The sequence below is a fragment of the Solea solea genome, chromosome 10 (genome assembly GCF_958295425.1).
Source record: "Solea solea chromosome 10, fSolSol10.1, whole genome shotgun sequence".
NCBI classification, from domain to species: domain Eukaryota; kingdom Metazoa; phylum Chordata; class Actinopteri; order Pleuronectiformes; family Soleidae; genus Solea; species Solea solea.
The window spans coordinates 10,309,669-10,435,431 of record NC_081143.1 but is presented as its reverse complement, the minus strand read 5'-3'; the positions used below and the strand labels follow the sequence as shown (position 1 = coordinate 10,435,431).

At 39.1% G+C, this 125,763-nt stretch overlaps 7 protein-coding genes and 1 long non-coding RNA gene across 14 annotated transcripts; 5 read left to right on the top strand and 3 right to left on the bottom strand.

The window, feature by feature from the left end:
• Nucleotides 1-4,696: 4,696 nt before the first annotated feature.
• LOC131467412 (uncharacterized) lies at nt 4,697-7,557 on the top strand. Of its 2 annotated transcripts, XR_009241496.1 has the most exons (5): nt 4,697-4,883; nt 5,753-5,826; nt 6,078-6,206; nt 6,445-6,534; nt 7,467-7,557. It is a non-coding gene; the product is annotated as an uncharacterized LOC131467412 (long non-coding RNA). The 2 variants fall into 2 exon arrangements; XR_009241497.1 differs by lacking the exon at nt 5,753-5,826.
• A 422-nt stretch (nt 7,558-7,979) lies between these two features.
• On the bottom strand, nt 7,980-34,787 carry cabp2a (calcium binding protein 2a). 3 transcript variants are annotated; one of them, XM_058641066.1, is made up of 7 exons: nt 23,347-23,749; nt 22,876-23,097; nt 20,120-20,150; nt 18,894-19,028; nt 17,983-18,092; nt 17,741-17,888; nt 11,062-17,168 (listed from the first exon to the last, which is right to left on the bottom strand). In XM_058641066.1, exons 1-7 carry the CDS (start codon nt 23,392-23,394, stop codon nt 17,143-17,145), a joined length of 720 nt encoding a protein of 239 aa, XP_058497049.1. In that variant the 5' UTR covers nt 23,395-23,749; the 3' UTR covers nt 11,062-17,142. The 3 variants fall into 3 exon arrangements, with proteins under 3 accessions (XP_058497047.1, XP_058497049.1, XP_058497048.1); XM_058641064.1 differs by lacking the exons at nt 11,062-17,168; nt 22,876-23,097; nt 23,347-23,749 and adding exons at nt 7,980-8,269; nt 34,427-34,787 and having other exon boundaries at nt 20,120-20,145; XM_058641065.1 differs by lacking the exons at nt 22,876-23,097; nt 23,347-23,749 and adding an exon at nt 34,427-34,787 and having other exon boundaries at nt 20,120-20,145.
• On the top strand, nt 9,163-15,989 carry LOC131467259 (up-regulator of cell proliferation-like). The gene is made up of 7 exons (XM_058641063.1): nt 9,163-9,305; nt 9,941-10,015; nt 10,718-11,015; nt 11,102-11,147; nt 12,069-12,338; nt 12,438-12,704; nt 13,528-15,989. Exons 1-7 carry the CDS (start codon nt 9,178-9,180, stop codon nt 15,987-15,989), a joined length of 3,546 nt encoding a protein of 1,181 aa, XP_058497046.1. The 5' UTR covers nt 9,163-9,177.
• A 6,064-nt stretch (nt 34,788-40,851) lies between the features above and the next one.
• Nucleotides 40,852-65,988, top strand: vwa11 (von Willebrand factor A domain containing 11). Of its 2 annotated transcripts, none has more exons than XM_058641653.1 (18): nt 40,852-41,097; nt 55,852-56,044; nt 56,519-56,655; nt 56,955-57,099; nt 57,332-57,425; nt 57,800-57,928; nt 58,988-59,174; nt 59,252-59,421; nt 59,882-59,994; nt 60,107-60,223; nt 60,331-60,504; nt 61,260-61,389; nt 61,481-61,633; nt 61,772-61,864; nt 62,271-62,542; nt 62,984-63,117; nt 63,201-63,360; nt 65,087-65,988. In XM_058641653.1, the coding sequence occupies exons 2-18, from the start codon at nt 55,859-55,861 to the stop codon at nt 65,465-65,467; spliced, it is 2,775 nt and encodes a 924-aa protein (XP_058497636.1). In that variant the 5' UTR covers nt 40,852-41,097; nt 55,852-55,858; the 3' UTR covers nt 65,468-65,988. The 2 variants fall into 2 exon arrangements, with proteins under 2 accessions (XP_058497636.1, XP_058497637.1); XM_058641654.1 differs by lacking the exon at nt 40,852-41,097 and adding an exon at nt 53,127-53,229.
• LOC131467635 (prostaglandin D2 receptor 2) lies at nt 45,056-49,045 on the bottom strand. Its single transcript, XM_058641655.1, has one exon. The coding sequence runs from the start codon at nt 47,454-47,456 to the stop codon at nt 46,101-46,103; it is 1,356 nt and encodes a 451-aa protein (XP_058497638.1). The 5' UTR covers nt 47,457-49,045; the 3' UTR covers nt 45,056-46,100.
• Nucleotides 65,989-67,339: 1,351 nt separating the features above from the next.
• LOC131467632 (mucin-2) lies at nt 67,340-77,717 on the bottom strand. Of its 2 annotated transcripts, XM_058641652.1 has the most exons (6): nt 77,082-77,219; nt 74,818-74,918; nt 74,309-74,487; nt 74,007-74,073; nt 70,525-73,880; nt 67,340-69,735 (listed from the first exon to the last, which is right to left on the bottom strand). In XM_058641652.1, exons 3-6 carry the CDS (start codon nt 74,393-74,395, stop codon nt 68,032-68,034), a joined length of 5,214 nt encoding a protein of 1,737 aa, XP_058497635.1. In that variant the 5' UTR covers nt 74,396-74,487; nt 74,818-74,918; nt 77,082-77,219; the 3' UTR covers nt 67,340-68,031. The 2 variants fall into 2 exon arrangements, with proteins under 2 accessions (XP_058497635.1, XP_058497634.1); XM_058641651.1 differs by lacking the exon at nt 74,818-74,918 and having other exon boundaries at nt 77,082-77,717.
• A 1,243-nt stretch (nt 77,718-78,960) lies between these two features.
• si:ch73-109d9.2 (uncharacterized protein LOC565042 homolog) lies at nt 78,961-83,245 on the top strand. Of its 2 annotated transcripts, none has more exons than XM_058641338.1 (4): nt 78,961-79,628; nt 80,569-80,660; nt 80,809-80,917; nt 81,594-83,245. In XM_058641338.1, exons 1-4 carry the CDS (start codon nt 79,358-79,360, stop codon nt 82,733-82,735), a joined length of 1,614 nt encoding a protein of 537 aa, XP_058497321.1. In that variant the 5' UTR covers nt 78,961-79,357; the 3' UTR covers nt 82,736-83,245. The 2 variants fall into 2 exon arrangements, with proteins under 2 accessions (XP_058497321.1, XP_058497320.1); XM_058641337.1 differs by having other exon boundaries at nt 80,569-80,699.
• Nucleotides 83,246-84,555: 1,310 nt separating this feature from the next.
• Nucleotides 84,556-89,544, top strand: si:ch73-109d9.3 (zinc finger protein with KRAB and SCAN domains 8). The gene is made up of 4 exons (XM_058641336.1): nt 84,556-85,388; nt 85,474-85,616; nt 86,391-86,517; nt 88,058-89,544. The coding sequence occupies exons 1-4, from the start codon at nt 85,088-85,090 to the stop codon at nt 89,227-89,229; spliced, it is 1,743 nt and encodes a 580-aa protein (XP_058497319.1). The 5' UTR covers nt 84,556-85,087; the 3' UTR covers nt 89,230-89,544.
• The last annotated feature ends 36,219 nt before the right edge of the window (nt 89,545-125,763 follow it).

Below are 125,763 nucleotides of genomic sequence, written 5' to 3'. Positions count from 1 at the left end.
TGTAATAAAATACTTATTTTTTGTCAAATTGTGAAAGTATAGTTACACAGTTATTTTGTATTTCATTTTTAAAACTATTTTATTTTTGCATTTTACATTAATAGTTACAATTAACAACAATTCCCTTCATCAGATCCACATTACCTGTACGAAGGTGTTGATATAAGGCTTAAATATGAAGGGGGAAGACAACGTAACACATAAGAGACAAATTACCCAAAAACGTTTTGTATATTGCTAATAAGTTTGCCTCATATACTATTAAATGTCAATGGTTGTCCTCTAACACTCTACAATATATTTTCTGGTGTACAATATGTCCATAATTCCCTACACCAATGGTGCTGTTTTATTCAATTATTCACTTCGCTGTCACCATCGCCTCTAGCATGACAAACCCCTTTATGATTGGTTCCCTTTTTTTTTTGGAGATTTTGTAAATGTCCAAAACGGCATCTTTGCCAGGGCAAAATCAAATTGTGTGAATGGGTGAATGGCAAAACTGTAGTATAAAGCAGCTTTGAGTATTCATCAAGACTAGAAAAGTGCTGTATAAATACATAATGTAAATACATACATTTACCATTAATTAGGTAAGAAATAGAAGCTCATTTTCCAATAGATTCATATGGAGTTATTTTCGTAACCAGTGGAGTCTCCCCCTGGCGGCTATTCAGTGTATTATTACTTTACAGGTAGCTTCTCAGGAAAGTAGAATATCAATTATATATACTGTATATGAAAACTGATCAAAATTGGCATGCAAATCAGAATTGACCAAATGTCACAGACCAAATGAACAAATGTCTGAGCACAATAACTGTACCAACATAACGTGTCAATTTGTACCATTCGCCACAAAACAGGAACATTGACCGATCTGCTCAAACATTTATACGTGCGACACGAGACCCGTGTTTATCATCACCAGTTAATGGTACATGTTGGGATGAGTCACACCCGGTGCAACAGATTTTTCACCTCATTCCTGCTCATGATTATCATCTCCGTTCACGTAGACTGAGCCAGAATGACTTCCACGCCATGATACTAAGAAAGCTGCTCCGACCTATAGCCTTATATCCATGGTGCCACAGCATTAAAACTCAACCCACACTATGGTTGAGAGGATAACCATCTATAGACTTACCAACAAAAGAGTAGTGTTAAATGAAGAGGAGTTGGATCATGTTGCCTGAATCGCCTCCAACTCTGTTTTCAAATAAACAGCGATCCACACCATCTCCTTATTGGCAAAGTTCCTTCATTGATATTCCTTGTTAGATATTGTAACTATGAGGTGTTAGAATTTTATTATAAGTAGCACTCTGCACGTTTTTGTGGTAAAACAGAGCAAAGAAGGGAACTGTCCATACAGACTGACGTTTACAGTATGGAAAGCCACATGGATAGTACTGCATTTCCTACTGTAATAGAGGATTTCTCACCACCATCTTCACTAGCAATCGTGAAATGGAAGATAAGGCTGAGGATCATGACGCAAGGGCCGTAATATTTGAACTGTTTCAGGTCGAACTATTGATCCCTGTCCTTTTATATATCAGAACATCTCCCACTACAAAAGCCACCATTAAATAGCACTACCTATTACTCCCTTTTAGCACAGTGACTCATTATTTTAAATTGGAAGAAGACAAACCCCCTTCCTTTAGCAGATGATATGTGATGGCATGTTTTTCCTTAACATTGAAAATAATAGATACATACTGAATGGATCCATAGGGGATGTTAGATGTGATATGGCATTTAGTTCAGCTGACAATGCACCTTGACTCTGGATAATGTATAGAGTTTTTTTGTGGCGTCTTATACCTTTGTTCTATGTCTCAGGGTTTGTCTTCAACTGTTACAAAGATTGGACAGGGAATAAAAAATCAAACCATTATATGCCATGAATTTATGTGTCTCAACCAACACACAAACATGTCAGGTCTTTGTCACATTTTTGTACACCAGCCCACTAATGTGCTGGCTAATGTCGTCCTATTCCTGCAGCTGCACTTTTTTTAGTGATAATGTGTGTGTGTGTCTGTATTGGTATAACACTAATCTCCATTACCACGCCTACTCAAAAGGGAGCAGCTGCATGTAGTGTACATTTACTCTTCAGAAAGTTTAGCACGCCATGTTTTATTCATGAAATGTGTCACACATAAAGCTGTGCTCATTTTATCTCTACATTACCAGTTATACATTGGTAAATTGCTGATATTGAGGGCTTGGGCAAAAGGCAATTTTCTTTGTAGAAAAAAACGTCAAGATTGTTTTGCTCAAATTTAGCAAAAATAATGGCAATAAAAGGATAAAGACTTTCCTTTAACCCCTTTAACCTTTTTCTGACTCCATCATGGTCTCTTCCATTTCCTGTGGTCAGTCATTTTAAGGGCATCTCTTCCAGGCCCCAGGTCTTTTGTCAATTCAGTAAACAAAGAGAGAAAAATTGGAGAGTAATTTCAACAAAAAAAGTTAATTTAAGTTAATTAAATTATAATAACACACTCACATTAGTAAAAATTAAAAGTAAAAACATTGTGTATAATAAAATTTAACTGAGCTGTGTTGCATTATGAAAATATGCAAAATGTGAGCGAAAGATGTACTTACACTAGAGGGAAATTTAGCATTAATTGTAATAGCAGCATCCACAAAATGTGTGCTCATGTGACACTGGCTCTGCAATGGACTGGCGAACTGTCCAGGATGTACCCCACCTATCGCCCTATGTCAGCTGAGATTGGCACAGCAACCCCCGCAACCCTCTGGTGGAGGACAAAGTGGTAGGATGGATGTTGTGACACTCCACATTTACTTATTACTTAAGTATTGTTTTTGGTGGCTCTGTCTGTGTGTACTTCTGCACTTGCTTGCAATAATGAGCACCAGAGGCCGACAGAGGCTTGTTAGAATAAGTGATAGACACATACGTTGCCCAAGAATTTTGACCCGGACGTGGATTCGAACACACAACCTGGATTCAGACGCTCTACCGTTGCGCGACAGAGTCTGTTACACATATAGGCCGACAGAGGCTTGTTGCATGTATGGGGTGAAGTCTGCCATCGCTGATTGCCTTGTTTAATGAGGTTTCCTGGAGAGGCCTGTATAGTAAGTACAAATATAATTAAGAATGTTGCGATGAACTCACGCACCTCAATTTCAATCCAATTACCAACCTTGATTATAATTCAGGTTTTTGACCCCACAGTCTGCATTCTTTTTTTATTTTGACACTCACTTGCATCTGCATCCTGAAATAAACATTTTACTGCAGAGCATTTGTCCCAATTGTTTGCTTACATGTATTTATAGTCAATTATTTTTTACACATTCACTGATTTGATTACCGCATTTTGTTCTCTGTACATAATTATTTTCAGAATGACAATTAAGCTTCATTGAATCCTCAAACAGCTTTGATTGAGTCTAAATAATGACACATCAAAATCATTATAAATAAAAATATGTGGGAGCTCAACATCAAATACATACAAATGGGGTTGCAGTTGTACCAAACAAACACATGGTGCTTTTTTTTGAGAGTTTAAAATTATTTAACGGAAACAAAATAAAAAGTTAAAATCTTTTCTTGAGTTGTACACTGGCAGGGTGTGAATCTAGTAAACCAGATAGAGGTGCACAGCAGAGAAAGAGATGTAGGACCAGCTGGACATGGTGCAGCAGGGCAGGTGAGACAGGAATCCTGAAAAATCCCCCCCAAATATTTAAGATTTTCTGTAAGATTTAAATCTTACAGAGGTTTACCCAAGTCATTACCACAGGAACATGCACTGCAATGTGATAACAACTGGTGAGGAAAAACATGGCTGTAATGGCAGGTGGTCGATGTGTGGCAGGTTAATGAGCACCTGGTGTGTGGAAAGGTTAACAGAAACAGGAAAATGGGTCATGTAAAAAAAAAAAAAAAACATAATAAGAAGAAAGAAACTGGGATATGATCTAACAAAGAGGAAAATCACAGGAAGTGCAGCCTCTAATACAGGCTGGTTTGCCTTAAAACATGAAATATATTTTCTTTTGTATTGCACATGATAGCTCGCTCTCTTTCAAGAGAATTCCCACAATCTGTACACCTACACTACTGATTACTAATGGTGAGAATAACTGCCTGGTCCTTAACACAATCAAAATCAAGGAGCTGATTCTAGATTTTAGGAATCGTAACCTCTATGGATCGAGGTCCTGGTTCTGCACATCTTCAGTAAACTGAGCTGGTCAGCAAACACGACGTGTGAGGTGCAGCACTGATTCTACTTCAGCAGATCACTCAACAGACACAGAGACCTACTTCAATCTGGATACCTAGGACATATTTTTTCTTTATCTTTGGTATTTTGTTGAGAATCTGCATAGAAGCCATTAGCATGTAGATGTTTTTTTTTGTTTTATCTGCAACAGACAACCATGTGAAATGATTCAGGCCTGCAACACGATTTCACAACTCTTCATTAATCATACAACTTTATATGGTTCCCAAACCTGTGTGACATTTTATCATCTGTGGAACTTGCACTTTAACACACATGCACACGCACACACACAGTGCACTCTTTAACTCCCCAGTGTGCTCAGATTGTGTCACCACTTACTGTGATCTACAGTGCGCGCACACACACACACACACACACAATTTCAAACAGAAAACCAACATAGCACATTATTATCATTACACATTTCTAGGTTATTTTCTCACAGATCTTTGGTTCAGATGAGTCTCAGCCTGCAAGTGTCTAAGAATTAGTTACATATTATAAAGAGTAGGGCGAGGCCAGTAACGTTGCCTCTGTCATATCATGCAATCTAAACAATAAACATGGACTGGATTCTCCCGGTGATTCTTTCAGGTAGGTGATTTCTTTTTTTGTGGAATCATTTCTTACAATTCTTTCTTAGCCTTGAATAATTTTGAAACATTAGAGGTTGTCTTCATGACCGTAATTTCACGTAAAAGCTCATTTTAGAAAAACGTAATGATGCTACAACATACAAAATGCTACACCAACTATGGCTATGGAAAAGAGTTTATTGATTCTTTATTTTTCATAAATGCACTTTATTTATTCACTAAATTAGCATAACAGATAGAAGATGTCTGCATTGTCTTTAAGCTTCTGATTCTGAACACAGATTCTGACTGGTTTGTCAGTTCGGGCTGCTGTTAAGATTTAATGCTATTTTACACTTGGGTGGTTTATTCAAATTCTGCTCATATGCTCCTAAAGGTTACGCTCTGGACCTTTAAATCATAGCACCTGTAGCTTTACATTGCTTAAAAATTGCAATGCATATTGCATTGGTGCCCAAGAATCTTGATACATACAAAGTGGTTTAAATAAGATCCTCCTTTATACAAAATCTCCCTCTCTAGGGGTCACCATAGCAGATGATCCATTTTGATTTGGCAGATATTTTTGTGCATGATTTCCTTCCAAACACAATCCTCAAATTGATCTGGGGTAAATTTAGGATGAGCAATAAGGATTGGGTACCTTGCTCAGGGTTATACCTCTTGATCAGTTGTTCCATTCACTAATTTACATAATGTATCCTAAAATTAACCTATTTTCTAATTTTGTTGGTAACTTGGTATCTTGGTAACACAGTCAGGTTTTCAGACTTATTTGTGATTCAATCACCTAATGATTAATAATTAACTGACTATTTCACTTACTGTAAATGGGTCAGCAGATCAGTATTAACACAAATCTTATAGTTCCATGGTCCAAAGGTACAGGGAAGTGGAAAATAAAACGAATGAATGGATTCTTTGAAGGAAGACAAGGGAAAGTAAGAACCTCAAATTTTCTTTCTGATCTTTAAATGATTTCTAAATCTATAAATGTGTAAAAAAATTGATCTCAATTTGAGGAATCTCAAATGTATACTTTTATACGACTATGACTACTCAAAATTGAAATGATTCTGAAAATCATTCTACCTGGTTTTCCATACCTTATTTAAATCATCATGATATTCTTGTGGTCTTCTTTTTGGTATTGACACTTCATCTCTATACTTGTTGCATTATCATGTAACAGGAAAACTGATGGTTCAGCAGAGTAATTCTACTCTTTAAACATGTCGGGGAATGAGAAGAGTGTTCTGTCCAAATTCCATGACAATGACTTGTCAGAAATGTCTGCTGGCCAAAAGGACAAGGGCAAAAGGTACAAGCAATTTTGCTTGATTTACTTGGTTGTAATATTCACAACTATAGTAAACACATGCTGTTAAGAAAGTTGTATTTGTAAAAAAAAACTATTAGTGTGAATTGTGTGTAAATGCTAAAACAAAGATTTGAAAGGTGACATTATGTGACTAAATGTTTATATTATATTAGAAAAACAGAGGAAAAGGTGCTGTCGTTAAAACATCTTCTGAAATGCATAATGAATATAATTCCAGATTGAAGACACCCTGGTCCACGTCCAGTGGGTGTTCAAACGTGATGTCTGATCAGTCCATGGAAAACCCTCTTGGTTTCCAAAGCCAACAGTAAGATATGATGATTTAAAAAATTGAAGGAAAATCATTTGCTCATGTGCTGAAAATCATTTGTATCAAGATCGTGTCCATTAACCCCTTATTTACTCATTCCCCTTCCTTTCAGTGAGTGCCTGTACGTTTTTAGGATAGATTTTATTATTTGTTTTTAAAAATTCTAGTACAATATTCCTGACCTAGTTAAAACCAAATTTCCCCTTAGGGCTGCTGATGTTGGGTTGGTGTAGTGGTTAGCACTCATGCCTTTACAGTTTGCATGTTCTCCTCGTGTGCGTGGATTTTCTCTGGGTTCTCCGGTTTCCCCCCACAGTACAAAGACATGCAGATTTGGGGATTAGGCAAATTGCACACTTTAAATTGACTGTGAAAGTGAATGGTGAATTGTTTGTCTCTGTAAGTGGGCCTCCAATGGACTGGCGATTTGTCCAGGGTGTACACTGCCTATCATGTGGAGTATAAAGCAGTAGAAGATGAATGGATGGATGCGTGCTAAGGTTAAAGCATCAGCTGCTCTTAGTTGCACCCAGTACATGTCTGAAAACAAGGGGTGAATGAGCTTTTTCAGCTGTCACTCCCAAATTGTGGAATAAGCTCCTTCCTATGTTAGGACAGCTCCCACTATCATTTTAAAACCCATTTTGGCTTTTAATTCACAATGAGGGTTCACTGTGTCTCTGTTGTTTTATTAATTTATATATATATATATATATATATATATATATATATGTGTGTACAAAGAAATAAATAATAATAATATATATACATACATATATATATATATATATATATATATATACACATTTATATATATAATTATTATTTATTTCTTTGTACCATTTTCTATTATGTCACATTGCCCAGAAAATAAAAAAAACCTTTTACAGCTTTTACAAAATATATTTATTTTAACTTTTTTTTTTCAGTGTGAAGAAATCAGGGTCAACGTCCTCTGTCTGTGAGACAGAGATGTCATCAGTGGACGTCCTTAACCTCAGAAAACAGTGAGAGACGTTTTTTTCCCATTCTGATCTTAACTGTTCTACAGGGCTATTAAAATTGTTACATAATTGTAACACCCTACCCATGTGACTGTTCTAATTCATCACTCTATGTGGGTTCTGGGTTCCTTAAGTTTTTTTTTGTGGTGCCAAATCAACTTAAAATAACTGCAGCAAAGAAACTTATTTTAAAACCAATCAATATGTATAATAAATTGCAATTATCACTCACACAAAGTACTAAAAAAAACTCAACTGTATTACACACAACCCAAGCTGAGCATAATTTCACAGATCTTTCAGAAACATTCACATATTCTTGAAATAAAAAAAATTAAAAAAAAGTTCAACGCCCAAACCAATGACTATATTCACACCATTCTTAAAGTCTAAGAAGTCTTTGAAATAAAAAGATGCGGGCCTGACTCGATGCTCGGGTTCGGTGAGGTCAAAACTCAGTGACCGCTTCACTCAGACAAGTAAAATAAAAAGAAATAACTGCACGTGCAATTGGGTTACTCACGCTGTCCGTCCTCAGTTAGCGTGTGGTGTGTGCGCAGATGATGGAAGGGCAGTAGGGAGGTGATGGATGGATGGATGACGATGAGGGAAACAGAAAACCCGTGACCGCGGCCTTGACCCACGTAGCTTCTCACTCACATCCAATGCCTGCCGCTCACCGCTTCAAAGGCAAACAAGGTCCAAGAAGTTTATTCTGGTCCTGTACTCTGGCGAACACACATACATGTCCCTTAACCAGTCATATCGACAGTCTATGCGCTCCCATGAGCTCATTCCGAGGTCACATAGCAAACTAACAGTAGCACGCGATTAGCAAAACAAGTAACGTGAGGCTACATAGCTTAACATGTGTAAAACAACCGTTAGCATGCTAGCGCGAGCTAATCGCTAATTACGTTTAGCATTCACATTGCAACATTACTAGCAGTAACATAGTCCGTGATTACCACATTATAAACATTTACCTTCTGTATGCTTTTGTATGTCCATGTACAATTGAATTGACAAATTCTGCATCTATCCTAGCAAGAGAACAATACTCCGGCATTACAGCCAATCACCCATGCCGTCTTTCTGACGTTCTCTCAGTCTCTCTAACCTGCCTTACTGTATGTCCCACCCCGGTATCTCACGATTGTTATGACAGATGCTCCAGCCGAGCGACAAGCTTTACAGAAATGAATGACACAATGAAAAGAAATAGTTACAAATAAGATTACAAACATAATCACAGTCAAATGGACCTTTTTAATGAAAATAACTTATTTATTATTTATTTATTGAACAGATGTTGTGTATCACTGTGCACTATGTGGTTAATCTCTGGCCATTTGAAATTGCGTCTATTGCGCCGCTGCTACCGTGTCTTCTCTGTTTGTCAGTAGATTCACTCGCATAACTCACCTTTGTTGACAAATCTATACTTTGTCTGATTCCTACGTATCTGTTTACATACATGTCTGGGCTCAAGTAATGCCTTTCAAATATTGGTTCCCAGAATCTAAACTAAACACGAAAAGAAAGTTTGCTGGGGTGTAATGCTGCATAGGTATTATGTTTTATTTCTTTGACTACTGTCATGTGTTTCCCTTCTTTCTTGGCCAGATATTAAGATATGTTAATCATAATGAGACTTGACCTGTGTGAATACAATTTCAGAAGAACGCCACCCCTGTCCAGTGGATGTTTGAGTGTGAGGTCTGGTCAGTCCATGGAAAACCCTCTCGGTTTCAAAAGCCAACAGTAAGATAATGGCATTAATATGGGAGTTACTGTAGATATAGCAATTGAATGTCTGTAGAGGTTTTTCCATTTATCCTTTATCCCTTTTATCATGTGAACCAAATAAGCAATCATACGTTTTTTTATTGTATGAATTAGCAAAAAAAAATAGCAGTATGTTGTCACTTGAGATGTATATATTTAAATCCAGTGTGGATTTAATTTGGTTAAAACAATATGTAGACACAATCTGAATTCTCTGGGATTAAATGTTTACGACACAGGTTTTTAACACCTTTACCAATGTAATGCACTTATTTTCATAGTCATCACATTATTGTGCCATATTTAGGTCTAGCCCCACAAATATACCATTATAAGCTAAACATTATTCTGCCTGTGAGACAGCCAAGGCATCAACAGACATCCCTATTCATTTCAGACAACAGTAAGGAGTGACACATACTTCATTAATAATGTGAACTTGATGATATGGAAAAAGAATTTGGCATTTGTTTGTTGTTGTTTTGTCCAGTGAAAAGACACAAGGGTCGTCATATTCTGTATGTGCATATAGAAATGTCCAAAGACATCGCTCTCTGTTTTAGAGAAAAAAATTCAGCATGATCATCTTCTAATTTACATCATTCTTTCAGAGGGAAGAGACCCGATTCTGACTATTTTGCCTATGAGACAGATTTGTCTTCAATGGGCAGTTGTGGTGATAAAACGTGAGTCGGACTTGTGACTAATTTAACTCCTCTTTTCTCATCTATTCACTCTTCTGAGTTTAATGTGTATTACCTGGATATTTGCAAATTCACATCTCGACTGGTATAAACCAAAACTACTGAAAAAAAAGTCTTTCAGTTACAAAACAAACTCCTGCTTTGAAGTCTCGAGATTTGTGATTTGATTGCCACAATGTCAGTTTTGGAAATGCTTTAACATAATTTACAAAATGTAAATGATTTTCTCGATCCCACGGTGGTACAGTGCTACCCATTGTAGCCTCACAGCAAGATGAGCACCAGTTTGGATCACTGAGGGCCTTTCTGTGTGGTTTGCATGTTCTCCTCCTGTGTGTGGGTTCTCTCAGGGTTCTATGGCTTCCTCCCACAGCCCAAAAACATGCAGATTAGGTGAATTGGACACTTTAAAGTGACCATAGATGTGATAATGAATGGTTGTTAGTCTCTGTCGGCCCTGTGATGGACTGGTGATCCATCCAGATTGTACCCCCCTTTTCACCCTATGTCACCTGGGATTAGCTCCAGCTCCTTCCATGCCCTTCATGTGGATGCTCTTCATATTCTATTGAAGAAGACTTTAGCCTCATTTGTTTTAAACCAGGTCATTTCACTACTTCCCTTTCAAAGAAAACATATTCATAACATACAATCCTAAAAGCTTTTTATTTCTGTTGGAAACAGAGAAGAGGAGGTAGTCTGTGATATTTGTGGCACGGCTGCCGCTGTGAAAATCTGCCTGACCTGCAACATTTCCTACTGTGAATACGATGTCCGCCAGCACTACACCGTGGAAGCCCTGCAGAGGCACATACTGAAAGACGTGTGTTGCGAAGCTGAAGAGAAACGTTGTCTACACTTCCAAAGGTCTCTAGATTTCTTCTGTAGAACTGATCAGATTCCGGTGTGCTGCATTTGTGTCCGAAGAAATCACAGAGGACATGACGTTGTTTTGCAGAGGGCGGAGCCAGCAGCCAGTCAGGTTAGAATCTAAAAATGTGTAAAATTAAAAGAAAAATACCCACAAATACTTTTTGTTGTATAATGTTTATTAACATTCTACTTTAGACATCTTGGAGTAAAGAATACCAACACATCAGTCAACCTGCAACAGGTGAGTATAATAAACTGCATGTGGCAAAACGGGGCCATAGAAAGAGACTAAAACCATACTGTCATGTTTTCATTTGAAAAATAACATTTTTGTTTTCCACAATAGGGGTGGGAATCATAGGGTACCTCATGATATATGTGACACATGGTTCACAATACTAATAACCTCATGATACGATTCTGTGATAATCAGTGTAGTGCAAGCCAATCATAAAGCGATACATCACGATATATTTTCAGTGTTTTACTGCAGTATCAGAAGAAAAATGGTGTGCATACAAACACACTTTTGGAAATATGCTATTGTATCAACTGACTGATGACTCAAATACAGGACACCACACTAAATTGGGACAAAGCAGCAAAATCATTTTAAAAAGACAAAAAAAATCCAGAAGACAGGCGGCCAAATATTGGCAAACGTATCAAAATTGCAAAATTGTTAATTCTATGAAAACAAAACAAAGAAGAAATATCTGTATAATTATTTTATACTGCCTTTCTATTATATCTCATACTGCATCCTGCAAGCCTAAGGACAACAACATCTGTCTTGTACATAACGTTTTATTGTAAATTGACTTTTCCAATCAACCATCCAACCAAATCACACAAAATAAATAAGTGTTGAAATGAAATGGAATGGGCCTTTTGCGCAGGAGCCATTTTGGCATGTTTCAGCAGGAAAGGCAGAGGTTTTACTGATCCCATTAATGGTGGCTCTGTCCCTAAAAATTGAGCAAAGTAAAGGAAACCTTTTTGAAACCTTTGATTCTTCAAACCTGTTTTCTTTCTCCAATGTTACCTGTCTAAATGGAGCGTGCAGATCCCAATCAAGTGTGTGTTCACGTCATGTCTTTTTGGCCTAAACTGACTGTGCAAATGACAAAAATATTTATGTGTACTGTCTTATATTTGTCAGTGGTGCCCCCTCCTGGGAAGATTGAGTTCCTGTTAGTGGAGTCAAACTCTGTGGTCCTGAGCTGGGGCCTCCCAAAAGGACTGGAGAGGCGTCGGAGCTTCCAACTGCAGTGGAGCTCGTTAAAGAGGGAGGAAGGAAGCTTGGTCATCAAGGATTTCAATAAAATTGAAATAAACAACCTTCAACTCGGACAAAAGTATTTCTTCAGTGTGGCCACAGAGGATGAGGACGGCAATTTGAGTGAGTGGATCACAGCATCTGTTTTCACAGGTAATATTAGACACGCCAGGATCTTCTTTTATCTGCAGTGTGTTCCCATTTTTGATGAAGTGAAAAACTATTTTCTCACAAATGACTGCTGTCTTACAGCGGTGCCACATCCTCGACACCTAACAAAAGGACATGCAGAGGCCACGGCTTTTTCCTTGAAATGGTCTAAAGCAGACGGCATGGAGGGAAATCCACATCAGTTCCTTATAACTGTCACAAGTCCTGGGAAAATGCCGTTAGCAATACACACGAAGGATTGCTACAAAATGTTCTCAGATCTGGAACCAGAAACAGAGTACACTATATCTGTGTCAACAGTGTTGAACAATCAGTGCAGTAAACCGGTCTCTATCACTATACATACAGGTGAGAAAATACTGTAGATTACCTTCCTGCTTACTCATAGTTGCAGAACAGTTCATTGTAATTCTAATTAAGCAATTAATAAATTTTTTTTTTGCATAAGAGGATAAAGCGGTAGAAGATGGATGGATGCAGTATACCTTTTTTGTAGGAATTAATTAGTATTCCGTATTAGTATTCAAATACATTTTTTTCCCCATGTCATGTCTGGGGCTCTGTATTTTTCATCTTTGTGAACAGAAATTACAGTACGTAACATTACTTGTAGGCTGCATCCTTCATCTAAGAACAGGCTCTGTCAAGCAAAACTATCAGACCTACAGCAGAAACATAGGGGCACTATTAAAAGTAAAGTAGAGAGGCACTGACGTCAGGAGATCATTTATTGTCCACACTAGTTTCGGAAGTGTAAACAACAATGAGCCATTAAATATCCATCACCTCAGAATAAAAGTGCAAAAGGAAGGGGACTCCACACACTCTTTTATTGAGGATACAACATCTTGATCTGGTATGGATCTTCTTCAGGTTAAAGTAATTTCACTGAAGTGGAAAATCAATGATTTTAAACCATTATGTCCTAAAGAAGATCCACACTGGAGTGAAATATTGTGTCGTCATTGAAGGTTTTAGGGAATGGGGTAAGTGAATGTAGTGTACAAACAAAGAGACACAGAGACATGGGCCACAAAATGGCAAAAACCTAAGATTTAACAAAGCCTCTTGAAACCACCGAAAACTCCATATTGAACATTATACATCTTGTAGAGCTGCATATAAATAATATAGCATTCTCTCCATTAATTGTTGCCTTATTAATTCACAGAGCCCAGTCTCAGGGAGGTGCTATCAAAGATTGGACTTGAAGAGCAGTATGACAACAAGCTCACACTCAGTACCATCCTGGAGATAAATAAAGACGATACTTCAGAGAATAAACTTCAAAGTGCAAAGTCACTTCCTGGGGCCTTTGTGAAGAAACTTAAGGTGTTGAATGCTAATGCTAGAAGTGTCAAATGTGTGTTGTACGATGCAGACGCAGACAAGAACAATGCCATCAACCCCCTGGATCTGATTACTGCACTGTTGCTCTGTTCAGATGCTTTTCTTCAGCAGAGCATAGTTCTGAAAATGGCACTCTGCCAGTTCGCCATCCCTCTACTGCTGCCCAACAGTGAAACGAGAGAAATGACACTGATGTTGTGGGCCATGCGTGAAATAGTCCAAACCTTCCGACCTTCACAGCAGACACTCCAAAAGTTAAACTGTGAGGAAAGAATTGTGTATACCGACATTCCTTTGGTGTCATTCGTCCGGCTCGGAAGGACAGCCCTATCCAAGTCTTTGATCTTGAACAAACTGCTCAGTAACACCCAGCAGTACCATGACAGATTTTATCATCGTAACATGGTGTGTGGTGATGTTCCCAGGAGGATTTCAGACGGGCTAGTCGAAATCAGCTGGTATCTCCCATGTGGAAACAGGACCATTGACAAATTCATGGAGCCACTGGCTGTTGCAAACCTCAGAGGAGACATCAGGGCTTTTGACAAACAATTCTCATTCCTCTGTCAAACCTCGGCCATTGTTTACATCTTCTGTATTGAATCAGAAATTGATTACTTAAAGTGTCTGGAAGGGAAGGAAATGAAAGCAAATGTCATCCTGATTAGTAGCACAGTGGGGAAAACGTTTACGCTGCAAATGATGACGAAATTTAAAGATTTAAAGATGATAAATGTTAGCCAGAAGAAAAAGACTGATATAGAGTTGACAAAAGCTCTCCAGGAATCAATCTCTAAGACACTAGAAAAGTGCCAAAACATAGTGTCTGTTGAACATCAGGCTGAAAGAGCTCGCTGGTGTGAAATCCTGGTGGACGAGGACAGCGACGAATGCAAGAGTGCCCGGAACAATGTGGAACAAATAACCAAACATGTAACCAACATCTCTGATTTCAAGGACACACAACTGCCATTTCAAGGAAACATTTGGAAAGCGATCTCATGGACTGAAACAGAGTGCTGGAGAATGAGGAAAGCTGGCACCCAGAACCCTGAAGTCTACAAGAGGTCTTTGAAAACAAAACAAAAAGAGCTTAAAAGGAAGCAGCAAAGATTTGAGATGACAGCTGCAGGGTTGAGCTTCCTTCATGGGGTGGTCACCTCAGAGGTTCAGCGCTGCTATTTCATGAAATGGCTGGAAATAGAATTGGACAATCTGTCCCGGCACCATCTGTCATCTCTGCAGGATCAATACAAAATGCAGCTCCAGGAGTCTCCAATAAAAACTGAAACGATTGACAAAATTGACAAGCAAATATCTGTTCGTTCTTTGCACCTTGAGCACTTTTTTCGAGAGTGTGGGCAGCTGTATGAGTGTGTGAGCTACCTGCCAGAATACAGCCGTCAGAGAAAAACCATTGAACAGCTCCCTGGACTGTACGCTCAGATGCTGCTGGATGGTTTCCCTCTTGAACTTGTTGATGGAGATGCAGCAAATATCCCCACGAGATGGATCCATGACGTACTTACTGAGCTGCATGACTTAATGCATTCCGACAGTAAGCTCAAAGTCATTACAGTGATCGGAGCTGAGAATGTAGGGAAATCAACTCTGCTCAACACCATATTTGGAGTCAGGTTTGCTGTTGGTAAAGCAACGTGCACCAAAGGGGCATTTATCCAGCTGCTAAATGTCAACAAAGACGTGAGGGATGAAGTTGGCTGTGACTGCATCATGCTCATCGACACCGAGGGACTTAAACCACAACAGATGGTTCAGGAGGATCACAGCCATGAACGTGACAAGGAGGTAGCGAGCCTCGGTGTGGCACTCAGTGACGTCACAATCGTCTGTGTTCCCGGGGACGACTCCAGCAAGAAGGATGTCTTAAAGATGGTGCTGCAGGCTTTCACGAGGTTGAAGGGCGTGGGCAACCGGCCATTTTGTCATTTTGTACATGCTAACATGTCTGTGGTTGAGAGGAAGAAGAAAGATAAAGAGCTGGTAGAGCAACTTGATGAAATAATCCGAGAGGATGCAGCAATGAAAAAGGCCAACGTCATGAAGATCTCAGATGTGATGGAGTTTGACGCAGACAATTGCAGCTGGTACATTTCTCCACTTTGGCGTTGGTCTCCACCCATGGCTCCTGTCAGTGTTGACTACAGTGAGACTGTTTTTTCTTTGAAAAAACGACTGATAGAGGACCTCACTAATTGCAAACAAAGAGGGGACTTGACACATTTTATCAGCAGGATAGAAATCTATTGGAAGTCTGTGTGAGAAACAAAATGCAACAATCCCTTGTAAATAATTTAAGTTTCACTAACAAAGTGGAATCAAGAAAAGAAAAAGTATCTGGTCATTAAAAACTAGTGTATTGTCACTGATATATATATTTTTTTTTAATTTACAATACATCTTAATTGTATGACCCGTAGAGCATTATACAAATAAAACATTAAATGTCTGCATAACATAAACATGTACTCTCATTATCTACCTGATCAAACAGGGACAAGAACATAAACAGGAAAAAGGGCCTGAACCTGTAGTTGAAATTTCATGGATTCATGTTTGTAAAATAAAGATACATATATAATCACTCACTGTTGCTTTGCATACTATGATAATATTACACAGTTAAATTGAATGAAAGGTTTTCGACAATAAATCCACATAGTAACATCTTTGTTTAGATTCAAGTCAAGTACAGTGTTGTGAATTGCATATTTAACAGGTTAGTTCACCCAAATGACCAAAAATAAACTAAAATAATTCAGCTTTTTTGACTGGGTTACACAAAAAATGTCGTACAATATCATGTCTGGTGGTACTTACTGTACATACTGTTCTACTGACTGGAGTGTGTAGAAAATGAAACAAATAACAACCAAAACAACAATAATAAATTAAACAATAACAATAATAATAATAATTAAAGTCACCTTATGTCTCGCTCCATCTTAATCTAATTTCACTACACCAGTGTCTACACCAGAAGTATATGTGAGGAAGAGGAGGATGATGAGAGAGTAAATTATGCTCAGTCTATTCACACCACTGTATTTTAACGTTGGTGATAATGGTGTTACTTGAGGAGCTCAATAGTTTCTCAGGTGGTACTTGGTAAAAGTAAAAGAGTTCCTTATCATTGGTGAAAAGGAAGTCTAACTTCACAAACTTTTTAAATACAAATAATGAACTAATAATGAGACTACAGCTTTGGTTAAACCATCGCATTGCTGAGTCATCACTCTATAATCTCTCATTACAAAAAATTACATAATACACTTAACACAAAGATGATGGTAGTAAGTGGGAAGAAAAGAGAGACACTAATACATTTGTACAACAAAGAAACATTTGCAGGACATTTACTGTGAAGTTTAGTCCTTGTTGAGGTTAGTGCAGCAGAGTGAGCTTTGGTGAAGAGTCAGCGAGACATCATTCGCACAAACTCTGTGGAAAGGAAAACATTTCTTTCTTTCTATCTTGATCAATTTGAGTAAAATACTGAATTGCAATTTTTCTGATATTTCAGATATTTCTACTGTGATTTGATTTGCAATATATTTTTCTTTAGCAAGGCTTCATTTAGAAGTTTTAAGCTTCTGTTCACCCTCGAATAATCAAAACTAGAAAGATTAAAGTGCAGTTTTGTTATTTGCTAATTGCATTGTTTCACATTGCTATTTCAATTTGAACATTATTTAATACTTAATTTAACTGAACAAATAGACATCAATACTTACATTATTTCTGCCACTTACAGATGTTGTTTTGTTTGTTTGTGTCTCCAAATAAATAATAATAATAATAATTTTTTCCCAATGTTTTAATTATGATTTGTTAAATAACACATGAACAAAATTAATTTTAGTTTTCTGATTTGAAGTTATTTCTAAATATATTTTTCCTTATTCAAAATACTCTATCTCTGTGCCAGTGTTTCCCACTTTTCTATCTAGATAGATAGATAGACAGATAGAAAAGTGGGAAACACTGGACCAAATATTTCGCAGTTAACTCACCTTCGAAGTCCACCTGTCCGTCCCCATTGAGGTCCACATCTCGCAGGATCTCGTCAATCTCTCTGTGGTTGAGCTGCTCCCCCATTAACTTCTTCATGGCTTCTCTCAGCTCCCCGAGGCTGATCTGTCCATCTCCATCAGAATCAAACTTAAAAAGAAGAAGTATAATAAAGTAAAATAAAGTAATAATGAAGTGAGTAAAGGGATTTAAAGAATCATTTGTTAATATTAATATTCCAAACCTCTTTGAAGGCATCTCTCAGCTCTTTGACTCCAATCATGTCAGCAGTTTCAGCAAGCATCTTTGGACCCATAAGCTCCACAAAGTCCTCAAAGTCCACTCTGCCGCCACCTAGTGGGGAATATTGACAAGTACACTTAACTCAGCATTTACTTATTTTTGTAAAATCTATCCAAAATCTTAAAGGCTATTTAATAAAAAAGTGTTGGGTCTCCCACTGCAGGGATTCCCCAATCCATATTTTTCAATTTTAAGACTTGTAGACATAAAAAAGGCCATTGAATCTTCATTTGAAACATGTGTAATTCATTGTATTGCTTCCAAAAACAAACAGCAATTACAACAGCTGTTTGGTGCAATGAACTGTTTAATCAACTGGTAGTGAACTTATACTCTTATAAATCATATTCCCAGGTACACTCTGTTGACTGTTATTATAAGGTGTTGAATATGTTTAACTGAAGAAACTGTAAATGACAAGCTGTCTTGGCCAGGTCTCTCTCATAAAAGAGATTTCTGTCTCAGGGGACGTTCTGGTTAAATAAAGATTAAAAATATCTAAATTAATTCTGAGTAAAATTAAACATGTTCAATATAATGATTATTGGTGTATATTTAAGGAAACATATGTGTTATTTTATGCCTATATTGTCAGTGTCATACAGACCAGATTCTAAGCAGCTTGTAGCTTTAATTGACTGCTCTGAGACTTATATCTTATTTTACTTACTGGCATTACTTTGCATTAAAACAATTACTACACCCTTGAAATCAAAAGGGCTTTAATAAGTTTGTTTTTGTCAAGATGCAGATTCATGTAAAAACCTGCAAGTGTCTTTAATATAAAAATAACATTGTATGTGTGAACAGCAGTCATTTTATAGGAATACAGCAGAACAACATGTCACTTACAGATCTGCTGGCTGAGCTCGATGAGCTCCATCTCTGTGGGCATGTATCCCATCGTCCTCATGCACTCGCCGAGGTCCTTACAGCTGATGAAGCCGTCCTTGTCTTTGTCAAACTCTTTGAAGGCCTCACGCAGCTCTGCAGGGTAAAAAAAAAAAAGTGCAACAACTTATTGCTGTTTAAGTATAAAAAGTGTTTTTTTTAAATGTGGGTATGAAACATATTCCAGTCTAAAGGTTTACTTTTTATTGTAATATGAATCTGTGATGATGGGTTTTCAATATGCTTAAATATAATTAAACTGCAATATGTTCAAAGATTGAAGGGTCACTGAAGGTCATTGAAGGGTCAGAGACAGAGTAAAAGAAGTAAATGTCTGCCACAGTGAGCATAAAGACTGCCCTTACAGTTTGATAATTCCCTGGACGTTTTACTTTGGTATTTCCATGTCATAATGCACAGAAGTGAGGAGAGCTCCTACTCTTTACTCTAAATTGATTTGATTGTGTTTTTTTTCATTTAAATCAGGTAGAGAAAACACTTAACAGAATTTCCAGAAATGCAAATGTTTAATTTAAATGTACGGTTTGTAAAATAGGGGTAAAGTTGTATCCCTCACCTCACCCTTCCTTAAAAATGTGTTGGATAATAAATGTAGTATTCAGTTAGCATCATAAGTCAAAGGATGTTGAGTTTTGTGAGCGTTTGTGAATACATGAAAACAAAATATTGAAATTATTATTGAAACTATCAAGTAAGGCCAAATGAAAATAATTTATGCAAAATTTTACATACTGGACCTTTAAGAATGTTAGACAGTTGGTTATACCGTTTGGATGATATGACAAAAGGTGACATGTTGTCTTTTATATTGTATTTTTGACATTTCAGCTTATACTTACAATATACATGGATAATTTATATAATTTAGCGATTACATTTTATATTAGTGATAATAAATTCATAAAAAGAATACAACCAATTATGGCCATATTAAGATTAAATTATATGCAATCTGTTTGACAGCTGTGACTGTACAGTTTAAAATGAACCATCATGTTTCTGCTTTAGTTTTCAAACCTTACCATACGCAGAAAATACAGTATTTATAGTCAAACAGATGGTTTTTAAGGAAAACAGCTCTCAGTGGAGCTGAGGAAGGAGGCGTGGGTGTGGGTGGGGTTGGAAATTAAATGAGGATTTGGATTAAGATTTTGATGTTTCTGTACCTTCCATTTCCTCTGGTCGCAGATCTCTGTCCTGCCGAGGTGCAGAGAAATAAAGAGAAAACAAGAAATTAACAACCAGTCAGACAAACAATAACTAAACTGAATGGATCCACTTTTACTTCACAAGTTTAGTTTGTGGTGGTTCTTTAACTCTTTTTCCCGTGAAGCGTCTTTTCTATTTTTTTCCATGTTCATCTGCCTGACTAGAGATTCTACTACAGGATTATTTGTGTTTTGGATCTGACTGACCCTAATGTCATTTTAGTTGATCTGCTTCACAGTCTCGTGTTTAGTCTAATTCCGCTGCTGCTGGTGGAAGAGCTGAGCAGTTCCTCCACGACAAGTGCAGTTGATATGTTACCAACTCTAATATACAGTGAATCATCAATACACACAAACACACACTGGAGCAAAAAAGCTGCTGAAACAATAAACATGTTGATAAATATGAGATTCTAACCAACCCAAACCTAAAGCTGGTGTGTGTGTAACTTTTGGTGTAATTCACCTCTGAAATTCTTTTAATCATACGCCAACCTGCTTGCAGTCGTCTCGCTTTACTAGCTCAACATTGCCGTTGCCTCCGTTTGCAGTAGTGTGGGTGACATGAGATCTAAACACTGCTATACTGCTGGTTCATTGTCACACTGTCCTGAACTGGACATGAACCGCTGTGAATGTGATCAGTAAACCTGTGCTTTTCCTGCTAAAACATGTCAAAATGGCTGCTGTGTGAAAAGTATAAAAGGTAACGCAAGGACAGGGATATTCTCAGCGTTCTCTATAAGGCTGCGACAGCAGCAGCAGGAATAACACAGACCTACAGAGAGAAAGAGTGAGAGGGAGAGAGAGAGAGGCAGGGAGATTACAGTAGTAAATTGTTTTAGAAATCACAGAGGCTCATCTGTCTGATTTTTTTTTTCTGCATCAACTGCATCTGGCACTTGCTTTACCTAACACAAGCACATCTGCAAGGGCTAAACACACACACGCACATACACACACACGCACACACACACAGTGCTGCAATGAGACTAACACATTAATAAACATTAAACAAGTCATTAAACACTATAGTATGGTAGTTTACAATTGAAGTATGGACACTGCAAGCAAAATTTGCAAAAAAGAAAGGTAAACATATTCTGGAGATAGTGTGGCTATTTCAATAATAGTACATGTAATACAATAAATAAGTACAACATTCATGTATTCATGTATACTTTACTTTATTTATATTTCTAATGACTTTTACTTTTACACCACTACCATTTCCTAAATAAATTGTCTTTGTTACTACCAAATAAAATCAGACGAGTTGATATTATTGTCTGTATTTATATAGAGCTTTTCTAGTCTTGATGAGCTGCTTTGCACTATAGTTCGACCAGTGTGTTATGGAGTGGGTGGGAGACATTGTCCATGGGCTTAAGTGTCTTGCTCAAAGAATTGAACCCACAACCTTCAAGTCAAAAGACAACTTGCCCTACCACTGAGCTACCATGGCTCTGTCTAAAAATATCTAGGTAGAAAGAGAAGTTCTCCTCGGGAAAAAGCCTTGATTCAGTGGTCAGAGGCAAATGACCGGACTGGTTTGAAATGATAGAGAGGCAACAGTAACTTACAACAGTACTCCAAATACAACCAAGGTATGAAGAAGCCCATCTCTGAACACAACAGATGGGCTTCATCAGCAGACCACACTGGGTGCCACTCTGTGGTGTATGTTCATGTTTTAATTAAATTATTATTATTTTTTTTTTTTAAATGTCTCTGTCTCTAAATGACATCATCAGCAGAGTAAGATGTTAACACCATCTCTATTTGCGGTCTCACTTTGGACAGTTTACCAGTCCATCGCAGGGCCACATATAGAGACAAAGAAATACTCACTCTTACATATGGTCAATTTAGAGTGACCATTTTACCTCATCCCCATTATTGAATGTTTTTGGACTGTGGGAGAAAGCCAGAGAACCCAGAGAAACCCCCCCCCCACACACACACACACACACACACACACACACACACACAGGGAGAACATGCAAACTCCATGCAGAAAGGCTCTTATTTAAACCAGGGATTGAACCAAGGTTTTCTTGCTGCAAAGGCAAGAGCGCTAACCACTACACCAACGGTGTGGCCTAAGTTAGAGCTTATATAAATGATAATTGTGTTATATTTAGCTCCATGTGGTCATTCCTCCTCTAGCCACAGCCCAAGGTCTTTTGATAACTTCACCAGCCTACACCTCAGCAGTCATAGCTCTCTAATGGCTCCCTTCAATTAGCGTCACTGGTTGCACACATTGCATTGACCTCTAAGACATTTCAACCTTCTATGCATAAGTAAGAGAACCATGATATCTCCAGTGCTGTTATATTATGATCCATATTACAGTCTGGAAAAATGGTGAAGCCAGTTCTTGTCATTATAGGGCCATGTGTCATGTGACTGCCGTAGGACATACAATATATGCAAGTGGTGTACAGATGATCGATAGAGGTCATTGGGTCTAAGTGAGAAATTTGCAGGAAATGGAAGGTGGAATCAAGAGTGGATGGACTGGGGAGGGATGATGTCATGCAATGTGAACTGAGGGTGACCTGAACTCCATCTCCCTTTGGACAGTCAGTGGACTATGAAAATAGATGGATGAGCAGAGCAGATTTATGGGAGATTTTGGATCTGATAATTCTGTGTGTGTGTGTGTGTGTGTGTGTGTGTGTGTGAGAGAGAGAGAGAGAGATACATACAAGCTGGCTTTGTGCGAAGCCCTGTCTAAGGAAGACACAAGCAGGCCCCACTAAGTTGTGCAGCATGTTGCAGTTCTTAACCAGAGCGACCAGTGGCTCATTGATTTCTCGCTCATTCCTGTCTTCATCGTCTTCCTCTGTGTCCACCTCACCACCATCGCCCAGGTCACCCAGCATCGTGCCAGCCAAATGGGCGTCGCTTCTCTCTATAGGTGAAACCCCCTTTAGAGTGGGGGAACCAGTTAATTTCACTGACTGCAATGAAACGGATAAATCACACCTTAATATCTAACAGTATTAATATTATTCCATTGGCCTTTCAGACAAATTCAAATAAAAATCTATAGGCTAAATCTTCAATTATATTTGTGTGACTCCAGATCCATTATAAGTTATCACTTTTAACCAGTTCAAACACTTTGTCCAAAGTATTTATCTCTGGAAAACAAAAACTGTTAAAGAATCTCTTACCGTCGTCCTCTTACTGTTCTTTTTAGAAGCCTTGTTGATGTTTCCCATCACCCGCTCTCCTTGTACTTGTACCCCCCTCCCTGGCCCCCCTTCTGTTTAAATCTCACACAAAAGTCCAAAATCTAAACTACATCCTGATGTGTCCCATCAGACCTTCACACCCAGTGAGACAGAGGCAAATGATTCCACTTTGGACCACTATGGGAAAAAAGCAGCTCCTCTGAGTGCACATACTACGACCCAAGCTCCTATTGGTCCAGTCAAGGAGAGAGAAGGTAACATGTGACGTTGCAGTCAATCCTAAACTCCCAGAGGGTTGTTTCTGCTGGAGGCTGTGATGATGAGATTTGAGACGTGTGGTGTGACATTAGGGAAAGAGTGGCAGGGTTCTGCAGATTGACAGGAAGGGATGGGAGAGTAGGTCAGCTCTGGACTGACACAACCTGCTGCTGCTGCCAGACTCTGATTACTGAGTCCCCCCCCCACACTCACACATACACATGCGTGCACATGCGCGCGCACACACACAAACGTTTGGTCAGCATTTGTAGTGAGGACACTCGTAGACATAATGCATTCCCTAGAGCCTCACATTATACCATCACAAATGCCTAACCCTAAAATCTAGTCTTAATCCTTAAAAAGCCTTTATAAGAGGTGAGGACCAGCCAAAATGTCCTCACTCCCCATGGTTTATAGGTAACACACACACACACACACACACTTATCATAAGCATGATGTTAGAGAGGCAGAGAGAGGGGAAGGTGGGTAGGATGGAATAGAGATTAAGTTGGTCCAAATTCAAGGGATCACTTGTGGCAAGAGGGTGATGATAAACAGAAAAACTATGTGTGTGTGTGTGTGTGTGTGTGTGTGTGTGTGTGTAAGGAAGAGAGCGCGATAGAGCAAGGGGAGTAGGGGATAGTAGAATTATGGCTGAAGAGTTGGCCACATGTTTAATCCCTGGAATTCCAGATTAGAGGAAAGGAGTAATGCCGATAGGCTGTGGCAGTGTGAGCTTAATAGAGGCAACATAGAGAAAAAATACTATATATTAATCAGCCCATATTCATCTACACAATAGCAGTTGTATATGCTGTCCATGAGTTGCAAAGAGAGATATTATATTGGAAAAAAACCAACAGGGAAACAGGTAACATCCTCCAAGCAGAAAACCAAACCATTTTAACAGATGTGAGCATCCCTAAAATACAACAGTAGGCCTATATTACATATTTATAATGTGTATGTCTTTACTATCTGACATCTTCATTTTTCTATTTCTCTTGTGGTCCTTTAGCAGGACTGAGCCATGTGCAGCATTATTTACTGTGATTACATCACCAGCAGTGGGCAGCAAAACCTAGATTGTTGTTAAATTGTGTTTAGCAGTAATACTTATCTCAAACCAGCAGGTGTCCCCCTAATGCTTAAGAAAACTATTAGTATCTACAGCATGCTGGAATAAAATAATCCCAATTCTCTCCTCATTTTGGCACTGCTTAATCTGTCAACTAAATAATACAGTAAATGGTGCTGTTCTGCTGCTGTCAAACCACACATGTTAGTAGTCATACATGTGGAGAAATAATTGTTCTTCTTCCTTTTATTTGTGTGTGTATTTAATCATTTGGAACTCCAGTTTGGCAATCAACGGAAACTGAAGAGAAAATGTGATAAAGTTGCACTGAGAATCTATCATGCAGAGAGGATGGAGTGCGGTGAAATGGCTTACAACAAAGAATTCAAAGCCACAGCGTCTCCTGCACTGTACTGTAATGGTACTGTATGTGCCTCAGCCCACTATTCCATCTGGACAGCTATCAGATTAGGAAATGACATGCACAGTCCTAACATGAGCTTCACAAAAGAGAGCAAAATTGACAAAACTAAAACTAAATAAAGGTGACCTGACACCCTGTCTGAATCCAGAGGTTACTTTATATTTGTTGTAATATAAGGTTAAGTGTTATTTAGAGGGCATTTGGGTGACAATTCATGCTTTGTCCCCAGATGACAACAAGCACATGATAGAAAAGAAGCCAACAGGAAACCCGCCCTTCTACACCTTTGGTCTGATTATGACACACATTCTGGCTGACACATAACTGCAAATGTAACCCAGAGACTGTAAATCACTTCATATAAGGTAAATAGGGTAACCTACAAATGAAATTATGCAGTTCCATCAAAATAAAATGAGAGCTGCATCGTACAGCAACATCAGTGTCATCTCACTGTTTAGGTCAGAACAATAATCCCCAGTGCATAAGAGTGGTATGTCATTTATGTACAACCTGTTCGACATCATACAGAAATACAACATGCACTTCTATTCACGCTGTCATATAGTGAACTATTCAAACACACTGAAGAAGAATTTATACAGTCAGCAGCCACTTTATTAGGTTCAAATAAGAGCTGGTAAAGTGACAGGAGTGGCACTCAGTGACATCTTACGCGCTTGTGGCCTTTTTTACTACAAGTCACAACATGTTGTCTTCTGCATACCTTGGATGTAATTAGGGGTTTCTATCCCTGTGAACCAATCGAGACATTCTCCTCTGACTTCTGGCATCAACAAGGCACTTTTTTGCCGGACTATTCTCTGTAAACAGTAGAGGTGCTTTTGTGTGAACATTCCAGTAGATCAGCGGTTTCCGAACTACTCAGACCTGCCCGTCTGGCACTAACAACCATGCAACATTTAAAGTCACTCAATAGTCCAATGTGTAAGAGTTAGTGACTTCAAACCTTAGTGATCTAATGGTGAGACTTCAGATTGCAATGACTCCTCAACTCACCACTTACTTTCCAAATTGTGCTAGCAAACAACAGTGGTCTGCCCATCCCAGACATGTTGATGAAATGATGTCCCCATATGACACCTTATGTAAAGCAAGTTCCTTAGTGTGGTGGTAGTGTTACGGACATTTAATCGTGCTCTTGCATGTTGATGCTGTGTTTGAACTTCAGCAGGTTATGTTGACCATGTCTACTTGCTTAAATGCATTAATGTGCTGCCATTTGACTGTCTGATTATATATTTATGTGAACAATTGTACCTAATAAAGTGGCTGGTAAATGTACAGTATATGCGAGCTGACTCATATGATAATTATCAGGGAGCTGGATCAAGTTGAGGTGAATCAAGCTGAACTCAGATGATTCATAGGTTAACGTGGGATTGAGTTTCGACACAAACATGGCCAGAGGCACACATGTATGAGAAATGCTCAAAACAGATCCCACAATTGTCTTTTGTTAACGTCAGTCCTTCTCACACTCTTCAAATTTAAAAAGACATCATGGGGACAAGGTGGCAAAATGATGTTAAATGCACGTTTTGATGAGGAATACACTAGTCACGGTTCTCAAACTGTGGTACGCTTCCTCTGGTGGAAAATCAGAAATACTGTTCAGTAGTACAGAGTGGAGCTGAAGAATTTTGATTGGCATGTATAGAAAATGAAACAAATAAAAAGATAAATAATAACAATTAGAGTCACCTTATCTCTCACTCCAGCGTCATATATTATCTCATCTTGGTATAAAAGGTTTGAGAATCACTGCTCTACAGTATATTAACATATAACTTTATGGCACATGTTAATGTGTTTGGTTGTTTGGCTCAAAATGTTTAAAGAGGAAAAGCACATTAGCAGTTTGCAACTAGCTAATGTTAGAGCTCCACATACACATAATCATTTGTGCATAAACAGCGGGTTATTACAGGTTATTACAGGTTATTACAGGTCTACTGCTCCAGAAAATCAACATTAAAAGTGACAACTTGAATCACAACTAAGCTGCGAACGTTACCTGTTTGCACTTTTCATTTCTATAAACCACCACTGCGTACTTGTGGTGCAGTTTGAGAAAATGAAGTAGATAAATAATAACGCTGGTTATCAATGTGGTTAGGTTTAGGCACAAACAAAAAGTAAGAATCCACATCAAGTCATAAACTGCTGTTTGCTGCATAGTCTTATTCCTTATTCCTGTACAGAATTCAGCCAACATATATTTTTAATATATATAAATATTTCCCAAAAACATAATTTTTTCCCCTGAACAAAACTCAATCTGCAGTTTCATGTCCTTGTTTAGCATCGATTCTCTGTAATTCACAATTATCAAGTGCAAAGCTTAGGATTCTTCAGATTCAAACATTTATTCGAGAGCAGTATGGAGGATTATAAATGACATTATACTACATAAAAGAGTGAATGAATGAATGAATAAATAAATGAAATGAATACATGAATAAATAAAGTACAGTATAAATAAATATATTAATGAATACATTAATACAGGAAAAATAAATGACTGAATAGGTAAAATAATGAATGAACAAATAAATAAATAAAAACATAAATACACTGAAGAGCTATATTTATCAATGTTTTAATTGCACTTTATTTATTCTTTTAATTATTTCTGCATTAATAAATTCATTATTTTATTTATTTATTAATTCATTCATTCATTTATTTCTGTATTTATTTATTTTTCTTTCATTTATTCATTGGTAACTACACCCTCAGCATTCATTCATTTATTCATTTTGTCTTTTATAGTCCTCCATAGAGCAGCACAAATCTCGACAAAAGCTGGTCTTGTTTTAAAATCAGGTCTCGTCAGTGAACAACAAAACAATGACCATATTTAGTATCACTCATGCTAACAGGTTTATATGAACAAGAAAAATAGTTCACACATTTTTCACACATATTTCAGATTAACGAGACACCATTTTACAACTGCAGTCACACGTCTGTCCTAAATTCCCTTGCTCTCATTCGCATCCGTGCCCATTAAAACAAAAGGATAATGCATTTTGTTTATGCATTTTCATGTGACCTAAACGTTACATTTGAGTTTCCTCTGAGGTCCTATGGATTAGAGATGTTCAGTGATAAGTAGGACCAAGGGATAGAAAGTCACAGAATGGGTGGAACTGCATGTTCTTTCCATCCATCCACGGGTATAGGACACAACTGTTCTGCGCTCCGACTGCTGCCCCAGTGGTAATGGTAATCAACTAACCCACTTTTTAATCTGTCAACTAAAGCTGCTCTTGTTTTTCTATTATTGCTTCATGTGCATTGTCAACAAATACAGCGGTTTAACAGTAATATTGATGTTTTCCGATACAGCTGCAAAAAAAAACACAGTAACTGCTGAACATTTTCAGTGGACGTTCATGATTTCAAAAATGTTATTCTTCTGTTTACTTAAAGATGAAAGGTGCAGGGTAGGGATGCACCGATATGACTATTTCCACCGATACCGATATCCGATATTAATATTGCTGCTATGGCCGATAACCGATATTTACCGATATCGATATATGTTTTTTAAAAAAAGTTTCTGAGATGATAAAAGTTTGTACAGAATGAAAATCATGCAAGCTGAATTTTTGAATGTCTTTCTTTATTTTCAAAACATGTTTTACCTCCAAATAACAAGGTCACATAAGACACAAGTAACCAACTACAAGTAAAGGTTTTTAGAAACCTTTACCACTTGTAGCAAGTGTGTAACTAAATTAAAGTACAGTTTAACTCCCTCAACTCACTAAACTCCTGTGAGAAAGTTTGGATCATAAATTACAAACATGAACATAAATAAAAATAATACCCTGCCAAAGTTACTGTAACCGAGATAAGGGCGTCTATACTGGGTACGTAAATAAAGTCAACAACCCTTCCTCCCGGCAACAACAACCGCGCCACTTCCCTTCACAATAAAACTACACAACAGATATGAGAAACAATACCTGACAAGCTCTACTAAGAGCTGCCATAATTAAAAAAAACATGTTAAAATACTTTATCAAACTTGCCAGTATTCATGGCAACCAGATATTTATTCAATTGCAAAACATCGGAAAAGTAGCGCCGACTTGGCAGGTTGTTGCGGGGTTCAATATGCGCTATCAACCGTCGGAACCCTCGGCTGGTCGTCAAGAGCAATCATTTCCATTACCTTGATCGTTATTGCCCTGGCCACTGTCTTCCTTTGGTCGAGTCCCAGCTGCGCTGCTTTCTTTTTGTCTGCTGCCTAATGTTACTAGCGTTAGCTTCCTGCCGTTGTTTGTGTACTTCTGGGTGGCGGTTTTTCAAATGACATGATCAAATTTGTGGTATTGAATGACTTGACGCGGAACCCTCCTCGCATTACCTCGACTTTGCAAGTGTTGCATAATGCTTTTCGCGTATCTTCTATTGACACCCTGAAAAATCGCCCACACCGCTGACATTCTCTCTCCTCCACACACACACACACACACACACACCTTGTGCTGCGCTTGCATCACTGACGCTGTCCCCTTCCCGACACACATACACAAACAGCAATTAGACGGGTATAAACATCGGTTGTTAAAATCGGCGCAGTTTTACTCATTGCACCGATGCCGATATGTTAAAAAATGACGAACATCGGCCGATACCAATATTAATGCCGATATATCGTGCATTCCTAGTGCAGGGCATGACATACGTCCATTTCTACATATTTAAAAATTTGGAACTGAAACAGTTTGGTGCGTATAATCCAATTCAATTTCAGTTTGTGCTGCAGATGAATGTCACGCACATTTTTACAATCAGCCCTATGCACAAACAGGAAATTGACACCGTTTGGCATTTTTGGTTTAGTAAAATACACAAATGATAAATGACAATTCAAATGAATGGACGTTTAAGAGTTGAATGATATTTTATAGTGATTTTTTTTTTTCCATCTGTAGGCTTTCTAAACATGTCTAGACGTCCCTGAACTTAATTGTGAAACACACTGAAAGAATATCATTGATATCTTCAGAAATCAGACAGACCGGATTCAGGTTGTTTTCTATATCAAATTATATAGTTGTCCTGTGTCATGGTATTAGCTGTGAGCTATGACACAAGTATGTACAAGTTTCCCCACAGCTTTTGATTTGCACATATTCCCCTCTGGGCAAGAGATTGCACAACATTATGTTGCAACTGCCATTTTATATTTAGAAAAACTCAAACAGCATAATATATAATTATTTAACTACTGCTAGTACGTTTTTTGGCGCCAAGATTTTTCTTCAATTTTTATTTTGACACAATTAAAAAAGGGTCACATTTCTCTCTTTTACTTTGATGGTTTCTTCACTGTCAACCTTTAATTAAACATAAATAGTGTAATAGTTATTGGCAATCTTAATTGACCAATAACATACACGAAAGCACAAATTACCCAACTTTACTTCTACTTAACTGATAACTGATTAACCATGGCAGTGTATGAGAGTGCTTTACAAGACCATCATGTATTTCTCATAACATACGAATCACTAAGGCTGAAACTAACGACAGTTTTTCATAGTTTTCTCACTTAATCAATTATTTGTTTGATCCCTAAAATATCAGAAAATGTTGAAAAGAAATGTCATGAACATGTTCTTGTATAAGAAGCTTAAAAATCAGGGAGCTTGTTTTAATTACTTAAAAAAATCACCTTGATAATTGATTATCAAAATAGTTACTAAATTCATTTAGTAACTGATTAATAATCAACTAATTGTTGAATCGTTTCAGCATACAAACGGGCAAAGACTATTCATTATCTATTATCCCACTTAAAATAGTAATATTAATTGCATCATGCATAAGGACAAAAAAGACATTAAAGAATATTTTAGATGGCAACTAAAGAAGACATTAAAACAGAGCATGGTAACATATTGTCAAATAAGTGCGTTACACAGCAGCTGATAACGTACAGCCCATTTAACAGCCTCTAACTGTCGCTGGGACTAAACAGATCACTCCTAAGCCACGTCTTGTACTTGATACTATGAAATAAAGCACAGTAATTCATCTGGTATTAAGTGTGGATTAGCGCGTTCTGCTCGTCGCTGCGAGTCTCTCATTGGCACTGACTGACTTGTTCATTCATAGTTTTAGGTTTTATTCATGTGAAAATTTAATAACGTTTGTCACTCATTTAAGCTTTAGTCTCCTTTTACATTGTAATCAATCTCTTCTCAATTTCTTGTTGGCATCCAGCCATCCGCTGCTCTACAGTCCTCATTCCACCCCTCCCTCACTCCCTTCATCCTCTCATCATTCACGCCATCTGTTGTTGAGTGTTCAGTGTTCAATGAGAACTGGAGAATGAAAAGACAACACAGCACATCTTCCCTTTCTTTTTAGTGGATCCTTGTTAAATGTATGGCAATTGTGGACAAAATGGCTGCTTGCTAAATAATACTCCCTCAGTTAAAGGTCCAGTGTGTAACATTTAGGATGGTATATTGGCAAATACATTTCTTGAGTACTTTCATCAATGTCACTTATGTGTTACTAACAGGGTCATTTAATTACTGTTTTAATCGTTACAACTCCGTTACCGGTTCTTACAATAAAATGTGACGCGATACTATAATTAAGTTCATTGAAGCTGTTTTCATTAAAAAACAATAGTTACTTTCCCTGGTAAGTAATTAGTTACTTTTACAATGCAGTAACTCAGTTACTAGTGCAAAACCCACCAATCTCGTTCCCTTTGACGATTCAGAATTAAAAGATGTTTTATGTTTCTCCATCACAATTGCAGCAGCCAGCGAACAGGGCGAAGCAGCGGCAGCAGTGGCTTGTCTGTGTGTAGCCAACACATGGAAGCTTTGTTTAGGTTTTTAGCCAATGACATATTTGCACCACATGCCAGAAGGGGTATTTAAAATCCGGACTGTCTGGCCTAAATCCGGATGTATGGCCACCCCAGTGTTAAACTACATTTATTTCACAGCTGTTGCTGTACTTTAAGTCCTACCTACCTACATCCCTTTAGCAGAAATGCCTGAAGCCACGGGTGGTGACACAACGTTTTTGGGATGCGTCAGGAATGCTTGGTTGCTGTTGATAGTCTCTGATCTATGATTTAAATCAAGAGTGATGGTAAAATGTGCCCTTATTTGCAGTTCAAATTAGCAAGAACCTTAAGTATTACATCACTTTTCCTCAGGCTGCTGCAGCTGCATGCCAACCTGTACCACAGATCAAGTTGTAACAGACCTTTACAAAACTATGCAAATACAATCTGTGTACCTGTACATGCGCAGCACGTAGCCACCAGGCAGACTAGAGAGCCAAATCCACTTTCAATACTGATTGTGCATCAAACTCAGAAATCAGCATCACCGATCCCTTCTGTTTCTCGCTCTCATTTCTATTTTGAGCTCACTCACTACAAAACAATCTTTTTGTTTGCCGTCTTCAAAAAAAGTTCCCCGTAAAGACGGCATCATTTTCAGATATAATAAACTGTTATTATATCTGAAATGACGCAATCTTTATGGGGAACTGAGACAGAATGAACTGAGCCAGGGGAAACAAGGGGAAATAATGTCTGTTTGTTTAAGTTTACGCCTCGTGTCGTTTCCGTGTGCATATTTAGCGATTTAGTATTGAAGTCACGTCAGACCCCTCAGTAAATTACATCTACATATCTTCTTCTGGCCTGGGATTTGTCCGATACTTGCCTATTTCAGAGGCTGAGATCTCTGCAGTTGGTGTGTTTTGCCAGTCTATGAGGAAACTAATTATGTGTTCGCCCGTATGCTTTTTCACATGATCTTGACTTGAAATGAAAAATTAATCTCTACCACTATATTATCTGCACATCTGCAAGCAGCAACACCAGCACACGTGTTTTCTTCCTTTTGCATTTGCAATGTCTTTGTGACCTTTAGGTCACAGAAAAACAAACAGTGATGGACGTGAGATGGATCAGACTGTGGTTTTGTATGTTCTGCTGTACATGTTAATCATGATACATGGCTCTTGTGGTTGCTGTGTTGTCTAAAGTAAGACGCCGCCGCAGTACTGCAGTTTATACATACCTGACTCCAGTCTAACAAAGTGCACACATGCAGGAGTAATCAGTCTATGAATCACATTGTCCAGGTATGTTAGTCCAACTAAGACTAGCTCGATTTCATTCTGACCAACGGGTTTACATTAAGAAAATCAAATATATATATATAATTATATTAGTCCAAAAAAACCCGGACGTTAAACAAGCATGTAAGTGCATTGAGTGTTTCTCAATGAAAACTATTCATCTTTAAATAAACAATCAACTTTAGTCTTATTATCTTTGACTGTTCCACCCGGAATGTTTACTGCCGGTTGGCTCATAGTACTGTATACTTCAAAGACAAAGGTCATATTCACACCTAATAATATGCCACACTCTGTACGGTCCAAGCTTGCTTTCACACTGCACACAAACCAAACCTTTTGAATAATGTATTCTCCTCCTCGCCTCATCAAGAATTACTGAAGGAGAAGACATGAACAAGAAAACTTGCTCGTCTGTTGGATGCAGGACAACTTCTGTTTCCTCCACATGAGAGTAAAACATGGAGCTGCATCAAATGCTATGATTTTATGTGACCATACGAACCGGACATACTGAGCTAACGAACTAGGATTAGAATTGGAAGAGCTGGTGTGAGTACGACAAAAGGTTTGGTATCACATTTTTCAGGCTCTCAGGTTTGTACATGATTTCCTGATTATATGTGTAGTATTCAAATACACACTGACTTCATGCCTGAGACAAAAAAAAGTTATGTGTTTAACAAGTCAATGATCAATGCTAAAATCAGGACAGAACTATGATGAGAGCACCAGCACAGGACATCACTCATGCATACTGTCCATATTTAAAGTGATGCAAACAGCTGAGCGCTGTGTCACTGATAAGCAGTGTTGTGCTAGTTACTGAAAAATTAAAAAAACTAGTTACAGTTACTAATTACTTTGGAAAAAAGTATCCCAGTTAGTAACTCAGTTACTTAAACCAAAGAGTAATGCGTTACTGAGAAAGTAACTTTTTAGTTACTGTAAAACGTTTTTCCAACGCTCCCATTTAATAGTTGATTGATTGAGTTCGCCTCTGTACTCCGTTTTCTACTACATATCTGAGGGGAAAAACACGTGCTTTTATCTGTACAATTTTAACATTGGACTCTTGGAATAATAGCCTGATATTGCTAAAAGAGAGACCCAAATAAACAGTTAAACATACCGTGCTATTGTTTTATCAAGTTGTGCCTGCCTATGGGTCCGTCTTTCGAACTCCAACCGCTGCTGCTTGGGTGGAGTGGGTGTGTGCTCGCTGCTGTGACTCTCGGTCTCGGATGCTGCGTTAGCAACCTTAGCTGCTAACTTTGTCGAAGCATGCCGCTCCTCCAGGTGCTTCAGTAGATTGCTGTAGCTGTTGTTCGCCGTAGAAAGTATTTTTAAACCGGGACACAGTCTACAAGTTACCGAAATGTTGTTTTTCCAGTTGCTCTCCAGTTGAAAATAATGTGAATGCCTCCACGAGAAGAAACTTATCCCCCCCTTCTCGCTCGCCATCATGCCGACCTGTCCAGTCCTCTTCATGTCGCGTGTTTGATTACGTGTGGGACGCTAGAGGGCGACAAGTGCTTTGTTTTTCAATTCAATTAAACTTTATTGATCGCTACAATGTTATGAGAACTGTGTGCTGTGTTGTAAAACCTCACCAAAAGGAACGGAGTAACGCAGCGTTTGGTTACGGAAACGGAGTAACTGAATTAAAAAACAACAACAACGCGTTACATTATTAGTTACTGAATAAAGTAACGGCGTTGCTAATAACGCCTTACTACCCAACGCTGCTGATAAGCATGTAAGGTTGTTTTCACACTGGCTGCGTGTGCAGTACGTGACGGAGTCTCACGCACGTCTGCCATGTACACCAGGTGTGGATCTCCTGCCCCTCAGCTACGGAGCTGCTGTGCTATGTTTCACATAGGGTTTGCCTTTGGAAAACTTAAAAAACTGAAAAACATGGTTCTCAAACAAATACTGTTCTACTGTAAATACCAGGTTATGTGATCAGTGGAGCTGAGGAATTTGGACCGGAGTGTCTATAATAAGAGTCACCTTATCTCTCGCTCCACCTTAATCTAATTTCACTACAAAATTGCATACATAAATCTGCCTCCTGTAAAAGTTTGCAAAAAGTTTGTAGCTGACTTTGTCTATTTACACCTCTGTATTTTAACATTAGTGATACTGGTATTCCTTTGGCAGCTCAATATTTTCTCTATATTTGGTATAAAAAGTTTGAGAACCACTGACTTAAAATATACTTTCAAATTTCACTCAAAATACTCCTCTGTACTCCAATCCAAGGACTCCTCAGTATGGAACTGCACTGAATGAATGGATGAATGGAAATAGAAATGCTTTTGGTTTGGAATCATGAACACGACAAGAAAAATCATTTTCACAGTTAATTTTTGCAGCTTGTGTGTACATTTGCCAGGAAGTCTTTTCCCAAAAAGTGAACAGAGAGACAAGCTGCACATACTGTACATACATACATACGTTGCAGTTGAATATCACTAATCTCAACCTATGTGGCATAAAAACTCAAAAGAGGGAGTAGTCAGTAGTTTTACCATTGTAAAAACATGGTGGTCCAAAATGGCGGCCTCTGTAGACCTGACCCGGCCCGTGCAATTTTAAGTATTTATCTTCAATATCTGCCAAATGGAAATAATTTCACCCACATTTGCAACACTGGACCTTTAAAGAAGAATACTTAAACACACCTGAGCTCTGATACCTAGTTCAGTATCCTACCTGGCCAAAGACAGAGTCAACGATGGGTCGCAGCTTCCTTCTGTCTCCCTCTTGGAGCCAATGGTCCTCAGGATTTTCCACAGGGGAGGACAGACTCAGGGTCTTGGTCTTTTGCTTTGGAGGCCTCTTTATACTGGCTGAACTCCATCTCCTGAACGATTCGATTTTCTTCTTGATGGATCCCTGGAGAACACAGGATCACAGAACGGCAAATATTCATCTTGCTCTTGTTAACAATGAAAGACATGTAAAAGGAAGTAAAAGAGAACCGCAGCATCAGCCCGTCACGTTTCCTTGACAGCAAGGAATTAGGAAATGTTTGCAGTCAAGAACCAAGCAGCAGGACACGCACACTCACACACAACTAGAATTTATCATTTAATTTTACAATTATAATGTGCCACTTCAGATTAGACCCTGACGAGAGAAACAGAAAACCTGACAGTTTCAGAAAAGTGATAAAAATGATAATGGAATGATTTGGGTCATCCTAAAGTTAGAATAAACAGGAAACCATGCCTTGGTTTAAAAGTTGGCCCATTGAGGACAAAACTTCACAATGATGTTGAGCTTGTGAGTGTGACCGTGGCAGAATGTTGCCCTGTGCATCCACTGACCTTCTTCACTAACTTCTCCTCTGGCACGTCCATGGACGACACATTTTTCACATCAGTCATCTCTGCAGCTCGGCTCACATGCACGACTTCTCTCCCTGTCTTTGGCTCTCTCTGTCTCCCTCCTGTCACACTCTTGTCCACTCCTCTTTATCGGTCTCTAGACCATCTGACACTGGTTGATAATCTGCGGCATATCTCCGACTGTTGACGCTCCTCCTTCTCATATCTGACTCCCACCATCTCTCTCTCTCTCTCTCTCTCCCATCCCTCCACTTGCATCTCTATCCATCATTCACTTTTTCATCCGTCGCCTTGTTGAAGCCCTCGTTAGCAGATGCCAATTCAGATGCTAATTCACGCACACGTTTACGTACGTTGATGTTCATCTTTTGTCATTTTAAACATCACGTGTGTGTGTGTGGTTTTTGTATAAATATCTGTTGTATGAATATCTTTTGAAAATTAAAAAAACAAAACAGAATAATATAATAGAAGAAAATATAATATAGTAATAACAGATTTGCTCTGGAACTCAGTCTTTTGGAGCATGCCAATATTTTCTGTCCATGTATTTGACATCTTCAGTAATCCCCCCCGCTCCGCACTTTCTCTGTGATCTCATCTGTTCTGATGCTGATGTAGGCGTGCCCTCAATCCTCTTCACTCTATAGTGTTTCCCATTGTTTAGTTCATTCACCACATGGCCTTGTGCAGCACAAATATACACACACACACACAACACACAGCACACTACCTGCACATACTGCATGTAATACTGCTTAGGGGGGTGGACGTCCTTGTGAGATGTAGGAAGGAGGAGGGGAGAGCTAGGAACTGTAAAAGTAAAATAAGAGCATATGAGGGTAAGGTGTCGTGGGTGCAGCCAAACAAGAGCCAACAAGTCGGATTGAAGAATGCAGATAGACGAGGAGGATGAGATGTATGGGATGGGGTTTGTGCATTAAAACAAATCTTCCCTACAGCAGTAACAGTGTTTTTTTAAGGACTCCATTATCCAAACTCTACATCTAATCATTTCTCTCTCTTCTAACTGTGTACACGTTTGTAACACTGCCTCCCGCAGCATTCCTCTCCCCAGTGAAGTATGAGACTTAATAACTTGGCCTGGTGCAGTCGTGGAAATGACAGTCCAAGAGTTGGTAGAGTCTAATGTTTCAAAAACAAGAAAATACTTTGCAGGTCTTTTTTTCAAGAATAGAAAGAGGATAGGATTCAAACACCAAACAAAACCTTTTGCCTTTATACTGTATACTCAAGAACATTTTTCTTTTTTTTGTCAACATCACAAATAAATGTGTCAGTGCAAGTAGTGTGGGATTCTATGTGTGCAGTTAGAATCTTTGATTCTCTTCCTCTTCGGTTAATGTTTGTGAAGTGAATGTTTACAACAGTAACAGAGGGGACCAGGAATTAAACCACCCCACAATTTCCAAAACAATAATAACATTACAATAACCACATTGACAAGACGGGTCAGAGAGGACTCAGACGCAGAGGCCTTTTAATTGTCTTTATTGGCACTCGTAAACAAAACACAAGGCAGATCCTCTTTACTGAGGGAAAAGAAAGCGTGGCTATGAAAAACTATAACCAATGGAGAGCGCAACGCTCTTCAAGAGAAACGTTGCGGAACTATAAACGCGGAACAAAAAATCACTCCGAAGAGGAAACAAACTCAGACTATGGTTATCATGTAAAACTCAAACAGAAAACTCTCCAAACGGAGGAAAACAAAGATCTAAACACTTCAAAACGAAAACTAACTCTAAAGCACAATCCTATTGATTGGCGATCTTCAACTAACAAAAGACGAGGTCAAAAACAAAGCGCAATCTAAATGATTGGATCTAATCAAATCTGACTAATAAAAGGTAAGTCACAATCCTAGTGATTGGAGTTCCTAAAAGGCTGTGAAAATGAACAAACAGAAATCTCTCCCAAGGAGGAAAACAAAAGGGGCTATAAATCTTAACTAAGGTATAAGCTAACAGGCTATGATAAGAAAACTTACAAAAAGAAAGCGTCGCTCACAAAGAGGATCAAAAACTGGCACAGAATCAGGGAAACAGAGAGTTTTTAAAGTCCACATGGCTTAATTGTCAGCAGGTGTGTGTAATCAGGACCGGCAGGCCGGCAGAGGAGGGGGCGGGGCAAACTGCCGGAGTGACACACATAAAGTAACGCAGTTACTTTCTGTGGTTGTTGTAATGTTATTATTGTATTATTTTTTGTCCTAGACAGGCTTTGACGTGTATGCATGGCAGGTTGTGGCAGGTCAGACTGGGTGGAATATGACAGTAAAAGTCAGAGGAGACTGATTTTTTCTTTGTGAGGCTCAGTGTACCATTTTATTACTGCAACGTAACGTTTCGGGTTACGTTGCAGTAATAAAATAATCTTTGCAAGTTTTGACAATGTGCCTCGATCCTTGCTAACCTGTTCACTTTTTGATAGTAATAGGTTTTCATTTCTAGGCTAATGTTCAATTCTAGATTTTAACAGTGTTTATTTATTCTTTTTTGCATTATTCTGTCTGTTATTTTCACACTCTGTGATATTCTCTTCCCTGTGGACCACAGTGGAAATAAGTATTCATATCCTTTATGTTACTGGGAATAATAATAATGCAATGTTGAACAGAGTAATGATGTCACCAAGTAATAGATTGATAACAATAATGACAACTAGATCGGCAATTCCGTGCCGAAATTTCGAACGTGCCTGCAGTTCTTGCGGCATGTGTCGTCGGTTGCAGGACTTTTGCTGGTAAAGGATTAAAGGATTGAACCTTTAAAAGTATTTAGACAGAGTGCTATTTTGGTGGAATCACCCTTTAAAATACCAAGTTTTAAAGGAGAGAGGGACATTCACAAGCCCCTCTGTTTCCCATTCATGTGTATGTGGAAATTCTTCACAGTTATTTGCGGGGTTTTCCCAAAACTGTGGGAGGCGTAGCGCGCCAAAGTTTTGGGTGGAAGAATAGCAATTCAATACAGAGAGACTGATCACAAGCCCCTCCCTAAGTCCCCTCTTCTCCTTACACACGCGCACGCACGCACGCACACACACGCACACACACACACACTCCTGTCCCTAACTCTCCAAAACCTCTGAAAACCGAGAAAACAGCATGTTTTAAAGTTGTCATATTTCAAGAACGGTTGATGATAGAGATACAATTTTTGGTTTGTGAGCGTCAGGAGGCTTTCAGCAGCTCCCACATTTAAATTTGTGACAAACGGGCATGAATTGACAGAGAAATCACAGTTTTAAAATCACCCTCGTCTTGATTTTTCCAAAACTCCAAAGTAGACATTTTAACATGGGAGTCTATTGGAGCTGTGACCAGAACTCTCTGCGCTTTGAGGTGATTTTAAGAAAAGTCATGTGAAAATGAAATCACACACAGGGTTAGACAACAACCATGGCAACGTTTTGATGTAAAAATTGTCAGTGTAGGTTGGAAATTTTGGGCAGGAGAAGAGTTTGTTTAGAAATGTTTCTGATTATTTTGCTAGATCTCGCTAGAGTGTGTCACTCTAGCTCCCGCCCACGGACCCCACACACACCCATTCTAAAATCTGAAAACGTCAAAAAAAAGTACAAAACGTAAACTGCGATTGTTTAAAAACAGTAACATGTATCAAAACTGTTAACATCAAAAATGTTTCTGCGTTAAAGTATGACGACACTGTGATGCTCCAAAGTGGGCTTGGTTTTTTGGCTGTTTTTTGCGATTTATGTCGCCATGGTTACTCGAAAGTCTTAGAAAAGTCATAGAACACCATTCAAGTAGCGCGCCGAAAAACGGGAGGATGAGAAATAATATCCAGAAGAATAAACGCGCAGAATATCAAGAGATGCTTGCAGCGCAATGCATTCTAGTGAGAACTCTAGGGAGTTCTGACTAGTATGCCTTGCGGCTGCATGCACTAAAACGTGTGTAGGACATAAGAGAGGCTGAATTTGAACATTTCTGTGTGGAAATAACCAGATTTGCAGTGGTGTTACCACATTGCTACTAAAATGTTAAGTGTAAGCAATAGTCTGGCTGATACCACAGAGGCACATACAGTGAATCTCGCAGTAACAGGCCCACCTAAAATCATTCTTCCGGGTACGCCCCCCCCCCCCCCCCCCCCCTCCACACACACACACACACACACACACTCCTTTAAAAAAGAAGCATTTCACAGAAAAGGAATTTCCCGCACAGCTGCATATGCTGTAACAAGACAGTCAAGCAATCCTGCCTGCACTGACAAATACACCCTGTGTTTTTTTTATTTATTATTATTTGAAGGGAAACAAATAATCATCTGAAGGACCGTCAGAAACAGTTTTATGCTTTTTACACTTTTCTTACTGCAAATGGCATCATTTTGATGAGAGTTTCTTCACAACCTTGAAGCAATAACAACTCACCTTACCTAAGAGCTCAGAGGTGAGTAGTATGACTGACACTGATTTTTATCACTTTCTCCGGCCTTGAGTGATTTCGTATGAGCGCATTTTATACTTTACAAACCAAACATTATGAATCTCATGATTCTGCTCTTGCTCTTGTCACGGTGTGGTTCTGATTTTCAGTTAAAAAAAAAGAAGAACAGATATATTTTTTAATAATAGCAAACAGAGATCCTAGAGAAACAATTTTATAAATACTGTGGAAAAACTAAACAACAAAGAAACACACAAAATTAATATATCTGTACATTTGCATGTAAATATCCTATTTCAAATTGTGTGTGCATGTGTGTTTGTACTTATATTTTCTGGCATAAACACTGATCTTGTCAGGACCAGTAGTCCTCATATAGACCAAAACCTGGTCTAATGAGGCAGAACCTCACTTCTGAGGAACTTGTTCAATTTAGAGCTAAGATTTGAATTGTGGTTATGGTTAATGTTTTGTTTAGGCTTTCCAAAATTAAGGGAGGTCAATGCAAAGTCCTTAAGAGGACAGCTGCATGAACCTGTGTGTGTGTGTGTGTGTGTGTGTGGTCCTACAGACCTCTTGTGCAGCAGGAACAACCAACGATGTAGTTGTTGAGACTCTGACAGGTGTTTATACGAATATTTGCTGACAGCTTTTGTCAGTACAAATAAACACTCAACATCTGAGATCAAAATCAGGCCGATATTTCTAAAGTATATGGGTGTGGCCCGAGCCATGACAACTCGCAACACATCCCCGTGCATCGCAGTGAGCGTGATGGACGTAAATGTTGATATGAATGCAGCAACAGTTAAAGAAGTACTCGAATAATATTTAATATTTACAAGTACTCCACTGAGTCACAGATTAGAGTTCTGCCTATTCAAATCTAAATCCTGCTTCATGCTCGAAAGGATGTTGTCGCAGCCTTAGTAAAGTAAAGCCCTTATCTAAAGTCGGTAATGGCAAAGCAGTGATGTAGTGGTGATACTGTCACTGCCACGGTGAGGAATGTTGCGTCAAGACCACTCATAGAAAAAACAATAACACTCAAAGTGCCAGACCAGCAGCCCAATACCATGATAGATTTTATTCTAATTTATTAGTGTTTTTTAATGAAAATTGTGCAGGTGAACTAGAGTTGCCACAACCACGCCCAACCAGAGAGAGTGAGAAAGACAAGGAGAAAAAACAACAACAATACCCAACACACACTCACAACGGTAACACTTTAGATTAGAGAACATATATTCACTATTAACTAGGCGCTCACTAACGTGCATAAATAGCACACTAGTCCTTAATAAGTAATTATTAAGCATGTATTAACACCTTATTCTACATAACCTTATTCTACCTCTATTACGACATGAATTAAGTTTTTTCCTGATTAAGGTGTTAATTACGTGTTTAATAATTACTAATAAAGGTCTGGTATGCTACTTATATGCATGTTAGTAAGCACCTAGTTAATGGTGAATATGTGTTCCCTAATAAAGTGTCACCGTCACAACAAATACAGTAATGTAACCTGCCATTCTTACTGTATACAGTTCAATACTGTAAATGTTGATGTAGTTGTGGAATAACATTTTAGTATTAAATATTATAATAATAAATATTATGGTATAATGCAGCATTTTTGAATGTGTTGGTTCAGTCTGTATAGGTCGGAGTCTGATATTGTCGACTGAGGTCTGTCCACTACTCATCTGAGTAAAATCCTGATCTATCAAGTCACATAACTGCATTTAGAAGTTAACAGATGAATGAATGAATCTACATAGAAAGAAAGAAGACGCCAGCACCAAAGTGCTTTGAGAATTGCCACCTGCTGCTTTTTTTCCTGCAGTGATTCATCTTGCACTTACTGAACAAGGTAATTTCAATAAAACTTACTCTGTTATGCAAGTTTGTATTGTAGCCTTTTTTTTTTCTTTTTTTTTTACCAAAATGACATAAGCCTGAAAGAGTACAAGTATTACTTAATGTTTCCTGTTGTAAGCCACATGTTTTCAGTTAACGTTTGCATAGTTCACTTTAGCTGCTAAAAGGACAACATTTTAGAGTCTGTTAAACCAGTGACAATTATTTTTGCTGTGAAGGCGTGGGAACCATATAAAGATGGTAACTTGCGACATAACTGCTAAGAATTTGAGCAAAACAGTTGCATAATTCAGGCACATGCAACTCATGCAGTGTGGTCAACTGTATTTAGAAATAATTCAGCACTCAGCTCACACATTTATCACCATAAATATTGAAAGATTTAGCATTTCATATTGATTTGATAATATTTAACTCTGTGTTATAACGTTTTTAGGCACTTTGTTGGTCTTAACAAAAGCCAGCCAGGGGATGGTGGTGTCCAAGAAGGAGTACATAGGACATCAACATATTTTGTGTTTTACCAAAATTTTATAAATTTGCATTTGTCAGTTGAAAAGTGCTGAAAGTGTAATTCATTTACTTTAATAAAAGCATTCTTATGTGAAGCAATCTTTTGTCCAAGCCTTTACAATGCTAGCAATTTTAATTTTGGAATATATATAGTTCTATACATCTTTTTTAATTATCTAAAACAACTACCATACTGAAGACCACGTTCTACAGAACTGTGATACCTTCTACAGCAATAAATTGTTAATGGAGATTACAGTTGGAACATTTAAATAAGAGTGTAATGGCAGCTAAATTGCTCACAGTAATTTTATTATTATTTGCAGTAATAAACTTTTGTTTGTGATTACACTAGTGCCACTGTAAAAAAACAGTAAAATGCTGACAACTGTAGCTACCAGCATTTTACTGTAATTTAAAGGGGACATTTTTTACGGTGTACGTGTGCATGAGAGTACAGTTTGCTTCATACATGATGCTCCAAAGAAATACAGTGACGTGTGACTTTAATTCTCCACCGAGCATCTGTCAGCTATAAGTACAGGAGCAGTGCATTAAACCCCTTCAAAGCAATATGCACCAGTCCTCCCTCTCTCCACCCACCTACTCTCTCTCTCTTTCATTCTTTCCTTATCTCTCATCTGTTCAAACTGTTTTTCACAGTGCTTTATATAATCTCTCCGCCACTATCGCTTTCAGCGGCTAATGTTGCCAGCTGATCTCCTGCTGTCTTCTTATGCGGCCCTTCTTTCTGTGGTGGGGCATCTATGACCTCTAACCTCTAACCATCTTTGGAGAGGTTTTCTCTGAATTATAGCGGGACATATTAAGACATTTTATTTTACTCACACAGGGATATTCAACACTCACACTCTCAGGTTCCACTAATTTCATCAATGGTTAGTTAAAGTGAGTGTAAAGCAATTAAAAAAAAATATTTTGAAAATTAGGTTTCAAATCATGTCAAATTCAGCTAAATGTTCTGCCCTGAAACAAGCTGAGGGTTTTTCTATATGGTTTGAGGAGGAGTTATGCTAACTATATTAACATTTACACACACTTTAAATTCGAGGAAGAACCAAGTCATAATAGAATAATTGTTTTCTTACAGGCAACTAATTGCAGACTAGACATTAGTTCTATCATGATTTATAGCAGAAAACAAACAAACAACCAACAACCAAACTGATGAACTTTATGTGAAGGCAGGGATTTTATACTTGTAAGTTGATTAAAATATCCTATACTACAAACTCTTATTCTGCAATCCATGTCCTTCAAACACTTCAGTGAAATGCTTCAGGTCAACCTCTGATGAAACATTATATTCTTCAATTTCTCCTTCTGCCCTGTAAGTGTCACCAAAGAGACAGCAGAGAGAAATGTGTAAATAGAAGAGGGGAGGAAGATAAGATGCTAAAAATTAATGGATTAGACGAAAGTTGTTGAATCACATGTCGTCTGTATCTTCAATCTCTGATATTCTCTCCCCAAAGTACAACTACCTTCATGCTAATCCTACATTGCTGTGGCCTACATTACATCCAGCTTGTGTGTGTGTGTGTGTGTGTGTGTCAGGAAAAGAGCTGGAACCAGACAGTTGTGGCAATCACAATGAGGCAGTCAATCAAAATGGGTATGAGATGTGATCAAATCCAATCACTCGGAAAGGTGGTCAGACACTCAGCTGTTCAGATTTAAAGAGCTCCTGGATTACAGGACCTGAAAAGCATAATCCTACCATACAATGTCATGTCTAATAATGATGCAGTTAGAGCCACACTGCTCTCTGGTGGCCGGGATTTGCATGGCATGAACACCAAATCTTCAGCATGTGCCCTGTGAACTTGTACTCCCCTGTCAAAATTGTTGCTATAGGATTTACATTAATTATGAATTCATTTAAAAACAGTTCAGGGACCTAAAATGTTAAAGGTCACTTCTTCCAAGCTTTAAGGAAACTATGGTGGCCTTCACATACCAGAAAGGATTTATACACTTTCTCACATATTGCTGTTTCCTTCTTTATAGGTTTATGCTTCAAGTTTATGTGGATGGAGCCATTATGTTGGTAGCCTCTGTAAAGCAGGAGCCTTGCCAACCAAAGAATAATAATTATTTTTTTACTTTAAAGCAATTATACATTCATATAAACATACTTAAGATATTCAGTCATATATTTATATTTACTCTCAAATTTTAACTTTACACCGTAATGATGTATGACCCTACAGTGACAATAACGGTATTCAAAACACTTCTACATGTTATGCACTCGCCCTTTAAACCTACACAGAATAAATGTATTATTATATAATAATCACTCACTATCAAGCATAATTTAGGGCAGCATCTGTAGCCATCTTGGAAGTAAATTTATTTAACCTCTTTTGTATAAAGGTTCCTCCAACTAGTGTCACCACAGTCTGTAGGATTCATCCTCTCAGCAACACAGATGCCGTTACACAACTTAATGTCAGTCTGTCCTGTAGTTATGTGGATATTTTTGTCTGGACCAGAGTGGCGGACCAACCCAATCGCCGTGATCCCTATAGAGCCACGCCATGACATGATATAAGATGCATTATGAACTCTACGTCTGCAGCGTCTCAGCTCTGCTCCACCTCAATTCTCGAGTCTTGTTCTGTATTCTGCATGCGACAGTCTTCAGTGCCTTCACTGTCCAAACGCAGGGGGAAGTGTTGTTGGATAACATGTGATTTACGGGGTGACTTTGTTGGGGAGTTCACATCTCGACTACTTTTCCATTGGATATGCGCTCTTAAACCTTTCCCTGGCGCCGTTAGGAACTCCACCTCTTCTTCTACCAGTCCATCAAACACTGCTCCCAGACTCTGTCGTATTCTCACACAGAAGTGTGGGCAGCTGAAGGCATACAGGACGGGGTTCAACACGGGATTCAGGAACGCAATGGTTGTAGCTAGGGGGAGCCCCACCTCCACTAACTCGAGCATGTTTAGCTGGTAATGAGCTGCCACTTCGATCGCGCAGAAGATGTGATAGGGAGCCCAGCATAATGCAAACGCTGTGATCACAAATGTCACCATTCTGATAAAGCTCTGGGAGAACATGCCTTGCCTGGTATGATTAGAGGTTGTTGCAAGTGACATGACAGTTGGTGTCATGGTTTGAGAAGGACTGGAGGACTTGAGGAAGATATTAGCAGGCGTTTTTGTAGTTCTTGCTGTTCTGTCTTTGTTTGGTGTGATCAGAGCATCACTCTGCTTCCTCCTCTGGCTTCTGTTCTTAAGGAAGAGACCTATTTGGATGTAACTCCCTGCAATCACTACCAAGGGAAAAAGGAATGCAAACAGCAACTTGGAGATGGCTGTTGCTGCTTGTCTGACCTCACAGTCTCGCTCCAGTGACGTCTGAGACGATAGAATTAGAGCAAAGTTGTGATAACACAAATTTCGCTCATCTTGTTTCTTCGTGACGGAGCGGAACACGGTGTAAGGTATCGTATTAATCGCAGCCCACAGCCAACCCAGAGCACACACCTTCCATGCTCCTGCCACTGACCGGTGATTCTGACTCCACACCGGCTTCACCACCAGAAGCAGGCGGTCGAGTGAAATGGCTGCGAGCAGGAAGGCCGACACAAACATGTTCATGAAGAAGATAGAAGCCTGGGTCTTGCAGAGGGGGTTGCCAAGCTCCCAGCTGTGGGAGTGGTAAAGGTAAGACGTGAAGAAGGGGAGTGTCAGCGTGGCTAAGAAGTCAGACATGGCCAGGTTGAGCACCCAAACAGAGGATACGGTGCGACGCTGTAGGCGGAAGCCAACCACCCAGAGGATAAGGGCATTTTCCAAAATCCCCAGGCAGGAAACCAGACCGTGGACGACAACCACAACCAAATTAGCCTGTTTGTTATTGTTGAGGCGGTGCCCTTGCATGTCCTGCAGTATGGGGCAGAGGAGCACTCCTTTGGTCGTGTTTGACATCAGGGCTCTAAAAGAAAAAAAAAAAGACAAAGTGTGATAACTCTTTATCAGAACTGATCTGAACTCCAGCGTTCGCAAGCCTCTTCACGCTGTGTTTTTTTTTTAACTTAGGAAGGCTGTGACCCTGCCAACACTATAAAGGGGAAATATGTAAAATATTGGCACTTTTCCATTATGCTTTTCTAGCACTTCTCGGCTCAAAGTGACTCTACTCGTTTTTCTTTTTTGCTTTTCCGTAAGTGATAGTACCTGGTACCTGGTGCTTTCTTTGGTACCTGCTCTGTCGAGTTTCAACAATTCAACAATTGTTAAATATCCACAAACAGCAGGGGGAGACAGAGAGCAATGGCTAACCTTGACTGAACTAAACTGTTTTGCTTCCATGAGCATGATCTACACGCATCTGTCTTCTTCTTCCTCTCTGCTTTCAAACATCTATATCTGAATGTATCTCCACTGCAGACCCTTGACTTTCTTTCTCTCTGGTCGAGTTGTAATGAGACTTTTACATTTGGTAACATTCAGTATTTATGACACATAGTCGCTGTGATTGAGTAACCCGGGTGTTGAAGTGCTGGCGGCACAACAAAGTAAAACTGGTTACACCATCAGTTTCTTAATCTCTGATGACTGATACACTATTTATTATACATTTTTAATGACCTCTTGAAGCCCAACTGCAATACCCTTGCTGCTGCTTAGAGTTTGGAAATCCATCCATCCATTTTCTACCACTTTATTCTCCACAGGAGGGGGACCCTCTCACTCGTACGGTCAATTTAGAGTGACCAATTTACCTAATCCCCATATTGCATGAGGAGAAAACCCACACACACACGAAAAAAAAACATGTAAACTTTATGAGCTCAAACCTGGGTCTTCTTGCTGCGAAGGCAAGAGCACTAACCACTACACTAACCGTGTGGCCAAGTTTGGAAATAATTCATCATAATTAGTGCTTAGTGACAGCTGATGCTTCATCACGACTTCCTCTCTTCAAAGCATGACTAAAAGGAATAAGCCCTGTGAGCACAGATTGACTTTGTTGCCAAGGAGACTGTAAACAAAACTTGAGTCGATCCCTTTTATCTGATAATCTTGTGAATGAGCACGTACTTGCTGACTGGATTATACATGATGAAAGCTATTTAATAGTTCTATTATTAGCAGTAGACATTTATTTTCTTCTGCTCATCTAGTCATATTCATCACAGTAATCACTTTTGTTTAAAAATTAGGATTTTCACCTCACAGGTGTGACCTACTTTCCTTCTTGCCAGGTGGTATAGTGTGACATCAACACGACTTTCACAATAAACTTAGGCACAGTGTCTGGCTTTCAGCATTAACTCAACTTTTATTTATTCTCTTTTCTTTATTTTGTTATTTTTTCAAAAAAAGTGTTAACATTTTAAACAAACACGTCAAAGCTTGCTGCTTTGGTCTAACCACATACCAGCACATTGAGCAATGACATATCCTTAGTGAAGCAATACAGTCTTGGAATGTAGGGCTTACAAACCAACAAGGCATTTCAGTTTTTATCTATGGTAAGTTTTTTTTTTTTTTTTTTTTTATCAATCCATCAATCTTTTTTTCACTGAAATAACATTCAGTGCAATTCACAGTTCACACCAGGATATTCTGTACTGTGACAACTGCCTTTTATAGTTTCTGTCATATGCAGTCAACTAAACTGTATGAATTATAATCTTAGTCTTTTCAACAATTATCTCGAAAATGATTCTTCCATACACTTACTTAGTCACATCGTATTACGCAGAGTGCGTAGGTGATGTAAACACAGCATCGTGTATGCACACGAATGCAGACATGAGTAAATATATCCACGATGACACAACATTGACACGTCTGCTTCCGTCTCATTGGACAGTTTTGATGAGGAAATCAAAGGTCTTGATGTGAAAGCTGCCTTTAAAATACTAAGAAATTGAATAATCATAATAGAGAAAGCAGTAATTCTCATTATTTTCCTCATTATTTTCTTTTTAGGATTCATTTGCGCTGACTTTATGTAGCCACATGTTCATGTTTACATCTGTTGCAGTGCGGACATTTTAATTAACTGCACTGCTTTAGACATTTAAAGCTGTAGTCCGTAACTTTTAGAAGTGCGAAGAGACATGCAGCTGAGAGATGCTCCTGTAGTATAAATAAATGCAATTCAACAGTATAAATTACAGCCTCCATACGGACCATAAAACCTCTGTGTAAAACACAAAAGTAAACAATATAACCATCACAAAGGCAGAATTTATGGCAGGACTGTTTTATTAAATTATATAATATTGATTTTGCCCAGGTGTTCTAAATTTACAACTGAGTTCAAACACAATACAAATATATGATGTTGTAAAAGCTGCTTTCTCATATAACCTTCTCCCCCCCAAACCCTTACGTTGAAAGCTAAAAAGAAAATAATATATGATATCATGGAAGCCAGTAACAGTAATCTTTGTCCATGTCATGTGTGTCTACATTAAACAAAAAATATAAAATGTAAGGTAAAATAAACCCTGGTACCTCCTTGAACATCATGTTTCAATGAGAAAGTAAAAAGGTTTTAATTTCAATAATGATAAAAAACATACCTGCGAGAGTGTTAGGGCAGCATGGGAAAATGGGTCTGAAACAAAAAACATAAAACATTACTGACTATATGAACTATGTAACAACCACAGAGCATCATCAGATACTGTTTAGGAGGGTAACAACTAAATAATTGAATACAAAGCAAGCAAAGTCAGTATAAATTTAGCATGAACTGTTAAGGTTGTTAGTGACGCATCATAAAAGAAATGTATATAATATTGAGAGTATGTAAAAAGAAATCATGTTTTCAAATAGATTTGTGAAAAATGAGACAAACACACTTACTGAATTGCAACAAGAAACCTTTGCGTTAATAACAATAAATATCCATGCTATTTATAACCTTTTTATAATCTGAAAGATGATGTGTTATATTATGAATATCATAAATTGTTAAAGTCTACAATCGTAACATACCTTTTTTCACATGATTATACATTTGTTTTTTCCAAATATCCAAATTCTATGGTGTAACACAATAACACTGTGATACTTAATATAGTATAAAGGTCAATAACTAGATTCTACTGAATTTGCTTTGGATAAAACTTAGATTAAATGAGATCCAGCTGTTATGATGATGTCACTTCGCCAGTTCACATCCTCAGTACCAACTAAAGGACACATTTATCTGAATAGAAATATATGAATAAGAAAATCCCTGAAAGTTTTGTGGCATGGCTGCAAAACAGTGCTACAGCGTGATCATAAGTTGTCAAAGCTGAGACGATCCTTCATTATGATCCTGTAAAAAGTGAAGTTTAGCTCAGACTCACCTCGATGTTAGTTCACAGTCACGGAGAAGAGAGAGAAACGTAAATCTTTGAAATGTTTGCGCCGCTGTTCTGTCTTATCGCTGCAGACACCCATCCCTTCTCTCTCTCTCTCCTCTTATGGAAACGCCCACCAAATAGTCCTGCCACACCCACATACAAAAATGCTCACATACAAACATACTGTACATGTATATGTATAAACATGTGTGTGTGTGTGTGTGAAGACATACGCACATTTCACTGAAAATTCAAATCACACATGTCGATTACAGAGGAAATATGTCCTGACAAAGAGAGCAGTCACAGTCACAGAGACTGATATGATCTGTTTAATGATCGGCCTACATCAACACGCCAGAGACTGGACTTGTGTGAACTAGTCGTTTGTCTCACACTTCACACTGTGCTGTAATTTCCGCGAAGACGCAGCTCATCCACAGAGTGGATACAGACATGTTAATATAACATTTTAATGTGACTTTCATGCTTATTTGCTGTAAAAAAACAAAAATAAAGCAAAAAAATGAAAAGAAAAGAAAATCGGGTAACAGTTAACATTAAAGCAGCGGTCTCAATCTCAAATGACCTGGGGGCCCCTGAGTGTATAGTTTGGTCAGCCTATTTATCATATGGAATGATAAATAGTTTACAATATACATTTATTTTTGTTGCAAAATGAAGAAATGAATTGGGGCCCGTGGGTCTCGAGTTTGAAACCTCTGCATTAAAGTATAGTCACATAGTAGAATATAATATAATATAATATAATATAATATAATAGAATAGAATAGAATAGAATAGAATAGAATAGAATAGAATAGAATAGAATAGAATAGAATAGAATAGAATAGAATATGTCTTTAGGCTGAACCATAGTTGTCACAAGTTCAACTCCACCCCTGGCAGGTTGTACTCAATTACCCTGTAAGCCACTTTGGATAAAAGCGTCTGCTAAATGACATGTAATATAATGACAAAACAACACTGATTACATCAAGAACAAAAACCTAAAAACACATTCAAATAAATTAATATTACAGTAAATTGAGAAAAAGTGAAAAGTATGGTAACAACTTTGTAACAGGGAGAAAATATTATGGAAATAACACCTTATTTCGAATGAAATTTCGAACTTGATAACAACAATGGCATTAGTGCGGTAATGAGATAATATTACATTATTACCATGTTATTGCCAAAGTAATATCCAAGTAATAGCTTAATAAGGACACCAATTTAAAAGTGAAATTCATTCTTTTTTTTCCATCATTATTACCAAGCTATAACCTGGTGATTACGATAGAAATAAGATATTGTTGTCATAATACTACTTCCACATCACAATTATTACCACTACCATATTGTTGCTATATGTAATTTAAGTGTTTCCATTGAAGTGTTTGGCTTCTTGGATAAAAATAACGGTCTCTGTCACCATCTGCTGGGGAACAATACGTAAGGCAGTTTAATATGACTGTAGGATGTGCTTATATATAAGGGGTCAGAGATGATTAAAGTAAAACTATATTAAGTCTCAAGTAAAACAAAAGTTATGGTGCAGAAAAGTGTCATGTATTTATCTTTGTAGCTATAGGAAGCTTTATTAGTGTAGTGCATTTAATACTCAATGTGATTAATCAATTAATTAAATTAAAATTAAAGTAAAACAATACACTAAACCATACAATTTGAACACATTTTAACAAAACACGATAATAAAAAATAAAACAAAATACAGAAAAATTGGTAGAAAATAAAGCATTAAATATGATATACTACAAACAATGTTGACAATTAAACAACTCAATTACACCCATTTTTAAGCAGAAAACATTTCACTTCTCTATCCATCATTTGATGATTTGATGTAAACAACTGCAGTGATTCCTAAAGTGTATACAGCTGAGAATAAGCAACTCAGATTCAGATACTGCAGCTGGACTGTGAACGCTCATATAATAGGGTTCCTGATTTATCTTTTTAATCTTCGAATAACCATGAAATATTAAAGATTCAATTATAATTTAAAATGTTTTATGGATGGATTTTGAAGGTCTGGATTAGAAAATTAAGTTGTATATTAAGCTGTCTACTGAGAAATGGTGTGAATGTAACAGAAATGAGTTATAGATCTGTTTAGATGTAAAGTTTTACTTGTTCCAGCTTTGTTTAAATATGTTTATGAAGCAAGGAAATACACTGCACCTTCAGACGTTAAACTGTACGGGTTTATGACTATGGTTTTATCAGGGTAACGCCTTGATATGATTAAACCTGCGACACGAGTGATAATGGCAGAATGAGTGTTTCCACCCTCACAGAGTAGGTGTTTTTTTTCAGCTGTAGAGGAATTGCGAGGCTCATCACAGCTGAGAAACATCAAGGTATGATTATCTTTCAATGTTTAGTGTATTTAACAACATTGTAATATTTTTTATCCAAAAGGGTTTCTCTCCAGACCAAATGTATATATATATATATATATATATATATACATAAGCAAAGAAAGAACAAAGTAAAGAAAGTGAAGTTGGGAGTGACGCATTCCACAGTTGTCCACAACTGGACGCAGTCCACAGTCCGCAACTTTCACAGTTGTGAAACTTGCACTAAGAATTACATGTAGTAATTCTTCGGGCTTTTGAATAATTAACTACTATTTTAATATAATTGGACTAAAAATGACATACAAAAAATGGCATATGATAAATAGGTGGAAGATCTGATACTATCAAAAGCTTTGATAGAAAACAAAGCTTAAAGATGTGATTTAAAACAATCTGGGGATCTGTTCTGTCTAAGAGTGTCGGTCAGACAAACACCAACCTAACAGTTCAAAAATAGGGATTAAACCATTTAAAATAGGGTAAATGATTCCAAAAAGGCTTTATTTATCGTGATTAATTATATTTCTGTACTTATTCAACTTTTTTTCTTGTTTTATAACTTGACACTTCATGTATGTATATATGTCTACCCTTAGTTTGTTTTAATTTCAACTGAATTCTATTTCTATTTACTAATATTTGATTATTGTTTAATCTATTTTCACATTCTACATTTCATTGTGTATCTGTTGTTAGATTTTAACTTATTTTACCTCACTGGTCTGTTCTCTTGTTGGCTTTATTTATTTATTTATTTATTTATTAACATACGGTTTTAATATGATAACGGAGGACAACAACAATAAAGGAAATGTGCAAAATGTCAAGTGAATAAACAGATCAAAATACTAGGAGCAAGTGAAGCAATGAATTTTAAAATCTGCTAAGGGAATCAAGCTGAACAGCTTGAGACCTGGAATAGGTTACTCCCCTAACCTATTCCAGGTTAGGGGAGTAAAAGTAGGAAAATGCCGATTTGCCAAGCTCTGTGCGGACAGAGGAGGGACAGTGAAAGTCCTGGGAATATAAGCTATGACTGACCTGAGTATGTAACATGTAGGTGGATAAATATGTGGGCAACAGGCCTAGGATAGATTTCTAAATGAAATTATACCAATGCAACGATGACCAGAGGATACATGGTGCAATGGTGCTGTGTGAGGGGCCTACAGCCTGTAAGAGACTGAGATTGCGAGAGATTGAGCAGAGGCATTCATCTCAATTGTATCTCCATAATCAAGAAGGTGGCAGCAACAGAACCGTTTCCCAGCATTAAAAGAGAAACAGGGTTTGTTTCTGAAGAAGAAACCCAATTTCAGTTTCTTTAAAAGATATTCTATGTGGGGTTTAAAAGAAAGTCAACTGTGATGCCAAGGTATTGATAAGAAGTCACAAGCTCAACGGGGGTATTCTGAGCACATATAAAGGAAGGAAGAATCACTGGCAGAAAACAACATCATCTACAACACCTAGTCTAAGGTGGCACAGGCTGAATGATGTCAAATGCTGACTGCAGATGTTCAAATACGAGGGCAATAGACGACAGTATCATCTGCATAAACACTATAGACATAGATTGTAAAAAGAGTGGGTCCTAAGACTGAACCCTGTGACACACCTTTAGCAAAGTTGGGAAGGCTGGAACAAAGACCACTAAGCTGCACACATCGCTTACGAATGGAATGTGAAAACCAACCAACAGCTCGGTCTGACAGGCCTATATCTGTCAGCTTCTGACATAGAGGCAGAGGGATGCACATAACAGCCTTTAAATAGGGTGAACTGAAACCGGCAAAGGAGCACCAATGGCGTTTTTCCACTATATAGTAATGCCTCGGCTCAATGCTACACGGTTTGGTTGGTTTTCCATTCCAATATAGTACCTGCTGAACATGGGCGGGGTCATCACAGCATGGCTGTGAAAGATTAGTTCAGTACTTCCTCCATGACAGGGGCACACTCACTAAAATGAAATTTTAGACATTTCCTTGCTAAATGTTGGAGATTAACGCATGTTTTCAGGATTGTTAAGTCTTTTTAACTGATCTACAGTTCGGCATTGTTCGCTTTTATTCTTGTGTCGGACGTCTTGCTCATACCCCTTCCTATGACGACACTCTGACGACGTCACGCGTAGTATCAGCTCAGCTGACTTGTATCCTCGCCAGGGCAAGTACTAAAAAAAAGTAGCAGGTACTATCACTAATGGAAAATTTAAATTGGCGAGGTGAGGTGAGGCGAGCTAATGGAAACACGCCATACGTATATACACAGGGAGGGATAATCAAACACAGGTGAAACCAATTACACACAGGTGAATCACATTAGGGCAGGGCAGACAATCAACAGGAAAGACAGGACAGGTAGTAAAACTTAAAAAGTTACACACAAGGATAAACTACAAAATAAAACAGGAAACAAGGAAAACAAGGAAAACCAGAAACAAATATCTAAAAAGTTAAAGAAAATAGAAAGGAACAACAAAATGTCCAAACAAAATAGATGTTCAAATAAAAGTGCCTGGAATAATCCAGGGGTCATGACATAAGAGAATCATAGCAGTAATAACATACTGTGTGTTTAACCAATATGATTCATTTGACTTTTTCTCCATTGTAGATTGATCATGACTTCAGTGCTGGGGTTTGCCCTGCTGGGTTTGGCTCTGATAGCAGGGCCTTGTGTGGCCTTTATCCCCATCGGCGGTGGATCGTCCACTCATGTCACTATCACAGGAACGGCCCTGCTGGGGAAAGTGAAGGAGGTGTGTCAGGCAGTGGCTGATGAAGGCGGTTATGAGTTCAAACCCACGGTAAGATGGAGGACAACAAATACCAAAGTTTAAAAAAAAATGTTTATTTCCCTGACAGTCTTCTTTTTTTAAAACAGATTTATTCATAAATACAGTGTTTCTCAATCCTGGTCCTGCAGACCCACTGCCCTGAATGGTCTAGATTATTATCTTGCAGCCCTTGTTTGGGAGTTCTTGCAGCTTGTTCTTGACACATCACCTGGGCAGAACTTTTTTCTTATTTGGTGTCTGACACCTATTGTGTGATTGGCCAGAAATTTTGAAGTGGGCGTTGTAAATGCAGAAATGTTGTAATTTCCTGTGAGGACTTCCCAGGAGTTCTGCACTTCAGTTTCTCATGAAGTATAAAATGTCCTGGATATAACTAACTCTGTTCTTGTTCTTGCCACCTCAAGAAAAAGAACACATTTCTCATTACAGGCCTTTAGTCTCCATGGTTACCTTCCTTAAGCAAACATTCATTTCTGTCTGCAGGGTTCTTCTCCCGAGGAACTGGTCCAGGGCTGCCTCGGACCCACAGCAACAGGAATCGTCTCAGGCGCCAAATTTCACACAGCTCTTCAAGAAATCTACACACAGAATGGACTGGTAGACCGAGACTTTTCCAACAGGTGGGAGAAAAGAAATACAGACTAACATATTAAATTTAACCAAAATGAAGAGAAAATCAAGCTCCAATGAGCTGAGACATTTGGACAAAAAATCCTTCAAGCGAGACTTAAATTTTGAAATAAATAAAAGTTTAAAGTTCTTTTTCCAACTGAGACAAATGATACTGAATGGAGTGCATCAATCACAATACAATTAGTTTAAAAGAAGAATAAAAAGTGAGACAAAAATACAATAAAATGGAGTCAGCTGAGCAAGAGGCTAGCATGTACATTTGCTTACATGTGAAGAATTTTTTCAGTGCTCCGCACCATTTCAACTCGGAGACGTTCAATGAGGGCCGTGGCCTAATCCTGGAGGGCATGGGAGCCATTAAGGCTAACATTCGCTCGGAGAGCTACAAGGCTGCCAGAGAAGCACTGGGCAGAGTCCTTCATACACTCCAGGTGAGGAAGCAACTCAAGGTTCATTTATGTGTACATTTACATTTTTTTTAATTGTATTGATGGTTTAAACCGGTTTCAGGACACAGCATAAGGGAACAAAGGGTAGGATAGAAGGAAGAAAGAAAACATTGGAATGTTTAATTCACTGTTGCATCAACACTGAAAATTAAAGTTGCCAGTGTGCTGTATATACTGTACAAGTGTTCTCATGAGTGTTTCTATGTATTTTCAGGACTTTTATAGCCACAGTAACTGGGTGGAGCTGCAAAACACAGAACCATATATCAACCTCCTACGCCCAGATCTGCCACTGGACAACCTGGCAGGTTTGTCAGAATCAAAATCTCACAACATCAATCATAAGAAGGAACATTCGTTAATCGGATTTTGAACATATTAGTACAAGTATAATGATAAGGTGGATACATAAAAAGCAAGGAAATCAATCAATGGTGACTTTCCTCACGCCAAATCATAACATACATTATCTCAAAGCGCTGTACATAGACAACATAATCATGCGCAGAGAAACCCAACAATTCACACAATGAGCAAACACTAGGCATCAGTGGAGAGAAAAAAAACGCCCTTTTAACAGAAGAAGAAATCTCTGACAGAACCAGACTCAAAGATGTGCAGCATCTGCCTCGACCGGTTGAGGTGTTTATTACAATATCTTGTTTGTGCTTTGCTTGTGTAGATGTGAACACTCCCACCTGCAGCGACTGTGAAAGTGGCTCTTGTCCCAATCCCATCCTTCCCAACATCCTGAGTGAAAAGAAGCTTACATCAGGCTACATGGGAGTCTACTTTTCCTCCAAACCTAAAGGTAACAGGAGTCTGGTTTTCATTAAAACTCTGCTGCACATTTTAACCATATTTTCAAAGATAATGCAAAAGAAATGAACTGCTGTAAAGTGAATATTAGGACAAACCTACCTTTATTAATATGCCAACTTTTCTACTCCCCTAAAGTGTAAAAAATGTAATGCTATATTAGACATACTAAAGACATTTAAATATTCCATATTATAATATTCATTTTATGCAAACCACATTGCAACTACAGCCTATGCACTCAGTGATTCAATGTTACAGTTTGTGCTTTCAATTTAATTTTAATCTTTGGATTGGATTTTAAAATGGGGGTTAGATTAAGACTCTATATGGATGGATGCATGCATGGATGGATGGGTTTTAAGCAGGTTTGTAATAAAAACATCAACAAAATTGGTCCAAATGTCTCAGCTCATTGGAGCTTGATTTTCTCTTCATTTTGGTTAAATTTAATATTTTAGTCTGTATTTCTTTTCATCTGTAAGGCACTTCAAGCTTAAATAAAGAAATCAAACAAATACACTTAACATGACAATAATACAAGCCATACTTTGCTTTTATTATAATTTTTTTCGCCCACCTGTTAGAAAAGTCTCGGTCTACGTTTCTCTTCTATTTTTTTCAATAGAAAAGAGAACATGTGCTTCCTCAAATGAGCTTAAAGCATCATGAGATTTCTTTCACTGAAACACCCATCCCTTATCTGTGCTGCTTATTAATACTTGGTATGAATACTATGAATGCATCTCTTTTTCATTCTAAAATTCTGAAATAATTATAGAATGGAAAAATAATAATTCTATAATTGAGAAATATTCCACCTACATGAATTTTATTACCTTCAAAAACAAGGCACATGTTTTTGTTTTATTGTATTTAGATATTTATTTTTACTGGGACACAGGTGCCAAATACAGGAATATAGTAAATTTCTTCTACCTTGAATAAAAGACGGTTAAGTTCTACCAAGCTCTTCAGTCTACCCATAAAAGCACACTTGAGTGTAGGACAGGCACAAGTCCACTGCTCTGACCTGTCCCTTCTGCACCAGGTAAATGTAGCCATGGAGGTAAAGGTGACCTGACAAGCACTATTGTTCCTCGTGGTGGCATCAGCAAAGACGAGCGTCGCTTTGACAACATAGCTGCCCACAATGCTGCTGTGAATTTAGCCACAAGTGCAAGTACCCAGCTCCTGGAGGACATCGTCTTGGCTGTCGGGAACAAGGAATTTCTGAAGTATGTTGGTCACATATGAAGGACATCTACTTTTGTATAATGGAAGATTTTACTGCATACTTTTCTTTCTCCCACAGAATGATGGGGATTGCCCGCTCATCTGTTGTGTGCTTTGTCATTGACACCACTGGCAGTATGTCTGATGACATCGCTGAAGCGAGGAAAGTTGTTTATGAAATCATTGACAGCAAAAAAGGAACACAGGACGAGCCCTCTGAGTACATCCTGGTGCCCTTCAATGACCCGGGTATGAACCCTGAATTTCTACTGGTCATGTTTAGTAAAACATAGGAAATATTTAGACTCCTGGCCAGTGTTGGGCAAGTTATTGTTACAAAAAAATGTAAATCAAAAAGTAATCATATTACCTTAGTGATATTACTCTTGTAAATATAATCATAAAGTGATAGGACAAAAGATAACAGAGTAGTAACACTTGCTCAGCATTACTTTGCCGAGTAATTGTAATATTATTGTTGTTTTGTAAATTGTAATTCTTTATACTTGTTTGTTACTTGGCAAAATAATAAATTACAGTTCTATATCACATATCATATATCAAGTAATGTGTTACTGCTAGTTGTGAAATCAGTGCATGATCTGTTTCAAAGCAGATAAATGAAATTGTGGTACACACTGTAAATTTGTATATAGTCATAGTGTTACTGTTTGATTCAAAGTTTGTTTTAAAATGTGTGTTTGTGTAGACTTTGGACCCGTGTTCAGAACAGAAGACCCTGATAAGATGAAGAAAGCCATCTCAGATCTCAAACCTAAAGGGGGAGGGGACATCCCTGAGATGTGTCTGTCAGCACTTCAGGTACTTAAGTGATGATACTGTCGTGAAGTAACTAAGATTGGCATCGAGATACAATTTACTGTCAGTGATGATACAGAATGCACTGAATAGGTTCATTACTTTGTTCCTCCAGTTGGCTCTCACTGGTGCCCCATCCTCTTCCCACATCTATGTTTTCACTGATGCTGCAGCAAAAGACGTTGAACTCAAGGACACCATTGCTGCTCTCATCAGAAGCAGCAAGTCTACGGTAGATACCAACTGAAGCCATTGGTGACCACTGGTCACTCTGTGTTTTTATGCTTTCTGAACGTGAACCACTGGGTGTGTGATGTCCTCTTGAACTTATCTACACAGGTGTCATTCTTCATGACTAGCAGAAGTAAGAAGCGCCGTCGCAGGGCCACAGGTGGCGCCTTTGACGCCTACAAGGAACTGGCTCTGGCCTCTGGAGGCCAGGCCATTGAGGTGTCCAAGAAACAGCTGCCTCAGGCCACAGATGTTATCCGTGATACCTCAACCTCAGCTCTGGTAGGACTCAGCTGTTCCACTGATTTATAAGATAACAGCTCACATATGTATAAAGTGATATCGCACAGGACACAGTTATTATGATGTCTTCTGGCTGTGCTTCAGTGTTCAATGTGCTGAAACAAAGCACATTAGCAGTCAAAATAATCCTATCTAAACTATAAAGTCATGATATGACACGAATGAAAATGAGCGAGTGGATGGCGTTTTGTATCTTTAGTGAACTGAGTGTTTTATTGTTTTAGAGTTTTAGAGTCAGTGAGTACTTGGTAGATTATATGGTAGCAAAGTGTGTTAAAGGTTCTGTGTGTGTGAATGAGCGACATCTAATGCTGAGACTCCAGGTTATATCACCCAGGGAACTCCTACGTTTACTGCTCCCTTACTCAAGTGTGTCAGGGTGTGACCGTGGTCTTCGGACATAATAAAATATACGTTGTATAGGACGTGAAATCCGTGTCTGTGAAGATTCTCAGACATCCATGTCAGAGGTCACTGTATCTTCAAGATTTAACTAAAGGCGTTGCTTTTATTAGGTTGGAATCTCATTAAAGCAAGTCCAGTTGCCTATAGCTAACCCCTGATGATATAAAAGTTATTACTGGCAACAACAGCCAAACTACTTCTTGTTTTAAGAGATTATACGCTTTCAAAACATACTTATAAGTGGTATTTTCAGTTGTAGCAATGTTTCAACCAGTTACTAGAATCAGAATTTCTGAATATCTCCACTTCTGCTCTCCTTCCTGTTGTAGGTAACAGTTCTTCAGCGATCAGTGAACCCCGGGAAGCAGGAGACCTTAACCTTCACGTTAGACGAATCTCTTCAAAACATCACGCTCTACATCACAGGACAAGTCACTTTCACAATGACAGACCCTGCAGGTAGCTTTCCGCTCAAAATGCAGTGTTTCGCCAGTTCAATTCACATGCTTGATAAGTACATTGTTGGGTAATTAATGGCAAACAAATCCAGGTGTGACCCAGAGCAACACTGAGACCACTGGTAAACTGGGGACTGTTCAGACGGTGGGGAACCTGGCCAGAATTCGACTGAATGATGACAAGAAGAAAGGAAAATGGAAGATCAACGTCAACTCCAAAGAGCCTTATACAGTAAAAGTAACAGGTCAGATACTTCATGTTTGTTGATTTCACATCATGTTTTGGACAAAAGCACAGATTGGACCATTTTGCAGAGTTTGAAGTCTGTTCCTGGTGCGTCTGTATTTTTTTTGATATTTACTGTGTATGCATGTTTTCCCAGGCCAGAGTATTATCACGTTTATCTATAATTTTGTGGAAAGCTTCGAGGGACCTCACCCAGGTTATGCTGTACTCAGTGGGCGTCCACTAGCAGGTAACGTGCAATATTTTTATTATTTCATATCAGCATTACCTTTGTACACTCTGAACATTAATCCAGCATAGATATATAGTTCAGTTATGATCAGATATGTGTATAATGTATACAGTGATAGCTGTTGATGTGTAACCTGTGGCTGGTGCCCACACTGTGTAGTCTCAGTGCTACAAAAGCACCATCTTGTGGTGAACTGCAGCTAGAACGTCTAGAAAGGCACTGAAATCTCTTCAGAGCTTTTTGTTTTGGGTTTAAAGCCTGAATATGACTTAGGTTTATTTTCAACTCCCTTAGCATTATTTAATTATATAAGATAATAATAAGATAAACTAGAATGGCCATTAAAAATGAAATCCCCTTACTGATTTCCCTTTATCTGCCTCTCTCCTCTGGAAAACACTAGGTCAACCAACCAAACTGATGCTCTCAGCAATTGGAAAGAAAGGTCCGTCCTCGATGAGTGTGGGAGACATTTCCCTGGTAACTGTATCTGGTCCTGAGAGTTTGCGCAATGGCACAGTAACTGACTTGGGCAATGGAGACATCTTGGTCACTGTTGACTCAGTCCCTGACGGGGAGTTTTTGGTCATCATGAAAGGAACAGACAAAGAGACAAACAGTGAATTCCAGAGGCAGTCTACCACCATGATGTCCGTCTCCAAAGTGAACATCGAGGTAAGGTCGGCATTGTAACCTGTGTACACATTCATGTATCTTTTCTTATATATCAATGGAACATGTGACACAAATATATGTGATTATAAATGGCCTCTCAATTCAGGGACTTTCTTCTGTAGATGCTGCGTTTGATTAAGACACATCACCCTAACTTGGCTATCCAAATTTCAAAGCTACTGTTAATGCGGCAGACACAGTCACTCTGTCACATTCAGCTACAGCTCATGTGGAAAAATGGTTACGTGACAGGGAAGTCTGAAATAATAGTCTGAAATAAGAGTCACATGGTCTACTGCCATGTGGCAAGACCATCAATTCAGACACATCCGTAGTATTCCACTGGGAAGGGTATTCAAATATTTGAATACATTTTAGAAATAGGAGAATGGCATTGGTTAATGTGTATTGTGTTGTTTATTGCATCTTGTTCCTCTCTAGGCTGTAGTAGCAACTGATGTCGAGCCAGGAGAGACATTAGAACTCCCCTTTGGTGTAACTACCCAGGGCCCTGGTGGTACTTATTCTATCACGGCCAGAAATGACAGAGATTTCCCCATGGTTTTCCCAGCAAGGTGAGGAGAAGTTACTAAAATTGTTTTAAATTGTTTCAAATAAACTACTTCAAAAAGTTTTGTTTTATATTTTCTCCTGGCAGCCTCACATTGACAACTGGAAAATATGCAAATGACACGTTGACCATCACACCACCAGCCACCACACCATCAGGCACTTATGTCACCCTGACCCTGGAAGCCAGATCAAAGGATGGCAAAGACTCCAATTATGCTGTTCTGAGACTGTCTGTTATTACCAAGGTAATATGACACACCTTGGAGTTCAGTATATCTGTCTAAAGCCTGTTATGAACTGTAACTGTTGGCCAGACTGCAAAGAATGCAACCAAACATGATGCTCCCTCAGCTGGCATGTGTGGAGGAAAAAAGTTGACCTCGCACATCAGCTGAGAGCCTCCAGCACATACATTCTTAGCTTGCATGAACTGAAACTACATTCCTGAAACTACACTGATTTTTATTTCTCCTTTATTTAACCAGATAAAAGACCCATTGAGATCGAGATCTCTTTCACAAGGGTGACCTGGCCAAGAAAGGCAGCAGCACACATCATAGTTAAATAAAAACAGGAAGGCAGCAACTACAATACAAACATGGAAATACAAGAGTACAACTAGACAAACATAAAGTGCAAGAGTTGTGGTCACAGTAACAATTTAAGAACACAGGCACTGTTCAATGGATTTCTGTTGTCTGACTTTCAAGATGGAGCGGAAAGCTCCCAGTGAAATAAAAGCTTGCAATTTAAGTTCAGTTTGGAGGGTATTCCAAGCAGAGGGGGCAGAGAAACTGAAAGCTTTTTTTCCCATTTCGGTCCGAACACGTGAGGCAGACAAGTGCAAAATGTAATTTTAATGTCAGGCATAATGGCTTCTGGTCCACTGAAGAAAAGTACTTAAATAGGTGGGAACCAAGCCGAGAAGAGCCTTATAGACCAGAGTCCTCCAGTGTGTGTAGCGTCTTTCAGACAGAGAGGACATGGAAGCTTTGGCATACAGTTCACAGTGGTGGGTGAGGCGGCTACAGCCAGTGATGAACCTCAGAGCACAATGATAGACTGGAGTCAAAGATAGGCAACTGTTAGAGGCACACATGTACACAACATCGCCATAGTCAAGTATTGGTAAGAATGTCGCTGAAATCAGGGCCTTCCTAGCTCTGAGGGAGAAACAAGACTTAAAAGAAACCGAGCTTCACCCTTAATTTAGAAACCAAATTTCTAACATGCACTTTGAAAGATAGCTCCCCATCAATCATAAATCCCAGGTACTTATAACTTGTAACCAGCTCAAGAGCTCTGCCATGGGAAGTTCTAATTGAGGGGATTTGTTCCATGGGAACAGATGAGTTTGAAAAAGACATTATTTTGGGTTTTTCAGCATTTAAAACCAGTTTCAATTTCTCCAGATTAGTCTGCACTGTATCAAACAGCATCACAACATGCTAACAGTAAATCTGTCAGAAGGGCTCCTGGCAATGCCATAGACTGTATTTAAGAATTGGACGTAGTGCTAAACTTTTTCCTGAAGACTTAATGGTCTCCATTGCTAATTTCATGTTTTCTTCAAGAAAACTTTGTCAGTTATGCAAATCATGCCCCTATTTTGAGGAAAATAGACAATAATAAAGCACATTAGTGGATGTCTGTGATTGAGAGCTGGCACCTTCAAATACATGCCTGAAACTTATAGGTACAGGTGCTTTACAGACGTAAATGTGCAGTTCCAAAAAATGACATGGCAGCGGTCAAAATGCAAATTTCATGGCTTCACAATTGGAGGTCATTTTGAATTTATATTTTCATATAGTGGCCAATGCCATCAAGAGACATGCACACACCACCCTGGATGGCTGTCGGGCAATATGTTCCAGTATTAGAGCTTAAAAGTTATTAAGAACAGTTTTACTCCCCTTTCTTCCACTTTGCTGTGACTCGCGCACTGATTTCCCACTTTTTTCTGTACAGATCACAGATTTTGTTCAGCCTGTGTGTAAAGTGCTCAGCGTGCAGAGTAATGACTGCCCTCGAGATGTGTCTCAGTGTAGACCTCACCAGTGGGAATTGTCGGCCAACGTTACTGATGGAAACGGCACCGGGATCGAGAACATCTTCCTGAGAAAGGGAAATGGAACCCTCTCACACACCTCTCTGGGTGCTCCCTTCGTCGAGGTGAAATACAACGCCTCGTGCTGCTCACAGATCGTTGAGTTCATAGCTGTGGATGAAGCTGGTAATGTGGGAAAGTGCTATCAATCTATAGTTCACTCAGGCAGCCCTCGTATTTTAACTTTGTCACTGCTGCTGTGGTTGTGTCTGCTGGTGTCTGCCTTCGTTGTCGAGCCTTGAAGGGCGTAGGTTACTCAATTTCTACTGATTGTATGCCACATCAGGTATTAGATACATGGTTTACAACTCTAAATCAGCCTCTGCTACAGAGATTTACTTCAAGTTTCTTCTGGTGATGGTCATGTTAACTTTGATATCATTCTTAAATAAAATGTGAGCACTGATGACGTAATCGTTAGGTATGTACTGAAGATGTATATTTAAATTTTACAATAAAACATTTATCTGCCTGTCTGAAATTATTATCTGAAGTTAGTCTATAATGTTTTCCAGCAACAGATATGTTGTTTGGGACAAATCCTAAATTGCATGGACACTTTGTTTACTACTACAGCAGCAGCAGCAGCAGCAGCAGCAGCAGCAGAGAATCATTTAAAATGTTAAATGTGTGGTATTAAAATGCAGTAACATTCCTTGACCTTTCAGATGAGGCAGGGAATAGGCGTCTATAATCTGATGTATACAGTTCGGGCTCCCCGATTTTATGTAATAAAAATCGTTCCTACGGGCTATTTTGTGTACATGGTCAACAGTGGTGAGTCTTGTTTACGTTACACCCAATAACATTTTTCTTGGGACCACAGGTGCAGCAAGGTTTGACAAAATGGATTCAACAATCAGATAGAAAACAAAACAATTGTTCTTAGGCAGATCTATCAGACCTAATCGGCTCTTCACACCATTTAGTTAACACAGAAACAAAACAGTTGAACTTAGCTCTGTTGAAAACACGCGACTACTTCATATCAAGGTAATACCCTAACTCAATTTGTCACAAAAACCATTTTAGTTGTTTTAGGCACAGGAAACTATACCAATCTAAGATTGAAACTTTGGATAAAATCGCATCACACTAAATGTCTGAGTCAGTTAAAATCAAAATGATTAAAAACAGCAAGTGTTTTAATAAAACTGCAAAGAAAATGATATGGACATGTTATATATACATATATATATATACATACATACATATATATACACATATATAAGTACATACATATATACATGTGTGTGTATATATATGTAATACCCAATATCTCAGTAACAAATACAAAACTTTTTTTTTTTTACAAACCATGAAACGAAAAGTGAAAAATCTGATAAACTGTTCATTTGATTTTCAAAAAAACAAAACAGATGACTCGTTTTTTTCAATTTCCGATAAAAAAAAAAAAACGTATAAAAACGGATTCCGAGCAGTTTTGAAGGTTGTGTAACCTGGAAGTGACCTGTGACAGGGGAGCTTCACACAGGACAACTATAAAACAACAAAAATTGACATTTTTATGATTTTCGCTGGACGTAAGAGGGTAAGTCTGAAACCAGAAGACATGACGAAGGAGAAAATATCCATATTTGCAGTCATCAGTGACACCGGGCACAGGGACCATTTACAAAGTGCATCGCCCAAAAAACATATTCAATAACTAGACTTTCTGTACACTTAACTGCTGTACTGTACATGATACTACACCACTTTGTTTGCAATAAATATGCTTTTGTATAATTTTAGTGAATATTTATTAGTGATAATTGTCAAAAAAGAAATCAAACCGAGTGGTGTAGTATCATGTACATCAGTAGAGTTTACACCATATTGTATTATGGTGAAGTTATTGAATTTTTCTTAAATATCTTTTTTCGGGTGTTGCACTTTGTAGACGGTCCATGCGCTCTGGTCTCACTGGTGTGATGACTTTGCATAGAGATCAATGTAGTTTCTCCACGTTGGAAGATGGCTCTTTTTGATGAAAACAATGTTGTATGTGTCTTGCATGTGTTTCAACAATGTTTTGTTTAAATGTTATTGATCGCGGAAGTTCAAATCTGTGAATATCTTTCTAACTTTACTTAACTTTCAGGTAACATAACTTCCTCTTTAATTTTTCACTTTATTTTGAAAATCAAATAAACAGTTAATAATTATCGTGTTTTTTAATGAGACACAGATGCTTTAACTTTACACAAGCCTATACACAGTCCAGTCATACTGTATCCTATGTTTTAAGGGGTCTTGCAAACATTTAGTAACTCTCCGAAAAATGGAAATGTTCGATATAGAAACCGAAAAAAAACAGTTTTATACTTTCTACTTCAAAAAATAATTTGAATGAATAAGCAATTAAAAAATGGCTGCATTGTCAAAGCTGTCATCATTATAAATGCTCCAAGGAAACCGTTTTCAAAGAATATTATGACATAAATAGCTTTCTTGCCAAGTGATGGGGCATGGTGAGCTTCTCCCATGTATCCATTCCTCATATCAATGAATTACAATAAAAAGTCCCTTAAAAGGTCAGCCACATTAATGTGCAGCTTTTGCATCTTTATGCTAAGGTAATCACCTCTTGGTCCGGACTTCCTATGCACAAACATTACAATAACAGTGATTTTACCAAAGTCTCAGCAAGAAACTTTGAACAGGAAACAAGACATTTTCCTAAAAAAATTCAAGTCAGCAATTATAAAAATATAATATTTTCATATGAACTACAAAAATCAATGTAACACCCTATCCACAACAGATATTCTCATCTTTATATAAATTACTCTTTATGTCCTCCTCAAAGGACTTTATGTACATTTTTTACATGCTTTTTCAGATGCGCCGACTGTGTGAATTTTTTAGGACAGTGTGGACAGGAATGTGGTTTCTCCCCAGTGTGGATGTATTTGTGCCTTTTTAGGTTGTTGAGATCTAAAAATCCTTTTCCACAGAACGTGCACCAGTGTCTCTTCTCCCCATTATGCCACCTCAGATGTACATTTAGTTCAACTCTACGTGTGAATTTCCTATCACAGAGGTTGCACTCGAATGGTTTCTCTCCAGTGTGGGTTCGTATGTGGGACTCAACATCTCGCCTTGTGAAAAATGATTTGCGGCAGATCTGGCAGACAAAAGGTTTAATCTTCCTGTGCACCATCTGGAGGTGTTTGGAGAGGCTGAAACGGTAGACAAAGCCCTTCCCGCACTCGTGACAGATATGGATCTTTCCATTGCGGTGCACTCGGCCATGCCTTTTGAGACTCTTCGAGTCTGAGAAACCTTTCCCACAGAGAGTGCACGAAAAAGGTCGGCATCCTGTATGAAGACTGACATGGCTCTCAAGGGCTGCATTGCTGCTGAGAATGCGCCCACACTCTCCACACTGATTCTTTAACAGACGCCCACCAATAACGGACAAGGGCTCTAATGGTGATACGACAGGTGGTGCTTTGATAGGTATGGGGTTGAGAGGAACACTCGGGAGGTAAGCTAGGGAATCTATTTCTTTCTTTATTGGTAACAGTGCCAATGTTCCATCTTTTGTCTGTGTTACATTGGGAGGAATCCACACAGCTTTGGAGTGACATGTTTTCATAGCCTCACCACTTGTCTTAGCTCCATTCTGCAGTTTGGATTGATTAGAATTTTTTAATTTAGCTATCATTTTAGCTGTAGCCATCTTCTTAGCATTCAAAGCTCTTAAATTTTGTTTGGAACTGGCAACATCTTGAATCATTCTGGGTTTCTTGGCAGGAGTGGCTTTGTTAGTCTTTTTTGGACAATCACCATCATCCATTTCATTTTTAATACTGAGAGATAGATTTTCACTACCTATGGGTATCCTTATAGGACTCAAAGACTCAGATTCTGTTTTAATTGGTCTACAAACTTGGGTGGAAGTAGACTTTGTGTGACTCACAGAAATCAAATTGCTTGTTGAAAGTTGAAAGCATACACCAGTTTCACTCAAATTACATGCTCCAGGCATAGCGGAGATTTCAGGTTTTTTAGTTGAACTAGACCTTTTAGGGAAAAGATCATTTGCTGAACTTAACCTTCGAGGACTAGCAGAACTGGGTTTCATTTTTTTAGGGCCTACACAATCTTGACCTGAACATGTTGTCCTTGGACTCTTAGAAGTGGCTTTACTTGTAGACTTTGCCCTCCTAATCAGTTCACGATCACTCCTGTTGGGTCTCAAAGCATCTTCACTTAGTTTGCTTCTCTGTGGATTGTTGGGGATTGGGTCTTCAGCAGTCTTATTTGGTGGTGCAACATCTTCCTCTACACCTGACTTTTCACTAGTTGTCATCTCTATGTTCTCTAATTTAGGTATCTTAGGACTCACGGTAGTCAAATCTGCTTCTTTGTGTTGATCCGAGTTTGTTTCATTTTTTCTATTTTGCAAACAAACTTTGAAGTGACTTCGAAGTCGGGAGATCAGGGAACTTCTTTTGCCACTAGTGCTGGTTTCTGCACTAGAGTCCCTCTCAGAGGAGGCCTATGAAGAAATAAAAAAATTAATTTAGCAATAAAACAATCTGAAGCAAATTATTTCTTTTGCAAGAAAAAATACAGTAATACATATTAATACATAATACATGCAGGACGTGAAGTTTTAAATCCAAGTAAAATTCGAGACTGGCATAAAATTAGCATCTGAAAGTTTATTCCCATTACAAAAATAAACTAGGACTGCACGATTTCATTACAAGGCCCTCGCACCAGATGCATCTGTCCCTACACAAGTTGGGGAGTGCAGCAGTTCCCTGAAATCACATTTGAATCCGTAAAACATGTTTTTTATGTCGATACAACAAACACACTCGGACAAGTTTGCTCATTTATGTATGGTGCAAATCGACAAAATTCGCCCAAATTCAAAAAGGCCAACTAACTGTTGAGTTGAGGCCATTTCGGTCCCTGCCATAGGTGGCTCGGGACCAAACAAGCTCCCGTCACATTCACCAGCCTATTAACAAAAAAAATATCACTCTTCTCACTCACATAGTTTTGAGTAGAATGTGATTTTGTTAATATTATGCAGAATAGTAAGTGTGAAACCATTGGTCAATAATGCCAAAATAATTGCTTGCCCTAGTTTGCCCCAAAAATCAGCAACTGCTTTGGTCATTAAACAAAAATTGTGGAAAAAGAAAAGCATGAACAATGGCACAATTAATAAATTAAAGAAATATATTATTTGCTACAGGCATATTCATTATATGTTACTAGGAATTGTATTTTTTATATTGTTTTAATCCCTGACAATCATTAGCATATACATTACCTTTTGGGGGGCTTTAATAGCTGGTGTCACTGCCAGCTGTGCCAGGAACTGGGTTTTAGTCATTTGTAAATGAGGGTCTGATGCATCCTTGGACGGGATGGAAGTTAGCAATATGAGGCCAGTTGATCTTTTCTCTTCTTGGGGTGGGGTGTTAGATAGTGTGCAGTCTTGTGCTACATTGCTGAACAATTCCTCCTCTAAATTAGAGGTAGGTTCACCATCTGAGGGCTTGGTCCTGATGGGGGTCACTGTAGATATGTCCAAGCCTGGTGAAGATACCTTGGATGACAAAGATGTCTGCACATTCCTGCCGACACATGACTCTCCCACATTTATGGATGTTTCAGACGATGCCAACGTTACCGCTTGAGTATTACTTTTCTCTTCAGATGTCTGGGGGGTATGAACAGACACAAAAACAGTTGTTTCTTTTAAACGTGTTACCAATGGCATCTCAGATGGCTTTGTTACCGTGACCACAGAAGACTTGTCTTGTGTGGCTCTGTTTTTTGAAGTGGTCCTGGATTTAGGACATCCATTTGAAAGCATGTCTGAGACAGACACGGTGTCTTTGCTTGATACTAAAACTGGTAGTCTGGTTAATCTGACCACAGGAAATAGTTTGTTTTCCACTGGAGACAGACAGGATGGCTCAGGATACCCAGATGGAAGTAACATTTCTGAATTGCAACAGGTTTCTGTGGCTGCATTTGTGTCAGAAACAGAGGCAGTTTGTTTGGGTGATCCACAGGTGTAACTTACATTGTTCTTTTGAGATGAAATTGGAGAATCTTTAGCAGTTTGTGCATCCACATGAACAGATAAGTTTTGTGATGAAGAAATCCACTTGGTTGATGACAGTGTCAAAGTATCAGCTGGTTCTATTGACTCCTGATTTGTTGTAGGAGCAATAGTTTTTGACTGATGTGAGATGGACTTTGACTGATGTTTCTCAGATGCCACAACTGACAAATCATTTGGGACAACTATCAATTTCCGGCTATGTAGAAAATCTGGCTGCTGGCCTTTTAAGGTGGTGGTCAAACGTGGTGGTATAATAGAAAGCATTTTCTGGGAGGTAACATATCTAACTTTCTGAGAAACAGAGGAAAGTAAAGGTGTTCCAACACGCAAACCTGCAGCTGTAGAAGATGACTGTAAACTTGCAGTAACCACAGTTGATGCAAAACTTAAATGCTGTTTTTTCTGAGGCATGAGCGAGAATCTTGGCACAACGATTATTTTATTATGTAAGGTGTCACTGGGTTTACTTGGAGTTATAAGTCTAATCACAGGACACATCAAACCTTTTGCAGCTACTGATGCTGCGGTCTGTGGTGCAGTGATATTGGATGGAGAAACTATGGGTACTTTTTGTGTGGCGGCCTTAATTTGTGTCTGAGCTTGTGTAGTAGCCTTAAATTGGGTCTGAACTTCAGTGATATTGGATGGAGAAACCATGGGTACTTCTTGTATGTCAGCCTTAATTTGAGTTTGAGCTTCAGTGATATTGGATGGAGTAACCATGGGTAGTTCTGATATGGCAGCCTTAATTTGAGTCTGAGCTTCAGTGATATTAAATGGCGTAACCATGGGTACTTTTTGTATGGCAGTATTAATTTGTGTCTGAGCTTCAGTGATATTGGATGGAGTAACCATGGGCATTTCTGGTATGGCAGCCTTAATTTGGGTCTGAGCTTCAGTGATATTAGATGGAGAAGCCATAGGTACTTTTTGTGCGGCAGCCTTAATTTGAGACTGAGCTTCAGTGATACTGGATGGGGAAGCCATGGTTACTTTTTGTTTGGCAGCCTTAATTTGTGTCTGAGCTTCAGTGATATTGGATGGAGTAACCATAGGCATTTCTGGTACGGCAGCCTTAATTTGGGTCTGAGCTTCAGTGACATTGGATGGAGTAACCATGGGTACTTTTGGTATGGCAGCCTTAATTTGGGTCTGAGCTTCAGTGACATTGGATGGAGTAACCATGAGCAGTTCTGGTGTGACATCCTTAATTTGGGTCTGAGCTTCAGTAATATTGAATGGAGTAACCATGGGCAGTTCTGGTGTGAAATCGTTAATTTGGGTCTGAGCTTCAGTAATATTGGATGGAGTAACCATGGGCAGTTCTGGTATGTCAGCGTTAATTTGGGTCTGAGCTTCAGTGAAATTGGATGGATTAACAATAGGTAGTTCTGGTATGGCAGCCTTAATTTGGGTCTGAGCTTCAGTGATATCGGAGGGAGTAACCATGGGCAGTTCTGGTATGGCAGCCTTAACATGGATCTGAGCTTTAGTGGTGTGAGTGGAATTTGTAACCTGAGGAGTAGGACTTGGTGTCTGTACTGGTGATTGTTTTGTGGATGGCTCTGTTATGGGTAGACTGCTTGTAGCCATAGGAACTTCAGTAGGAAGTGGCAGTGTCTCTGGCTCAGCTGGTATGTTGTCCACAGTTTGTGAGGTCTCCAATTGGGGAGCATTCTGGGTATATGGTGATGGGGCCAGTCTTTGATTCATGGCTTCAACCATTAGCATTGCATCCTGAAGAGTTACGGAAGAGCAACGTTCTCTGTGCTTAAAAGCTTCCTCTTCCATGATTTGTTGAGATCCAGATAGTTTTTCAAAGGAAAATCCACCTATCAAAGATGATACTGAAGAAGGCAGGGATCCAACCTCAATGTTCTCCATATCTTTAAAAAAAGTGTCAGGTCTTTCCTGGACTGACGGAGCAATACTGGTTAGGCAATACTGGTAAGTCTTTTTACGTGGACTCCTAGGTATAGTAGTATTTGCTGTATTCACAAAAGAAGGAACGTCAACCTGTTCCAATCTTACTGAATCGGTAGATAGTAAGTTCTGTTTATGTTTTACTGGCCGGTGTACACGTTTTGCTTTCTTTGGCGGCCTTCCTCGTTTACGGCGTACCGGCTGAGAAATACCATCACCTTCTGACATGGCATTTCTTACTTCTTCAAATGTAATCTGTTTATTTTGCGTTGTGGGTCCCATTATCTGTTCTCTTATGCAATGCACTCCACATTCTTGTTGAGGAACAGTTTGATAATTTATTGACATTTGTCCACACCGTCTGGGGACTGCTATCTGTTGCTCTTTTTCAAGTTCAACCACTGACTGCTTCTGAGCAGTCATCAATGGCTGTTCTTCTGATATCTTGTCATCTGTTACATTATTTGCTGTAATGACTGGAGGATGCTCTGGTTCAGATGACTGGTTCTGGGCTCCCTGAAGATCATTATCCAATGATAGGTCCAAGATCACTTTGTTCTCATCTTTTTCCGGCATCTCTCCAGCTGAAAACACTTGGTTTATGCGAGGCCCTTCATTTTCAGTTCCACCTTAGTACGGTGGTGGAGATAACATGAGGGATAAAAGAATGGAAAAAAAGGGGTTAAGAATAGTCGATTTTATAAAAAATTTCAGATTATCAAACTACACTTGGAAAACCAAATGCAGTTTCTCACCCGCATCAGTGGGCTCAACATCCTCCTCCTTTATGGGAGACTCCAAAGAATAATCCCCAGATGGTATCTGTAGAAATGTAAAAATCTCTTTCAATGTCAAAATGACAAATAATAGGCAATTTTAACAAAATACATTTGACATGTTTCAACAGGAAAAGAACAGGTGCTACTGATAACATTAACAATGGAACTCTGCCATCACTGATTCAATAATTTACATTTGAGCTTTTTCTCATGTGACCCACCAAAAAGGCCGGTGTGAAAAATGCCCACAAAAAAAGACTGCTATAATACCCACATACCTCCTCTTTGAAAGGTGCGAATGCCAGATGAGAATTTTCCTCCCTTTGCCCGTCATAGGTGTGGTCGTGTAAACTGTAATTAACCATCTCATAACTGCATTGTTGCTGTACATTTTGTTGTGATGAAAATGCCAATGGTTGACTCTGCTCCACTAGCAGGGTGCAGAAAGAAACAAGGTCTGTAAACACAAGAAACAAAAGACATGAGAATTTGATTTATTTTAACCATATCCCAAAGTTCAAAATACTTTTACAACACAAACCGCACAAAACACGGTTAGACTGAATGCAAAGGAATTTATTATCTAAAGCTATCAATAGGTTTACATGACATTATAAAACCCTAATTATTTTTAAAACACCTGTAAACATGTTAGTCTGTCTGAAACTGCACTAAATAAAATTTCTCAAAAGTCACACTAATGGCGTGTTCCCACCGACTCGCCTCGGCACAATTAAGTTCCGTTTCTACGAGCATAGTACTTGGTACCTACTACTTTTTTTAGTACCTGCTCTGGCGAGGTTCCAAGCGAGGTGAGGCGATACTATGCGTGACGTTGCAAGACTGCTGTTCACTGATTGGTCAAAGTGCCATCACAGGAAGAGACGTCTGACACAAGAATCAAGCCAAACAAAAGATCAGTTAAAAAGACTTAACAATCCTAAAAACGTGAGTTAATCTCCAACTATTACAGTCTGGTATATTTAGCGACAGCACTGCTGATCACGATCGGTATCGAGTCCAGTAACTGTGCCAGACAGAGTCTGTGCTTTGGTCATGGAGGAAGTACTGAACAAATAGTTTTAATGAACTAATTCTAATGATTCAGTTACACTAAAAACAACTGCTTTGCAAGTCACTCATTTGTGTGTGTCGTATGTAAAACAAAGTCACGGCAGTTCCGTGCAGCCGTACAGTGATGAATCCGCCCACGTCGAGTAGGTACTATTTTGTAGTGGAAAACCAACCTAAACCGTGCCGAGGTGAGCTGGGACAATAGGTGGATAAGGGGCTTAACACTCCCAAATACTGTGATTGGGAGTTGATTTACTATTGCATGTCAGTCTGTGGGCTCAGTGCAAGAGCCACAGTTCCCACCCCCTGGTTTTAAAGTGGAAATATTAGAGTAAGTCAGTATACTGAAGAAGACAACAATGAGAAAAGATGACAAAATCCTGGCCACTATATTTGTTGGACTGGGAAGATCAATTATATGCTCTTTCAGCTTAAAGAATTAAACATTATACAATACATGGATGGAAGGAAATTTGGAATGCTGCTTGACCCACTAACAACTGGCTGCGGAGCTGTAAACTTGGCATTATTAAAAACCTCAAAGGGGATGCAACACCACCTAGCATAGTGAAAGAAGACAAACTTCATTCAGTACATGAATTCTCTATATGCATGAAGTGTCACTTACAACTTCCACAAAAATATAAGTCAGCCAGTCAATTTCTGGTCAGTTGTTGCTAAGGGAAAACATGCACTTTGTAAGGTAACATTAGTGATTGAAATTTATGATGTGGATCAAAACATTCACATAGTCTTTGAGTGGTAGTTTAGTCGTTAGCCCTGAGGGATTCAACATGGCCTAAAATGGAAAGAGCATTTCAATTTCAGCATGGTGAGCACAGCCTCTGCATCCCTCTGAGCACAGCCTCAATGTAATAGTACAATTTATTACTAATTACTCTTGATAACTTCTGCAGACACGTGCATGCTAAAAGTCTAATTTAAGTCGTTAACATGTTAATCCGAGTAAAATCAAACAATTCTTAGTTGGACTATTATACCTAGATAATTAGAATAAATTGAGTCCAATTACTCCTGCATGCATAAGCTTCAATGGACTGGAGTCAGACTTTTTGTTCTGCACATGCACCAAAATGTCCTCCCCAATCTTTGACCTGGAAGTTGAAACTGTAGTAGGCCTACTGTTGCCTGAAAAGAACAAACACCACCATGGTATAGGCTAGAGGGATAGCTGTGGAGAAGACCCACTTTTGGACTAATGAAAAGATGACCTTCATGCTTGGGCAGCTGAAGGAACAATATTCCATCTCATCGTTCACTGTTCAATAGCACTAGCTTATAAGGAGATACAGTGCCACCTATGGAGGCAGAGTCTAACATACACAGTCAATAAATAAAATTTCTCCTATACATGTATACTCGGACTATGGACTATACTAAGGCTATGGCTGCAGCTCGACTAAGCTGTGCAAGTAAACATAGTGACTGACTGAAGAACATCTATGCTAACTGGATGTAGGTGGGCTGGCATATTGAAAACTGCCCTTTAATGTGTAGCCGGCAACAGATATACATCTTCAGTTAAAGGCTGAACATATAATGTGTTACTTTATTTTGGTGATCCAAAATTAAACTGCAACACAACTGTAGGTCACAAACCAGTCTTTGCCAATGGCTGATCTAAAGAATAAAATCTATTTTGATCAAGGCACTTAAGTATTTTCTTGTAATCTTGTTCAGAAACAGAAAATGACAAGAGTTTAGTGGCAACAAAGATACGATCACACCCTTAACACTATCATTGGAACACACTGCAACACTTCCGTTAGCATAGTAGCTTAGTATGGTTTCCCTTGTTGGATCACACGCCCTACGGTTAGGATTAGCCAGTGAGATCTACAGACTGCTATATACATATAATAAACATACATACACTTTAAATGTAAACCACCACATAGAATTACCAGATAAACAAATGACATATATTCATTATTTCGAACAGGCATCAACACTCACCACACTGAACAGCGGAGTCCCGCTTCTCTGAGCGGTGGCTTGGACGTAGAGCGGGCTCGCTTACTCTGGTGTAAACAGGCGTTTGGTTTTTCCAATTCTCATACTGGCTACATCTTGTTTTCAGGTCGTCGTTCTCCCTTTTCATTCTGGATAGTTCTGCCTTCAGTTCGTTGACCATAGTTTCGAAAAGTTTGGTGGTCTCTGCCACTGCGGTCTTCAGCATACTCTCCATGACGGAGGCATACTTGGTCTGGAAATCGTCCGCGGACATTTCTGCGCTTTACTTCACCCTTTGTCCGAGCCTCGTCTTCGCTGCGAGTTCACGTCGGACGGTGGATTTAACCAAGTGTTATTGAACACACTGCTTCAACATGGCTTCTTCCAGTGAACAGTCGCGCTCTCTTTGTGTGACGCACGTCGACTCATCTGAAGGAGGGAGTTATGCAACACATCCGGTGAGCCGTTTGTAAACAAATGTGTTATTTTATATGCTCAACTGTTAATAAAACATCACGGTCAATGGGTTAACAAATTAATTCCCGTTAATGTAGTCAAATGGATGCACCAGTTCGTGAGGTACATCTACAGACTGGCGATACAACTTGCGCCGAATGTAGTACGGCAAACCCACACGGACAAACCTCTTTAGGGTCAGCTCTAATACTTTGAGGTTTTATGGCGGTTGGCAAACAACGATTTGGTGCACTACCGCCACCACCTGGTATGGAGTGTGGATCAAAATGCCTGATAAGAATTCTGCTACTGAAAAAACAAAATCCCCATTTATATCCAGTCAATACATTTTGTTGTTTTAACAAACTGATATAATATTCGATAATATTCACTTAAGTTCTTTTATACCATGTCTTTTAGATCACATCTACCTGTATTGTTTGTGGACCAGATTTCTTCTTCACATGCATTACCAACACCTTCTTCCCCAGAGTGTGGATCAGACATTGTACTCTAATCTGTTCATCAGTTCTGTTAAAAAATAAAAAAAAGAAAAATATTACTTGGGTTTTCATGAGTGTATTAATGCTTACAACATTAACCCCCAACTTCCCGAGCTCTTCTTCCATGTACTACAGTTTTCTCGAATTGGCAGCGCTCACAAAATCTTTTGGATGTTTTCCAATTATCCTGAGTGTGTTGTTTTTAATTACTTACTCACTTATTCATCTGCCAACGCTTTATCAAATACATGAGGGTCACAGGGTCTTAATTAGTATGACCTAAGATTCTGTTGCAAATTATTTCTTGTTTCCTTGACCTCCCTATGATTTGTTTACATGACTGTATAAAAATCAACTGCTTGTTTCATTGTCCCACTTATTTTGCCACTCTTCAATAGTCTTTTTCTACACTGTAGATTTGATTTTTGTCTAATTGAATGTAAAAATAAAGCGATGCTATCACTCTGTAATGCTTTTTTTGTTGTTGCAAATGTGTCCATTTTCTCTCACTCCTACATGTGCCGACACCCATATGATATCAGGCCCTCAAAGAAATTGATGTATGTTGTGGCTTTTTTGTCCTCTATCCACTGCAGGGCCATGAACACTGTCAGCATTTTCACTGTATACACTTCCAGGAATAGGATTGAGTTTGACTAATGGCAACCCAATTTGAATACTAACAACACATTTGTTTAACAAGAGTCTTCTTCTTCAAAATATAACATATATTAACACTGCCAACTCATCAAAGCGAAAAACAAAACTCTTATGTGGTTTTGTCCAAGTGGCATTCCGTACCAAAGAGTCCAAGATGGCAGACCACGCATGTGTGATGTGGATCCGGCGCATAGACCTATTTGCAAATCGCGAGTATTACTAGGATTGTCCCACTTCTCGGCCCGTACTTGTAAATCCCGGAAGTGTGGTTGTTTACGGAATGCAGCGGTACCTCAACAGAAAAGCTGGAATCTGGAATTTGCGCGTGCCACAAAGCAGCATTCTGCTGTTGACATAAACTCTATGCAAGTAAAATGTGGCAGTTTTATGTCTCCGGTCGTTCATCATCAAATGGTAGTCTTGAAAAAAATGTGCAGCAGGCTTGTTGGCTAATACTGTCGTTATAACGACGCTATAGTTTGTTTTACATAAGGTCCAGGGTAATGGATACAACCGCACTGTCATTCTTAATCAATAGTCGCTAAAATTGGGAGCTGAGATTGAGAAATTGATTCACATTCTTGTTAAACACCGGTCCAGAGCTGTTTCCTATTTTGTTTCCTGTGAACTGTCCACACTTGTCACGACATCATTGCCGTAATGGCCGATACTGTAGTGACATTTCAGTCTCAGCTCTCCGGTGTCATGGAGACAGTCTTCAAGGCTGCCATGTACGAGATTACCCGGCTGGTGGAGGAAAGTTTTTTGGAAGAGGTGACGCGGTGCAGGGAGCAGGTCGAGACTCTGAAGAGGCGACTGAGATGGTCAGAGTGTCGACGCAAGGACAGAGAGGGAGACAGGAGGCCGGGGCTGAGGTGCTCTGACTGCGGGAGAGCCGGGGTTTCTGATGAGGAGAGACCCAGAGATACGGGTGAGTCTCTCTCCTGCTCATTTTTGTCATCATTAGTCATTATTTGTCATTCGTTTTGACACATTGTGAATGTGAATCGGAATTGTGAAATCTCAAGATAGTGGGTTATGAAACAATTGATATTGTTAACAAAAATATTTAAAACTAAACTTAAAGCCAAAAGAGGTTCACACACTCACTGTGAAATGCCACTCTGCACGTAATATACACGATATTGCACCCTGACTGGTCTGGGCAATAATTCAATAACTATGTATTTCACAATATAATTTTATTCAGTACATATCAACATTATGTTTAAGCACTGTGCAAAACACTCCAAGGGACATTACATAATTGCTATAAAAGGTATTGCCTTAGATGTATAAAATGTGTCCTGGGTTAACAAGTGTTTGTTGAATTTGGTTTGTAAAGACTTTTAAAACCACAGATAACTGGTTTCTTCAGCTTCCACCAAGGAGCAAAATTTAATTTCTTTAGTTATCGGGAAATTATTGTAATAATGATCAATACTGACCACGTTTAGATATATATTTTAAAATTGTGACAATGCTGATATTGTGCAGACTTTTACACAACAGTGTGTATTTTACTTTGGCTGTTGGTAAAAAGACCGCGGTCAACCTATCCGACACTCGTTTCTCTTCCTTTTTACCGTAAAACCCTTTGTAATTCAGGCATTAACAATTCAGTGTCGGATAGAATGACCACAGAGAAACAAGTGTCAGATAGCTTGACGCCAGTGGTCAAAGGGAAAGTGATTACCACCATGGACAGCAATGGCAGTTTGGAACATAACAATTGTGTGTGCTTTGGGACTGAATCTTTTGATTTCTTTTCACTTCTTTTCACACCAAAAGGAAAATGAATCTCTTTACAATGGCATAATAGGTCTGTCATATTGTCATCACAGAAACTTTCTCTCTTTTTTTTGTTCCAGAGATAAGCCTGAAACAAGAGAGTGTGCTGCAAGAGGGAATAAGTGGCTCTCAGTGCACTGAAAAAGAGACAGCTGATCATGAAGTGGATGAGGTAAGACCTGAGGACCACTGCACAATTAGGACAACTCGGGTATTGACGATTTATTACAGTAAATTGACTTCTTAAGTGTTTAAAATATTAAGACCACAGAGCCCCTCAAAATTCCTGTATTAATGCTGTCATTCTGCTTATCTACTAGTCTCCTGGTGTACAAGGTGAACATCTGGATAGACTGTTAAAGGAGGAAGCCCTTCACATCCCACCAGAAACCACTGAGTCTCAAGAGAGATGGGGAATTCATTTGGATGGTCAGTCTGTATGCAGATCCCGAAAGTTTCTAAAAAGCTAAAAATTAGTAGTTTGGAGAGAGAATAGAAAACATTTTGGTATAAAAAACAATTAATAAATAAATGATGTGCTTTCACTTCATGCTCATTGAAAGTGATTTCATATCAAATAAAAATAAAGCACAACATTTAAAGCTGAAGTGCATAACTACTGGTAACTGTTGTTGTTGTTGATGTTATTATTCTGCCTCTGTTTGATTTTCTTGAACAGAACTGATGCAACATTACTTGTATACTATCTATCAGACCTGAGGGATCATTCATGTTAATTGTAACTAGAAAAACAATAGGGTGCTTACACTGGTCGGTTCTCAAACCCAAAATACAAAAACAGCTTTCAATGTATATATTTCTCCTAATCCACACAGTCAGTTAAACTGTCCTGCTCATACTTTAACATTAACACTCTTACATAAGAACAGAGACATGTTATTTTAAAACATAGGACATGATGGTGAATATCCCTTGAAGATTGTCCACTCTAGATTAAATATAAGTTCACCAGCAGAAGTCAGATACACTTTTACTGCTTGACTGGAATTTTTTAACACAGGCATTGTCATTATTTTTTGTGTTCACGTGATGTGTCATTGAATTCCCTGTGCCCATGTTTTCTTTTTGTTCTTTCATTGGACAGAAACGGATACAGCAGGTGTGCCGGGGCCCAGTAAACGTTACAGTGACCAAAAGATCCCAAAGTGCCAAGTGAACTGGGAAGCTGGCTTTGAGCAGAGAGTTCAATCAGAGCAACAACGACACTTGGGTGACCCATCTGAACCTCTTTTCCAGAACCGATACAGCATGGAAGGCTTGGGCGACATTGACAAGACTGGCTATGACGATGCCAACATGATAGAAATGGGTAATTTAGATCAGTTACACGGATCACCATCCCACCTGGGTGAGGAATTGAATTACATGGGACATTATGAGGGGGATGTAGAGGCACCTGAAGGAACTGAGCATCAAATGTACCAGACAGGTGCCCCACGAAGTGGAGGTTCACCTGTTGGCTCACCCTCAAAGACTAACATTGATGTAGGTGGAGAATTCAGCTGTTTATTGATTAATGAGGAAGGATATCTACAAGACCCAAGTATACTGTACTCGGGTGATTCAGGAGGCAGATTCCAGGGCCAGGGCTTTCAAAATGACCAGTCTTTAGACAGCACCAAGGATATCTATGGGGTCTCAGATACATACAGTGATACCTTAAACCTCGGAGGGAGGTTACAGCATCAGGCAGCTGGGAGAGGTGGTAGGAGACACACATGTCATCAGTGCTGCTTGTCGTTCCCAGATTCCACCTCTCTTAAGGCTCATAAACAGATGCACAAAGGCCCCGGACAAGGGTCACCATACTCCTGCACCCAATGTGGAAAGACATTTACCCAAGCCTGTAACCTCAAAGTCCACCAGAGGATTCACTCTGGTCAGGGGCTCCACCTTTGCAGCCATTGCGGTAAAAGTTTCCCTTCCTTCTCTGATCTTAAGATGCATAAATGTGGCCGGACAGCTGACAAACCGTATTGCTGCACCGTTTGTGGGAACAAGTTCAGCCGTCTCTGGAATCTGAAGCTCCATCGCAGAATTCACACACAGGAAAAACCTCATCGCTGCACAATGTGCGATAAGAGCTTCACACGGGCGGACATACTGAAGGTTCACCAGCGCACCCACACAGGGGAAAGACCGTACTGCTGTGCTGTCTGTGGTCTCAGCTTCAAACGACTAGATCATCTGAAGTCACACCAGCGAAAACACGTGCCAGCCCTTTAAAACTACATTTAAAAGGCTTCCGTGCATTTTAAAGTTTGAGTCAAGAGTGTGACTTAATTTAAAATATTTAAATGAATGTTTGTATTTGAGTCATAGTTGTTTCTCATCAATATTGCTACAACCCAAAGTGGTACCTTGTGGTCTGGTTATTTTCTTTTCTCTGGTTGTAATTCACAAACCATATAGTTGCTAAGGAAAGTGCCAGTCAAAAACAACAAACATCTGTTTGTTCAAAAAAAGGAGTATCATCCATGTGACTACATAACGGTTTCAGAATGAAAGTAAAAGTTTGTTGCTGTATTTCATTATTGGTTACTTCACCATGTCTGTAAATACCAATTCATGAGATTCAATCTCAGTTCTTATTATGTTTGGGGTTTTTCTCAATCGAGGCCGTTTCTGAGAATGTTCTTTTTTCTCAGGACAAATTGTATTATAACACAAGACTTCATAAAGACAAAGATATTTTTGCACTGTAAGGTGTAGAATGGTGTATAAATGTCACTTAAACATGGTCTCCAAGTGTATACACAACAACTAAGCGGTGGTTTACTTTTAAACAGTAAAGAATATCTCCCCAGAGTGTATAAAGCCTTAAAATAAAATTCTAGCAAGTGTGGCCCATGTGACAAAAGGACAAGCAATGGTTCTTGAAAAATACTACAGAAAAACTGGCATAAGTACAGCAGAAACTAATGATATATGCACTGTATATTTGAATTTATTTGGCTTCAGTACCTAAGCAGACCAAATAGATATGATGCATATTGTTTATTTGACCAGCAAATCAGAAAAGATGTTTGGGGAGCATAAACGTAAAATAACAGGGACACATTTTCTTGTGCCCTGGTAGCTGGGAGGAGTAACAGTGGAGACACCAGGTCAGCATGGTCAAGAATTTGGAGGGTAAGAAGTACTCCGGAACTAGCAGTCAGCGAGATGTTTCTATTGATCTACACCCTTTATACTATCTTTACAATCTGACCAATCTGTTCAATGCAAAAGGAGACTTACTCGTAACTTTTGCACAAGAAATCAACAGTTTGCAAATTAAGAGACATCAGTGGCGGAGTTTAAAATAAAGACCAAGATTAAATACTTGAGTGGAAGAAAGTGAAGAGTCACACCTGGAAGAAAGATGGACACAGTGTAGGAGATCAAATTAATTCATTAAATAAACTACAGAAAGCACTCTATCTAGCCCTGCATCAGGGTCCATTACAGTTGCTAACTGACAATACACTCCCCTAAATCACAAGGTTAACACATTTTTTTAAACAATCCTGAATCAAACATTATTAGTAGGGACACACTGATATCTGTGAAACAAGCCCTGCCTGGTGAAATGTACCTACTCAATATAATATGGTGAGTGTGGATGTTAGACACAAACTTGGCCCCTGTATTAAATGTAGCTCTTAAAAAAAGAGCCTTAAAAGAAGGGATAAAATCCTAATATCCAGATCTACATCACTGTGCAAGAGGTTACAGGGAAATGAAATTATAAAAAAAGGACTACATTCTATGCTGCATATATTTGGGTCAGTGACAAAAAAGTGACTTAATGGTGGTGAGTTTGGTACTTTTCGTTTTTCCTCGTCTGCTGACTATAATTTTGTATGAGCGGTTATTAAAAATAATAAAAGGCTGATCTGTAAAACGTAATGACATTTTATTACATGCAAACTTAGCCAGCGCAATATCACTTGCATGGTGTCATTGGTATTGAGTTCTACATTTCCTACTTGGCGCAGCGCATAGGTTTCACTTTTGAATACGCGTTTTGTTACTTCCAGGCAAGGCCACCGTACAGCGTCATGCATGACGCCACGGGCAAAAACAATATTGTCTCATGTCTAGCTCGGATTAAATGTCAAGACAGTATACACATGAACTCGATCTGATACACAGTCGTTATTGTGGAAACCAAATAGAGCGACAGGGTTAGGTTCGGCTTATGCTTTTATAGCCAGTGGTTGTACACGTGTTGTTGACTCTTCGATGCTGTTTACGTTTGTTAGCATACGGGGGCTAGCCTGAAGCTAGCTAGCTGATAGCTGGAGCTGAAATGGAGGTGATTGATATCAGTAAAATCACGCTGGGTTCTGTTGAGTTGACATTTTAACGTTTGGAATCGAGTGGATTTCAGTTTATTCGTTTTATAAAACAGCTTCAACAGTAACATGTGTAGCTGGATAAACACTGCTTTACGACAATGGCCTAACCCACACAATATGTGGTAGAGTTTTCCATGAGGACAACTCTGTCTGTCCTCCTTGTTGTTTTTTTTACAAACACGCGGAGTCCTGTTTGCTTTTGAGTGCTTTCGATCGGGCACTGGAAGAGTCTACCATGTCGCATCTGGACACTCTGTTAGTGACCTTTCAGACTCAGCTCTCGGACGTTATGGAGACGGTGGTGAAGACAGCCATGTACGAGGTGACGAGATTGGTGGAGGAAGGCTTTTTGGAAGAGGTGAAGCGCAGGGGCCAGGAGGTGGAGTCTCTGATGATGCGGCTTCAGTGGACTGAAAAGAAATTAAGTGATCATGAGGCTAAACATGGAGAAAATACTGGAAGGTGTGTGGACTGTACCAAGAGGGATGTGAAACTGTGCACCGCCCCTGCAGGGGAAATATCTAATGATCAACAAGGTTGGTAAAATCAGAAACACATGAGTGCTGACATAACTCTGGTGACATCTTTTGTCACTAAAGTACTGTGTTGCTTAACTTTTAGACGTGTTGAGGGCCTGTGGTGTGAAGGAAGACGACAGTACTGAGAGATGGACAAGAAGCCACAGACAAGAAGTCATAGCAGTGTCAGAGCCACAGGAGGAGGATGATCCTTCACAAACTCCCAGCCCTGAGAGGCAAACACAGGTAGGAACATAGCTAGACGATATGGCCACGATAAAGATGATCTGTCAGTATTGAGAATTATCATCATAATTGTTCCCTTAAATAAGTACTAATTTGTGCTCCTGAGTTAAAGTTGAAGAAACCAGTTGATTGTCGGGTTTAACTCCTTTGTGGGCAACAAATACATTTAGAAAACTATTTAAAACTGTATACTGTAAACCACATTCAAAGACACACAAAGTGTGATTGTGCAAAGTGTAGATTAACTGTACAGGTGTTCAGATGTTACTGCAGGCAGGGCACTTTGGGTCAGCTGGAGCCACCATATTGCTACTGGGGCTGGACAGTATGTCCAAAAATATTTTCACAGCATTGTAGTTTATTTTTAATTTTTGATACATTAATGATGATTTAAGATTGGTTTTGCTTCAGAGTGAAAATTTAAACTAGTAAACTGTGTAAATTCTTTAATGGATAGAAAATGAATGAAAATCATCATGTGTTGTTTGCTGTACACATATCTACACACATATATGTATACATATATATGTACATATATATACATATATGGGTTATATATATATAACCCATATATGGGTTATATATATATATATAATGTATACAGTAATGTATACAGTATATATACAGAATACAGTATATATATATATATATATATATATATATATATATATATATACATACACACACACACGTATATATGTAGATATTGAACCTTTGTTAATTGCATTTGAAGACAATTCTTATTGTAATATGTCATACTCCTTTGTTCTATAGGTATGTCCTCTTCAGGCAGCAGAAGAAAAAGAGGACGTGGTAACTGCTGTGGATGTGAAGAAAGAGGTTGTTAATACCCCGTCTTGTTCATCTGTGCATTTAGGAGGGTGGAGCAGTACTCTTGATGGTGAGTGTTGTTTCATTTGGGTCCATTTCTCTCCTCATCACACATTGTTTTTGGCATTGAGAAGCTGATTCTGATAACATTTTCAAGATGTAAAAAAAATAATCCCAATAGCACATACACAGATTAAACCACAACAATAACACTGTTATCTGGTTTTAGCCAGTTTAATGTGATCTGTGAGTTTTTGTCTTTGTCAGGAATTCAGGAACAATAAAGGAATATCAAAATAAGTAATATACTTATACCTAACCAGCGTTTGCAGGCTGTCAAATTAAATATACATTTTGAATATAATGGCTGTTGTTTTAGTATTTAAATGGAACTTGTTTTTCTTAATCTCTGATGACATGTCATTGGCCATTTTATGACCTAAATATTTAATTAGTAACATTTCTTCATTCATGTTAAATATTCATAAAATATATTCAACACTCTTTAAATCTGTAGAAATCCATATTCACCTTATAATGACATCTTTTGCTAACAATTCCCATGATTCCACGCTGCTTCCTTATGTCATCAAACTAGGACTTTTGTCATTGTTTAAAGTTAGAGACTTTGAGCTGCAGAAATTACATACTGTGTGTATTTAATACCACATATTTCAGAAATAATGTACCATACTTTTGCCTATGTCTGTTTATCTCTGGTGGAAGGATTTCTCTCAGTTTAAGGTGCAGTGTGTGAAATTCAGGTCACATTATTTTCATTTGTCTGAAATTAAATTTAAAATAATTATACTAAGTCTATAATTACCTGATTGTATGAAATGTTCTTCATCTTTACTCCAGAATGAGTCTTTTATATTTATATCAGGAGCCAGGTCTGCCCCACAGAGGCCGTCATTTTGGACCACCATGTTTTTACAATAGTCCGCACTGGACAAACTAAAGGTCTTTTTGAGTTTTAATCCTAACTAAAGGCTACTAAGGGAAGGGTAAGGTGAGTGATATTCAGCTGCAAAACTTTACCAATAAGTGTTGATAAATTTAACACACTGTGGTTTAATAGGCTATGAAAATAAAATAACCCACCATTTACCTCAAGGCAGCATGACGATAAATAAAAATAATTAAAACTTTTAAAAACTTACTTTCCATTAATAACAATATAATGCCATTGCACATATATCATAGTTTAGTTAAGAAATGTCAAACTCCCCCTTACCCAATGTGCTTCTTGACCCTTGCTTATGGGATTGTTTTCACTTTTCCCCTGTAGCTCATAGACCTTAGGATGCATTTGTCTATGTGGCTTGTGTATAGAAAGGTTAATATCTTCTCATGCAGGCAGTCTCAAATTTATGTTGCCTCAATACACTTAGCTTCTGCAATAAACAGAATTAGATCATCAATCCTCTTACATAGTAAAGGCTTATTTAGTTGAAAACAATTTCAGTAGATGGAGTATTATGTATTCAGATTTTTATTGGACTGAACTCACTCACACCAACCAAGTGTTTTTTTTCTGGTAATGGTTTACATTTTAGATAAGGCAATTTAATTCATTAATATAACCCTTGTTTCTGCTTATTTTCCAGGCAAGGTAGGAATTGAATCCCAAAGCACACCCGAGCTGACAGAGATGCAACTGAAACCGAGTCATGAAAACAGTGAGGAAGTATTGAGGAATATGATGAAGCAAAGCCCACAGATATCACCTGGCTTCGGCTTTCCTGAAGAAATGGAGGACACTCGCATGCCTGCAGAACTATCAGATGTCTCATCTTTGGAAATGGACACTGGCTGGTCTGGGCTTCTGCAGAATCACACACTTGGGCCTGAGGATGATCACGATTCAGGGAATATGACAGGTTCTCTGAAGTGTACGGAACACGAGCTGTCTGAGTCTGTACTCTCACATGTCCATGCTCAGGTTACTCCAGACAGAGATCAGAATTCTACTTCAGGAATGTCAACCACATCGTTGGGTGTGACAATAAAACAGGAGGTAATTGCTGATTCTGACGGGTGTGAGGAAGGTGAGTGTATGAAAAAGAAGGAAATGCCAAAGTCTAGCATCTCATGCTCAGTAAAACAGCACAGGCCCAACTCAGCAGCACACAAACGGAACCACATTTCCCATAAAGCCACAGTGCAGGAGGTCATGAAGCTGCATCCCAAAGCAACTGCAGGTCTCAAATTGCAAGCGGCTATACAGCACCTCCACCGACCGATGAGAAAAAACCCTCAGACACTCTCAAACAATACCACAGTAGCATTATCTAGAGCTCATTCTCAAGTTGGGAACCCAAATCCTCTCAACAGATGTCCCTCCACATTCAAATCCTCTCTGCCTCCTCCACTCTCAGCACAGCGGGTTCACCTGAGCGACAAACAAGCTGCCGCACTCAGCAGAACTGCTGCCCCCTGGGTCGGCAACAGATCCCAGCATCAGTCTGCCAACTCCCAGCATGTCGACCACATACTCCATCCAGACTCTCATGCAGGCCCCAGGCACGTCCTGCGCTGCAGCCAGTGCGGAAAGTGCTTTCCTCACCCCAGCAACCTGAAGGCTCACCTGCAGACTCACACAGGGGAGCGGCCTTTCTGCTGCTCCCTCTGCGGTCGCAGCTTCACCAAGCTGAGCAACCTCAAAGCTCACCGGCGGGTCCACACTGGAGAGAGGCCGTATTGCTGCTTGGCGTGTGGCAAGCGCTTCACACAGAAATGTAACCTGAAACGTCATCAGAGGATCCACCTGGATGTATGATGGTCGAACAACCACGGACAAAAAAAAATACTTAAAAGTCAGTGTGTGTTTCTGTGAGAAGAGGATTTAACACCGTTTCTTGTGCATTGTAATGCAGTCACTGTGATACACTGCGAAAATGCTTCTTGTGTACTTGTCTTTTGAAGTGATTTCTGTGCATTCCAGAAAGTTTCATCGAGAAACAAACTGCTGAAGGTGTTTTAATGTAATGTACGGACAAAAAAGGTCATGTGCTGTGAAATGTGTTGTGCACAATGATAGAGCAACTCTCACTTTTTGTCAATAAAATGTTATTTATTCTGTGATTGCTAATAATGTTTGATTATATCGATCGAAACATGCCAATGCACACAAAAACAGAAGCCATGGATCAAGACCCATGTTCATTCAAATGAGGAGTATGTTGGTTATGATGAGTAATTGAGCAGTGGAAGCACATTTTCATATGTTTTAAAAAATAAATAATTGTATAAATTATTTGTTGCTATTGATGCATTTATGAATAATAATTATGTTCTTAAATTTCAAATCATACAGTGCCTATCATAAGTATTCACCCCCTTAGATGTTTAACCCCTTTATTGCTTTCAAAAATCAATCATGGTCAATACAATTTGGCTTTTTTCACACAAAAATTTATTGGAAAAACTCTTTAATGTCAAAGTGAAAACACATTTCTATAAAGTAATGTTAATGAAACAAAATTATATCAACAAAAATAATTGTTTGCATAATTATTGACCCCCCCTTATACAAGTCAGTAGATGCATCTTTGGCTGCAACCACAGCTCTGAGTCTGTGGATAAGTCTCAATCAGTCTTGTACATCTGCAATTTTGCTCCATTCCTCTTTGCAAAACTGCTCAAACTCTGTCAGGTTGCATGGGTATTGGGCATGAACAGCCCTTTTCAAGTCCAGCCACAAATTCTCTATAAGATTGACGTCTGGGCTTTGACTCGGCCACTCCAGAACATTGGAGAACAGTGGGGATGGTGTGTTTTTGGTCATGTGCAGTGTTTGGTTTCCGCCAAACATAACGTCTTGTCTGATGGCCAAAAAGCTCAATTTTGGTCTCATCAGACCAAAGAACCTTCTTCCACTCAATCATAGGGGTCTCGGTGGCTTCTCTCACTAGTCTCCTACTTGCACGGTCACTCAGTTTACGAGGGCGGCCTGATCTAGCTAGATTCACACATGTGCCATATTCCTTCCATTTCTTGATGATTGATTTCACTGAACTCTGGGGGATGTTCAATGCCTTGGAATTGTTTTGGTATTCATCCCCTGAATTGTACTTTTCCATAACTCTTTCCCTGAGTTGCTTGGAGTGTTCTTCTGTCTTCATGGTGTAATGGTCTCTAGACCCTTCAGACACAGGTGCTTTATACCTCAATCACTTGAGACACACCCACACCACTCTGGTGATCTTCATTTCACTAATTGTGAGACTATTGGCACCAATTGGATGGACCTCTATTAAATTAGACCATTAAATTAAAAAGAGGCTGAATAATTATGCAAACAATTGTTTCATTAACATTACTTAATAGAAATCTGTTTTCACTTTGACATTAAAGAGTTTTTTCCAATATATTTTTGTGTGAAAAAAAGCCACATTTTATTGACCATGACTGATTTATGAAAGCAATAACAGGTTAAAACATCCACGGGGGTGAATACTTATGATAGGCACTGAAGCTCTTGGTAGCATCAAGAGTTAAAACAAGCAAATGACACTTAAAAAGATTCATGCAGATTAATGTGAACAAGGGGACAGATACACAATATTGGGTCAAGGTTTTCTATTTCTTTTTTTTTTTATTTCTCCCCAAAAAGCTAATTATATTAGTCATTTCAAAAGAAAGTAATGATGGTTGAGCATATTATTCTGCTGAACCTTAACCCTTAACTTTAATTTGGAGATATAGGTTGATAATAAATGTGTTTTCACCCTCAGTGAAGTGCATTTGGCTCTTGAGAGTACTTGAACTAAAAGTGTCTCTAGTTGAACAACTGAGAGTACTTGGAGGATGTTTAGAGTCAAGAATGAATGCACACTGATGTTTATGATAATACGGCTCTTTAAAGCAAAGGAAGAAAAACGCAATAGTCATGTTTTATAACAATATTGCAGTATCCCAACTGACCACTTGGTGTCAGCCTTCCACCTGATTGTGTCCAAATATCCTCAGCAGTGATTTTCAGATGTTTTCTCGTCTTCTAATGCATTAATGGAACAGAACTATAAAGTAAGCCTCACCAATAGAGTAATAATTCCATTTTTACAAATACAAAAAATGGCAGTGCCTGTAGATGCTGTCTTAAGTTGATCTGTGTGCTGGAGCCTGTGTGTGTTAGAGTTATATTATAGCTCACGTTCAGCAATAAGTATGATGTGTTGAGTCAGAGCGGGTCGGTGCAGGTGGAACAGCTGATAACATTTTAATCTTCTTTTCAAGGTGAGAAAAAGAGCTTGCAGACACACACACACAGATTGAAGCAGCACTTCAGTTCTAGATGATATCTCTTCTTCTTCATGTTTGAATCCAATAACAAGAGAAGCTGAAGAGCGAATGAGAAATACCTTTACTTAGCTGAATTTGCAATGAGCATTATAGATAATGGAGGCTGTGTGAGGGGAATAGTAAAACCACCCTGTTGGTTTTCAGTTGAATGAAAGTGCATACGTATAAAAAACAAAAAGTGTGCTTTTAACCTGTGAGCTACAAAACAGGAGTTATAATATATAGTATATGAAACTCCTGTGTTTCCTCTAATTGGACCACATTTTTTGTTGATGATGTGTAATTACTGAAAAAAACAACCTTTATACCTTTATTTTCATTTCCCACTCTCCTTAGTGGTAGCATTCTGTGTTCCGTGTGCATGCACCCTCTCTTGCCCTTCAGAGAATGGTCACCCTGAGGCAGCAGTATTGTGATGAACAAGAGGCTGCGTTTCTGTGTGAAGCGTTGCTCTGTTTGTCTCTGCTGCTGGCCACGTCTAAAAGCTACGAACTGAGCTGCTGTTAAATTGGATTTGCTTAGAAAAAAAAAAAGGCAACGTACTGGAATGGAAAAGGTTATACAAAGAAAGGGAGTCCATGGATCTGGGCGGTGATGGAGCACGTACGTATGATATTGTTACAAGTTTTGTATAAATTGGCAACTCTTACTGAGGTATCACTGAGCGAGAAAGCCAGCTTCCAGTGCTTTGTTGTATGTTTCACCAACTAAGAGCTGTAGGAAAGTCACTGGGATTAAGAAGGGTGCAGGATGTGATATATTGTTTTAACGAAAATAAGTAAAACCTTCCACAGCATCTCAAAATCATGTGTGTTCTTCTTTTGGCTTCTCCCTTTAAGGGTCACCACAGCATCGCATGTGTGTGAACATAAAAAAGAAAATTGGTAAAAAAATTATGTAGAAGCAGTTGTAAGTTTCTAAAAATAAACAACCAAAAGCAATTGGCTGCAGGATCCAGTCATTCTTACTTTTACCATAATTGCTCCCTAATATTAATAACCTGTATTGTGTAACCATGACAATAAAGGCTAATAACCATAATCTTTCCCTAAACCTAAAAACCAGAACCTGATCACCACGGGGCCCCAATGGCTTGTGCAGAAAAACCTCCCACACCTGATTCAAATGGTCAACTCATAATCAACCTCTGCAGAAGCCTGATAATGACCCATTTATTTGAATCAGGCATGTTGGAGCAAGGGAACCTCTAAAACATGCAGAGCAGTGTGTTAGGGAAGGTGAATACACTGCTTGGATCCAAGTGCACGAGACAAGAGGCACGATGAAAGATTCAAGAGTATTTATTGTTTTCTTCTCATAACAAGGCAAAAATCAAAATCACTTCTTTTTAGAAGGAGAAAATAAACTTGACTATATTTGGCAATAGAGCTATTAAACAAAAGGCTATTAAACACACTCTTGGAAGCATAAACAACACACTGGCACATAACAGAGGAATAGGGGAGAGGGAATCAAGGGCAGGTGCAAGTGATTACTCAAGGACCACCAGGTGAAGTGCATGAGGGAATTAGGGGAGATGTGTCAAGACTGATGGAGAAACAACGCGACAGGAAGACATGGACGTTTACCAAAATAAAAGGGGAAGTGAAAATCAAACCCAACACCAAAAGTGACATGAACTTAACGTGACTTTAAACATAAACTAACACAAGAACTGACTAAACAGGACAAAACACTAACAGATCTGATGCCTCGTGACACAGTAGGTCTCTCAGACCAGGACTGAGAAACACTGGCATAGAACATATAGAGTATACAAATATATAACAAAAAGGAACAACAACAGTGCTTTGCAGGGGTTACGTTAAATTAAGAGAAGATATCAACTGTCTTCAAAGTCTTTTGATTGTTAGATTTGGGTATGATGTGTATGTAGCGTTCAATGTCTTTTACAAAAACAAGAAATATAGGTTTTCTATTGCCATATTTCCACTTATGTATAAAACATTTTGCCAAAAAATTGAATAGATTTATAATCAAGAAGCAAAGCTGTGATAAGTGTCAGCTGGAGTTTAAAAGGGTTGATGTCGTCTGCTGCACCAATGCAGTTTCACTGAATGTACCAAATCACATGGCAACACCTCAGTTTCCTCAGTCACTCACACACACAAACACCCATACATCAAACCTAAACACACACACACACACACTGAGGGAGGGAGAGAGATCTACAAGTGAACACATATGACCATGGGTCATAACAATTTCCAAACAGTGACCAAGGTGCACAAGGAAAGGAAGCAGACGAAATGCTTCAAACTACACTGCTGCTTTGTGTGAAGACGCAGAATTAAACTTAATAGTTTTAATCTCAAATGCACATGTCACAGGATTGACACTCCATACCTCGTGATTTTGAAATTTACGAGGCAATCTGTAATATGAGCAGTGCCTGACTGGACTTAGGAAATAATGCCTCCTGCCATTTGAATTAATAGCTATTCTTTTTAAAAGACGTGTAGTTTCTCTCCTCCGTGTCAAATCTTTCCATTATTAAATTCAGAGCTTAACAGGCTATGGAGTGCATCGTGGAAAATTTATGCCGAGTGTTGCAAGGGAACACCTTCATATTTCATAAAAGCAGCTCAGGCAGAAGAAATTGAACTTTGATGTGTTCTTCATTCTAACTCTTATTCCTGTTTCCTGTAAGTCCACCAGATCCATTACGAGAGGAGTTTAAAGTCCTTGAGCTTCACCTTCTTTTTTATTGTGTATCAAAGAATAAGCATGGCTGTGAAGATACAGCACTTCCCTTGTCTCTCTTAAGTTATTATGAACAGAGGCTGTTTTTAAAGAACCTTCTCAGAGAGCTCCTCAATTTTGGCTTTGTGCTCAGTGAAACTTTTACCAGGACTGTGCACAGACGTGATGGACTTGATGCTATTACTAAATTACATCTTGTCCTTTGCAGTTTGTGATTTGTCAATTCGGTAAAAACACATGCGCCCATTTGTTTAATGTTTCAGAGAGAATATAGATACTGATGCTGATACTGATACTGATACTGATACAATGGATTATCACATCACATCAAATTGTATCTTCTTATTATATTGTATCTTATCTCACCTTATGGTCATTATCATGTCATATAATGCCTTAGAGGTGGGAATCACAAGGTACCTCCCAATATGTTGCGTAATACATGAGCCACAATACTAATAATATTATCATCACACAACGATTCTGTCATAATCAATGCAAGACAATCATATAGCGATACATCGCGATATCCGTCTAACTGAAGAAAACAAAACCTCTGGGTAAAGTTAAAAAAATATCTCCATTTATTCACAACATGGAGAACAAAGTGCATAAAGTCTATGTATTAAACGTAAACCACTTTTATCCCACTGTGAACGGCCTCTTCTTCGGCCAGGTAACTTCTGCCCAAGTTTCCCTCATCTCATTTGAGCAGCGCCACTATGAGGAGACATGAAGTAGACTTTATAGCACCTTCATTTATGAATTAAAATATACATTTTTGCCAATTTGTGATTATCGCACTGCAAATGGACAATATCACCAAATGGACATTTTGATCCACCCCTACTTTTCTTCTTCTACTTTGTTGTTTTGCAGCATTTGGATCCTTAATGTTGCATGACTGCCTTCTCTCTCCTTTCTGTCTTCTCATGAGCAGACAGAATAATTCAGTTGCTCTGCGCAGAAAAACTGAATCCTCATTTTTCCCAGTGGTGGGAAGAATAATCAAGGCTTATATGGGACTCAATACAAACACAGATGGCATCATTTTCACCATCACGCAATGCAATCAGTTTAATCAGTTTGAACGTCATAATGACACATTTAGGCCAAAAACTTTTCTGTTTCAGCTGTAAAAATACAAAAACACATGCAGGTCACTTTATTAGGAACACTTCTTCTGCATATTTTGGTTGTAACGAGTGGTTATTTTAATTACTGTTGCAAGTTGCTGCTGCCTCTCTTTCATTTCAAAACCACTGTGGTTATTCTCCTCTGACTTCTGGCATTAGAAAGGCATTTTGCTCGCAGTACTGAGCAGTTTTTGAAATTGTCACATGTTCAAGGTCCCTTGAATCAATTTTCTTAAGCAAGATTGACTGACATTTGCATCAACAAGCAGTTGAGTACATGTACCGAATTAAGTGGCCTCAAAGAGTCTTGATTCTGCATTACTGTTTGTGTCAAAGTTACAAACAGTCTCTTCCCTTTGCAAAAGCTTCCTTGAACAACAGGTGACCTTGTTTGTGAGGTTTGTGACTAAAGGAGCAAGGTCAACTGCATGGTTCCTTTTAAGCTCGGAGATCTTCATTCTTTGTTAAACATTGCTCTCAGCAACCTTTTCTTTTTTACTACATTTCAAGAGCAAACTCTTAGCAGAAAACATTAAGTGCCATGGGGAAGACTCCTGGTGGTAAGATAAAATACACTGTGAATATTGTCCCTGGACACAAATAAGCACTACTGTACCCACAGCCTCAGAGACTGACAGTACCCACTTGACAGTTGAACATGTGTATGAAAAAGGGAAATTATTTGTATTTATCTGTCTCTCTTTGCACATAAGTGTGTGGATTAAGACAGCTGTGAAATAGAGTCAAGCATTCTGGTGGGATCCACACTCATTGTCAATGGACCGTGTGTGTGTGTGTTTGTTCAGTAATAGCTCGGACTCCTTCCGCTGCCAGTCTCACAGTTTGATGTCTGTTTGTTCCTCCACTTTAGCAGAAGCTTCTGAAAACACATAAAAGCCTGTCTTACTGTGTGTGTAAGTGCACTTAGCAGTGAATGAAAGAGGAAAAACCTTGTTGCAATTCTTATCACATTATGTTAATCACACAAAGTATCTGCTGGCTCTGGGTTGACTCAGTCCAGATGCGGACCAAGGTCTGCACTTTAAGAGGGCATGTCTCAATCCTTAAATACTCCCGCTTTGCTCATGAGCAAACACTAGGCATCAGTGGAGAGAAAAAAAACTCCCTTTTAACTGAAGAAGAAATCTCTGACAGAACCAGACTCAAAGATGTGCAGCATCTGCCTCGACCGGTTGTGGTGAACTGAAAAATGGGGGACAGAGGAGAGGTGGGGTATAGATATGGGGGAGAGAAAGGACAAGAAGGAGTAGAGGTAGAAACAGAGGAAAGAGACCAGGAGCAGATATACAATGATTATATCAAGTTATAAGTTTAGACAGGACATTTCTGAGTCAGTGATGACATGTTTATAGAACTATGATGTCATTTATATAAGCTGCAGCAGAGATTGTTGATAAAAAATATACTGATATCAACTTTAATTATAGCATAATAATAATGGTGATGACATGATATGAATGATAATAATGATAATAATAATAAAAGCTTCAAAACTGGATCTGGATCCTGTGACCTGCAAGATGAGGGCACAGAGAAAGGGAAGGAAAACACAGACTAGGGAGAGAAAGAAGACAGTGAATGACATATAATAAAGTGATATTCAGTGTGAGAGAGTGAGTGTAGTGCACCATAGGAATTCCCCCAGCAGTCTAGTTCTATCGCAGCCTAACTAAGAGATGGTCCAGGTTTCCTTGAGCAGTGTAGTGGAACAATACACAACCTTTCTGTTTTTTTCTCCAACCAAGGAAACAGTACATCTAATAATGTAATATGATAATTGTCACTACAATCATATATAATGCAATAGCAGTTTATGGAGTGGTTATAGATGACATACTGGCTTTTTAGGTGTATTAACTGATCAATGTGAAGGAAATGCATAGCCCTCGAGGGAATTTCATAGCCCTCGGTCAGTCTTTAGCATTATTAAATGTTATTCATTACAAATAAAGAGCCATTGCTTGTTGAAAGTCCAGTGTCAAGGTTGATTCTAAAAGAAACCTTTTGTGCTCATGACTGGCAAGTAAGAAGTCAATTAAAGCCTGGTGTAAATGAAAACAAAGCGCATATACAGAGTCACAGACACACACACACACACACACACACACACACACAGTGCACATAAACAGAGTCACAGAGCTGTGGATGTGCAGTGCAGCTGTGTGTGGCACAATCACTGATCTGTATTGTTTATTCAATTAAATAGGTTTTGTTTTCTCCTGTCTTTATTTTACAATTTTTTTGTAACCAGCAATGTTGTTCGTTCACAGATGAACCCTTTTATTTAAGGGTATGACATGTTAGATCATTGACCTTGGTGAATCAACCTAATTCTTTATAAATACAGCTATTCAAGTTGTGCAAAAGGTTGAGGACATGACAATGAGGCTTAATGAGCTGCCAGGCAACGCCCCCTCTGCACACAGCTTACATGATGGCTTGTCAGTCCAATTAAGAAGCAATTGAAAGAACAGACAGGTAGTCTGTGTTGATTCCTCAGTTTTTCATCTATCTACTAGGACTACTAGAACTTTGCGCATGTGCATCCGTTTATCTTTGCATCTGTTCATCTGCGCATCTTCGTTCATGTCAAATAAACCTCACCCACAAGAACTTCATACAATAATACCCCCAATGTCTTTTTTTCCAATATTGTGCAACGCTAGAATTGGAGGTAGGGTCACATGACCGTCTCTGATCTCAGCCAAGTATATCCAAATAAATTCCTTCAACTTAACTGATCACAGAGTCCGGGCCTTCTTCACTTTTCTCCAAAATCTTAATAGCAAAAACTCCCCCCAAAGATTCACTAACGACATTCATTGAGTGAGATTCCACTGGGCTTCGATACAAACAGAATACATGTGACCCTGGTAGAGGGTGTGGATCAGTTCTGCCATCATGAGGCTGTAATTTTATGGCTGACCATCTTCCCCACCTCCCTGATTCAATTTCTCTTTGTTGTCATGGACACAATTAAATGAAGACACTTCTCCCTCCGTGAATACTTATGCAGCGTCACCAATCAATTCTTTGCAATTTGGGCATTGACTACTTCTGCTCTTTTGAACCCAGTTAATTGTCTGATGTCGCTTTTGAAAACCTCCTCCATCTAAACAGTGATTGCCAGCGTCAGTGCTCGTCAGTGTTCGTCCTAATTTAACACGACTGCATCATTGCCTTTGAAATTGTGAGCTTGTTTTGTCCAAAGTCCTTTTTAAATGCAGTGTTTTCATCACAGTGTCTGCCCATTGCATTTAATCTCTACACGTTTTTTTTTTCTTTTTTCTCAGCACCCCCCCCTGTTCCAAATAACCTGTATTCTCCTTTCACCTCTTTGACCCTGCCTCTCATCCACGCCTCCACATTTATCCTTCATCGAATGTGTCGTTCGATGCCTTTATAGACACGGAGTTGCAGAACAACAGCGCAGCCCTTATGCTGTGGTGCAACAATTCCAGCATAGCACAGCACTGGTCATTTTGCAGCAGCACTGCGAGCACCCAAAATCCTGGAAAGTGCCATTTCAACCAGTTATTTCCCCTCATTAAGCTGTAGGCATGTACCCACCCACACGCCCACCGCGCAGTGACTCCTGTCATCACTGTCATCGGGCAGCAGTTTTATTACGATGTTTAACTACTTGCTCTATGTCCTTGACAAGAAGCAGAAATGTTGCTTCTGTGCCAGAATTTACATAACAGTGATTTTTTAAAGTATATTTACACTCACAGAATTGGTTTAAGTCTTGTCCCATCTGTGCTTTACTCCGGGACTAATTAAGTGTGTATAATTAAGCATAATTACAAGCTTCCAAGTGAGTTAGCAATTTATGGTAAAAGTACACTTTCCACGTGCTGCATGATTGCATTTTCACTGAAAATGCAATAAAAACAAAGATTCTCCTATTCTAAGTTTTGCATACCTACAATGATAAATGTGTCTCACTGACAAGTTACAACTAACAACAAACTCCACGTCCCACAGCAATATTTCATTTTTGTACAAACAAGGAATGAAAAAACAGACCACACTGAGTTTTCAAGATTACAGTGTTAGTGCAGTTTGAGACAAATGCTGACGTCAACAGTTAGCTGTTTATAACATGTTCACCATCTTTATTGAGAGTAGTTTGCTCAGGAACAATACAAATAATATACAAGCAAGGCTGATGGAGATGTCATGTTTGCAGATGTTTGGTTTCAGACCAGGGATGGCACGATACCACTTTTTCATGTCCGATACTGATATCAAACTCAAGTATCTACTGTGCATAGTGAACATGTGATACATAAGATTTTTTGGATTGCATCAGATTTTACATAGAATAGAACTGGTGATGATACGAAACCAGTGTGATGATATATTTCCTTGAGGGTAATTTTACTGCATTGACTTGAATCTTAGGGCCTGTACACACAAGAATGAGTTTAGGAGAAGAGTTTTGTAACATTTGGCTTTTTTTTTTATCCACACAGAATCAGAAAGAAGACGTTTATGGACAATGGGTGCAGAGTAAAAAAAATCTCAAGACACTATCCTTTCATTTTTATATACAGTATACAACCAATTCACAACTTGTGGTAACATAAAGATGTCATAGCACCACCTCTCTTGCATTTTGCATTTTTCAGTTTTTACAGTGTACAATGCATAGACACCCAATTTTAGTCATACATATTTTGTCTAAATTAAAAACAAAAAAATTTAAACATCATTGACAAAATTGAAGGTTGTAAGCAAACCTCTCTCTCTCTCTCTCTCTCTCCCTCTCTCAGACACACACTCATGGCTCCAAATATAAAATAAAAAACAAAACACTGGTATTAGAGGTTCAATCAGCTGCTAAGTCCCCAGACTGCCATTTGAAAATGTCGTCGCTGCTCCTTGAGCACAGCGCGAGACATACATCGACTCACGATCCAGAGCAATCATTACTTTTGAAGAGAGTGGGAACGGAGGTCATTAAAAGTTTATACTGCTAAAACCAAACATGATAAACGTGGCCTTTTAACAGCTTTGGAGCACAAATGAGAGCGAGTCGGACAAAAGTGAAAAGACAGGAGAGTTCAAACACAATGATTCATATTCTCTCTAATTGTTCGTTAAAACCTGCTCTGTCTGTGTGGAGACACACCGATGTATTTGTAAGAATATTACAGCAGTGATAATGCCAGGTTGTTCAGATAAAAGGTAAGATAGTGAAGATTTTTGTGTGTTTCTCTAAAATTAGTCTTTATTTCTTGAGACATTTAAGGCTCTGTTCTTCAGAAACCTATTATTCCTCCAGTCTGAGCTTTCACAGGCTTGGTATGAAATGCTGTGATGAGGAGACTCGCACTGGTACCGACTCAGTGAGTTTAATAAACGGCTGCATTCAGTAGGGGTCAGTGTTGCTCCGTGGAAATGCTGGAGACTGTCATTTATTTTTATGTACGGCATGATGATTGACTGTGTGTGTCTGTGCATGAATGTGCGTGTGTGTGTGGTCTAGGTCAGGTGTGGGCTTTAATTCAAATTGAAGGTGAAAACATGTTGCAAGTGTGAGTTCATTCTCCGGCTTCCAATTCTGCAACTATCAAGCAGAGGATGGTTTTTCTCTTCACTGCGGCTGCTTCTTCTCGCTTTGCTCTTTTCCAACTTATTGGTCTTCTCCTGCTTTGTGAAGTGTTCTATACCCTTTGGCAACACACCCACACACACACACACACACACAGGCGGGACAGTAAAGCAAAGCAAGAGAGAGAAGAGTTGAGACAGTCCGTGAGAGTGGAGAAGGATGATAGCTATGGTTTGTGTTTTCCCTTTTTTTTTCTCTTAGCAAAGTGAGGCACCCAGAGCAAAGGGACACACACACACACACACACACACGCACACACACCTCAGCTTGCTTCTCTTGCACACCCGGGAATAGAGCAGATGGAATGAATCCTTACAAGGGACAACAAGCAGCAGTGGCTGAAGAAATGTCACACACCTCCCTGTGAGCTTTTCTCCAGTGTGCATTGGAAGCAGAGTCATTCTGATGTGAATTTCTGCCACTCAGTTTTGCAGCGTGTGTGTTTGTGTACTGTTGGCAATGTGTAGGAAACACAAGTATGATGAACTACTGTCTGTGTCTGGACTGCTTCAGCTGTGCTCTGTTCATCAGGCTGAAAACCTATTAGATGACTTGTTGTGGATGCCAAGAAGGAAAAGAAAAAAGGCCAAGGCTACGTTTCCCTTCCCTGGCTAAGCCTGCTGCCACTATCTGGGTAAAACTATTGACAGTTTGGGAGCCAGCAGATGCATGGCTGTCTCTCGCTGCGCTGAGAGAGTGTGATAGAGGGAAGCAAGACAGGGGCTGGAGATGGAGAGAGAGAGAGACGGATCGGATTAGCTGCAGTTGAGCCACAGTTATTCCATTACCTTTCAGTGACACAAAAACACACACATAATAGTGTTTGTGGAAAGGCAGCAGATTTTCCTTTCTGAAAAGGGAAAGAAGAGGAGGACAAAGTGAAATGGTAGAAACCAGTGACTGAGCTGTCTTTCACTTAATTGCATTCAGAATGCTTTTTTTTCTTTCTTTCTTTCTGGAGGCCCTGATTACTGTGGGAACTGGAATTAAAAGTATCCTGGGATGTCCTCTGACAATTCTGTCTTTTGAGTAGCTTAGCAGCACAATATTTAATAACCCCTGAGTAAACACTGGGAGGAATTGCTTGATAAATAATTGAAGGGGAATTTATAAATAATTTTCCCTCTTAATCTACTCTAGTGCTCTGCCGCCAGGTCCCAGAAGTGATGCTCATCCCCCTGGACAGTTGGCAGTTCCGGCTTATCACCTCATGGGGGTGCTCTTGTTATACCACAGAGAGCACCACCTTATAGGACAAAAAAAATGGAGTGGGGGGGGGGGGGGGGGGGGAATAAATAAATAAATAAATGGGTTATTCACACACACAAAATAGTGCATGCTTCTAAGAAACAGGCTCTAACCCTCTATTAAAATCCTGTTTTTGAGAACACTACTTTTGTTATCGCTGCTGTCTCAGATTTCTGGGCATTTTTCAGGAAATGAGAAAGATTTTGTTCACCCCGAGCAGCTACAGAGCTCCACAACCTGCTCCTGGGTCTATACAAAATGTCAGGCAGTAAATTGAGGCAGGCCAGTTTCACTGTGGACATGGACCGGAGCGTCTTTCATGTGTGCTAATCCTAAAATCACAATTAAGTAGTTATGTTGAGCCCATTGTGCCTCTCCTTCCTCCAGTCCCTCACAGTTTCCTTGCTTGATCTTTCTGTCTAATCTTCCTTCCTGTCTTCTTTCCCCTTATTCCCTCTTTCCTTCAGCTGGTGAGAGCCCTGTATACAATTAACAACTGTTTGCTAATGAGAGAGCGGGGGCTCATTATTCATTACATCATTAACATTTAATTGCTCCGTGCTAATCCTAATAACCATCTCGCATGGTTTAATCGGCTGTCACTTTCTGGTGTGACCACAATGTCAGTGCTGTTTGCCATCACATCTCCCATGTGGTCAGTGTTAGACGCGCTCGGGATGAAGGTTGTTGGGCTGCGATTGTGTCATTAGAGGACGTTAACTCAGAGAATCATGGGTGAAAGTTTCAGCTGTCTGTCCTGAGCTTCTTGTACTTCAATGTACAGTATACTTGGGATTTAATACCGTTGTCAGTGGTTGGTCCGTTGTGTGGTGTTTTACACTCGTGCACCTCAAATGTGTGCGAAATGTGACATCACAAACATGTTGGAAAAGAGTCAGTTGAGCTACAACTGTAACTCATCTTCACCATTTAATTGGACGACTGTTAGGGGCGGGAATCACAATGTGGTATGTGACACATGGTCCACGATACCAATAATATCGATACAATGATTCTATGACAATCGACATATTGCAAGACAGTCATACAGCGATACATCACGATATCTGTCTAACTGAAAAAAACAAAACGTCCGTGAAAGTTAACAAGATTACTCTATTTATTCACAATACAGAGAACAAAGTGCATAAAGTCTGTGTATTTGAATAATATACAAATAACTTGGACGGGGCATCTCTTAACGTAGCTTTCTCCACCATTATCCGGCTGTGAACTCCCTCTTCTTCTGTCAGGTAACGTCCACCCAAGTTTTCCTTGGAGTTCTTTCCTTTGAGTAGCGCCACCATGAGGAGACATGGGGTAGAGACACCAGTGAGTGAAACTGGCAGGGAATTGGTTTATTGAATGAAGTGAGTATGCCTCCTCTATGCTCGGTGGCGATAGGCCCCCTCTCATTTTAGTTTTATGCATTTCCTGGTCAACCTTTCACTTCACAGACGACTTCTTCAAGCCAATAGCATGAATTTAGTCTCCCTGTCACTTCAACAACGCACCACTTTGGAATTGGACATGTTTTTCTCACTTTACTGGCTTATTCTAATACCTCTTTGTCAAAGCTCAGTGGTGGGAACTGGGGAGCATGCGCAGTTTGAGAACTAAGGTTCACAAAAACATGGCCAACAGCTATGCTAATGGCCGAACAATGAAAATGGTTTGGAAATGACACCAAAACATCACTGCCAACACTGAAGACGACCTTGAAGGAATTAGAATCCTAGATCTTGCGTTCCCAATAATGTGTCTCTTTCTCATCCTCATATTTCACTGTGGTCCGATCCAGTGCTACACAGTTTATACTGCGTCCATACAGTGGATGATATGGGAGCTGCTGACACTATGAGTGGCAGGGAGGATGAGCGGATCCTCCCTCCATCACTCATCAACGGAGAAAAGAAGAGGGAGGTTTGGGCAGGGATATATTGGGAGGAAGGGGGGGAGAGAGAGAAAGAGGGCGAGAATGAGAGAGAGTGTATGGGGAGGAGCGAGAAGGGAAAAGAACGGGAGTGAGCAGCCACCCAACACAGTCATCAACTCCCTTCCATCCATCATCCGTCTCAGCCTAAAGGCTGCCACTGCTTCATCAGCATCACCTCCTTCCACATTACGTGTGTGCCTGCACACACACACACACACACACACGCACACACACACACACACACACACACACATATCCATATATATATTTGTTTGTAAAAGTGTGTGCAAGATTGATTGTACATGTGTACACAAGGTACATGTTTTATTTACTTCATTTTCAGGTCATCGTGGATTTATTATATTCTGAAAATACGAAAGGCCTTTAAATCTTAATGCAATACATATTGTTAAGAGATTAAATGCAACTTAATTTACATTGACATCTTCTGGTTCCTGAATTTTAATCAGTCTTTGCAAAACTCAATTTAGGAGGCCTCGAGTTTTGCGATTTGACTGAGGACGTCAGTTTTATTCAACTGGCAACCAGCAATCAGGCACCGATTGGTTGATACTGGCTGTCAGTCATACTCATATGCTGTGCTTTATTGTTTATTTCCCAATTTAATGGGACATTTCTGAATTGACATCATGCTCTATTAAAGGAGAGCTAACACTAGTGATTGAGACCATGAACTCCTCAGGAAAATGTTTACTGATGTTATAAATCAAGTGAGAAGTAGGTTCATTTCAAGGTTCCCATGAAAATTCCCTTTGCACAAAAGTAATTTTACAATTGGCGGAGTTGCCCCCTGGTGGGTGACTGGTATTGCTGTCTCACTTCCTGTCTACTTTTCACACCAGAAGACTTTTTCCATTTTTTTAAGAATGAAAGCTTTTTAGTTTTAGTTTTAGGCACTGTTTTACATAGAGCTAAAGAGAAGAGTTCCAGCAGTAAAGGAACAACAAACCGGAGTGTGCATACGCACACACATGCACAGTGGGAAGTGGAGCCTCTTCCCGATTTTCCACAAGTCTATTCAACGTCAAGCTGGGTAGAAATAAAATAGTAACCAGCTGCTTCTCAAAATAGGAGAGGGAGCTGCTGCAGCTCGACAGTGTTATCAACAGTTGTCATCACACACTGTCGAGTATGTTTTATTAAAGACAGGTCATACTGACACAAAACAAAGAACCAAGAGCATCTCAGTAAAAGCAAAAACAAAAACAAGAGAAACCCCCCCCCCCCAATTAAAAAAAAAAAAACCCAAACCAAATAAAATAATGTGACCTTTTATTATTATTAAAGATTGCAGAAAGCATTTACTCAATTTTCATTATGCATGTAATATGTGCACAGTGTTCTTATGGATGACTGAACAACTCATTGCTCCTTTATTTTGAGGTTATGTTAGATTTCCTTCAGTGTTTATCATGTAGGAGCCAATATGGGCCCAATAACTGTAGCTGTTAAAACACAGTGAAGCAGTACCAGAAGAAACATTGGTGCTTCTCTGATGATCTTTCGTGGCGGGGCAGTGGGCGTCTTGGTAGAGCTGCTGCTTTAATGTTGGCAAGGTGTTATTTTAAAGATTCCAAGGGCTCTTCATTTCCCAAACATACTGTATTAAACCAGTAAAACCATTAAGTAAAGCACATTTATGTTTAAAGAAAAAAGAAATCTGCTGACATTCTTTATTAAACAAGTCCTCTCTTGACTAATTGTGGTTAAATGTTATAATAAAGAGCTTTTAAAAAGTGCCAGTGATGTGATAAGTACATCAGCTGAAAAATCTTGGCTGACAGCTGGCTCTCATGGAAACTCTGAACGCAATTAGTTTCATGTCTTTAAAATGTCTACTGTTGGAGGAAACCAGACATCTGGAATAAAAACCATAGTAACTATTCCAGAAAAGACCATCACCCAGGCCCTGTGTTGCTCATTATGTTTTTGCCAAACATTGCTCAGCTATTTTTTTCCCCCAACTCCTCTGATTTTTATTTTCAGCTGAACAGCAAATCATCAAAAACTCATCCTTTGCGAACATCTCCCCTTTTATTTTGTTTAACCACGTTTGTATTCATTTGTTTGATTTCACCAAAGACTAGATTCAAACGGTGGATGTTGGCGTCCTCCATGTGTGCTATACTTCACATTAGTGAAGTTACTTATCATAACTTATGTCTGTCTTCATATTACACTGGAATTAACTTGTTAAATAGTACCCACCAAATAGATATGCCCAGATTCATGGGCCACATCCTTCAGAGGATGCTGTCTGCACCACAAAGACTGACCTGAAATGGTCTATGGAGGATTTTCCTGTTGCAAAAACTGAAGCCAACTGAAAGCATTAACTGAAGCCTGAATCTTCAAGTTAAAAGTTGCGTTTTCTAGGTCATATAACTGTATTATACCTTAGATTATTATCAATGCAATGGTTCCTGGATGTGCCAGACATGGTGAACTTTCCCTATGATCTATTTCTTTTTATGCTCTGATACACCAGGGAAGAGAGGCTCCACATGTCTTCTCTTTCTTTTATGCATTTTATTTCAGAAACTAAAAGAGGTTGTGCCCTGGCTTCTAAACACAACACAATATATACGTATATGACCCCAAAGGTTACACATGGAAGTATGCATTTGAAAATGGTACAGCCTCTCCCTGCCTCTGTAATTGGTCGTCCAGTCTGACCTCCAGGAAAAAGTACAGAATATGATATTTTGGAACATTGTTTCCTACATGTCATATCAGCATTTCTAAATGAGGCATTCTTAAATATTCTCACCAGAAGGATGGACAAGCAGCAGAGTTCGAGACATGTAGTGTTTTTAAGGAGCACATGTTGCAACTATAAGAAGCTCTTACCAGGTGCTATTGGATGTCGTTATCATCCCCTTAGTTTGCTCATTTCTGCCAAAAGAGACAGAAGGGGTGAAACACATCACGTTTATATGTAGATATGTAGTGTAAGTAGCATAGTTTGGGTTTAAAAATATGAGCTCACACACACACACACATACAGTATTTGTGGTTTGCAGAATTGTTCAATGGCAACAGATGATCATGGGTTGGTCCTTTTGAAAGATGCAGCATGAAACAGATGATACCAAGAACACAGTTCCGTTCTTTAAGAAAATCTTCGCTCAGAAAATGTACTTGGTAAAGATAATTTAAATGGAAATGGAATCTCATTTTAATGAAAATGTTGTAAAACATCCCATTTTAAAGACGATAGAATGACCAACAAGATTTGGAAAGCAATGACCACCCAAGCACAATAAATGTATGAAAAACATCCTGACATTTTCATGCAAACGGTGCTTCACTCAGCTTAACCTTTCTGCTTCTTTTTATGACTCCACCCCCCTTTAGCTCTCTTTCCCTTTTACCCATTGTTCTGTGGCACCATATTGTGCTTTAGGAGCAAAATCTAATTATTCAAAAATAAATCTAGACAGGGGAAATTAATCCAAGCTTTTAGTGCGTTGCTATTATTCAACTACATGCCAGAACAAGAGGCTAATGCCTTCATTCACAACCCAACATTAGGGTCAGTCACTTTATGGGTCGATAAATATGACGCTATACATATATGTTGGGATTTAACTTTTTTCATTTCTTTTTTTGGCTGAAAGTGCACAAGGGTCAGTGATTTTGTGATTTTTTGTGATGCTATATATATTTGTATGCCGCATCCCTCATCTGAAAATGGGCTCTGTCAAGCAATACTATCAGACCTGACCTGAGGGAGCTTTTGTATTTGTACAGCTGCAGCGCAGGGACTGACAGAGACGATAAGCAATTGTCCCCATTAAATTTCTGAATGACTCGGTTTAGAATTCACCTCTAAAACTTTTCATTGACACTTCTTCCTGCCTTCATTCGTACCCGTCTGCAGGTGAACTGCTTTACAAATGCAATGTTGCTGTTGCCTTCATCTGTCTTGACATAAAATCAATCACTTCCTTTGTGCGGCGCGTGACTTTGGCCAGGTGGATACATGAAATAACAACACCACTACACTGTGAAACAGTCTGTGGAGCTGATAGCCTTCATCAGCATTGTGTCACCCATTTGAACGTGGTTTGAATGAAGTTCAGTTTTAACAGTCAATCGTAAAAAAACAATCGTATTATTATGTAGGTCTAACTAAAACCATACTTTTATAAACATGTAAACATAGTCTGACTGAAATTGTACTAAATAGGATTCCTCAAAGTTGGACTCAGTATGTTTACATGCGCAAAATGTCGATCTGATTGTTGTTTGTGTACACATGCATCAAGTGTTGACCATTTTGACATGCACAGTATTGTCTAATTCTCCTTAATTAGAAGCAGAAGAAGCTTCACTTCCACTTCCGTAATAAAAAACACTGCACGTGTCTGCCCGTCCTCTCGCTGTCCACTATCCGTCTCATTTTCGTCCTCTTCCGGTGTTAATTCTAGGCATGGAAACAAACTGTCAGATTGTCCTGAAGTTGATATTTAGTGTGAATGCCCTTTTGTCCATTCTTCTCTTTTCTCCATTATTTGCTGCCTGTTCCAACCTTTACTTCACCCTTTTAAGACCGTCAACACAGCCACATAGACAGAACCTCCCACAAAGTCTCGCCGCTCCGTCTTGTCCCTCCTCCCTCCTTTGAAGAAAAAGGCAAATGAATGATGCTCACTGTATTGAAAAAACTTTTGCCTCCGTATCCTCCCTCTTTGCTAATGAGCAATGCTAGCTCTATTGACCTACTTGTGGACTTAAAGGAAATCCAATCACAAATGCCTCAGGTCGCTTTCTTCCCACTTTGGGAGATTAAAGGATTCAATTCTGCCTGCCTATCCACAATCATCATCATCATTTCTCCTTCTTCTCCTTTTGACTGTCTGCTCTGTCGTCTGCCCCTCCCCTGAACCCAATGCCCACCCCCACCTGACCTGCTCGCTCTCTTTCCTCCTCCTCCTTACTCCTCTAACTAAGTTTTCAGGCCCTTTTTTACAAACTTGTTCTTTGTCTTTCTGAATCAGATGCAGCGTAGCGGAGAGCAGCCATGCAGATAATTATCTGCGGGAGGCGAGGGTGTTATTGGTACTCAGTGGAGCTGGCGAACAGAGTATGATGTCGTCAGCTGCAAATGGGACATTAAATCATTGGGCACAGAAATGAACAGAAACACACACACACACACACCTTCTTGGGTAACATCACAAATACTTATGAAGTCAATATTATCCGCATTTCTGCTCACCTGTGATACACAACAACACGTAGGCTGCATTTCTCAGCATCAAGTGACCAGAGAAATTGTCTGCTCATCCCTATTTTCCCAGTCCTTCCTAACAAATACATAGCACAGACCCATACTGTGCCTTAAATGACAGCAGGATGCTGTGCTACTGTTAGCTTTGCCCATTATCATGGTGTTTGTGTGGCCTCATGCATACTGTGCAGTAATAGAACACAGTGACCCAGACTCCAGAGGAGGTCTGCTAACAAAACAACCACCATCTCAATGTGCGATTCAGTTGTTTACCACACCGATAAGGGGGAAAAAAAGGCCAGGGATGCAACAGTCCCTTTAATGACAGCAGTCGCAGCACGTCTCTCTTGAATTCAGAGCCTGTCCTGCCATGTGATTTTGTGCTGCCTGTCTTACCGGTACTGAATGTTGTTGCTGTCTGACTGGACACCATCAGCTTATCATCCTGCACCATATCAGAAAAGTTTAAAGGTTTAAGGTTTCATTCTTCCTCCTTCAAGTCAGTGATCCATCACACTGATTTGAAGCTGTACATATTGAAGCTATTTGTTTTGAGTAACCTGATGGTGCCTCTTTGTAGAAAACTCTTTTTTTTTAAAACAGAAAATCTCAAAGTGTTCTTACTTTTTTTTGACAAGGGCACTGTGAAAAGCAAGTTTTGTGCGAGTCAGTGTTGGATGTGAAAGAAACGCACACAATGAGACAGACATGAGAAGCGAGAAGGGCAAGGCGTGTCAGTGTTTTTCATCTAATGCTGTTGTTTTGTGTTTCTCCTTCAAATGTATCTGTCTGCTACAGCTGAACTTTTTAACATAACACACATGAAACTAACTTAACTGAACTAACAATTATCTAACACAGGGTGAGAGGGATGGATGATGAGCACTAATCTAATAGAGTGCTACAATATACTTATGTTCTGTTTTTCCATTTACATTTTTTCTGTATTTTAAGATTATTTTACCACCAACATGTATCTTAAAATGTGACTGAATAAATGTGTAAACGGTTTGTATTTATACAACCCTTTTCTAGTCTTGATTACCACTAAAAACAGTTTTGGCTACACCCATTCGCTCACACTTTTCATACACAGTAGCGTAGCCGGGAATCAAACTTGCAACTTCAAGTTGAAAGACGACTCGCTCTACCACTGTAATAAGTAATAAAATTAAACTTATTTATGCGACACAAAATTGTAATATTTTATCTTGCAAGTGCATTTAAGCTCAATATGGTGTGTTCTTCAACATAGAGTTCTCAAAGGGTCGGGCTGGCCCGAAGAACCCGACCACACCCGCTGGTTTGGGCCGGGTTCAGGCTGAAAAAATTTGCAAAGAGGCGGGTCGGGCCTCAGGCTTCCTTTTTTCTGCTCAAAAAAACACGTTTCTTGCAGGTTGTAAATTATATGTTGATTTGAATCATCGGTGTTCACGTGTGGTGAAGAGTAAATCTGGCTGCCTGCTTGACATGAGAGAGGGGACCTGACCCCCCTGCATGCACACCGGTTTTGCGCACCACTCCACAAAGCTGCAACATTCCTGTGGCCAAAATTCAACCATTTGCAGATGCTGCCCGCTGACCAAAGGGCAAATGTACAACAGTAAGTCCTGCCTGTTAGCTGCACAGCAGCCGGTACTGGAGGACCCAGATGACGCGAGCCAGGAGACTGGTGCTGCGTCAACAGCAGCAGCAGCAGCAGCAGCACCCGCTCCCGCTGCAAATAAAACACCGCACTTCGTTCAATGGGAAAATGTATTTCGGGCTGGGTCAGGTTCGGGTGTAAAGACCCGCGGGCTGGGTCGGGTTGGGTTGTAATTTTCAGGCCCATTGAGAACTGTACTTCAACACAATGTACTTTAGATCAGGGATCCTCAATCCTGGTCCTCAGGACCAACTACCCATCATGTTTAAGAAGTTTCCCTGCAGAAGCCGAATAACGACCCATTTATTTGAGGTGGAGCAAAACATAGGGGTTTCCAGGAACAGGATTGAGAAACCCTGCTTTAGATGCTGGTGAGTTTGTTGGAGACTATACGCTCATGATCGGGCTGCGTTCCTTCCTGTTTGCAGGGTTTCACTAGAAACGGTCGTAACTTCTTTAGCTTGCATCATACCTGCTTCTTGTGTAAAAACAAACAAAAACAGCATTTTTTATAACATGTTAAGTTGGGTAGATCAACAATAAAGGAAATATAATAATGATAATAAGGGAATTATTTACCATTTGTGATAAATCTTCGCCAACTTGAAATGTCAAAGGTTATCTCCACTCAAGAACTACCACAATTATCTCCCAATTTCCCACTGGAAATCACAATGTGATCTATTTACCATAATTTCCGATAGCACCTGCAGTCAGCATTAGTCATTGTTGTGAAGAAAAGCTGCATTGGTCTCACAGACATCAATGTCCCCTCTCAAAACCTTCCAGCCTCTCAGAAAAAAACTAAATTTCAGGCAAATCATTAACAGTTGATTCCATTTTATAGCTCAGTTTTGGGAACATTGGGAAAATCATAGGGTGTGACACTGAAACCTTATTTATGTAAACTTTTAAATGTGTTGAGTAAAAGAATGGACAGAACAAAAGTGTTCACTGTCCTGCACTGTTGCACATGTGTAAAATGACACTGCCATAGTCTGGCATTGTCTTTGTGTTAAAGTTTGATCACTGACCAACAGCAGTTCTTGCACGACTCTTGTCCTCTCACTAATAGTAAATTAAAAATCTCTTCCTCCGCAATTATATCAACAACTTCATCAAATCCACCTACTATCCAAACATGGGAAATTGGTTACCATGGAGACAACTGAACCCTTCCACCATAGTTTAAATTGAAAGCGTTGTGCAACTCATTAAGTTTTGCCGAGCGAAAATTAATAAAGTGTTGAGCAGTGAAGTAGAAACTAGCCTTTAAGGAATGTGGGATATATTTCAACCAGAAAGACAGAATGTCTGTACTGTAGATGAATACTTAACAAACACGCTCCTCTTAATTTAGATAAATAAACAAACTACAAATTACTGAACAAATAATGAACATAAAAATGATAAAATCTTAGTTGCCAAGAAACTCTCACATGGCTGAAAAGACAAACACATACGCAAAGTTATTTTCACCTCATGTAACCCGATCAATCTTCTCAGACTTGGGCACTGGGCCCACTTATTTTTATAGCTGGACTCAAAAAGAGAATACCATCAATTGCCTGTGTCAGAGCGAGAGCTTCATGTCTCACCCTTTTGACAAGGATCCTTCCCTTGGCAAATTAGTGACAGGAGACAGCAAAATAAATTAAATTTATGTGAAACATCCCGCCATGTCTCTGCGGTCTGCTGTTCCCCCTCAGCAAATGAAAAAAAGAAAAGAAAAAAGAACAACTAAGACTCCCCTCCCCTGTGCTCTCTTTTTAATCATCTAGTATTTCTTTTTTTCTGCTGGACTAAGTGCATGTGTGTGCCCCAATCAAAATGCCTGGATCCTTTTCCCCCTATCCTTCCTCCCTCCACGTTGTGTTTTTATCATCAAAATCATCCCTGTACATTCAAAGTCATCAACTAGAGCATATACAAGAGTTGTATTTGGAATATGTGTGTTTGTCTCTGTACTTTTTATTTTATAAAAGAAGTAAAGTAGGTGTGCTTCCCAAATGGCGTCAGTTTTTGCATGCATTTGAAGGTGATCATTTAAAGATGCTTCAACATGAACATGCATATTCAACTGAACCATCAAGGTAACTGTAGCACAACTTCTTTCCCCCTCTGGATCAGCCTGAACTCTTTAAGTAAAAGCTGCTGGCGACAGCTGGGCCAGCCACATATTTCTTCTTATTTTGATGGCTTCAAACATGCGGCCAGCATCCCATTATAACTCATCACCAAAATCACATACATTTGATTAAACCTCCACAACTACATGAGTAAAAATGAACTGACTGACAATTTACTGGAACCATTTCCAGATGATTTGTGCGTCAGGACGCATTATCCTGCAGGTAATTTCTCCTGTAACCACGATGTGCCCACTTAGTTTCATTTTCTCACACTTAGCGAGAGAACCCAGGATGATTTGCTCATGCTCTTGGCTGGTCCAACTGAAAAATTCTGCTTTTTCATGGTTTCTGGGATTTTCAAGGGCAGCATCTCAAAATGCCATGCATTTGTACACAGTGTCCAGTCTGGCAGTTTTCACAAATTGCACCTCTGTTCTTCTCTGACCATGTACCTCTTTCAAGCTGTGACCTCCACTCCACATTAGAGAGGTCTGACTCATTCGGCATCTTTTGTGGTGTTGATTATGGTAATCGTGAAATGTCACAAATGTGCACCCCTTTTAACAGCAAGTACATGCGGTCAAGAGAGTTTGGTGCAGCACTCACAAAAAAAGAGGCACAGAAAAATCTAAGAAAGCTTCATCACAAGGATATGAATGTATATGCAAGTGAGACTGTGGCTACAATATAACAAGCCAGTGTCTGGCTTATTTGCAAGGAAATTCAGGACAGGGCCCTAAAGTTATGAATGAAATACAATTCTGTTTTTTTGGTGTCTTTAAAAAGCAGACTGGCATCCCACATGTCACGCTGGTTTCTACCTCGTGAGAGTCATCAGGTGGTTGCATTTATTGAGCAATGTGAAATGGACATTTATTCAGTGTTAAACTAAATAAATAGATGGGGCGCATACATATTTTGGTCTCTGTAATCTGTATGTGGTCTGTATTTTTGGTCTCCGTCAACTGCAAAAAAATAAGGCTCAGATTCAAAAGCTCCACTAACAAATACAACAAACTAAGTAAAATCAGAAGAGGTTGGTGATAGGTATATGCACTCAACTCTGACCAAAGGGGCCTAAATGAGTAGGTAGACAAGGATTAAAATGCAGTTATAGGCCCTGTCCAATGTTATAGGCATTAACATCTGTCCTGAAAGATTGGATCGAAGTTCAATTGTTCACTTTTAACATCTAAAATGTCTGTGTAGATTATCATTCCTCCTGGACATTGTTATCCAAAACACATCAAGTCATTAGCCATTGTACTTAAAGGCATTTTACCGTTCATCCAGGAGGCTTTTTCACAACAAATATGCAGTGAAAATTAACTCTCTTCACAGTTTCAGCATCTATTCATTTTGCTTGTCTCACAAACACAACACATCCTGTTCACCTTTCAAAGTAAAGGCACTAGAGCATTTCAGTTCCCTGAATCCATTCTTCTTTTTTTCAACACAGGTTTATTGTGAAATATGCAGGGCCAACAGATGTGTGTGGCTTCCTACTGAAGAGTTCAGATATTTGGTTGAGGAGTATTGTTTTTTAACTCTTTGTAATAACACATACGGCAGCAACCTGGATCCCTGTGTGACAACAACAATATACAATACCGTAAACATTTCAGTTTTGGCTGACAACACAGTCACTTTTAAAAACTCTTCCAGACTATTGAGTATCTTATTATTTTTGTAATGTCTTTTCAAAAGTGCTATATGAATAAATATAATGCACAGTTCTCCAAAATGGGACTCATGGTAGAAGAAGGTCTCTGAATTTAAGTATTTCCATTATTAAAAAAGAAAGAAATAGACAATAGTGCTTGTCTTTTGATGATCAGTGTCTTTTTGCATTAGCCGCTCAGCTTCATCAACTGCGCCGTCTTCCTCAACACAGTCTCTACTAACTTCAGAGGGACAGCATCAGTAGTATAGGCTGCTGTGTTTCCTGTCCCACCCAGTCTCATGCTTGTCTGTCTGTCTGTCTGTCCAAAACCTGCTGCTTGCCATTATTTTAATTGCCTCCCATGTGATGAGGTTTAACTGAACAAAAATGAAGAGGAAATAGAATGCAATGACTGAAATGTACTCCACGACTGAAGGACAGTGAAAGCTTTCCTACAATAAATGTAGAACTGTGGAACTCAAAAATGCCTTAAAGTATGATTATCATTATCCAAATGTAGTCATTGATTTATAATTGCAGCATGGTCTCCCGTTCTGAGGCTGAGCCTCTAGAGACTTTTTAAATTGTAATATTTCTGTGGGGTGAACATTCTTTTTTTTTTACTCTCAGTCTGATATATTAAACTGTAAAAACATTCGTTGAACAGTATTATTTAAAACAGAGGGAAAGCCTGAAAGACTTATGAATTCTTAAACACAACTGAACTGGATTGGCTTTTTCTCACTGGCTTTAAAAGTGATTATAATTTTACTTTATATGAGGAATAAGGGAAACCGGTTCCAAGCTCAGTGTAGCCTCCAGGAAGTGGGTGTCTGTTGGACGGCCCACTGTTTTGATCTGGGCCAACATTTCTCAACAAACATTGGCTGGATTGTCATAACATTGTATAGATATTCATGATGACTTTGTAGCTTTCAGAGCTTGAGTCAGTATTGTTTAGAGTTCACACAGCTCCCACAGGCTGTGTGGGAGGAAACCAGAGAACCCGAAGAAAACTTACCCTCTACTGCCATTTCTGTAGCTCCATATTATTGTGTGTCACTAAACTAGCCATTGCCAAGTGATATATTTGTATGCATTTGTAACTGACAACATATAGGCACACAAGTCATGATTCATTTCTTGTGTCATGGGTTTTTGGGACACAAACCGTGACCGTGATGGTAAATGAACAAGAACTGCATACAGATAACATACCTTGAGTAAAGAAAGAAACGCTCCCGTGAACTGAATCTGTTTGGGAATGAATTTTAACCTTCAAATAATGTCTCCAAGATCATTTAGGTAGTACATCTACATACAAAAGGGTGAATGGCACCCCCCAGACAATGCCTGACCGGGTCTGCATCGCCTGGATTGGCACTACTGAACTTGATTCACTTTCTGTAGGTTCATCCAAGAACAGCTATGTAGTGCTGGGCGCTGTAAGTGCACCAGTGTGGCTTTGATCACACTGTGGTCGTAACAGTTCATTTTATTCCCAGCTGTAGAAAGCTGTCAGTGACATTTCTAGCATTGCCTCTTAAAGCAACTCAATCACGGGGTTATTGTGAGAGAAAAATCCGCTTCACAGTGGTGAAATCACAACGGCCCATGCGTGACAAAACCATTCAGTGTGATGAGAGGCTTTGAATAAAAACCAGCAGGTGATGACAGAAGTCTTTACCCACCCTATAATATCCTCTGATGCTGAATTTTGCTTTCATACCCGGAACCGCTCAGGTGTAAGTCAGGAAATGTTTCAAATGACAGAAGGGCGACTGTGGAAGACAACAGTTTCAGTGCGGAGAGAAAGAGGTGGAGAGCAAAGGAAAGGAAAGAGGGAGGAAGACAGTGAGAGAACAGGGGGATTCTCAGGTGCAGGTGTATTTATAGCAGAAAGAGGAGAGTCTCTCTCTCTCTCTCTCTCTCTTACACACACACAAATACTAGAGGCTATCCTAGTCCTGCTGTTAAATAATGCAACTGCTTTGAGATCTGAGGGACACCTATTATATTAAGCCTGTGTGTGAATGTGTGAAGTGGAAAACATACACATGTGCATGTGACATTGAACTGTGTATCTCCCTGCTGCAACGGTCTGGACTATGTGTGTGTGTGTGTGTGTGTGTGTGTGTGACTTGTGGAGGGAGGACATGTTGGGAATGTCATGTAAGTGCTCAGTTGAAGTAGTTTTTTGTATTTTTTGTATTAGTCCGTTTAGTTTGCATTTGTTAATGGTGAAGAATAGGGGTAGGACTTGCTTCTTCCTATCCCTTTTCGAACAATTCAAATGTATACTATATTGAAATTACCTTTTTTTTTATTATTATTGTTGTTTTTTCTACATTTGTTTATTCATTTTCATCTATTTTTAATAGTTCGGAATAAAGATTAAGATACGTTGTAAGTTTATGGCTACATTCACACGACTCATTTTCGTTTCGAAATACAAATATTCACGTCCAAAATTGTCACGCCATTACCCCAACTTATTAGAGCCCCAAAACAAGGGGCCAAATGATCTGGGGGCCAGTGAACCTCGAGTCTGGTTTGGAGGGGGCCGGTTAAGTGAAAATAAATTTCAACAGTGCCGGAAAAATTAACAGTTGCTGCAATTGGAAATATTTAGGATGATATTGAACACCATTTCAAATAAAAGTTCTTGTTTTGCCTCGACAAGCTTATATGTAATTAAATGTTGAATGTGATAAATTGTTATAACCTATTACTATAACACTATTGTTCACTTTTGACCAGTTTGGCCCAGTTTTCATTCTAATTTTAAAATAAGTTTAGGGTTGCAGCACATTGACTGGTGGGTCACATGTGGCGCGTGAGTTTAAGACCCTTGCCTAAAAGGATAAAAGATTAGTTTTAGTGTGAAAACTCCGGGGGTTTGCGAGTAACTGTAGACCCCATGGAAACAGTGACGCAGTTACCCATATTCATTTCTTGATTGGTTCATATCATTGGCCACTTGACAAGCAGCTGTGAATGAAAACTTACTTTTAGTTTCACTTACACCACAGTCAGTTCACAGAAATACAGAAATCCCGGCTTTGACGTTGTACCGTTGTTGTTTCTCATGACTTGTGCTTTCTGGAGATATAAACTACAGAGGGGAGGATGTCCCTGATACAGGCATAAACATGCTCATTGCACATGAATGCCTATGTCATATATGTTTTAGGTGTGTTAGTATGGATATAGTTTACTTTTGATACTTACAACACACGTCCCTTTTACCCGGAAAAAAACCAACAATTTTTAAATGAAAAACACAGTAGGGATGGATGAAGCCTATGACTCCCTCTTCTCTTTTCCTGCTCTGCATTTGTAAGTATGTGTGTGTTTGCGGTTGTGTGTAATTATGTGTGCCCTTTAATGTGCCTCCTCAATGTGTTTATATTAGAAAAGGGTTTTTGAAGTGTTCCAGCACCAAACTTGCGAGGCCTCTTGTGCCCAATTAGGCAGCTTGTTGGAGCCGCCGTCGTCACATGGTACACTCTCTAGGCATCTCTCTTTTCCTTCATCCCTGCGTCCCACCATCTCTTCATCTGTCCACCCTGCAGTCTGAGAATCGGGAATGAAAATAAATGAGTGTCACTCTTGCGGTGTCACAGAAAATGAATGTTTTGATTCCACTGATGACTGTCCTCGCGTTACAGGCGTACAAACTGTCGGACTTTAGGTGAGCGGTGGCTTATTGCCCTCATTGCTTGCAAAGACAATTCTTTTTTACTCCTGTTTCTTTTTGTTGTGACATTTTAGAGAGTGACGGAAGGACAAGGTGGTCGAGTGATGAAGACAGGACAGAAAGACAGGAGGAAGAGGAAGAGAGGCAAGAGGGAGAGTCAGATTCTCAGCTTACCTTCTTAACCAGTCAGTGGATCGGTCTCTAGGAGAAGGGCTGACACCGATAGCAAGCTGGGTCTCTGCCAGCTGGCAGACACACACACACACACACACACACACACACACATACAAGCACACACAATCAGGGCTGCTCTTTCTCCCAGGGTGCACTGAGACATTCTGTGACCTTGGTCGGGCCAACAAACTGTACAACTCTAACAAGAACGTGCACACACGCGTACACATGCACATGCACATGCACATGCACACACACGGATAAGCCACCTGCTCTCATCTAAATGCGACTCCATGTTGTAGTGGACTTGTTTAGAATTCCGCAGGTTGGTTTGTGTTTGAGTGTGAATGTGTTAAAGGGCAAAAGTGTACAACTCTGTCAGTTCCACTTTACTTTTTCACTGCAGACAAATGGAACAAGTGTGTGAGCTTCTTTCTGTTACTTCTTCAGGACAACACTGACCATGTCAGGACCAGTTGTCCTCATGGGGACCAAAGTCTGGTACTAATGAGGCAGAACTCGATGTCAGGTAAGGTTAGGGTTAGAAGTTAACTGGTTATGGTTAGTTAGAAGTGAGGTTTTGGTTAGGCTGTGCAGCATGATTGTACTAACCTGTTTGTGTGTTTAAGCCACAGTACTCTCTGAAATGCTAATTACTGCCGGCACATGAAGCAGAATGTCATGCAAAGACATTTTCTGTAATTACAGATATTTTGGCTTTTTTTTTTGGCTGGATTCGATCTTTCAGGTGCATGACATTTACAGTCTTTACACTGATTCACACACACACACACACACATACTGAGTCACACTGTGTCAAGTGTGTCTGTGTCAGGGTATGTGCGACATGGAGAGAGAGAGAGAGAGAGAGGGAGGGAGGGAGAGAGAGAGTGTGTGTATGTGCCGTGTTTTCTGCCAAACAGATGTTCATCAGCATTTCAGAGTGTTCCTGTGCAGCCATTAGACTACATTACCAAGAACACACTAATTACGTAGGTGCATTGGGAACTTTGGGGAAGCAGGCCACACACACACACACACACACACACACACAGAGCTATTCTTCTTAGGACACTTCACTGACTTCCATTCATTTGGACAGCCTAAACAAACCATTATCCTAAACCTTAAACATGTACCCTAAATTTAACCTCAACGCAAATCTTCAAAGCCCTGAACACACACACACACACACACACTCACACATACATATAAATAGACAGTCAGCACACAAAACACATTCTTTCTTAAAGCTTTTTAACAAATACTTCACACAGACACAATGTTGCTGTGTAGGGTTTTTTTTTTTCCACTGACACCACATTCAGAATTTGTGTATGAACAGACAACTGCTGCACTTTCACAAATAAGTTTTGTCCTGAAGGTGTCGGAGTTTTCCAATCCTTATGTAACCTCATTACTCATACAATTATATTGCTTATCGACTTAAATAACAGTAATTTAGACACTTGCTCATGTTACCTTTACAGTTTGTTTGATACAGAACAATCATTATTTGTTTGCATTCCCATTAGGAATAGTAGCAACATCACAACAGTCAGCTGATTGGGCAGCGAAAAAGAGAGCTGCTGGACATTGTCCATTTGTGGTTGTCTGTTTTGTTAGATTTGCTTGATTATTTTGTTAACTTACTATCAACTCCTTTGTAAAATAAATGATTTTAACATATATTTAAACATATTACATTGGTTATTTGTGTTGCTTCCCTTCTACCCCTAACGAGCTGGGACGTAACAGGGTGTAAATGGGTGAATGGCAAAACTGTAATGTAAAGCACTTTGAGTGGTCACCGAGATGAGAAAAGTGATATATACAGACAATATATACCCATGAAAGGTGGGGCACACCCTGGTCAGGTTGCCAGTCCACAACCATTCACTCTCACACTCACACATACGGTCAATTTAGAGTGTCCAATTTTGCCAAATCATGTTTTTGTGTGGGAGGAAACCGGAGAAACCGCAGAAAACCCAAATTGATTTTGCATTATATGAGCTTGTGATAGAATTTCTTTACTCAAATTACTACAGCTCAACAACCATACCCACAGTCTGACCTTTGCTTCATGCCTTACTTTATTTCTCCTGTTGCTCTCTGCTCTGACTTTCAATACAAAGGTGACAATGTGACAAATAAATTAGAAAATAATGAATTGAATCAAATGTGTTTCAAATTCAAAAGTTTCTCTTCAGGGAATTCATACAATAAACGTTGTGTGGATTAAATATAGTCTGGTTTAAATGAAAGTCTAAATTGAGTTTCTATAGGTTTTCATCACTTTATTGACAGGTTTCTTTATCTCTATGATGATGTGTGCTAAAAGCAGATGTAGTTTTTGAGGAACTTCTCGTTACAACTTCTCCGCGTTATAAACATCATTATGTGATTTTTAGACTGACACAATTTGGAGGAGCCATTTGCTGTCGGATAATACTCTTCTTACGTTTGTGTCACCTTTTCACAAAACTTACCTCATTATTTCTAACAATGGAACACAAAAACGGAGAAAAAATATAAATGGTTAGGTTATTAAAATATGATTTGGTTAAATGAATTGTCCTGTATATTTTAAAACAGCTTTTTTTTGCTTTCTTGGTAGCAGTTAGGTGATTAGAGGAGCTACTCTATGTTGTGTGTCAAAAGTTATACATATGAGGTACATATGAGGCACATTTTCTTCCATTTTCAGGGTGAAGAGCAGATTTGTTTGTTAAATTTGTACAAAAATGGAAATTTGATGATGTGGTGTTAGGTTTGCGAACAGCCGGTTGGTTAAAAGTGGTGTTTAACAACATGTGTCGTGTTGTAATTCTGCGCTTTTCTGGATGTTTTTCTTATTTCCTCCATTTCTGCCTTCTTAAAAAAAACAACCTTTTAGTGTTTTACAGCCACTAGCATCCGTAATGTTGCATTACTGCCTTCTGCCTCTATTTTGCCACCCTGCTGCTAAAGGCTGTGGCCTTACATGTACCGGACAAATATGAAAGAAGATATAACAATATAATATAATAATTATTAGAAAAATGCCCCATCCACGTTCAATACTTAGACCTAATGCAAGTTGTTCTCCAAGTTAGGAATAAACAGAGAATTTCTGCACTTTTAACTTTTCACTGACGTTTTGTTTTCTTCTGTCAGACAGATATGTATCATGGACCATATATTCTTGAGGTACTCTGTGATTCACACCCTTAGTTGGAGGTGAAAAAATATGTGCTGGACGTTTTTGCTTCACTTTTCTGTTTAACCCCCCTACACTTGTTACTTAATGATGCTGAAATAATCATGTTGTTCCCCACTGGAAAGAGCAGCAACAGGAGATTATATTTTGGGGTTGTTTGGGTGTTGAAAACTTTAAATTGATTTGAAAAGGACAATGTGAATGGACACACACACACACAGAAAACTGCATAAAGACTTTATTGTCTCTAAACTTAACCATAACCAGTTAATGCCTAAATGTAAACCTAACCCCTAATTAAGACAAACTGCCTCACGTTGTACTCGGTGAAAAAGCAATGAGAACAGATTTGGGACACAGATCATGTCTCTGGTCCCGTTCTGTCTATGGCCGACTGTTGTGAAGTCTAGATTTTGTGTGGCCTTTGACTTGAAAAAACAACAACAAAACCCCCCAAAAATGGCCATTAACCGACGGGAATGAAATCAAGAGTGACAATAGGAGTGCACACTCCTTCTGTTTCTGCTGCTTTTCCTCATCCCTTTCTCCAGCCTCTCTGTCATCTCTTGTTGTTCCTTTCTTTCTTCATTTCGCACACACACACACACACACACACACACACACACACACACACACACACACCCACAGTGCACACACCCCCTCCTTTTCTCCTCTCTCTTCCTGCTCCCACTCCCTGCCTCGATCACCCAGCATCTGTCTAATTCAGTGGTTGGGCCTGTGGTTAGCAGCAGTATGGTTTTTATGATCACCCTCTGAGTGCACAGTGACCTTGAACATTATTCACACACAATGGATGGAGCTGTCCACACTGCAAGTGCTGTGGGCCGTTACGAATGTGTGCGGAGTGTGGAAGTGAGAGAGTGAGCGATGGAGAGAGAGAGAGAGAGAGAGTGGGAGGATGGGAGAAAGAGTGAGTGTTTAAAATGTGAGCAAAGGAGAGAGAGAATATAGTGTGTAGTTCCAACTATTGTGTGTGTGAGTGTCTTTTATGGTTCTTGAACGTGGTCTGACAATAAGTTAAATTAGTTCGATCTACTCAAAAAAATATATATATTTTGCTTATTGCCATGACCCAACGTCAGCCTTGTCATGTTTGCTAGCAACACACTTCTCTTAAATTTGCTCTGTGTTTCGTTTCAGGTACAATTATACAGTTCTAGCACTACTCAGCTCAGCACGGCTCGACTCAGCACAGTTTGGGTATCAGGCATGTCATTTTACATTGCTTCATAGTACCTCGTCATGGGCAGGGGCGCGACACAAACACACAAACTAGTTTTTTTTCAGTGCACTGAATCATTAGAATCAGTTCATTACATTTGTTCAACGAATCGTTCAGTACTTCACTGAACTGAAAACAGGTTGAGGTTAAAACATTTACTGAGATTAACACATGTTTTAAGTCTTTTTAACTGATCCGACAGTCAGTCGACATCACATTTTAGTATTGGCTCAGTTTGCATGGAACCTCGCCAGAACCGGTACCAAACTAATTACCAGCGACCAGATACCAGCAAAAATGGAAACCATTTGTTTCTCATACATTTATTATTTGTGGCTGCTCGCCAAAATATCATATTGATTTTCCTGTTTGTCTTTTGGTTTTAAATTAGTAAAATTCAGGGGGTGTGTAGCACTTTGATTCACCCAGACATGAACACAGCCCAATTTGCACTCCAAGTGTCCAGTGGTAATTACCAAATTACTAAAGAACTAAAGCTTTGATATATGTGTGTTTCCCAAATCAAAAAGATTGAAAACAAAAAAAAGTATAAGTGAACTGTGTCACAGTTCTTGTCAATTGGATTTATTTTGTATTTTCTGTTTTGGACCTTTTCACTGCAGATTTTCCCAGTAAATAATTTAAGCACCAAGCTTAATTTTAGGATAAAATGCGTGCTCATATTTGTGACTCAGGTTTTGTATGATGAGAGGGAGACATTAGCATGGCAGCTAATGAGATTGTTCCGTTTGCATTTTACAACAAAAAGCTCTCCGCCACCAAAACCTGTAGATTAATTTGTCATGGAGCCAACAACTTGAATCAGATTTCAAAAACAAAATCACTTGACTTAACTCAAAAAAGGCTGGTTCAGTACAAACAAACAAACTCAGGCAAAGGCAGAAGTCAGTAAACAAGTAAAAGTCCAAAAAAACAGGAAAACAGATCACAATGAATCGGAAGAAGGCTGGACCATTAGACATGGCAGTACAATGACACACTGGCATGGAGGGGAAAGGGAACACAGCTTATATACACGTGAGGTGGAGGAAGACAACGAGACACAGGTGAATCTAATGAGGGCGGGGCAGACAATCAAGACTGAAGGGAAAACACACAGGGGCAGGAAGTGAAGCAATCTCTCAAACGAGAGGAGAGGTAAGTTTCACAATAAAACAGGAAACATGCAACATGATAGAAAGAAACAAAAAACATGACCTTAAGAGGAATGCTGAGGTGTATCAATTCTAGCTTATTTTTACGTCTGTCCATCCCAAATGTCACTACCATATACATGAATGCCTTTGCATTAATATGGACGTTTACACAATATTTCCTCTAGAGGGCAGTGCCGAGTACCAAGTCGCCGGCATCATCAACCATAGCGACCATTGAAGAGGTTATGGACTGAAACACAAGTGGATTTCATGGCAGTGGAACGTAAGACTGTTGAATATAAGTCGTCATATTAATGGGGAATATTACTCATTGGTGTGGAGCGACATTTTCAACATTTCTGTGTGTAGTTTAATGTGACCAACTTCCTGTGATGGAGTGTCGACTTTACTTCTTTCTGTGAATTGGGCTGAAATTATTTGATGAGTTCCATAACATCAAGATTTCATTTTATGGTACTAGCCTTCCAACTCATTTGTTATTGCAAAAATGGGGATTATAATCAAACTAATATAACATTTCAATGTATATTTTTCGAAGGATACTGACTTTCTTTCTCAATTTGATTGGGAAAAAAAGAAAACCACCAGTCCATTCACATTCCCACACTGACCTGTGATTATGAGCTCTGTGTTATGACTGAAAGAATAAGATTGTCACTGCAAAGAATGATTTACCTACACAGGGTGTCTGTTCTCTTATAGATAGGATAAGCAGCTTGGACTTCCATAGGGAGCTCAGATTAGAGTCAGTGCCTCTCTGTGCCTGAAAGAGGTGGTTGAGAGGGTTAAAGCATTTGGTTAAGATGCCTCCTGAGTGCCTCCCATTGAGGGTTTTCCGGGAACATTGGACTAAGAAGGGAAACTGGAGCAGACCCAGGACACGCTGGGCAGAATTACATATTCCATCTGGCATGGCAGCACCTTGGGCTCACCTAGGAGAACCTGGAAAACCTCTGTTGGGTGAAAGGGATGACTGGAAAACCCTGTTTTTGCTGCTGCCACCATGAGCCAACATAATGAATGATGGATGAATTCATGAATTACCCACATACTGGATGTGATGAATGTCAATAGATGAAAGAATGGATATATGATGGAACAGGATATACAGATCATTTCACCCTTAATCT

Excerpts from the sequence above, each read along its gene's own strand:
- LOC131467635 (XM_058641655.1), bottom strand. The coding sequence starts at position 47,456 with ATGTCAAACACGACCAAAGGAGTGCTCCTCTGCCCCATACTGCAGGAC.
- vwa11 (XM_058641653.1), top strand. The coding sequence starts at position 55,859 with ATGACTTCAGTGCTGGGGTTTGCCCTGCTGGGTTTGGCTCTGATAGCA. Across the intron at positions 57,100-57,331 it reads GAGTCCTTCATACACTCCAG|GACTTTTATAGCCACAGTAA; the intron begins GTGAGGAAGCAA and ends ATGTATTTTCAG. Across the intron at positions 59,995-60,106 it reads TGTGTCTGTCAGCACTTCAG|TTGGCTCTCACTGGTGCCCC; the intron begins GTACTTAAGTGA and ends TTGTTCCTCCAG.
- si:ch73-109d9.2 (XM_058641337.1), top strand. The coding sequence starts at position 79,358 with ATGGCCGATACTGTAGTGACATTTCAGTCTCAGCTCTCCGGTGTCATG. Across the intron at positions 79,629-80,568 it reads GGAGAGACCCAGAGATACGG|AGATAAGCCTGAAACAAGAG; the intron begins GTGAGTCTCTCT and ends TTTTTGTTCCAG. Across the intron at positions 80,918-81,593 it reads ATGGGGAATTCATTTGGATG|AAACGGATACAGCAGGTGTG; the intron begins GTCAGTCTGTAT and ends TTCATTGGACAG.
- si:ch73-109d9.3 (XM_058641336.1), top strand. The coding sequence starts at position 85,088 with ATGTCGCATCTGGACACTCTGTTAGTGACCTTTCAGACTCAGCTCTCG. Across the intron at positions 85,617-86,390 it reads GCCCTGAGAGGCAAACACAG|GTATGTCCTCTTCAGGCAGC; the intron begins GTAGGAACATAG and ends TTTGTTCTATAG. Across the intron at positions 86,518-88,057 it reads GTGGAGCAGTACTCTTGATG|GCAAGGTAGGAATTGAATCC; the intron begins GTGAGTGTTGTT and ends CTTATTTTCCAG.
- LOC131467632 (XM_058641651.1), bottom strand. The coding sequence starts at position 77,352 with ATGTCCGCGGACGATTTCCAGACCAAGTATGCCTCCGTCATGGAGAGT. Across the intron at positions 74,488-77,081 it reads GGACTCCGCTGTTCAGTGTG|ACCTTGTTTCTTTCTGCACC; the intron begins GTGAGTGTTGAT and ends TTGTGTTTACAG. Across the intron at positions 74,074-74,308 it reads TCGCACCTTTCAAAGAGGAG|ATACCATCTGGGGATTATTC; the intron begins GTATGTGGGTAT and ends ACATTTCTACAG.
- LOC131467259 (XM_058641063.1), top strand. The coding sequence starts at position 9,178 with ATGTTAATCATAATGAGACTTGACCTGTGTGAATACAATTTCAGAAGA. Across the intron at positions 11,016-11,101 it reads CGGAGCCAGCAGCCAGTCAG|ACATCTTGGAGTAAAGAATA; the intron begins GTTAGAATCTAA and ends ATTCTACTTTAG. Across the intron at positions 12,705-13,527 it reads CTCTATCACTATACATACAG|AGCCCAGTCTCAGGGAGGTG; the intron begins GTGAGAAAATAC and ends ATTAATTCACAG.
- cabp2a (XM_058641064.1), bottom strand. The coding sequence starts at position 34,785 with ATGAAGAGGACTGGACAGGTCGGCATGATGGCGAGCGAGAAGGGGGGG. Across the intron at positions 20,146-34,426 it reads CTTGATAAAACAATAGCACG|AGATCTGCGACCAGAGGAAA; the intron begins GTATGTTTAACT and ends TCGGCAGGACAG. Across the intron at positions 19,029-20,119 it reads GCGACCAGAGGAAATGGAAG|AGCTGCGTGAGGCCTTCAAA; the intron begins GTACAGAAACAT and ends TTTACCCTGCAG.